This window comes from Podarcis filfolensis (assembly GCF_964270895.1).
Source record: "Podarcis filfolensis genome assembly, chromosome: 15".
Lineage (NCBI taxonomy): Eukaryota > Metazoa > Chordata > Lepidosauria > Squamata > Lacertidae > Podarcis > Podarcis filfolensis.
Genome location: NC_139618.1, coordinates 26,245,239 through 26,389,417, shown reverse-complemented (window position 1 = coordinate 26,389,417; position 144,179 = coordinate 26,245,239). Strand labels below are relative to the sequence as shown.

At 43.6% G+C, this 144,179-nt stretch overlaps 1 protein-coding gene across 4 annotated transcripts; it reads left to right on the top strand.

Moving 5' to 3' along the window:
* Window positions 1-64,272: 64,272 nt before the first annotated feature.
* DRD2 (dopamine receptor D2) lies at window positions 64,273-141,304 on the top strand. 4 transcript variants are annotated; one of them, XM_083588856.1, is made up of 8 exons: window positions 64,273-64,493; window positions 127,083-127,381; window positions 131,621-131,730; window positions 131,918-132,054; window positions 133,663-133,862; window positions 135,849-135,935; window positions 138,558-138,891; window positions 140,413-141,304. In XM_083588856.1, exons 2-8 carry the CDS (start codon window positions 127,109-127,111, stop codon window positions 140,604-140,606), a joined length of 1,335 nt encoding a protein of 444 aa, XP_083444982.1. In that variant the 5' UTR covers window positions 64,273-64,493; window positions 127,083-127,108; the 3' UTR covers window positions 140,607-141,304. The 4 variants fall into 4 exon arrangements, with proteins under 4 accessions (XP_083444982.1, XP_083444981.1, XP_083444984.1 ...); XM_083588855.1 differs by having other exon boundaries at window positions 64,273-65,189; XM_083588857.1 differs by lacking the exon at window positions 64,273-64,493 and adding an exon at window positions 65,702-65,791.
* The last annotated feature ends 2,875 nt before the right edge of the window (window positions 141,305-144,179 follow it).

Below are 144,179 nucleotides of genomic sequence, written 5' to 3'. Positions count from 1 at the left end.
TACTTGAAAATGATTTACAGATGGTATTAAACTCTGAGTAGGCTTGCAAAGATGTATGACTGAATCAGATAAATGCTGGAGATGAAAAGCGGGAGTGAATATTTTGTTACATTTGGTTGGACTACTAAGAGTATTGCTTTTTTAAAACAAAAACAACAACCTAGAAGGAGCCATGTAGGATTCAGTTGTACAGTGATAACACAACCAATATATGGCCAACACATACTGTGACATATTTCAACTTGCACATCAGCAGGTGGTCAGTGTAAAAGCAATGAGAATCCCCAGATGTACAGCCATGCAGGTCTGCAGTCAGTCTTGAAAATAAGCTCAGAGAAATGGTTCCTTCCCTCTAAGGATGTGAACTGCAAACACTTTAACTCTAAAACAGCAATTTACAGTGGTACCTTGGGTTACAAACGCTTCAGGTTACAAACGCTTCAGGTTACAGACTCCGCTAACCCAGAAGTGGTACCTCAGGTTAAGAACTTTACCTAAGGATGAGAACAGAAATTGCGCAGCTGTGGCGCGGTGGCCACGGGAGGCCCCATTAGCTAAAATGGCACCTCAGGTTAAGAACAATTTCAGGTTAAGAACGGACCTCCAGAACAAATTAAGTTCTTAACCAGAGGTACCACTGTATTCCAATTGTTCACAATGGCATTAGCAGGGATATACCTTCTCTCATCAGCTTCCAGGTTGCTTTGTGAAACTGGGCCCCAGTTCTCTCCCCGCCCCATCCCATTCAGCCGATCTTCAAAAAGCTTTTATACTCTTAAAAAAATATGAATACATATAGTTTAATTATACTTCTAATTAAAAACAAAACAAAACCCTCCAGTGGGCCACTGGGTCAGCTTCTCCCCCATTCAAAATAGATTTCATGCATGGAGCATATGGTGTGTGTACGATTAGTCCCTCTGAATCCTGACATCCCCTCAAAAGGTTTTGTTGTTCCGTCATGAAATGTAAAATGTGCAAAGGGGCAATTGTGGGACCTGGAAGAGTATGATTTCAAAGCTGAAAACACAAAGTGCTTCTCCAGGGCCTTTGTTTTATGAAGACACAGCCCCAGTCAAAGCTTTGATGCACACCTGGCCTCTTAGCTGTGCAGGCAAGCTAGGCAGCAATGTGGCTCCTGTGAAAGATAAGTCCTATTGTTACACGCCTCCCTGATCTCCACGTGTGGGGTGAGAGTCCAGGGGTTGCAGGTGCACTAGGTCAGGTTTGTTTCTTTTCCCTTTTGGACAATGAGGTGCAGCAGAGACTGTGCTGTTTTTAATGATATATATTTTATTTACTCATACGTATATACAACCCAAACCTAGATGGCGTCCTGGAAATTCTATTCAATATTGATCCAGAGTAGATTCCAACATATACCACATTGGCCTGAATATAAGCCACCCGACCCCACCCCCCAAAAAACCACCAGTGGATAGACATAGCAAACTGCTTGTAATCGATACATTCATTCAGACTGCTGTTTTCTTTAGAGACAGGGAACCTGTGGCCCTTCAGGTGTTCTTGAACTCCAGTTCCATCAGCCCCTGCCAGCATGACCAATGCCAATGACAAGGGATAATGGGAGCTGCAGATTCCCCAGCCCAGGATTATGTGAGCTGGCAAGTGCTGTCGAGATCTCAGACAGAGTCTTTTCCCACCAGCCCTGCATTAAGATATCCAGAGATGTCAGAGAGTGTGTTCTTTGTTCTTCCCTTGAGTCCCTCTCAACTGAACCCTGTTGGATGGGTTCATAATTAATTAACCATGCCCACATCTCTGTAGATATTTGTATGTATTTTTTATTGCCCAACAGCTGCCATATGGACATATGAAGAGGCTTGATATTGGCGCAGACCATCCCTGAGTCAACAGGAATGAGACAATAGTGGCTAAGTGCTCTGAGCTATGTGCACAAGGTACCCACAGGGCAAGGCAACTGGTGGTAGCAGCATCACACAGATCTCTCAATGAGCAACCTGCTCCAACAAAGGCCTGAGGTGAACTGAGCCTTTATAAGTCTCCAAATCTGAAGTGCCACCCCTGTGGTTCTTAAAGGGCCAAACCCTTGGCCTTCAGAAGAGCACTTCTTCCCTTTCCTGTGGCCTCACATTTGGCACATTCACATACCTGTCGGCAGGTGTTGCAGCACAGGAAGCCCTTGATCCCCTGATGAGTCAGACTCAGGGGACAGTGTCCTTGCTCAGACTCTGTTGGTTCTGGACCATCACCCTTAGGTTCTGCAGACTCTGAAGAACTGCAAGCCATGGGGTTCAATGGCCAATGGCCCATCTAGTCCAGCACCAGCTGCCTCTGGGAAGCCTAGAAGCTTGGCATGAATGCAATAGTTTGTAGTGCATCAGATCCAGATTTGGCTAGCCACCTCCTCCTCTGAACTGGAGGAGGTGTGGGGAAACAAGACTACAAAGGCATATGAATGCTAGAAAATCACCTGATTTGGGGATGTCTGATTTAGGACTATGGATCTAAGATAGATGGATTTAGCCTTTCCCCTAAGAGCACAGCTGAGGTGTCAGACATGAAATAGGAGGTATACCACAGTCACCACTTTCTGTGGACTTGAAGCTGCACAATATTATGTGGGGAATGTAGACCTTTCCCCTTATAACATGCAATTTCTAGGCCTTTGTTATATTATAAAAGGTCACTCCATCTGGGTTTGTTTTTTTTATAATGCTCCTTCATGCTTTAATGAGGTAATTAGACACAGTAGTACATTGTTTGTACATAATTTGCAAAGGGAAAGGCAATTAAATATTTAGTGCTGTGTCCCTTGGTAACATCTGGGATTTCTAAGATGAGTTTAAAGACAAATTAAGAGCTGCTTATGGTCTGCTGCATGAACGGCAGAGGAATTTGTTCACAAAGGCATTGCTTAGAACTGGTGGGACTGGCATTTAAAAGGTAAGTGTGGCCCAATGTGAGTATGTGTGAAATTGTGCACCTCAGGGCAAAGTTTCCTAACTTCATACATATACACTGATGAACTGGAGGTAACTGACCAGATAAGGGATCTTGAGCAGGGCCGTAGCTAGGGGGTGGTGAGGAAGGCCCCTGCCTGGGGCGCAGATGAGGGGTGTGTGCAAAACCGGCTTTAAAACATGTCCCTGGATGTCAGGCAACTGCCATCAGCTCAGAAGCGAGAGGTGGAAGGGCAGTTGGGTTACAGGGAGCCTCCAAAGATCGTGAGAAGCAGCACTTCCTCCGCAGAGGAGGGAAGCCCCGCCTCTAGTGGGGAAGAGATGCAGGGCTCGGAGGATGCAAGAGAGAGCCAAAGTACCGTGCATGAGCAAAGCGGGGGGGAGGGAGGCAGGTCCCCCTTTGCCCACGCCCTCTCTGTGCAGTAGGTTTACACGCAGAGAGGGGAGGCGTCGGATGGGGGTCAAGAGACTACTCTGCTGGGGAAAGTTTAAGGACCTCCCACTCTCAGATTCTGCTAGTGACTGAGCAAGACATGGAACTGAGACGTTCTGCACTGTAAATGTTTTTGCACCGATAATAAAGCCTTTGAAAAGACCAGTGGGGGTCTTGCCTGTTCGCTCTCGAGCAACCACACCGGTAGGCATAACAATAAATATGTCTATAAATAAAAATGTCGATTATTGCCTCATAAGAAAAGGTTTTAAATACAAGGTGAAGTGTGTGAGGAATTGAATGGGGGGGGGGTTGGAGGAGAGGCAGAAAGAAGAGCTAATTTGTCCATGACTAGGGGGTGCAATCTCGACGGTTTTGCCAGGGACGCAAGATCACTCAACTACAGTTCTGATCTTGAGATCATAGTTCACTATAGAATCTGCCACTACAAGATATGGCGATGGGCAGTGACTTGGATAGCTTTAAAAGGGCCTTAGAGTTTGCAAAAATCTATCATTTGCCCGATAATAAATGTCGGAAATGTAAAGAAAATGAAGGTACATTCTTTCACCTTTGGTGGACGTGCCCAAAGATTAAGGCTTTCTGGGAGATGATCTATAATGAAATGAAAAGGGTATTTAAATATACCTTCCTGAAGAAACCAGAGGCCTTTCTCCTGGGCATAGTCGGCCAATTGGTGCCAAAGCAGGATAGAACTTTCTTTATGTATGCTACAACAGCAGCAAGAATACTTATTGCAATGTATTGGAAGACACAAGATTTACTCACCCTGTGAAAATGATGTACAGGTGGTACATGACCCCAGTCAAGCTTGCAAAAATCTACCATTTGCCTGAGAATAAATGTTGGAAATGTAATGAAATTGAAGGTACATTCTTTCACCTTTGGTGGACATGCCCGAGGATTAAGGCTTTCTGGGAAATGATTTATAATGAAATGAAAAAGGTGCTTAAATGCACTTTCGTGAAGAAACCAGAGGCCTTTCTCCTAGGAATAGTTGGCCAATTGGTGCCAAAGAAGGATAGAACTTTCTTTATGTATGCTACAGCAGCAGCAAGAATACTCATTGCGAAGCATTGGAAGACGCAAGATCTACCCACCTTGGAAGAATGGCAGATGCAAGTAATTGACTATATGGAAATGGCTGAGATGACTGGCAGAATCCGAGACCAGGGAGAAGAGTTGGTGGAAGAAGATTGGCGGAAATTTAAAATCTATTTACAGAAGTATTGTAAAATATATGAATGTGGATGACAGTGAAATAAAATGAAGGGGTTCTAGTAACAAGAGATAAAAATTTGAAACTATAAATTTGGGAGGTAAAATATTTATGGACAAACTAGTAGGATATGAATTTGCTGAACTAATTGTTAAAGAGGGATACAAAAAAGGGAGGTGTGAGGAAGTCAGGAAAATAAGTTAATCAAAGATGAATAACTAGAAAAGAGTGATTTGTGTTTGCCCTATTTTATTTGTTGTGTGTTGATTGTTTTTTTCCCCTTTCCCCCCCCTTTCCCCCCCCTTGTTAGGTTAAATGTTTGTATTTTATGTATTGTGAAAGATTGTATTGTTGTGTCTTATATTTTTTGGTGTGTTTTTATTGTTGTAGGTTTGGTTGTATCTTTTTATTGTTAAACCTAATAAAATATTATTATAAAAAAAAAAAAGATTTACCCACCCTGGAAGAGTGGCAGATGAAGGTGATGGACTATATGGAACTGGCGGAAATGACTAGCAGAATCCGAGACCAGGGAGAAGAGTTAGTGGAAGAAGATTGGAAGAAATTTAAAGACTATCTGCAGAAATATTGTAAAATTAATGAATGTTAAAATGATGTTGGATTGAAATTAAGTGGCATTAGCAACAAGGTCAATAAGAATATGTAAAAATGGACTGACAATGGATGAAAATATACAGTTATAATATGTTAAGATATAGAGTTAAGATAAATGAAAGAGGGTAAGGATTTGCTGAACTGACTATGTGAACGGGAATACATAAAAGGGAGGTGTGAGGAGGTCAAGGAAACAAGCAAACGAGCTTAAAGATATGAAAAAATGGATTTGTTTTTAACTTTTTCTACTTATTTCTTTTTTGTATTTTGTATTTTTTTCCTTTTATGTATTTTTGTATTTTTTCCTTGTCTTCTTTTTACTCTGTTAATTTTTGCTTTTTGTAAAACCCTGATAAACATCTTATAAAAAAATAAAATAAAAGGGCCTTAGAGATACTTCTGAAAGATAAGGCTATGCATGGCTACTAATCATGTTCTGCTTCCAGTATCAGAGGCTGCATACAACTGAAAAGCAGTTGTTGGGAATCAGAAGTGAGGAGAGCACTGTTGCACTCAAGTCCTGCTTTGTAGGCTTCTCAAGAGGATCTGGTTGGACACTGTGAGAACAGAATGCTGGACTAGAAAGGCCACTGGCATGGGTAGGGGTGTTTTTTTTTTGGGGGGGGGTGAATCCTTGTACATTTATGAGGTGATGAGCTCTCCACCCATTTACTAGAACAATCCTGCAATCAGCCTGACAGTTTCTGTTCATATCATTTTCAAAAGTTGCAATTCTTTGCCAAGTACACAGCATACAACTTCATGCCAAAGAACAGCAGCCATCACCCCACGGTCCTTTTCACCATGGGTAGCTTTCTCTAACAACTTCAGTTGGGAACTACTACCTGAAGGAAGTGAGTATCCTTCAATGCATGTCCAGATGTATAATTAATCTCAGCTTGAGTCTGAAGCCCCTACAGACTTCAAAGGAAGAAGTTTAAGAAGAAGTTGAACTCAGACTTCAGAAAGATGCAGCGTCTGAGGAGCAATTATTAAAGTAACAACCAACCCATGTCTGAACTTCTAACAAAAAATAAGTAACATGTCCCTCAGATCAGCCTCCGATACCTATGGGCTCGAAAGGAGCCAATGTAACACCAATTTTTCAAAAGAGATCCTAGAAAGTGCAGGCTAGTTAGCTTGTCATCTGTACCAAGAAAACTGGTGGAAAGTATTGTTAAATGTAAAATAGTCAAACATATAGAAGAACAAGTCTTGCTGAAGCATAGCCAGCATGGCTTCTGCAAGGGCTAGTATTTTCTCATGAACCTATTAGAGTTATTTTAGAGTGTCAACAAGCATAAATTTTATTTCATTTTTTATTTTTTAATTACATTTGTATACCGTCCTTTATCCGAAGATCTCAGGCTGGCCCACAGCATAAAAATACAAAATCATAATACATAATACATAACAAGAACAAGAACAAAGCAAACCCAAAACCTCCCCTCCCACAAACACATTTAAAAGAACATAATCAGCCCAAGGCCTGGTTGAAGAGAAATGCTATTACTTGACTCCTAAAGATATATATGGGGAGCCACTGCAGAAAAGACCCATTCTCATGTTGATACCCTCCAGACCTCTTATGGAGGAGGAACATGAAGAAGGGCCTCATGTGATGATTCCAGGGTCCAGATCAGTTCATCTGGCGAGACACAATCCTTGAGGTATTGTGGTCCTGATACGGATAGAGGTGATCAAGTTGACAAAGTCCACTTGAACTTTCCAAAAGTTTTCAACAAGGTACCTCACTAAAAGCTGCTGAGTAAGCTTAGCAGTCATGGAGTAAAAGGAGAAGTTGTATTGTGTATCAGTATAAAGTAGCCAGAAGCAGAGAGTCGGAATAAATGGACAATTCTCTGAAGTCCACTCACCTTTTCCTGGTGGGCGATGTTGTGGCTGGGCAGCCAGGTCACAAAAGCTTACAGCCTAAGGGACGGAGGGACATCACCTCTCCCCTGTGTCATGCCAGCCACGTCATCATTGCTGGGGTTCTTCCCCCTGTGGGACAGCCCCAGCCAATTAGGGTAGATGTGGCCGCAGGCAATTTAACCACGGTGAGGCCGACTGGAACCTTCTCTCTTGCCCCATCATCGGATCACCCATCCCACCATGCTTTGCTCAGATATGACCTTGCTATGGACAATTGTCGGCCGCCATATTGTTGGGGCCGGGTAGGAATTTCCCCACTTGGCAAATTGGCACCGGCCATTTGGATTTTGCCTACCTAGTAGCAATCGTCACAACTTTTGTGAGGTTAGGCATTGGGTAAGCCTTTGTTTGGATGGAGGAGAGGTTGTAGCTTTTGCCTGCCCCTCCTCAGTAAGGGTTTCCTGCTAAAGGGATCTGGGGTGTGAATCCTGTCCAAAGCTTGGACGTGGGCTAGGGCCATGTCACAGCCCCTACGGGGACCCCTTGGGGTGCCCCTATTTGAGGTAAGTCATCGGGTGCCCCTATTGGTGGTTTACCCTTCCATGGACTCCCTGCAGATGGGCAGGAGTCAAGATATAGCCTGGCTTCACCCCAATGTCTAAGCCAAACCGCTCACATCTGTAACCAATAAAGTTGTGGCCTATTTGAAGCCATAAGGCAAAATACTTTGTGTCTCTGTGTTTTATTGTTCTCCTGGGAACTTTGTGGCTCGGGTGCCTTGGCACACAATGGAAAAGTGTGTCAAGTGGAGACGTAGAATGTTGGGCTAGATGACCCATTGACCAGGTACAGCAGGCTCTTTTCATGTTGTTATGTTTCTATGATCAGAATTTATAGGAAGTCACTTCCTGCATCCAATGGAAATGAGAGACAAAGCTAAGTGGAGACTGCTAAGAGAAAACTTCTGCTACAGGTAACGCCTCAGTAAATATGCAAAATAAGAATCAAGTTTGCACCTTCGCTTCTGCATTCTTATTAGGTGAGAGCCTATGTGGAAAATTTGGGACTCTGACATCTGCTCTGAGCAAGGGGGAGTTCCATCAAATCCAGATCAGATTTCTACTCTCCTTGAAAGAATATGTCACTGGCTGCAAGATTCAGTGAACGGATGGACCATTTGGCTTATATAAACATGTAAAGCTCCACATGAAATTGCTCGTGGGCTTTGCCCTTGGAGGTTGTTGGAAGCTCTAAAATAACAAGCAAGCTCTAGCGGAAGTTTCCAGAATGAACAACAACAACAAAACCCCACTCCATATCAATGCTGTATTAACTCTGAGCAAAACACACTGCCAACTGTCAAATTGTCTACTTCTCAGCCAGTTTCTCAAGGTCCCTTCTGAGCTCCACAGGCTATAGTAGGTAATTATGTTTATGGCTGAAGTAAAATACAGCTCTCTTTCCTTTGAACAGTGAATTGCAGGAATGAGCTTGGGGCAAAAATTTACATGGGTTCCAATGGGAAAGCAGAAGACAGAGGTGATTGACAGTCTTGTGGTTTTAGATTTTAGAATTGGCAGGAGCAGGGGCAGCAGGAACCATAGAGTTGGAAGGGACCTTGAGGATCATCTGGTCCAACAGGGATCAGTCCTGCAATCTTGGCATTATCAGCACCACTCTCTAACCAACTGAACCATTCAGGCTGTACAACAGATTGTGGCTAGGAAGCTTGGCTCTTGCAGGGCGGTGATGCGGGAATGTTGTGGATAGTAGGACAGGATATATTGATTAAATATTATCCTTCCTCACTCACACTAGTGAGTTACATATAGCAGAGCTTTACACAGTGAGAAGCTAGTTGCAGATTCGTTTGGATCTCTTTAGGTAAGCAATCCAATCTGGCATGCTCAGATTGGAGTATATATCTGGGAAGACCCCTTTGATTCCCTCCTAAAAGAGTAAAGACACAAGAGTCTTTCTTATAAGTACAGTGGTACCTCGGGTTAAGTACTTAATTTGTTCCAGAGGTCCGTACTTAACCTGAAACTGTTCTTAACCTGAAGCACCACTTTAGCTAATGGGGCCTCCTGCTGCTGCCGCACCCCTGGAGCACGATTTCTGTTCTCATCCTGAAGCAAAGTTCTTAACCTGAAGCACTATTTCTGGGTTAGTGGAGTCTGTAATCTGAAGCGTATGTAACCTGAAGCGTATGTAACCCGAGGTACCACTGTAATGAAAAGTTTACTCACATTCAGTTCACAGTATGATCCCTGAAGGCAGGCTTTAGCTTGTAGTTACAGATACAGTTTGGCTTGCATCATGTGCTGCTGGCAAAGAGCCAGCAGACAGCATCAGATGCATCAGGAGCAGAGACCAAAATGGAAGAGAGAAGCAAAAGAGAGAGAGATGGCTCCATGACTGGACCTTTTGTGGGGTCTGCAAGGGTCACGCCCATCTACCTGGTCACATGCAGGGGGGAGGATACTCCAGACCAGGTGGAACAGGAAACTCTACTTTGGCTGGAGTAACATCTCCCTGTCTGTGTCCATTCTAGGGAAACAAGGAATGTTGTACTTGACTGCTCCAATGGACTACATCCCACAGGCGTTTTGCTGAAGCAGGAAGAAAATGTGAGCGTTTTATTGATATGGCTATGATTTGGGATGCTTTTGTTGTTTCGCATTTTTAATTGTTTTTAATTACTTTGTGTGTAAATTGCCTTGAGATGGTGGTTTAGAAGGCGATTGATAAATTAATTGTAGTAGTAGTAATAATAATAATAATAATAATAATAATAATAATAATAATAATAATTGATGTAGACCCCATGGAGCTCCCTTGAAAAGAGATACTAAACAAGTGTTCCCAAAACTAAAACCCAGGAGCATCATTACAAAATGTAGTTATCCACTAGTCAAATTATTTTGCAAAACTTTCAGATTCTTTTTAAGATAAGCCTCTCTAGCCCCTTGGCTTCCTTTTCCATCTGGCAAGGCTGTGTGCATCCGAGTCTGTTCTACCAGCTGCTGCCTTTAAAGAAAACAAAAACACAGGCAGAGGACATGATGGGGAGGTGGGAATTTGCCTCCTGTCCTCTGCATTTTCCTGTCTGTAAACCCATCAGCCTTCTAAGCTGGGCTGCATTTATCTCTGCCAGAGAGAATTGGAGGTCTCACTGAAGTGACACGGTACATGTTGAAACCCTGCCTTCAGCCAACATCCCAGTAGCAATTACCACAATAGTCACTATCAATCAGGAGGCCCATCTGAGCTCTGCTGGGAAGGACCAAAGTGGGCTCAGAAAGAGACACAGACTTTAGGAGCCAGAATCTAGTACCTAAAGAGTACTGGAACTGATCCAAGAATTTGGACAAGTAGCGGGATTTAAGTTGAATAAGATGAAAACTAAGGTTTTAGAGAAAAATTTAACAGTGACGGAGAGAGAAAGGTTTCAGAAGGAGACAGGATTAACACTGGTTAAGAAAGTGAAATACCTAGGGGTTAACATGACTGCTAAGAATGTGAATTTATTTAAGGATAACTATGAAAAATGTTGGATGGAAGTGAAAAAGGATTTAGAAATATGGTCAAACCTGAAGCTATCATTGCTAGGTCAAATTGCTGCAATAAAAATGAATGTATTGCCAAGGATGCTGTTTTTGTTTCAAACATTGCAAATTTTGGATAAAATGGAAGTGGCAGAGAGATATCTCTAGATTTGTCTGGCAGGGCAAGAAGCCTCAAATAAAATTCAAGATATTAACTGATGCTAAAGAAAGAGGTGGATTTGCCCTGCCAGACTTAAAACTTTATTATGAATCAGCCGCTTTTTGCTGGCTGAGAGAATGGATGCTTCTTGAGAACACTGACGTGCTGGATTTAGAAGGCTTCAACAATGTTTTTGGATGGCATGCATATTTGTGGTATGATAAGGTCAAAGCACATAAAGCGTTTAAAAACCATATTGTCAGAAAAGCACTGTTTAATGTTTGGATAAGATATAAAGACTTGCTTGAAAATAAAACCCCAAGGTGGTTGTCACCAATGGAAGCGAAGGCTCAGAAAAAGCTCAATATGGAGACCAAATGGCCGAAATATTGGGAAATTTTGGAACAAGAGGGAGACAGATTAAAACTGCAGAGTTTTGAAAAATTAAAAAATAGAGTGCGAGATTGGCTTCATTATTACCAGATAATGGAGGCATATAACTTGGATAAAAAAATAGGCTTCCAGGTGGAAAAATCAAAATTGGAAACAGAACTGCTAGATCCTAAAATTAAGAATTTGTCAAGAATGTATAACTTGCTGTTGAAATGGAATACTCAGGATGAAACGGTGAAATCTGCTATGATAAAATGGGCACAAGATATTGGACATAATATTATGATGGCTGACTGGGAACAGTTATGGACCACAGGTATGAAGTTCACGGCATGCAATGCCTTAAGAGAGAATATAATGAAAATGATATACAGGTGGTACATGACACCAGTCAAGCTTGCAAAAATCTATCATCTGCCCGATAATAAATGTTGGAAATGTAAAGAGACCGAAGGTACATTCTTTCACCTTTGGTGGACATGCCCAAGGATTAAGACTTTCTGGGAGATGATCTGTAATGAAATGAAAAAGGTATTTAAATATACCTTTCTGAAGAAACCAGAGGCCTTTCTCCTGGGCATGGTCGGCCAATTGGTGCCAAAGAAGGACAGAACTTTCTTTATGTATGCCACAACAGCAGCAAGAATACTTATTGCAAAGTACTGGAAGACACAAGATCTACCCACCCGGGAAGAATGGCAGATGAAGGTGCTGGACTACATGGAACTGGCGGAAATGGCTGGCAGAATCCGAGACCAGGGAGAAGAGTCGGTGGAGGAAGATTGGAAGAAATTTAAAGACTGTTTACAGAAACATTGTAAAATTAATGAATGTTAGAAGGATGTTGGAATGATGTTATGTGACTTTAGCAGGAATGATATAAAGGATTTGGGAAAAACTGGCTGTTAATTGGTGAAAGGAGGGAAAGTAAAGCTACATTATACTAAGATAAATTACAGGACTAAAATTTGAAAAGATGGAAAGGATTTGCTGAAATAGATAATCAATCTAGAATACAAAAAAGGGAGGTGTGAGGAGGTCAAGGAAATAAGCTAATGAAAGATAGGTAATGGGAAGATTTGTTGTATTTTTCTTTGTTTTTTCTTTATTGCTTAATGGATTTTATTTTTCTGTTTTTTCCTTTGTATTTATCCTTTTTTCTTTACCTATTGTGATGCGTTGTATTGTTTTTTGTTTAAAATGATGTTTTTTTACTTTTTCTTTTTGTACCCCTTAAAACTTTAATAAATATTATTAAAAAAACAACAACAGAAAGAGACACAGACTTTGACCTCTTCCATCATGATGACTAGATTACTTTCTAAGAAAAGAAATTCCACAGAGGAGTTGAATTTAATTCAAGAGCAGGCAGGGGCTAATGGGTGGTATTCAACTAAGCATTACTCCGAGTTGACCTATTGAGATTAATGAACTTAACTTAGCCCGGTTCATTCATTTCAATGCATCAACTCTTGCCTTGTTTGCACTTGCACTTACCCCGTGCCTAGGAAGCAGGGGTTCGAGAAGTTTTGCCTTTGCTTTCGCCGGAAAATCCACTCTTTAGTGCTAAATCGGAATCTACATAAAACCTGATTGCCATTTGTTCTGATTCAGCGCTAAAGACTGGGTTTCCCAAATTGAGGTGTGGTTAAGACATAAAACATAGGCCCCATGCACATGTCAACTTATTCCACTCCCCCAACCGCTTCCTGCTAATATCTGCATTATATTTGAACTTTCAGGTGATCTAAAAGTTACTTTCATAAATCTAGTGGACTCTGATGGAAGTTTAGCACTCATTTCCATGTTAATTGCTTCAAAAGAGAAGGAAAAAGAAAGAAAGAAATCCATTTGCAACCCCATTAATCCAGAATATCTCAGGAGTAGAGTCATGAAATTTTGGGCAATATACAAGCATAGAGTTCTTTCCGGACATTTTCATGGTTGAATCATGAGGGAGCAGAAGTGAATTTTGAAGGTTCTGCTTAAGTGGTACCTCTGAGGAATTTCAAGGGAAGCAAACAAAAATTTCAAAAAGACTAATGAGTTCCTCCACTCACAGAATCTCACACATCCTTGCTTTTAGAAATCAGCCAGTTCTTTCCATCTCATGCATCCATTAGAGACCTCCCTTTGCACAATATACAAAAAAATGTCTTCAACCTCATCCCTGCATGTACATTAAGAACATAAAAATAGCTATGCTGGATCAGGCCAAAGACCCATTTTGTCCAGCATCCTGTTCTCACAGTGGCCAATCAGATGCCCAAAGGAAGGCCAAAAGCAAGACCTGAGCCCAACAACAGCACTCTTCTCACTTGTCATTCACAGCAACTGGTATTTAGAGGCATTCTGCCTCCAACAGCCACTGAGAGCCTTGTCCACCATGAATTTGTCTAATCCTCTTTTAAAGCCATCCACATTGGTGGCCATCACTGCTTCCTGTGGGATAAAATCACATGGTTTAACTATGTGTTGGATGAAGAAGTCCTTCATTTTGGTTGCCCTGTGTCAGGGACTGGCTGGATGAGGGAGAGTGGTGGGTGCCAACTGGCCAAGAGGACATGGGAGAAGAAGACTTAGATTGTGGTGGTGTAACACTGGGGAGCAGTCTGGGGAAGGGAGGTGCTAGAAGCAGGAAGTTCGAGTCACCAAGAGGGGTCAGGAGAAGGAGGCCCTTCCAGGACAGGGCTAGAGGCTGAAAGTCGCAGTGTGAGCGCAGACTCAGGCAGAGAGGAGTCAGAAGTTCCCCCCGCTGCCCAACTCCTGCTTGCTGTCCTCCTCCCCTGACAGCCCACTTGAGGAGAGTTCTGCACGTTGCTAAGCAACAGGCTAGACAGGCCCAGAGGAGAAGTCCACCCCCTCTCCACAGTCTATGTCTGCTTGGGAGGGATCTGGAGTGAGAGGCTAGAGGATGGAAGGCAGAGCCAGTGGTCAGTTCCAGCAACATCCCCAGCTGGATCAAGATGAACCAGAGGAACTCTGCTGTGTTGTTACATTCTGTGAATAAAAGCTAATTACCTTTCTTGCCTCACGGTCTTTCCTACCCTGTGGATGACCCGTGCTTGGCTGACAGCTCCTTGACATCCTGAATCACCCAACATTTAATTTCAGAAGTGGATGTTTGCATGGAGAAGGACTGGGGGGCAGGGAGAGTGAGACTGCATCACTAGCTTCACCCCAATCATTGTTGGCCCAAAGATTTCAAAGAGGCACATTTTTTAATGGGGCTGGTACCCTTTGGATTCTATGTGCAAAATGCTGTGGGTATGGAAAGTTGAGTGTTGTTTTTGGGGAGCAAAGACAGAGGTGCAATCGCATCCCTCCTCTTCTAGATTAGAAGGGGAGAGTGCCCTTAGGCTCAAGCCCTGCTTGCAGGTTTTCCACAGGCAATTGCTTGGCCTCTGCAAGAACAGGGTGCTGGACTAGATGGGCAATTGGTCTGATCCAGCAGAGCTCTCCTTATGTCCTTATGTCCTCATTACACCTTCTCTACATGTCTATTGTGTACATGGGCAAATGACCAAAGAGGTCTATAGCCATCTCTGAGCATTTGAGCACCCCTAGCACTATTAAAAAGCAGAAACATCACCTTGCCAACAAAGGTCCGTATAGTTAAAGCTATGGTTTTCCCAGTAGTGATGTATGGAAGTGAGAGCTGGACCATAAAGAAGGCTGATCACCGAAGAATTGATGCTTTTGAATTATGGTGCTGGAGGAGACTCTTGAGAGTCCCATGGACTGCCAGAAGATCAAACCTCTCCATTCTTAAGGAAATCAGCCCTGAGTGCTCACTGGAAGGACAGATCCTGAAGCTGAGGTTCCAATACTTTGGCCACCTCATGAGAAGAGAAGACTCCCTGGAAAAGACCCTGATGTTGGGAAAGATTGAGGGCGCAAGGAGAAGGGGACGACAGAGGACAAGATGGTTGGACCGTGTTCTCGAAGCTACCAGCGTGAGTTTGATCAAACTGTGGGAGGCAGTGGAAGACAGGAGTGCCTGGTGTGCTCTGGTCCATGGGGTCACGAAGAGTCGGACATGACTAAATGACTAAACAACAACAACAAAGCACTACTAACCCACTTGAGCTGTAGGCTGTTTTAATGGAACTCACACTACAGTTCCAGAAAGTGAAGTTTGCTTTTCACTTTGCATAAATAAGCTAAGGGGAAAAAACCACCAATCATTACCCAAAAGCAAACACTCATATCCCAGGATGAAAGACGGATTCCATAGATGCTGTTTAATTATCACTGCATTTCATTAACTCAGAAAATTAGCCTTTGGGGGAGGGCGGAGGTGGGGGTGTTTAAAGCAAAAGAACCCATTTGGGACAAGTCATTATTAATAAGAATATGAAGGGGAAACAATAAAACACCACATAATTTCAAACTCTAATGAGCCTTTTTATTCTTTTGTACCTGAAGGTACAGTTAGCAAAAGAAATCTAAAAAAGAAAGAAGGAAGAACCCAAACCCTAATCAGAAATGGCAAGAAGTAAGCAAAATGCTAATCAAAAATGTCAGCCAAAAAATTGTGGTAAGTGGGGAATTGTCTAACTTTTTGTTAAAATGAGCTGGAGACTAGGGGCGATGGGAATAATGGGATGCAAAATCTTAGATTACTGGGAGGGATCCCAAAAGTATTTGGAGACGATGAAAGCAGTGTGATTACATTGCTGCTAGAGTTGCTGCTGGCAGTCCCGAGGCAGAAATGAAGGGGAGGGGGAGAATTTCCCTTCCACCAGAACCAAGTCAGGATCTTTCACTATGTTATCAGAGCTCCATTGCAAAGAATCTTTGGCATAGTGCAAAAGGGAGTGTTTAACAGAGGCGACATGCAAAGAGGATTTTTGGAAAAACCTCAAATTGGAATTGCACTGCTGCAAGACAACTTGTGTGTTATTGTGTACCTTTAACCTTCCAGCAAATTGAATGCACATTTGCCTAATTACTTCTGCCACTGCAATGGTTCTCAATACCCCCCTCCTAAAAAACCACAAAAACAAAACAAAACATTGCTAAAGGGTATCTGTGGGTCATTCAATAAACTTTTCCATTCCACAAATCAAAGCATGTAACTCATTCAATCATAACATTTTTCATCAATGTCAGCATTATTACGGAAACCATTGCAGTATCATGGACCCACTGTCAGGATCTTATTATCAGTTTTATTATCTGGCCCTGGTCTAAATGTATTCAACTTTTAAACCAGGGCTAGATAGATAGATAGATTTGTTGTTGTTTAGTCATGTCCGACTCTTTGGGATAGATAGATAGATAGATAGATAGATAGATAGATAGATAGAGCTTTTTTCTGGGGGGACATAGGGGTACACATTCCCCTAAACATTTTCTGAATCTTTGCACTTTTGTCCATTTACTGTATTTATTTTTTTCCAATTTTAACTATAAAATGGTGATTTTCTTGAGTCAAAATGAGAGTACCCCTAAACATTTTTTTTTGGAAAAGAAGCACTGGATAGAGATAGATGATAGATAGATGACAGATAGATAGATAGATGATAGACTGATGTATTCTCCATCAACAGACAAAAAAAATAAATCCAGGGCAAAGCCAAGTACTGCCTGAATGCAAACCACAATTGGATGATCTCTGTCAGGCATAGGCAACCTAAGGCCCGGGGGCCGGATGTGGCTCAATCACCTTCTCAATCCAGTCTGCGGACGGTCCGGGAATCAGCGTGTTGTTACATGAGTAGAATGTGTGCTTTTATTTAAAATGCATCTCTGGGTTATTTGTGGGGCATAGGAATTCGTTCATTTTTTTCTTTTTTCAAAATATATTCCGGCCCACCACATGGTCTGAGGGACGATGGACTGGCCTACAGCTGAAAAGGTTTCTGACCCCTGATCTCTGTGCAACTGCCTCCTTTTTTTCTGGCTGGGAAACAAAGGCACTCAATGGTCAGCTGCCTGGTGCCTTGATTCCCAGACAGAGAAGGGCATGGCAGTGACTGAGTCTGGAACCTAAGAGGGAAAGGGAACATGGGTACCATCTCATTGGGAGGTTTAAGATACAGGAACTGGGCCTTTAGTGTGGTGCAAGTAGTTTTGTCAGCCAGAACTCACCAGAACTCCTCAGATGGGCAACGTTGCCATGATAAAAGAAAAAGGGAAGCATTCGTGATGAGTTTTGGTACCTCTTTTTCCTAGAAAAATAGCACTGGTGTGGTGGCACCTGTCATAGAATCATGGAATTGTAGAGTTGGAAGCAACCCCAGGGTCCTCTGCAATGCATGAATCTTAGCTGAGCATCCAGGAGTAGATGACCATCCAACCTCCGCTTAAAAACCTCCAAGGATGGAGAGCCCACCACCTCCCAAGGGAGTCCGTTCCACGGTCGAACAGCTCATTGTCAGAAAGTTCTTACTGATGTTTAGTCACAATCTTCTTTCTTGTCACTTGAAGCCATTGGTTCAGATCCTAGCTTCCAGAGCAGGAGAAAACAACCTCCACAAGACAGCCATTTAGATAGTTGAAGATAGCCATCATATCTCCTCTCAGTCTCCTCTTTTCCAAGCTAAACATACCCAACTCCCTCAATCGTTCCTCATAAGACTTGGTTTCATAGCTGTCAATGTTTCCCCCTTTTTAAGGGAAATTCCCTTATTCCGAATAGGATTCCTCACAAGAAAAGGGACAAGTTGACAGCTATGCTTCGTTTCCAGACCCTTAATCATCTTGATCACCCTCCTCTGCACACATTCCATCTCATCAATATCCTTCATAAATTGTGGCACCCAGAACTGGACACAGTACCAGGGCCGTCTTTAACAGATGCGGCGCCGGGGTGCAAATATCCGCCCAGGGCCCCCAAATTACCACGGATGGGGGGACAAAGCTGCGCACTGCCAGCCGTCGGGGGGCGCAACTCTCCCCCATGCCGCTGCAGGAGAGCAATCCCCGCAGAGGCTTGGGAGGGAAGCTGCACCACGCTGACCAAGCCTCCATGAGAGGAGAGCACAGCTTAGGAAGGAAGCTACATGCCCACCAGCCGTATACAGTAATTGGCGGGGCACAGCTTCCATCCTAAGCCTCTGCGGGGATCGCTCTCCTCCCGCAGAGGCTTGGGAGGCAAACTGCATGTCTGCCAGCCATATGATTGGCGGGGCGCAGCTGGCAGGCGTGCAGGGAAAGGGGAGGCCACCTGCAAAGCCGCACAGCTCCCCCACTCTCTGGGGCACCCCTGAGAGGCCGGCGCCCTGGCGCGATGCACCACTAAGCCCTATGGGAAAGACGGCTCTGCACAGTACTCCAGGCGTGGTCTGAGACAAAGGCAGAATAGTCCTGTTACATATCAGACAGACACCATCTCCAGTGCCTTTTCCATGCCTGTTGAATACCGTCTTTTCTTCCAAAACCTTTTAAGTGCAATTTTTTTATTATTGCTGTCAGCATCTGTAATGGATTTGAAATTGTTTTTGTACATCTTTATATTGCTGATTCGTTTATTGTCAAATTGTTCCTGGGTGCTGTCAGCAGGGAAATTAGCATTTTACCTTTCACAAATACATTAAATATTTGTATTTGTTAGTTGGAGTCCACAGTGAATTGCTCACTTTTTCCTTCTTTCTATTTTCAGATCCTTTCTTTTCCAAAATGACTTTATTTACAGTTTCTTGAAATTGCTTCTGTATTTTGGGTGGGTGAGATATTCTGCACATCTCTTTTGCGCAAATGTTATACAAGTGAAATCTGCAGTGCAGTGGGGATGGGTTTGATGGGCTCAAGCTCACTGACTAAGTATTACCTGGCGTGTGAAAAGGGACCGCAGTGTAACCATTAACTAAGACATGTTTGCTAATCATACACTACAGAGATGCAAATTTTTAAAAAACCAAATGAGGGTATTTGATTTAGAAGATGTGCTTTGTTCTGGAAAATAGATTATCTCTCCATTCCTAATTATCTCCAATCCTTTTCTCTCTTTTAGTAATTTTATGCACCCGTGCACAGGAAATGTATATTGTTATGGAGACCAATTTCTCTGTGAAAGGACCTATTCGCTAAGTGATAATTTGGCAGATGTGGGGCATAAACAAAAAAATAACCAGGGGAGTGGAAGCAATTTCAGGAACTGAGGACAAAGAGGGCGAGAAAAATACCTATTAGCCAAAGAATGGAGGGAAATTGCTGCAGGACCTAGTCATGGCCCATAAAAGAAACCACAACAACCCAAAGCAGCAGATATATTGAGCTCTTTCCCAGTCTTCATCTTCACTGGAATTGTTCTTATATGCTTAAATTATTTTATTCCTTGTGCACAGGCCACCCTGGGCTCATTTGGGAGGTAGGGTGAGATATTAATATAGTAAATAAAGCAACTCCTGCAGCAGGAGGAGAGGTCCATCAATGGCTATTAGGCAAGAGGGCCATATGGAACCTGCATCCTCAGAAGCAGTCTATCTCTGAATACCAGTTGTTAAGAAGATATAGAAGAAAGCAATTGCCCTCAAGACCTGCTTGTGGGCTTCCTGGGGCTTCTGGTTGACTGTTGTAGGAAATGAAACTGGATGCGGGACTCATAATTTGTCCTTTTTCTTGTTCTTCTTTTTGAATTATGGTGCTGGAGGAGATTCTTGAGAGTCTCATGGACTGCAAGAAGATCAAACCTATCCATTCTTAAGGAAATCAGCCCTGAGTGCTCACTGGAAGGACAGATCCTGAAGCTGAGGCTCCAATACTTTGGCCACCTCATGAGAAGAGAAGACTCCCTGGAAAAGACCCTGATGTTGGGAAAGATGGAGGGCACAAGGAGAAGGGGACGACAGAGGACAAGATGGTTGGGCAGTGTTCTCGGAGCTACCAGCATGAGTTTGACCAAACTGCGGGAGGCAGTGGAAGACAGGAGTGCCTGGCGTGCTCTGGTCCATGGGGTCACAAAGAGTCGGACACGACTAAACGACTAAACAACAACAACAAAAATGTACACAGATATCTTTATGTAATCATCAGAGATGTGCAGCAACCACAAAAATTGCCTTGCATCTGTAGCATTTGGAGTCGGCCAGATCTGCTTCAGACCTGCTCTGTATCATTCCTGTTTGATTTGTTATTCAGGGATCTGATCTATTAAATCCAAAGCCTTGTTTCACCCCCATCAACTATAATGGGAAAACTAAAATAGGTATAACATTGGTTCCCCTTTTGCATAAGTGAGTGAAATTTGCAGGCAATCAAGTCCCTCTAGAGCGGGTTAAACCTGGCAAATTTCTGGCAGATCCATCTAGGTGAGTTTGAGCAGGGAACCTTTAAAATGTATTTAAAATAAAAAGAAGCATCTAACTTTGTCATTTTTCTGCTGGAATTGAATGAAAATTGTAGGCATTGTTACTCATTCTGAAATAATATAGTGTGCCAAATTTAAAAAAGGAAGGTGTAGCCAGTCTTTTTCAATGACTGACGTTACCATTTTGGGTGGGAAAATACAAATTTCCTTACCTTCCCTAGTTTTTCTGTTGGCAATCAGTTTGAAAATTGGGGTGTGGGGAGCATGAGGGAGTTGCCCCTGGTAAGTAACCTGTTGAGATTCAGAAAATTAGGTTCAGAGACTATCATGTTCAGTGATTTTACCTTTGTTGTAAGAAAGTGGAAAAGTTGTCTTTATCTCCTCACTCCCCACTCCCTGGAAATACCCGAGAGAAAGAAGATTTGTAGTTTTTCTTAGGAAAAACAATGACTGTGCTAGAAGCAGGCCGCCCCAGTAGTCTAACTCCACCACTTATGTCCTGGTCTCACAGTCAAAACTCTGAGGAAAATGATGACATAGGACAAGACATAAGTTGATTCACCCCCCCCCAAATCACTGTTTCTGGAGTACACTGGAGAAATAACCCTTTGATTAAATGGTAGACCTGTCCATCAAAATAAAATATTCTATTCCCCTCCCCCTCAATTTTTAAAATCTGATTTTGCATATTAACAATTTCAATCATACCACAACACCCCCCCCAAAAAAACACACACACACACAACAAGATTCCCACGAATCTCTGGACTTCCCTCTTCCCCCTCCATGGGTCTCATTGTTAAATCTTTTCTCCTGCATCTTTTTTTATAATAATCCAATTTTTTATATTTCCGTTGTTTCCCTAGTTCTTGTTACATTACAAGTGTTGTTACAACCCGGCTAACGATTTTAACTGTTTGCAGTGGTCTCCGAGGTAAATTATAAATTTTCCCTGTTCTTTATTAAAGAATTGGTCTTCCTGGTTCCTGACTTTTCCGGTCAATTTTGCCATTTCAGCATAGTCCATCAACTTGATCTGCCATTCTTCTCTGGTAACAAAATATTTTTTTTTTATAAGATATTTATTAGAGTTTTACAAAAACAAAGGTTCACAGAATAAAAGAAAAACCAAGAAAAATAAAAAATTCAAAAATACATAAAGAAGAAAAAAGAGAAAAATACAAAACACAAATCCATTTTTTGATATTTTAAAGCTCATTTGCTTGTTTCCTTGACCTCCTCACACCTCCCCTTTTTGCATTCCCATTTACATAATCAATTCAGCAAATCCTTACCCTCTTTCATTTATCTTAACTCTATATCATAACATATTATAACTCTATATTTTCCTCCATTTATCAATTCATTTTTGCATGTTCTTATTAACTTTTGTTGCTAAATACCACTTATTGCCAATCCAAACATAATTTTAACATTCATTAATTTTCTCTGGTAACAAAATATTATCCCACCTCTCTACCACTCTCTTCTCTTGTAAACCCACTCACCCCACAAATTTTGAGCACTTCCCTGGCCAAGTAGGTTCCATTTCTCAGGGTGAGAAGGAAGCTGAACATTTATTTTTATTTATTTATTTATTTATTTATTATTGTTTATTTTATTAAAACTGAGGCAATAGAGATACTTGGAAGACTGGGCACTTCCTAATGCACCTTGGCATGTCTTGGTAATGCGCAAACCAAGAATGTGAGAATCTGCCACAATTCACCCTAGTTCAGTTCATTATTTGGGGTGCTCACAGAGCTGATCACACACTACTGGAAACCAGCATCCAGAAACATGTCTAGGCGAAGCATTTACACACCCAGTGAGATGATGGCCTCTAGTATGCGTTTGTTGGCTGGGGCTGGTAGGAGTTCAAAGCATAGACAGCACCTGGTTGTAGAAGGCTGGCTTATGCTCTCTAATTTAGCCTAATCTGTGTCTGCAAAACAGAGACAGCACTTTGCTGCTCAAGTGAGCCCAGCAGTGCATGAACTGTAAATGTAATTACTTACCAGCTCATGCAAATATTGCTTGTTTCACATAACTTGTGTCCAGAGTACCATCCCTCCCCTTGTTCTCCTCGCGCCTCATGCAGCCATTGCTAATTAGCAGGTTGATTTCCTTCATGCCTTTTGCTGAGAGAAAGAGAGAGGAACGGAGAGCTTAAATGAATCTTCAACCATCCCGCCCGATGTATGTCTTTTCCTCCCCTTTTGGAAAACTGACAACAGCAGAGCAGCTTGGAGCTCCCCAAAAGCGTGCTCAGACACTCTGCAACTGGTTTGGAATCAGACTTTATAGCCTTCTATGATAAGGGCTAATTAGGACATTGTCAGCGCTTGATTTATTGCCAAGATCCAGACTAGAATGGGAAGAGACGTTGGCCAGCTTAATAAATTTTTCTTTTGCTTTTCATGACTGATTTGGACGCTCTGCTCCTTCCTCTCACCTCCCTAAACAGCATTGTTCCCATGTTCTCTCATTATCTGGCGCCTCCCTCTGCCCTCAAATGCTGGTGCTTTTCAAAGCTGAAAAGCTGTGGCAAGGTATCTTGCTTGATTCAAATTGCCAAAAGCGTTGGCTGTCCTCTTTCAGGAACAAAGGGGCTGATCCACTTTGCACATAGACCTCCTGCTCCTACAAAGAGCTTAGGCAGTACCAAATGCTGGCACCTCTAATGGCAGCTGCTGCAAAATGATTGTGAAGCAGTGGAGCCTAAGCTCAAGAATTTGCTTAGGTGGTCTAAAATGAGATGCTGATCTCTTCACTCCTGTTCCTCTTCTTCAATATGATGGAAGTATTGCTGGCCTTCCTTGCAAGGTTGCTGTTATCATTGTTATAAGAAAAACAGTTCCCTTTCCCTTATGGGGTATTCCAGAGGCCTTAAGTGGGTTCCCTATCAGTAGGAGAAAAGTAACAGAGGCCAACCAGAGTATATTGAGAAGCAAAGCGGCTAGTGAGCCTGATCTTTATTAAAGGAACTGTTGCAACAGGCTCCCCACTCATCACAGGCAGGAGGGAGAAGAACCCTGAACAATGTTGCACAAGCCCTTATGTAGACTTTTGAAATTGCCCACCCTGTAGCCCAAGAACACCCCCCACCAAAAAAAAAATCATACATACATCACAGAAGGAGGCAGTCTACAGCAGAAATCCTGCCTGTCAGGATACCTGATAATGGTCACTGATTGCATTACCTGGGCAGCCTGGCCATTCCTTTGTGATGGTTAATACTTTAGTTCCTGAATCCAGGTCACAGGCTCACCCTATTCATACACAAATATGCCCTGGAGACAGGATTTGCATGCAAAAAGACAATGGGAAGGTGTTCCCCATTTGCCTCCGTTACTGTAGAGGAATATTTGAGGTCACTGGGAGAGCCAAAATGGCTTCAGGATTGCTCTCCCATGCTATTTCAGACACATGGTTCATATATTTAGATGTGTGTGCATTTACGAATATTTATTCTACGTTTGAGACCTTAAAATTCTTATAACGTCATGATCGTTTTACTGTGCAACTGCAGGTCTCAGGTGTCTTGGGGGAGGAGCTGTGCTTTAAATGTAAGATATGGTTGTGACCTTTGTCTCCCTCTTCCAAAAATGTGACAAATTGCTGCTGCAGCTTCTCTCTCACTCTCTCTTTCACATGCACACAAACACACACACACACACACAGGGAAGGGGAGAGAAAGTCCACCCCCTCTCCTCCAGTGAAGAGGTGTTATCAAGCTCCCATTCAATCCCATACAGAGATCCCCAGCTGTCTTCAAAAGCCTTAGCTCCCACTCAGCCAACCCTTCTGGGCTATTAACCAGCTACCTGCCTAGGTCAGCCCCATCTCAGCTCATGCCCTGAGCACACTCAGCAAAAGAGGCTGGAAAATGGCACCATACAAATTGACTAGCGGTTTCTTTAAAAAAAATAGCCCCTAGTGTAGCAATGAGATTATACCTCATTTATCCTCTTGGGCAGAGCAAAGTAATTCTGTGGCTTGCAGAAGGCCATGAAGCAAGATGAAGAAGCTACTTTGCACAGTCCTGTTTCTCGTTTAGGCGGCAGATAAGGCAAAAGTAGCCTTAAGAGCTGGAGGCAGCACATGAAGGAGCACAACTGAACTCAAAGGCAGCCTTAATTTTAGATGTCTGCCTATTATCAAGATACATTCAGCTCTGCACAAAAGAGACAGTGGCCACAGGGTGAGAGATACTTTCCTCTTTATCTAAATCCAGGAAAGTCCCAGGGCTTTGCCTGCAAGTGTTCCGCAGAGCTAATTTAATCTTTGCTTGTCTCTCCAACAGAGGTTCCCAAAAATGTTCAGTCCACGCCCCTCTAATTCCACAAACTCATCTTCAGTGCCCCCTACCCTACTCTATAAAAAGCATTATTCAGAACAGTGGTTTGCATGACCCATTAAGGGAGATAATAACACAATGCAATTCAAGACAGTAACAATCAGTAACAATTTAGCTGCTAGATCACTTTTTTATAAACACTGTATTAGGTTAAGTTTAGGATAAGTAGAATAACTACGTTATAAGATTTTCTCCCCCCCCCCCCGCCCCGGCGTATCTTACAGTGACTATTCTTTTCACAGCTTATTTACTTATAGTTTTATACTGGGTGCAAAGATTCCTTTTTATCTTTCAATAAAGTATGTAAAAAAGACAGTAGTGATTAATTGCACATTAATTCAAAATCCAATGAAAATGATTTAGTTCAATTAAATCAACAAAATTGATGAACTTGACCCAGTGATACTGTATTTTCAAAGTCTGATAGTTATTTACATCACCAGAGCCCCCACCCTTGCCTCTTGGTGCCCCACTAGAAAATACCACTGCTCTCTCCACCCCCCCCCCAGGAAACACCTTGGGAACCACCGTTAAGACACCACCCCTGAATGTTCCCTGAAACTTACATGGATGTAAGTTAAGGAATGGCTAGGTCTGCAGTACTCTTGCACCTATTTGGAAGTAGATTTCATCCAGCAAAGTGGGACATTTTTGAGTGATAACTATGCACTGGATTGGGCTGTCAATAGCTTTCCAGAAACAAAGGATGGCAGCTACTGAACAAAAACAATGTTTCTACACAAGATTTGCAAAACAAATATCCAGACTATTTGGTTTGCTGGGTCATAAATATTCATACTTTGAAAAAACACATTGCAGCGAGCTCAGGTAGTTGGAGATTATAAAATAGGCAAAATGATGGGCTCAGTGTATGCTTGTGGCAAAGTGCATGATGATATTTCCTAGACTATAGCATGTATGATGACAAGCTAGTTCCCGGATCCGGTAAGATGCCCACAAAAACAATCACACTATATGCGTTGGGCAATTTAAATTATTTAACCTCAAGAAGTCAGATGTCTTCATCATTGTTCCTTCTTTTCCATTGGAGAAGAAAACTGAGTAATTCAGAATTTTATTTGGCTAAATAATTCAGCTTGGTGGGTTGTTTGTTTTCAAGTGATTATGTGTATTTGATGTTCACGTCCAATCAGCTATTATTTTCAGTTGCATTATCCTTATTTTGTCTTTGTCATTAGACACCCAAGTAACCTCAGCAGCTAAGGCCTGTCCCAGAGGCTCCAGCTGTCAGGCTTTGGGGGATCTGCTTCCTCCCCAGTGGCAGTAAATGAGCAGATCAAACGTAAGGAAAGTCTTACCAGTTAGCTTCTTTAATAAACACAGTGAGAGACAAAAGAAAGTGTTTCCCTGTTATGGCGGTGCTCCCAATTAAGATGTACCCCCTTCGTCCCTATTAATCTATGTCATTCCTATGTTTTGTAATCTGATTTTGTACCCTCTGCGCTTTCTGTTCTAACACTCCCTGAGCTCTCTTTGTCCCTGGGGATGGGGGGGGGGAGGGGGAGGAATGCTGTCCAGAGACTGTGAATCTGTTAACTCTCTCTCTTCCAGTGTTTCTTCTGCTAGCTGCTCCCCATCCAGTATTTCCCAGCTTCTGCTTTCTGAACTAGGCCCCTCTGCAAACCACTGTTCCAAATCTATACTGTCCACCTGCTCCTGGGAAGATTCAGGGTCAGGGGGAGGGGGCTGCTCCCACCATTCCTCCTCAGTGCAGCCCTCCTCAGCACGGTCCCTGATAGCAGCTAACTCAAAGCAGAGCTGCTAGATGGGGACAGATGGCTAACAGCACATGACATCATTGCTCAAACAACTACAATGACTGTCCATAGGCTGCTCGGGCAGGTTGAAGACTTTTGTGTTGGTATTGAAAGTCCTGAGCTACTGAGCTACAACATAGATGGTATTTAACACCTGAAAGAATAGCAAAAATGAATAACAATTGTAGCAATGTTGCTGGCGATGCAATACTGGAAAAGGTACTATGATACATATATGGTGGAATTGTTTAAACATCAAACAATTTTGGGAAATAATATATAACGAAATGAAAAAAATGTTTAGATATTCATTTAGGAAAACACCAGAAGGTTTTCTATTGGGAATAGTACCAGGAAGCCTAGAGGAAGAAGACAAGACCTTATATTTATAAGCAACAGTAGCCGCAAGGCTATTGATTGCGAAAAACTGGAAAAGTGGTATTGTACCGACAAAAATAGAGTGGCTTGCCAAATTATTGGACTACTACAATATATCCAAAATAATGGGAGAAATTGGAAGGATCTCAAAAGAGAAGATAGATAGGAACTGGAAGGTGTTTAAAAGATACTTGCAAAATCATATCGAAAAATCAGAACTCCTATTAGAATAAACAAGTTCCGTTTCAAATACTGAAATACTAAATAAGATGGATAACAATGTGTAATAGAAAAAGAAGTATGAAATTAGGCTAAAGGTGTGTGAAAGAAAGTAATAGAAGTGGAAAGAAATTGCAATTGAGTAGATTGGAAGTCTAACACAAAGGTGGGGTGGTGGATGGTGGTGGGAAAAGGAATTATTTGTGGGATTGAGTGAAAGTATGTTTGAACACTTTTAAGGATTGTATGAAATGTATGCTTGTATATCTGTAATATATGAACTATTTTAACAATAAAAATTTATTATAAAATAAAAAAATTAAAAAAGAAAGAAAGTCCTGAGCTACTTGGATTGAGAAATTCCTGAGCCCTCATGGCCCAGCTTGATCACTAAGACCTTCTGGAGGAAGTCTACCAGTTGTCTCCCATGTTACAGAGGCCCAAGTGACCTCATCTAGAAGTCAGGCATTTAATGTCCACAGTGCACTCTTCCAGCAGAGATGTGGCAGGCATCCCCCGTCTTTTTACTTGCAGGCTTCTCCATAACCTCCAACATTTCTCCGATGAAAATAGGGATGTCCTAATGACCAAACTGTGGGAGGCAGTGGAAGACAGGAGTGTCTGGTGTGCTCTGGTCCATGGGGTCACAAAGAATCGGACACGGCTAAACGACTAAATGACAAACAATGAAAAGCAGTACATTCCAGGATCAAATCGGAAACCAGGATGGCTTCTGTAAATCTGGGACTGTCCCTGGAAAATAGGGACTCTTGGAGGGTCTGCTTCCCTTGATGACCTTTTTATGCTAACAGTCCTTTTGCATTTGTTTAATTAGCTGTCACTTTAACAGTTATTTGCATTGCTTTTAGTGGTGTTCTGAGTTTTACTTTTGTTCACTGCCCTGCTATTTTACGATAAGGTACAGAAATACTTTTATAAATGCACAAATAAACTGAAAATAACTTTTCTCGCCTGAAGCCGTCCAAAGAGAAAAGAACCAGTCTGACCCAATTCTGAAATACTTGCCCCAAAGTACCATCTGCAGCACACTTTGTGCTGTCCGCTTCACACCAGCTGGGCTCTGTCTGTCTGCAGAAGCTGAAGGAGGCAAACTTACTAACTCCCTAAGTCTCTCAACTAATTTTTTTTCCAAGTCTCTACCTCAGCATCCAAATATCAGGGGGGTCAGACTTTTGCCTCCCTCCAATTCTGTCGAAAAAACAAGCAAGGAGACCATTTTTATATGCAGAGTTTAACCTACCGAGGCAGGCAGGCTTTGTTCAGCAAACCTTGCACTGGAGAAAGCAGCCTAAAAAATGCCACAGGCAAAAAAGAGAGAGGAAGTTTTTGCTCAATTTACTGGAAATGGAGAGCTGCCACCTCTTGGGAAGCTGGCCATTTAATCCTGTGACTTCAAATCCCAGAACTTCCTAAAGATTTTCAGGCACCTTGCAAATGATGGTTTCATTGCGTGACATGTTTGCAAATGTGGTGTGTCCAGCGGGGAGTCCAAACTTTTCACGTCCACAATCGATGCGCCTAAGCAGAAGACATCTGGTGGAGAATGCAAGGGTAAGAATTGCAGAGTGCCGTGCCACAGGGCTCCCGCAATCGTACCCTCCAACTACCACATGACACTCTCTGTCACCTGTGGCCAGTAAATGCCTGCCTGTGATGGCCTGGGAATCTGATTCAAAGGCTGAACCTGAGGAATCCCAGCCTGCACAGGAGTCCCCGCCTCCAGGGCCGGCTGAGCCGGGGCTAGGGCTTGACCCTGAAGGGCCCTCACCTGTGCCAGATCCTCAGGAGCAGACATCAGCTGAATCTGCTCTGGCTCCGGAGGTGATCGAGGACCCATTGCCTGCAGGTGCTCCTCTCCCAGCCCTGTCAGGGAAAGGTGAGGTTGCCTCTGAGTCCAGTAACCCTCCAGCCTCACCTGAGCTGCAGAGGCTCAGGGCAGAGAGGCGGAGGGAACTAAGTTCTCGCAGGAGGAGTGCTCGCCTACAGGCCAGGAGAGGCGAGTCACCTGTGGACCGGGGCCGCTCTATGCCTCAGAGGAGATAAAGGCCAGCCCGCCCAGTCCCAGGTTGCGGGAGCAACATTGTTGGTTACCTGTTCCTGCTGGCACCCTGTCCTGCTTTCTGCCAGAGTTCCTGACCATGCCCAACTCCCTGCCTTGGACCCCACTTCAGCCTCGGACCGGACACGGACCATGCCGCATGATAACACCCCCCCCCCGGGACCAGCAACTGCCATTTTCCACCAGCTCCATCAGGCCTCTTCTCCCTCGACTGTCATCTGGGAGCAGCCATTGTACCATTAGAGAGATGGGAAGCAGGGCTCGCTCCCATCAGCTCTGCTGCCACCTCCATCAGGCCTCCTCTTGTTCTACTGCCATCTGGCTTAAGTGGGGAGATATGAGGCAGCGCTTATTCCACCAGCTTTGCCAAAAGCCCAGTACCACCAAGCACACCCTACTCCTGAAATGTGCTAGCTGGTCATCATAAGAATAATTAGTTTTCAAGTTTATACATTTCACTAATTTTACAATCAATTTAACATTTCAAAATTTGAATTCCTTCCCCCTCTTTCTGTGGTTCCTTAAATTTATTTTTTAATTCCTTCTGCATATCCAAATTCATTTAACTTGCTCGTTTAATTACCTACTGTAAATATATACTCTTTATAAAGCTGCTGGTTATTACAATAATCCTGCTAATGTTTTTATCTGTTTACAATTTATCTGTAAATATTCAATAAGCCATTTCCATTCTTTTATAAACAGTTTGTTATTCTGATTTCTTACTCTACTTTTCCAGTAAGTTTTGCCATTTCTGAATATTCCATAAGTTTTTGTATCTATTCTTCCTTTGCTGCTTCTATCCACTTTTGGACAAGTAACATTCTTGCTGCTGTGGTAGCATACATAAATAAATTTCTATACAATTTGAGTAATTCTGTCCTAAAAGAAAAGCGTTTGGGGTTTTTTTTTAATAAAAGTTATTTTAAACATCCTTTTTAATTCATTGTATATCATTTCCCAGTAAGCTTTAACCTTACTACATATGATAAAGAGAACCTTCTTTCTCTTTACATTTCCAACACTTGATTTAGACTTATACATTTTTGCCAGTTTACTCGGTGTTATATACCATCAATATATCATTTTCATATAATTTTCTCTTAAACCATAACATGCTGTAAATTTTATATCCATATTCCACAATTGTTCCCATGCATCCATATCTATATGATGACTGATATCTATTGCCCAATGTATCGTTGAGAATTTTAATTTGTCTCCCATTACAATAATATTTTATACATTTTAGGCAAGACTTTTACATTACATTCCAACAGGTCTCTCTCCAGTTGTAATATTTGTTCCCCAGACCCTTGTATCCTTTCTTTCTTAAAAATAAGAATAATCGTTTAAGAATTGGTGCCTGAGTTTTTCCTCTTCCCTCCCTGTCCTTTTCCCCTTGTGTGTCATGTGTTTGTTTGAGTTTTGTTTTTGTTTTTTAAAAAAGAATAACCCAGCAGGCAGGAACTGTCTTGCTTTTACTAATTGTATGTAAGCCACTGTGGTGTTTGCCCTCCTATGTGTGTGACATCATACTGGGTTCATAGGGAAAGGGTTAACTAATTGTAAAATGACTAACCAATGGGAACCCAGGGGGCAGCCTTAATGGTGTATAAGATTTAAGCACAGAGGTTTTTAGTGAGTTAGAGTTGTTGAGAAGACAGCCTGGAGTTAGGAGAGACAGAGAAGATAAGTTGGGCTAGTCTGGTGTGAGAGAGTGAGATAATTTGTTAAGAGGAGTCAGTCAAACAGTTGAGATAATCCGTCAGAAGGTATTAGGAAGGTATAGGCCGGTAAAAAAACTAAAATTAAGATACTGACAGGAATTATCTGAGAAACCATAAACTTGTTAATGTTTGAAAAATAAACTTGTTTTTTTGGCTCACTTTTAACAACTGACTAGACTTAGTGTTTTACCAGAGAGTAACTGGTTGGTGGCAGCGGGGAAGTGATCACAGTGGTGGCACAGGGATTAATAGACCGTTAAACGTCCGGGGACCCTGTGTGATCACCACAGCCACTCTGGGAAGCTTTTTGGCTGAAGAGTGGGTACAAATGCTCTAAATCATAGAATCATAGAACTGTAGAGTTGGAAGGGACCACAAGGGTCATCAAGTCCTTACAGTGAGGAACCTTTTTTTCAGAGCAATGAATATGAATTATACTTTTGCACAACAGACTCGATTCAAACAGATGCACTCTCTCCTCTCTTTACCGCCCCCCCCCCCCCGCATCCAGACAAGCAAGAAGCATTGTCAGAGCTCAAGAACACATTCCAGCAAAGCAAAAACAATCAAGGAAGGTGTAAAGCAAATCTGGTGAGGGGTGTGGCCTTGGGAGAGGGGGCGTGGCTGGGGGAGAGTGTCAAGGATTGGAAAGAAAGGTTTGATGGCTTATGTTGGGACCCTTCACCTGAGGTTCCCCACTCCTATCATATATGGACTTTAGAGGGGGTTTTTGTGTGGTTTTTTTGTAAACTAAGAAATCTTTATTTATTTATTTTTAAAAAAACATTTTTCAACATATCAAAATATCAAAAGAAACAATTCACAATAAGACATTACTGAAGATAGTCCAATATAAAGCGTACATTAAGAGCAACACAATTAACAGGAAACCAAAATATTATCTTCAGGATTTCGAAATAAAGCATTACGAAAGAGGTCAGCTACAGAATGCACATTTAATGCAGCAAAGTTAATAAAAAATTATCTCAAACTTTTCAAAAGGAAATATTACTAAAGAAAGTCAGATATAAAACACACATTTAAAACAGCATACTGTACTTAACAACAGAATAAAAACATTATCATAGACACAGAACACTGCGGCTGCTGTTGCTGCCAAGCCTGTCAATGGTGGTTCATGGTGGGCAGTGTATTCAATCTCAAGTTTAGAGGGTTTGTTGAAGGACCTAAGGATCAGCGTTCTCTTAACTGAAACTGGAGTGGAAGGCTCATTCCATTTGTTTTCGGCATCTTCCATTCCTTTATTCTCTTGCTTCTTCTTTCTATGTTGCATAATATATGAAAGTGACGCTTTGCATGAATGCTGAAAAGGTTTCTTCTGACTCATGGAGAAAAGGCAGCTTCGGGATATAAATTGAGTGTTGGGCTGTCTGTGCATTTCTTCCAGGTAACCTGACATTCTGTGTGATCTGTAAGCTGACCTCATGTTAAGGTCCACAGGAGAATTTGTGAGGTAGCTTTCTTTTATTGGGTTCTGTTTTGCTGAACTTGAACTTACAAGAAGGGAAAGCGATGTTCATATTCAGCATGACATTATTCTTTTGGCCAATGCTAAGGTTTGCTTTTGGTTATACCATATCAACATTTCAGCATTTTTTAAAAATATTATTTTTCTAGTGTTGTCTCTAGCTGTCCCCTGAGAAATCCCTCTATCCTTTTCGTATTAATCTTATTTATCTTACAGTCCTTCAGAAAGGACACTAAAATGAACTTATACATTTAAGGTTCTGTTTTAGTGATTTTGAACACACTGTTTTATTGCTCAGGTTTGCAAACATCCAGAACAGTAGTGGGGGATGGGGACAGAGAGACTTTTTATTACATTCTTTCCACTGAAGGTAGAATTCATAGCTCATCCCTGTTGGTGTAATTTGAAAAAAAAATAAATGGGTGAAATTGCAGTAAGTAGGCCATGTCTTGAGCAGCCCATCCTCTGTGTCTGGATTCTGTTTAGAGTTAGCATGTCGGCTGTGCTTGGTGACTTAGAAAGAGTGCAAGCCTAAATTCTTGGAGCATGGCTACCCTCTCTTTCTCTAAGGAATATGCAGAGGTGGTTAAAAAGCCAAGGCTGCATACAGCGATGTTGGCAGGAGTGAGAGGTATTCACTGAGTGCAAAATATCCATGGAGAAGCTGAAAGTTGCATGGTATGTGGTTCATGATGAGTTGGTGTAGTAAAGTGCTAGTGGATTTCTCTGTACAGTGGTACCTCGGGTTACAGACGCTTCAGGTTACAGACTCTGCTAACCCAGAAATAGCATATAGAATGAGAACAGAAATCGTGCGGCCCCATTAGCTAAAGTGGTACTTCAGGTTAAGAACAGTTTCAGGTTAAGAACGGACCTCCAGAATGAATTAAGTTCTTAACCCGAGGGACCACTGTATACTTGTATCTTTACAAGGTTTACTTCTTAAGACCAGAAGAACTGTATTATAGTAGATTAGTTTGCGATGTACCAGCATGTCTTAAAAGTTTTTGTAGCTAGTGTGCTTATGTGTGTCTTGTGCCCAGGAGCGGAGCAAGGGGGGTGTGGTGGGTGCGGACCGCCCCGGGTGTCACCACTGAGGGGGTGACAAAATGCTGGGTGTCACTCATCGTGGGGCCTGCAGCATGCCCGAGCCATGCGTCTCTCCAAGGAGAGACGCTGTGGCTTGGGCGCACGCAGGCTTCGTGCTGCCCAAATGGTCCACCTACTGCCTCCCTTCCCAGCTGTAGGGTGGCTGATTGGGAGGAGGCTGGCAGACTCTGGAGGCTGCGTGGTGTGCCTTGCCCCTATGGGCGGCTCACCCCACCCTTGGGTGCACTGCCCCAGATGCCCGAGAGGCTTCCTCCACCTCTGCTTGTGCCAGGAGACGATAAACACTTTATACTCTAAACTGAACTGAGTGCAAAAGGAGTTTTATGAACTGGGATCTCTGGAAAAGGCTGACTTACTGGAAAGCAGGAAAACTCTGGTGTTCTGCTGGAGGACTCTGCTGGAACTGTGCATACTCTCCGATCACGCTGGTCAAAGTGTGGGGCAGTATCAACAGCAGATGGTGGGCCCAATTCTAACATTCCCCTCCACCTAGTTTATAGCAAGAACTGTTAGAATTCCTGCTCCATGATTGCAGTAATGGGGTTTTTGTCGATCACATGACGGTAAATGTTTTGACTCCACAGAGTGGGAAGTGACAGAAACAGGATGTATCTGTTACTGTGTTCCGTGAAGTGGGGCTATTGCCCTTTGCTGTTTTTCTCTTTGCTGTCTGATGCTAGAGAGAGAGGGAGCCATGTTGCAGTGCTCTGTGTGTATTTATATGTAAATAAAGTAGATTAGCCAAAATGCTGAGTTCTGTCATGCGAACGGCGCAGACTCTGCGAATCCCTAAGTGTGTCGGTGTCTGTTGGCATCAGTTGCTGTAATGTTCGGGCAGAAGAAAGCTTTTGAAGCTCCCGAACAATCGACCAGGAGGGAGGGAACATGCCAGTTGGGCATGTATTTCTACCAGGGTCCTACTTGAGTGTAGGACGAGCTCCTGACAAGAACAACCCTGTGAGGTAGACTAGACTGAGAAATCATGACAGGCCCAAGGTCACCCAGTGAGCTTCAAAGCTGACGGGGATTTGAATCTGGAGCCACCTAGTCCCAATCCAATACTGCTGTTCTAAGTTGGAGGGGGAGACTCCACCTAAACCCAAGACATTGATGAATGTCAGAACGCTGCACTGCTGTAAGCAAGCTCCTCTTCAGATGACCATGTTGTAAGATCTGGACTCCCTCCTAAATCAAGGTGTAAATATGTGAATAAACCATATTTCAAAAAGAGAGAAAGAAATGTTGCATATGTATGTCAAAAAGTTTCCACTTCTACCTTCACCTGTTGCTCTAACAAAAATGATGCTGTTTCCAATATAGCAATCTGTGGATTGAATGCTCAGAAGGTTTTCACTCGCTGACTCTGAGCGATGCTGTAGGTTGAGGCGTGTGGTATTAATATGTCTGACATGTACATCCAGAAGTTCACCCATTCTGTTAACATTGTTGGATTCGTTAACATCTCTGCAGCAATTATTGATAAGCCCGACAGACTGCGCTTCTCAGAATCAAAGAGATTAGCAACAGTGCGCTCCATATTTTTGGTCAAAAGAGCCTCTTTGTGGTTTCAGAACTTCTGCATAGGTCAGTTGCGGTTTTACACACACATACACAGACTCAAAAACAACCAGTCTATATAAACAAGAGCTTCCTTGACTTTTGCTCTAGCCAAACGAGACAGAAAATGAAATGAAACCCAGGCCTTTGATTGTCATGTGGGTCAACCCCTTGAGGATATGTTCAGGGTTCTCTGCGCTGGAAATATGATTTTTAACTATTTTCAGTTTCCTGTTACTATATATACACATTATGTTTTCAGATTTTCGTTTGTTATGGCCAATGGCAAAAACAAATACAGAAATAAATCGTTTTGTTCAAGGAGTTAGGCAGAGGGAACTATTATCAGATGAACTCCAATTGAATCCTTCCCCTCCCTTCTCCTTTCCCCTCCCCACAGGTCCTAGGATGTGAGGTTTACGTAAGGGCAACTCTTGATGGACAATATGTGTGACAAAACGGAGGAATTATGATGACAATCAATGACTTATTAAAGGAGCAAAGTAAAGATGCAGTGGATCTAGGGGTGGAGAAATCAATTTCTTTTTCTAATTTTTCTTGTCTTGAAGAAAATGAGTATTTTCCACATTTCTGCACTGGTGTGTGATTTATTTTTAAGAAGTCCTTGTGAAAATTCATCATACGCGTCTAAACATACACATTTTATGTGATTTTACAATTTTTTGAAAAACCTTTTTTTTCAAATGTAATTTATTTTATTTAACAAAATTTATGTGCCACTTTGTGAAAAAGCCTCTTCAGGATCAAATTTCTCCCCCTCCTTACCTGGATCTCCTCCATAAAGGGTTGCAAGAATCTTTCAACTTGCACATTAAAGGCTCTGTCTGCCTGCCCATTCCAGGAGCTGTGTGTTCATTCCCTTGAAACATTTGTTATTTACATTGGAACACAACATTCTTGCTAACTTATTAGGAGTCAAATGCCACCTGTACATCATTTTCATATAGTTTTCTTTCAGCGTGCAACATGCCAAGAATTTCAAATCATTTAGCAAAAATGTATAAGACAACTAAATATACCTGCTGGAAACGTAAAGAAAAAGAATGTACCTTTTATCATATCTGGTGGTCGTGTAAAGGAATAAAAGCATTCTGGGAAATGATATATAATGACTTGAAAAAAATGTTTAAAATAACTTTTATAAAAAACAACAATCCAGAAGCTTTCTTATTAGGAATTGTAGGTAGCAATATTCCAGAGGAGCAAAACAGACCCCTTATGTACCTGTATGCGACAACAGCGACACAGATGCTACTAGCCCAAAGATGGAAAGAAGGTGAAGTCCCTATGATAGAGGAATGGCAAACCAAGCTGACTATGCCAAAATGGCAAAACTGACCAGAAAACTCAGGAACCAAGAGGACAAGAACTTTACAAAAGAATGGGGGGAATTTATAAGTTATTTAGGAGACCACTGTAAGCAGATGAAAACATTAGCCGGATTTTAATAGCACTTGTAATGTAACAATCACTATGGATAATATGGACAGATACAAAATATGGATGATGAAATAATATGCAATTGAAAATGTTGACAAAAAGACCCATGGAGGGGATGGTGGGAAGTCTAGAGATTCAGAGAAATCAGCACCCTGGATGGTCCCATTTGAGTTGTCTCACATTCATTCATAATTTGGCAAACAAAATCGCATATGGATCTTGAGAGGAATTGAGTTCTTATATTTCATTCTTTCCTTACTAAAACTGCAATGCCTCCTCTAAAAGGTAAAGGTAAAGGACTCTTGGATGGTTAAGTCCAGCCAAAGGCGACTATGGGGTGTGGCGCTCATCTCATTTTTTCAGGCTGAGGGAACCGGCGTTTGTCCACAGACAGCTTTCCGGGTCATGTGGCCAACATGACTAAACCGCTTCTGGTGCAACGGAACACCATGACAGAAGCCAGAGTGCACAGAAATGGCATTTACCTTCCCTATTTATCTACGTACGCTGGTGTGCTTTCAAACTGGTAGGTTGGCAGGAGATGGACAGAGCAATGGGAGCTCACCCTATCATGCGGATTCAAACCACCGACCTTCCGATCAGCAAGCCCAAAAGGCTCAGTGGTTTAGACACCAGCGTCACCCGCTCCCTGTTATGCCTCCTCTATTTCTACCCAGGTTATGAAACAGATTCTGGATCTGGGCAATACCTTAATAAACATTAGTTACACAAGTAAACAATGCAAAGATATCTATAACAGTATTGCCTGACTGTGGATTTTTGCAATTTTCCTAATAGAGCCAAGTGGCTTCCCGTGCTGTTTAAATGTTACCGAGTAATTGATTAGCGGTGCAGCCCCAACCATGTCTACCTGAAGGAAATCCTGCTGAATTTAATAGGACTTACGTCCAGATAAGTAGGGTTAGAACTGCAGCCTAAGGCTGAAATTCTGCACACAGTAACCCAGGACTCATTGAACACAGTGGGACATGGTAGGATTCATTGCTCAGCAGAGATGCAGAGAGTGATTGCTCCATTCAGTGAGAGACACATGCATGGTCATGCTTGTTTTAGAAACTTATGAATCCACAGTATTAGGAAATCATGTTTCGCAAATAGAACCCATTTTATTTCTTGTCGCTAGGCTTTAAATTTCACAAAGCTTTTTTATTTTTTAAGAAACTGGCATAAGTGAGAGAAAAGGGAACAGAGGAAAAAATACAGCCTTAGGCTAGGATTTGTGTCATTCCGCACCCCCCCCCAACTCTGAGAACCAGAAATAATATCATCCCTTTGATGCAAGGGAAGGGGCTCCGCTTTTAATAACTGTGTGGAAGAAGGGATTTGGGCAATATACTGCACTGCTGAAATGCCCCCTAAAGGGTACATTTCCATCACATCCTACTCTCAAACAGACCACAAGATACTATTAAAAACTATGGCTGTACCCACACAAGTGTGCGTGATTCAGTATCCCTCTGCAGGTGCCCATGTTAAGGCGATAAGTATACTTGCTGGCTGTTGGAAGATTTTACCAGTCCTTTGCTTCCTTCACTAAAAGAATGCGATGGATTCTTCCCTTTGCTTTCCATGTAAGCATGGCAGATTAGACCCCTAACAGTAACAATAATGGGGAACACTTGCATTGCATTGTATTTACAGTCAAGTTGGTAATTTATGAGGAGAGATAAAGCAGATGTTTATCTACATTTGCCCAGCTAATTTATACAAAAAAGAACCGGGCTCCCCTGATGTGCAAAGCAGAACGGAATTGTCACAAACAAAGCATCCACTGAGAGCAAAGGCAGAATCATTATTCCCATGGAAGAATGTAACAGTCAGATAACAGCGGTGGGTTGCCTCCCAAGACACAAAGCGTTGTATTTTAACATAAAACTTTTCTTGATCTGTTAAATGCAGTCATTGTTGTGGGAATGGGGGGTTGCTAAGGAGGGTAGAGATTGTACAATGCAAACCAATAATAAGAATAATAAGAATAAGAATAATAATGTATCATTTATACCCCGCCCATCTGGCTGGGTTTCCCCAGCCACTGTGGGGGGCTTCCAACAAAATGTTAAAAATACAATAAATACAATAAAACATCAAACATTAAAAACTTCCCTAAACAGGGCTGCCTTCAGATGTCTTCTAAAAGTCAGATAGTGGTTTAATTCCTTGGCATGCTGAACGATGGGGATGGAGATGCTCCTTAAAGGTCAGCACCAACACTTTGAATTATGCTTGGAAATGTACTGGGAGCCAATGTAGGTCTTTCAAGACCAGTGTTATGTGGTCTCAGTGGCCACTCCCAGTCACCAGTCTAGCTGCCGCATCCTGGATTAGTTGTAGTTTCTGGGTCACCTTCAAAGGTAGCCCCACATCTATGTGTGTCTGCTTGGAAGAACAGCCCATTGAGTTCATTAGGACTTAATCTCAGGTGGGCATGCATAGGACTGCAGCCACAGTCTCTTTGCTGTCTATTCTTATCTGCTTCAGAAACCTTCCTCTAAATAGGAAGAGATAGTATGGTAACCAGGTAAAGGGTTTTTTGGGTGGGGGCTCCTTGAAACAAACTGCTGCCACACCAGGTCACAGCCCTTTCAGCCCACTGCCGTAAAGACCACAGAGCAATAAGGACCCCAAACCCCCAATCAGTTCACAGCGATATCTACTGCTGAGGGGTCATTGGCTCCCTCCATCTGTGGACAGCATGTGTGGAAGTTGACACCACCACAGCCCCTGATTGGTGGTTTTCCTGGTGTTTCCAAAGATGCTGGGATGTACCGTATTTTTCGCCCTATAGGACACACTTTTTCCCCTCCAAAAATGAAGGGGAAATGTGTGTGCGTCCTATGGGGCGAATGCAGGCTTTCGCTGAAGCCTGGAGAGCGAGAGGGGTCGGTAGGCACCGACCCCTCTCACTCTCCAGGCTTCGCGGACCTCTCCGCAAGCAGCGGGAGCGCTCCCGCTGCTTGCGGAGAGTTGCCAGCATGCCGAAGCCTGCATGCGCTGAGCTCAGCGCGCCCAGGCTTCGCGGACCTCTCAGCAAGCAGCGGGAGCCAGCGCTGGGCTCCCACGGCTTGCAGAGAGCTGCCTGTTTGGGGGCTGGGGGCAGGGGAAGCTCGGGCCTGCCCCACCCCAGCCCCGCGCCTGGGGGGGAAATAATTTTTTTCCCTTTATTTCCCCCCAAAAAACTAGGTGCGCCTTATGGGACGATGCGTCCTATAGGGCGAAAAATACGGTATCTCTCATTTTTATACCATTTTGGTGTTTTCCTCTCCCCTTCTGGGCTGAGCAGGCACTGGATGCCGACAGCTATTCTGCAAGCATAATAGCAGCATTTCTCATTGCCTCCTGGATAACTGGTCTGTACTAGGTTTGCTCTGTCTAGTCCAGGGGTCAGCAAACATACCACACCTTGGGCTGGTGTCTCCAGCGCCGATCGCGTGGCGGGCCGGAGGGCGGGGGAGCGTGTGCCCATATGCATGCGTACACGCTATTTCTGGTGCACTTCCGGGTTGGAGGAGCACCGGAAATAGCTTGTGTGCATGTGCACAGGCCTCCTCTGACCTGGATGTGCACCGGAAATAATGCTTGCTCATGCGCACAAGCTGTTTCCAGTGTTCCTCCGACCCGGAAGTGGGCAGCCGCACAGCGCAGCACCGGTAAGAGCAGGCAGCGGTTGCCGCGGGCCAGATAAACAAGTCCCTCGGGCCTTATCCGGCCCATGGGCCTTAGTTTGGGGACCCCTGGTCTAGTCCTACGTAAGAGCTTGCTGAATCAGGCGAATGGCTCATCTAGTTCAGCATCTGTCATGGCTTCAGGAAACTATTCCTCCCCCCGTTTGCAGCAAGAGTAGAGAAAACAAGGTAGAGTCCTTTTTAATGAGTTTATTCAATCGTAATAGCGAGAGATGAAAGAGCGCAGCCAGCCCTGACAATGGCGTTGTTCCAACTGACTCCTCCTCCCTCCTTCCTAGCAACAGTATCTGCCCATACGGTGGCTGCTTGTGGTCAAATGCTTCTGATTCCATTGTTCTTGAACTCCTAACGAATGCAGAGGGAATCAGAAATACTCTGCAGTGACAACGTGTCAGCTGGCTACCCTGCCTCTGTGTCCCCCCCTCTCTTAACACTGCCCAGCTCTTCTGTATATCTATCTCTGAGCTGTGATGTCCTTCAGACCCATCAAACCCCTGCTGTAAATCAATGCTGCATTCCCCTTCTCCTGCAGTGTCATGACAAGATGGGGTGACCTCCACCATTCCTCACCCTGACAGCATCCTGCTCTTATAGTGACCAACCAGAAGCCTCTAGGAAACCCACAAGCAGGATCTAGGCACAAAAGCACTCTACCGCCTTGTGGTTTCCAGCCACTAGTGTTCAGAAGCATTACTGCCTGCAACCATGGAAGCAGAGCATAGGTATCATGGCCAGTTTCATGGCTAACTTTGTCTACCATGAACAAGGAGCTGGATAGGATGGCTGCACCCAGCAGATGGCAATGGGGATTAAGCCCTTCTCACCTAAATCCCCCAATAACTCTTCATGGGCTTTTATGGAGTCCAGGCACGTTCAAAATGAGCAGCACTCAGTTCTGTGCCATGCTTTCTTCACCTTTCACTTTCCGTATAATAGGATTTGATGGGCTTCGTTTCTTGCCCTGTTCTCAACAATGAATATTAATAGGATGTTTAGGAGAAAATATGGTCTAAAGCTACCAATGGAATATTGCAGGCCCCTGCTCCTTGGCAAAGCTCATTCAATTCCACTTGCCCTGCATTCTGCTCTGTTAAAATAGGGCACAGCGCTGACACTCTGCACTGACATCCAGAGAGGGGCCAAGAGGAGAAGCCAAACATTCTGGCTCCTCTTGGTTCAGAAGTGGCTGGAGGCAAGGCGCAGTCTGTTGAAATATCAGAACTCCTACACTGTGTGTGCATTGCAGAGTCTCCACTTGGGGGCGGGCGCAAACCAACTCCTCCTGGCCCCAGTTAGGGTTGCCATGTGTCCTCATTTTCCAGGACGCACCTTCCTTTTCAGGGGTAAAAATTGAGACAAATTGCATTTATTTGCTATGAATGGCCGTCATAGCATCCTCTTTTTTGCTCTTCAAAATATGACAACCCTAATCAGCATGTAGTGGGGCCTTGGGAGTCAGGGTAATAGCTCAGGGATAGAGCATGCCTTCCATGCCCAAGGTGCCAGTTTCAATCCCTGGAAGGGTTGGCAAAGACTCCTGCTTGAAATCCTGGGAAGCCATTGCTACCCGTCACTGTAGATGCTACTGAGCTAGATGGACCAATGGTCTGACTCAGTGTAAGGAAGCTTCTTATATTCCCAGGGATTCCCTGTCCCATTGGTGAGGAGGTCCTATCTGCCTCAGGTTCAAGTGCTGGTTGATTATTATTACACAAGCTTTGCATGTGAGCAGCACAGGAAGATACTGAAGCATGCCGGCTCCCAAGCTCTAAGTGAATGTTGGAGGCATACCTTTCTTCTGCCACTTATTAAAAGTAAAAAGGTAAAAGGTAAGGTAAAGCCAGTGTGGTGTAGTGGTTAAGAGCTATAGACTCATAATCTGGGGAACCGGGTTCTCGTCTCCGCTCCTCCACATGCAGCTGCTGGGTGACCTTGGGCTAGTCACACTTCTTTGAAGTTTCTCAGCCCCACTCACCTCACAGAGTGTTTGTTGTGGGGGAGGAAGGGAAAGAAGAATGTTAGCCGCTTTGGGACTCCTTCGGGTAGTGATAAAGCGGGATATCAAATCCAAACTCTTCAAACTCTTCTAAAGGACCCCTGGACGGTTAAGTCCAGTCAAAGGCGATTATGGGGTTGTGACGCTCATCTCACTTTCAGGCCGAAGGAGCTGGTGTTTGTCCACAGACTGCTTTCTGGGTCATGTGGCCAGCATGGCTAAAACACTTCTGGTGCAACGGAACACCATGATGGAAACCAGAATGCACAGAAACACTATTTACCTTCCTGCTGCAGTGGTACCTATTTATCTACTTGCACTGTTGTGCTTTTGAACTGTTAGGTTGGCAGGAGCTGGGACAGAGCAATGAGAGCTCACCCCGTCATGCGGATTCGAACCGCCAACTTTCCAATCAGCAAGCCCAAGAGGCTCAGTGGTTTAGACCACATTAAAAGTAGTGTAGTTGAGAAGAGAGTAGCATGTGACAACCTTGCAGTGTAGTTCACTGTTAATGTTGCAGGTTGGAAGCCTGAGCTGAGCTGCTTTAAACTTTAAAGCCAAGAGTCTCCCTATGCAAAACGCCTCTCTGGTTGCTGCAAAGTTCACTCTGTTATTTCAATTCTCAACTCAGCCTCTTTCCCAGTCTGAATCTGGCAGTCAGTTGCACACAGAAGCCTTGGAACCCATTTACATGCATTGCACTTTTAAATATTTTAAATCTATTTTTTTATTAATGGGGGGGGCGCATTTCCCACCACCAGTAAGATCTAAGTTATAAAGAGCTTTGCTGGTCTTTTTGTTGCTAGGAAGGGGCAAGCTGCTGAATAGCCTCTACTCTGGATTTCTTTTGCAAAAATCCTGGATTTCTATGGCAGCTCTCACTTCAGACACAGAGGAAAGAAAAGAAAAAACCACAAAGTCACCCCAGAAGCAAGGCTTTGTGTGCAAGTCAGCAAGTTTATGAGATAAACTTCTGGAAGGAATTTGGTAAGGCAGAAAGTCACGGGACCAGAGTGAACCAACCAGCTCCCAATTCCTTTCATATAAACCCCAAGGCTCACTTACTTCCTATTCAGTTTGAGCAGTATTTATAACTTGCCAGAGTGTTTTATGTTGTAGAGAGGACATTTATGAGACTGAAGGACTTTGAAATGAGGAAAGAGCAAACAAAAACAAAAACAAACAAACAAACCAAAAAGGAGCAAATGAGGTTTTGTGAGATTTAAGGTAAAAGCTACCTGTTTCTACAGCTTGGTTCCAAAATGTATGAAAGGCGAAGGCTGCTCTCCATCATCATGATACATCATGCTTTTCTCCTGTGCATACATTACACATCATGCAAAGGGCTGTGTTTCAGTCTGAGAAACACTTAACACTATTGGAGTGAACATTGTGGGGAAGTTGTGTCTGAGCATTGCAAGGAAGTTGGGTCAAGGGACAGACTTTTTCCCCTGCTTTGCCTAGGACAAAAAGGAGCTGCTCCCCCAGAGTTTGTTCCCACTATCTCTTTGATAGGGTAGGGGGTGTTACTGCCTTTGCCTTGAAGCAGGGAGGTGTGTGTGTGGTTATTTTTAAAGATGTTGCTAGGATTTTGTTGTCTTACAAAATGTAAGCTGTACTTTTATTGAATTTTGTGAGCCATCTTAAGGGTCTTTTTGGCTGAAAGGCAGCATAGAAATAACCTCAATTCGCAAACCGAGAAGAGAGAGAGGTTATAATTAGTAAGACAAACTACAGTCATACCTCATGTTACGTCCGCTTTATGTTACGTTCTTTCAGGTTACGTCCAGCAGTGACCCGGAAGTATCGGAAAGGATTACTTCTGGGTTTCGTCGCTCGCGCATGAGTAGAAGCGCAAAATGATGTCACGTGCATGCGTAGAAGCGGTGAATCGCAACCCGCTGCAGGTTACGCTCTTTTCATGTTGCAAACAGACCTCTGGAATGGATCCCGTTCGCAACCAGAGATACCACTGTACTAAGTTGGTGCACTATGTTGTAAATCAGACAGATAATATAATACATTTATGGACTAGTTATTGTTTGGCATGGATTGATTGACTGACTAGTCTTCCAGCAGCTCCTCCCTAACTCTGGAGCGGTCCAATTTTTCTGGTTTCCTCATGAATGCAAATCTAATTGGTGAGCTCTAAATTCACATTTGATCTCATTTTTATACACGGTGTACAGAATTCCTTCTTTAGAGCTTTTGACCTCTCCTGCATTTAATCAATCAGGATGAGAAGTTTCTGTTTTGGGTTACTTATTTGCATGGTTTTATTGACCTTGACAAAAGCCTTAACAAGGAAACAACTAAGGAGAGTAACAGCCCAACTTATTTTCTTTTTTCTTTTTATACCTGCAGTATAAAAAGGCTGCTTTATGAAGGCAGAAAAGCCCATCGTTATACACACTAGTAAATTATGTTGTGTTCAGAATTTATCTTCTTCACTGTCAGTTTTTCCGCGAGGGAGTTTTGTTACGGAGAAAGAAGATGGGCTAATAACTCCGAAGATGGATGTTTTCCTATTTCCCCCAAAGAACTGGGCCACTAAATGAGAGGCGAGCTTCAGAGAAAGTGTCTTACCTTCTGTAACCTTTCCTAAATAGAACGATGTGAGTTGTGGTCCCCTAGCGCAAGAGCGCAATTTTGTGTGTGAATATACAGTGAAGATGTAACCATCACACAAATGAGAGAGGTCAGTTTCAGGCTTTGTTCGATGCTCTTCTGTTCCTAAGCTTGGCGAGTGCAGAACCTCTCCAAAAAGGAGGACCAAACTGCTCTTCTCCAGCTCCAAAATCAGCCTCTTCCCAGCCTTTGCCAGTATGATGTGGTCTAAACAGAATGACAACTTTGCTCCAACCAAGTGAGGAGGAAAATGAGCCCAACCCTATGATATATACGATATACGATATCTTTATTGTCATTGTCCCATGCAGAACAATGAAATTGAAAAACTACATAAAACTACCACAAAACTACATAAAACTACCACAAAACTACATAAAACTACCACAAAACTACATAAAACTACCACAAAACTACATACCGTATTTTTCGCTCTATAACACGCACCCGACCATAACACGCACGTAGTTTTTAAAGGAGGAAAATCTGTAGGCATGCCACCCGTAGGCATTTCCTCCATAACACGCACAGACATTTCCCCTTACTTTCTAGGAGGAAAAAAGTGAGTGTTATGGTGCAAAAAATACGGTAAAAACTACCACAAAACTACATAAAACATTCAAAACCCCCTAAAAACTCTAAAACCCCATTTTAAAATACTATAGAGACCCCTTATGCTGCATTTAGAACCAGAATTGCATTTGCGTAGAAACTGTTTCTCAGGCGGCTAGTCCTGGCCTTTATAACCCTATACCTTCTTCCAGAAGGCAGAAGCTGAAAGATCATTTCCGGGGTGTGTACCATCCTGTGCTATCTCTGCCATTAGGTATGCTGACGTGACTGCCTCAGGTGGCAAATACTGGAGGGTAGTGGAAGGCATCCTGGTTGTCCCTTCTGATCCCCTTTGATGAAGCCCCTGTTTGAGGGGCGTGTGCCATGTGCGGTGCTCTGCACCCTGCCAGCTGATCTGCTGCTCTCAGGTGTGGTGAGGGACACTATCCAGGTGCTGATTCAGCTGCCAGTACTGTTGTCTTCTGTACATGAAATGGCAGGTGCCTCATCATGTGTTTTCCCTTGGAAATCAAAATGCCTTGTCCTGGCCCTGGGCAAGTTTCATTTGGGGTCACAAGAGCCAATCCCTGGAGCTTGCTTTGGGCACTAGGACTTGGCCTTGGAATAATCATGCAATCATACATTGAATGCCTCTAAAGATGTGCAGAGCACTTTACTCTTGCCTCTGTGCAATTCTAACTAATATGGGAGTAAGAGGGTGGAAATCCAGATTGAGTGAAAATTAATACCTGTTTTTAATTTCAAGGATAGATTCCTTATAGAGCTGAAATGAACCTGGACAGGGACATTTTCCAATTTGCTCATAAAATTTGGATTAATATACTTCTGTTCTCCTCACACCCACCCACCCACCCAGGGTGTGGAATGTTCACCCAACTGAAGATTCACCAATAACACTTTTTGAAGTGTGTGTGTGTGTGTGTGTGTGTGTGTGTATGCATGCCTCTTAATAATATCCTTTGCCTGAAGTTTTGTAATTTGTGCCACATTCTTTTCCATCTCAGCTAATAAGTGCCAGCTTCTGCATAACAAGCCAGCGTCTCTTTATCAAGTGACTATGAACAAGTATTATGATATTACTTATGAGGTATTTCTGCAGCAAAGGGAACTGTAGAATTTTAGATGCTGTTCATTACTGCAGCTGGAGGCATACTAGTCTGGTGAAAAGTTTCTGGGTGTTCTTCCCTACGCTGCTGTCTGGGCATCATAAATAATAACTAGGATACAAGAAAAGTACTTTTTGGCACCACAATTAACTAGACAACTGCGGATACAAAACATGGTGTTGATGCAACAGTTGAATACCCATTAGAAATTTGACAGATGATTGAGGATTCTTATCCAATAGTTGCACTGAATTGTAACTCAATTGTATTAAAAGTGCTCTGGGCATTTTGTTCCTGTTCACTGTTTTAATTAGATTTAGGTGTCTTAATTATTCTGCATTTCTCTCCATGTAACATATGCTGCAATGCGGTGGGTGGAAGGGCGGGGAGATTTCAAGCTGGTTGGATCTACTTTGGTTTACCCACCCCAAGATTTACCAGTCAAATCCACTGGCAGCCAGTGCCCTTTGAGACTGATAGGATGGAAGGCAGGGAGGCCAACAGAAGGTGGAGCCAGAGCCATTAATGGGTGGAAGCAGAACATAAAAGACAAGCAAAGCCAACTGATTCTAGCTTTGAGCACAACACACTCCTCTCTGAGTTTCACAGGGAGCAACACTGAGACTAAGGAGGAGGCAGCTGGCAGGCTGTTTTAAACCTCTGTTTAAAAACCTCCAAGGAGCCCATTCCACTGTCAAACAGCGCTTTCCGTCAGAAGGTTCCTGATGTTTAGTCGGAATCTCCTTTCTCGTAACTTGAAGACATTGGTTTGAGTCCCACCTTCCAGAGTAGGAGGAAACAAGCTTCCTCCACCTTCCATGTGAAAACAAAAAGAACATATAGCTAGGATGAAGGACGCGGGTGGCGCTGTGGGTTAAACCACAGAGCCTAGGACTTGCCGATCAGAAGGTCTGCGGTTCGAATCCCTGCGACGGGGTGAGCTCCCGTTGCTCGGTCCCTGCTCCTGTCAACCTAGCAGTTCGAAAGCATGTCAAAATTCAAGTAGATCAATAGGTCTACCTTCTCTGGTGGGAAGGTAAACAGTGTTTCCGTGCGCTGCTCTGGTTCGCCAGAAGCGACTTAGTCATGCTGGCCACATGACCCAGAAGCTGCACGCCGGCTCCCTCAGCCAATAAAGCGAGATGAGCGCCACAACCCCAGAGTCGGCCATGACTGGACCTAATGGTCAGGGGTCCCTTTACCTTTACCTAGGATGAACGAGCAGGGCCCCTCTGAGTACTTTTTGAGCCTGGGGACTTGTTTTCAGCATCTTCTGGTTAATTTTCATTTCAGCCCCCTACATTTGGGGGTGGGGGGGTTGTTAAACATCTGAGAGCCAGAAACCCTTGCCACTCTACTCCCAGTGTGCCAGAAACCTACCAGAGATGCCAATCTACCTTCTGCCCCCCCCCCCCAATGTAACACATCTTTATTACCAGACAAACTCACATCAGGATGTTCTCTCAGTGGAAATAATGAAAGAACAGCTCTGCTAAAGGCTAACACCAAGCTTGAATCACGGCAGCCTGGAGAAGGGGAGATGGAGAGAGGTTGTTGGCCAAAGGAACAGCACTGTACCAAGATGAGAATGTAGAAGAGTACCTGAGGGAAGGAAAAGGTGGAGAAGATATGCTTTGATGGCTACTGTCAGCATCAATGCACCCTTGAAATAGGGGCGGGTTACATATGTCTCCCAAAAATAAGTGGGAAAGCCATTTAGGGTTTGATGCTGCTTCAGAAACAGACAGGAGAGCTTAACCTTTCTTAGCTCCTCCACACCTTCGCACTGATGGAGACCTCTGTATCCCTATTTAAATGCCTATTTAAATTTTAATCCCGCAGGACTCTGCATCAGTTCAGTCTGATGTCTTCTGTTAATATTCCTAACAACCCAGTCTGCATGACCCATTAGCTGCAGCTTTCACAACACCTCTGCCATCTTAATGCCCCAAGCTTGATCCATTGGCTTCTTTTGCTGAACTCTTGTCATTTCTAGAATCCTGGCCTCTTGACAGCTCAACTCGGGGGCTGTGTTGTACATTTATAATTGCCAAGATAACTTTCAGAGCTGCTCATTTGTGGTACTTCATTATATCCTTGCCTCTGGAGCAATTCCTCGCTCAGATGTTGCCCATGCCCAAGGACAGCAGAAAATGCGACAAAAAGCTTTGTTATTAACCACATTGTCCACCATCTTCCAGAGAAAAGATCTAGTGAGCACTCTAGAATTTAATTAAACTCTGCTTTCCGGCTGCAACTAATTACACAGAGTGATGAGAAATGCTCTGATAAGACAAACAGATTTTTTATCTTCCCACAAAGAAGAAAGGGCAGCCTTTTGCTGGAGAGTCTCTGGTATTTGGGCACAATTAATTACTGAAAGAAAAGGAGGTCTCCAACATGGCATATGCTGCACATCTTTGTGAAGTGGAGAAAACATTCAACACCATTTGGAATGCTTGCAAACAATGCAAGAAGGTTTGATGTTTGTTTGAAGTTGAACTCTCCCAGTGGATTGGGATTGTTTAGGTGGCTTCTGTTGTCATTTAGAGGCTGGCTTTCCACCAGCTGCCACGCTGAGCTGTCATTTAGCCCCAGATGATCATTAAACCTGCCACAGTTTTAAGCAAATTGTTATGCTTGGAGTAATTATTTACCCAGGAGCAAAAAAATAATAAAAATCCAGGTTGGGTGTCTGCAGAAAGAGTCTGAATGGTAGTTTCCAGCAAAGGATTACATGAAATGGCACAATTAGGGCTGTGATGAATATGTTTCCTTGTGAAGGACAAAATTTGTATTTGACCAGTTTCTGTAAACGCTTTCTTCAACCAACATTTACATGGCAGATTGTAGTTATTGGGGATGGGTGTTCCCTGATTGTTCCCAAGGAGCTACAGATCAGAACAGTAGTGTTTCCTATTTAGGATTGTCATATGCTTTGAATTTCCCAGAATACTGCAGATGCAAGCAGTGTCCAGGTGGAAATCGGTTAAATGGCCGGGAAAATCTGGACGTATGGCAGCCCATGTCGGCAGTGTAGATTTTGCTGGTCTTCCCCAGAAATAGCTCAAAAATATCCAATTTCGTTCCTCAACAACTTTGGCAAAGAAAGCTCAACAACTTTTCTGTCTGGATTTTCACTTTTTTAAATATGGCAGCCCTAGACTAGATGGCCCACTGGATTTCTTCCAACTCTGCAATTTTATGATGATTCAACACTGCTTGTTTTGTCATTGCATGACAGTTCTGATATAGAACAGAATAGAAAGATTTGATATAGCACAGTGATTATACTCAGAACATCTTAACAGAAGCAATTTTAGCTCCAGAAGTAAAAAATAAGAGCAGAATGAGTGGTAAGATAAGCCGTTTCTTGGATGGACGAATGAAATGGACCAATAGGACCTCCTCTGAGGGGAAGACACCTTACCCCACTCAGACTCTGTATTGTAACATATGCATTGAATTGAATGTTCATATCAGAGGCTTCCTGTGCTAATCTTCCATCTCAAAACAAAAAAAAAAATTTTCCTTCCAGTAGCACCTTAAAGACCAACTAAGTTAGTTCTTGGTATGAGCTTTCGTGTGCATGCACACTTCTTCAGATAAAAAAAAATAAAATTGTTTTGACTATGGCAGACGAACACGGCTACCTATCTGTAACTTCCATCTCAAGAGAGTAGGGCCAGTGTTGTTGTTGTTGTTGTTGTTACTGTGGGAAATAAGAAATATGGAGGATGGATCTGTCTGGAAATCAATCTTTTATAAGGAACAGTTGAGGGAGTTTGGTACGTTCTGCTTGGAGAAGAAAAGTTTGAGATGTGATGTGACAGGCATCTTCAGATATCCAAAGAGCTGTCAACATGGAAGATGGAACAAGGTTGTCTTCAGCTGCTCCAGAGGGCTGGCTATCTATGGATTCAAATGACAAGAAAGAAGATTCTGATTGAACATTAGGATGAACTTTCTGATGGTAAGAGCTGCTCAACTGTAGAACAGACCACCTTGGAAGGTGGTGGACTCTCCTTCATTGGAGGTTTTTAAACAGAGGTTGGATGCCCATCTGTCAAGGGTTCTTGAGCTGTGATTCCTGCATCACTCGGGATTAGATAACCCTTTTTGTATCTTCCATAATTCTATGAATGGACACTAATCACAATATCAACATTAAAAAAAACACCTCTGGGTGCAGAGTTAATCTGCCACTACTGAAAATCCAGTTGCTGGGGGCAACAACAGGACCAGTCAATTGTCTTGATGTCCTGCTTGTGATTTTCCTGGTGGCATCTGACTAGCCACTTTGGGAAAGTGGGATGATGCTGAACTACATGGACCTTCCATCCGATCCACCAACGCTCTTCTAATGTTCTTATGTCAGTCATTATGTATATATAACATCAAATGATGTGTCATTCAGTCAATTATTCATTTATAAGCCACCCTTCCAGGGCTGCAAAGAATATAAACACTGCAATAAACCAGCCTATAAAAATCAGTACATGCTGTAGAGGCATCAGTCAAGAACAAGCAAAATGAGTAAATCCATAAACTCCAGCAGAATCCATTAAAAAAGAATCATGACTGATGAACTATAAGGCATGCTGCAAGCCCTGGGAAAATGTTTAAACATACCAAAGCACACAAATCCTTGCCGCCTGCCAAAAGGACATCAGAGTTGGTGGTGCCAGGAGATGAAATGTCTGGGGAGGGCATTCCACAGAACAGTCTTCCTCTACCTGGAACCCTCAAGGTGCGTTTGACTACAACTCTCATCAGCTCCAGCCAGCATTGCTGTGCCACAATCCAGAGAGCCCCCTTCCCACCCAACTGCAGGGGATCTGGAGGAAGGTGTGAAGTGAAGCGCAAAGGGTTAGGAAGTGAATTTGTGCAATAGAAGGCAGGCCACCAGGCATTTCTACCAAGACAAACCATTGGTCCATTTAGTTCAGTACTGTCTGCACAGACTAGCAATGGATCTCCTTGCTTTCAAACAGGAGACTTCCTCAGCCCTATGTGGAGAAGCTGGGGGTTGAAGCTGGGATCTTCCACATCAGGCCTGCCCCAAGACATTTTGTTATTTGCGGTGGAAAAAAATCCCACCACCGTGGCTTGTGCCACCACTGCCTAGAGGAAGCCTGAGGAAGCTTGGCACAGTGGTGGGCCAGGGTGGGCCTCGGGAGTGGGCTGAGTGGCCATGGTGGTGGGGAGCATGTGGTCAGGGCTGTGGAGGAGGAGGAGGAGGCAGCACAGTGGAAGTGGAAGAAATGGGCAGACTGTCCCCATTCTGCGTGCCCTGCCACTGAGCTACAGTCCGTTTCTGTATCTTTGGAGATGCTGCTTCAGTCCAACACAAATTCCCCAACCAACTATTATATATTGCATCAGCAGCTAAGCCAACTAAAGTAGCTGTTCTTCTAAGCACCAGTGGCTTAAGGGAAACCACCGAAAGCTCCTTTGCCAAGCTGAGACTCATAGGCCATAAGATCAACTCTTACTTAACCCATCTCCAGCTACGAAAAATGAGGGCTTTTCAAAAGCTGGATGGCTGCCACCATATCAGCTTTTGTGCTTTTTTTGGGATCGATTTCTCACTTCTTTGCCAGTCTTTAAGAGTGACAGTGAATAATCGTCTGAAGATGCCTTTCTCTACTTCCTAACCTTTCCAGTCACCATCTGTTGAGAGATCAATTCCTTGTAGAACTCTCCCTCTGTTATTTCCCCCCTCTTGCTTCTCTTTCTTGCAACTCAGCAGCTGGTTTTAGATTCCTAGACTTGATGCGTCAGGATATGTGGGCTTGCCACTTAAATCATCGCAGGGTCCCAAGTGCAGAAAGGCCTAGAGAAACCAGAAGGAGTTGCTGGCTACAGAGGCTGCAGATGGTCTTTGGGAAGCTGTGGCTGGCTCCATTTGCAGGGAGACAGCAAGCAGAATCCAGCACTGGAACCATGCAACATGGTGTGCACTGCTAGCACTATATAAACTAATATAGGGCTGCCATACATCCTGGTTTTCCCAGACATTACCAGAATAGATGTCCAGGGGTGGGGGTGGGGATGTCCAAACAGTGCTTTGTCCTGGATCTTAGGCGAGACAATTGAAAAATTGCTCTTTTTGGTCTTTTTTGTAAAAGAAAAGAAAAGAAAAGCTGAAAAACTTTTGTGTTTTCCTAAAAAGAAGCTCAACAATTTTCAGGGTGTCCTGGTTTTTACTTTTTGAAATATTGAAAGCCTAACTAATAATAATAATAATAATAATAATAATAATAATAATAATAATAATACCCCACCCATCTGGCTGGGTTTCCGCAGCCACTCTGGGCAGCTCCCAACAGAATATTAAAAACACGATAAAACATCAAACATTAAAAACTTCCCTAAACAGGGCTGTCTTCAGATGTCTTCTAAAAGTCAGATACCGTGGTACCACGGGTTACAGACGCTTCAGGTTACAGACTCCACTAACTCGGCAGCAGCAGGAGGCCTCATTAGCTAAAGTGGTGCTTCAGGTTAAGAACAGTTTCAGGTTAAGAATGGACCTCCAGAACAAATTAAGTTATTAACCTGAGGTACCACTGTAGTTGTTTATTTCCTTCACATCTGATGGGAGGGCGTTCCACAGAGCAGGAGCGTCTACCAAGAAGGCCCTCTGCCTTGTTCTCTGTAGCTTCACTTATCACAGTGAGGGAAACACCAGAAGGCCCTCGGAGCTGGACCTCAGTGTCCGGGCTGAACCATGGCGGTGGAGACACTCCTTCAGGTGTACTGGAGTTTAGGGGCCTGCAGTTCAAAGTAAGAATTGCCACTGAGCTACAGTTCACTTGTGTATCTTTGGAGATGCTGTTCCCTTCTGGCACACACTCCTTTGCCAACTATTTCTAGCCTCACACTATTTCTAGGAACCTAGGAAGCTGCGTCATACTGAGCTGAACCATTGATACATCCTGTATTTTCTGCACTGACTCACAGTGGTTCTCTAGGCCTTCCCAGCCCTAACTGGAGGTGCCAGGGGTTCAGCCTGGGACCTTCTGCTTGGTCTACCAGGGAGCTAGACCACTTGCTTAAAGTGACCCTCTGCCTCACTCAGTCCTCATTTTCCTTTCCTTGGCTCTCTTTTTCTCAGCCAAACATGAAATAATTTGCAAGCAAGCAAACTGTTTGCCCACACAAATATGACCACTGCTTGCTCTCACAGCCATTGTTGTCCATATCGTATTCATTATTGCACCTTCCAGGTAGTGAAAGGATGAAGGAAGGACAGCTCTGCTCAAGAAAAGTATCTCCTTCCTGTTGCCCAGGAAGCATCTTTTGCATCGCCTCCCCTATCCCCACATAATCCAAAATAATTGCTCTCTTTTGGGTATCTGGCCATCTTCATTACTCCTGAGGCTGAAAACTCAGCTCTTATCTCTGCTAGGAAATATTGTGTACTGCAAGACCAGCATCCATCATCCAGATATGAAGGCAAAAAGGAGAAAAGGCGATGCCAGTATCTGTAGCCCTTGTTAGCAGCATCTGGTCAGGCGTCATCCACAAGAAGGAAATTAATTCTCCCCCTCCCCACTTCACCCACCCAGCCTTCCAGCCCACTCATGGCACAAAGAGACGTCCCCCACCTTTCAAAAGAAGGGGAGGCAAATATGCTTATTTAACAAACTACTGTTTATTTCCTTACACTCATTTGCATTTGAAGAAGAAATCCTAAAGGAAATGTTTTCTACAGCAGCAGCAATTTCTGTTTAAATTAACAGAATTTGCCGACAAGGGCTACAAAAAGAGAGGTCTTTGAGAAACTGGAGGGAGTCACGAGGAAGAACGGATTATGATAAAGTGAAGAGTTACAGGTATAATGTACAGGATTTATTTTCATATTCAAGTCTCTGCATATAATAATGTCAACTTCGTTTATCTTCAAACAGCCCTTCAGGGGAGAGCAGGGGAGTTAATATCCACTTCCAGAAAATCCAAGCAGTTTAAAGCTATAGCGTGTGAGGGCTGTGAGTGAGTGTGTTTAAGTGACTATTAATCAGAAATGTTTTAACATTTTCAGTGCCCTTTTTGAGGGGAACACTCATGGCTCCTGTTGGTTGAACCTCCAGGGACCGGTGGGATATACTGCTGATTTGTACTCAATAAGAATCTAGATTCTAATTTTCATGCATTGCGTACCAGACAGAAAGTGCAACTTCTGAATATTAAGAAGGCTGAAAGTACCACCGCCTGTTCCAGCCTCCTGCATCCCATAGTAGACTCCCAGGAGCAGAACATAAAGCCATCATCCTTTCTCTCCTGTTGCTCTGCAGCAGCTATTCCTTAGGGATGAACTTCTTCTGAAACTAGGATTGTAAATAAATAATTGTAAATCCATAAATAGCAACATCCTAGAGGTCCCGGGCCCTAAAGAAGTTAGATTAGCCTCAACTAGAGCCAGGGCCTTCTCAACACTGGCTCCGGCCTGGTGGAATGCTCTGCCTCATGAGACCAGGGCCCTGCAGGATCTGATTTCTTTCCGCAGGGCCTGTTAGACAGAGTTGTTCTGCCTGGCCTTTGGTTTAGAATCAATTTGATTCCCTCCTCCCCCCCCCTTTCTTTTCCCCTTCCTCCTTCTGTGATGAGGCTGCATTTTAATGTTTTAATTGTTTTAATGTTGTATTTTAATCTTGTTTTTTAAGTTGTATATCAATCAACTTGTTTTTATTATTGGTTGTTAGCCGCCCTGAGCCCGGTCTTGGCTGGGGAGGGCGGGGTATAAATAAAATTGATTGATTGATTGATTGATTGATTGATTATTGTGGCTGTAGCTGCAGTTGTGCACCCATTTTCATGAAAGTAAGACCCACTGAACTTTATCACTTACGGCAATTCTGTGTAAATTTGGACATCTTTAAAAGAGGGTATGGCAAATGCACCAAGGATAAGGTTATCAATAGCTAATATGATGGCTGCATTACCTCCAGTATCCAAAGAGACATGTCTCTGAATACAGGTTGATAGGAGCATGTGGGCTATTTGGCCACTGTGAGAGACAGAAAGATGGACAAGATAACCTTTGGACGGATCCAGCTGTTGGGCCAGCTCCAGGGGACCTCAAGACAATGGTCCTAATTTTCTACTGGTCTTGTAGCTTTCATGGTGCCTGAAGCATCCGACAAAGTCATTAACGGAGGACCTTTTTCATCCTAAGGGTTGCATTATTCCCTTCTGGAAAACCTTCTAGATGCCAGAGAGAAAAGTAGGCAAAGCAATTCATGTAAATTTCACCTTTGTGTTTTAAACTAGTTTCTATACATGCTCACACACCTCTCTGTCCTCCATCTGGGCAAGCAACAGCAGAGATCAGAATTCAAGGACTGGCAAAAACACTCAAGGAATTTAGAAAGCCAGGACAGTGGAGGTGGGGCCTGGGGTGGGGAGGGCTGTGGCCTGGGAGATTTCCAATGGCCAGATTGAGAGGCCTGGAGGGCTGTCGAGTTTCCCTGTCCTTGTTCCCTGCATTATTCCTTTGCCTCTCAGGTTTCGAAACCTCCTAATTCCTAGAGCTGGAATTTATGTCTTTTCCCTCCTTCCTCATCAAGATTCTCTTTCTGCCATCCTCTTTCTACTTTCTTGTTCAACCCACTTCTTGGCCTTTAAACTGCCTTTGTTTTTTTGTTTTTTTTAAATATAATTTTTATTAATTTTAACATATAAATTATAAAGTGTACCACAAAACTTGTCACTTACATAATCTTTTTAGACTTCCATCAGCACCTCTGATGATCCACCATTTTAACCACTTCTTATGCATTTCTAAACTTTATATTGCCTTTACATCTCTTAACAAATCATCCTTCCCCTTCTCCATTTTTGCAATACTTCCATTAATACTCCTCACAAAACTTCTTGCAAACCTACAAACATCGTCTGCTCTTCACAAATACTTTTCAGATAGTCCGTAAATTTACTCCAGTCTTCCGTGAATTTCTGGTCCCGCCGGTTTCGAATCCTTCCTGTTAGTTTATCTAGTTCTGCATAGTCCATTAGCTTCATCCTCCATTCCTCAATCATCAGTAATTCTTCTTGTTTCCATTTTTGGGCCAATAATATTCTTGCTGCTGTTATTGCATAGAAAAAGAGCTTGCATTCCTTTCTATTTATATCCCTCCCAACAATGCCAAGTCAAAATGCTTCTGGTTTCTTTATAAATGTATATTTCAACATTTTTTCCATCTCATTATATATCATCTCCCAGAAGCTTTTCACCTTTTTACATTCCCACTACATGTGATAAAATGTTCCTTCTTTTTCTTTACATTTCCAACATTTATTACTAACTTTATACATTTTCGCTAACTTTACGGGTGTAATATACCACCTATACATTATTTTCATCACATTTTCTTTAAACTGCCTTTGGATGGGCCAGGCCATTGGCACATGGCCGCTTAAGAGTCTTCTGCTCATTTCCCAGGGAGAAAATTTGTCTCTCTGAATCCTCTGATTACATGCTAATTGGACATCTATACCACATATATGACCTGACTGAGTAAAGTAGCTCTTAGCGTTACATGGGTTGCTCTCTTTCTTTCAGGACCCAAAAGCTTACACCACCACATACCGCTTTAGTTTTCTGTGTCAGATGTTACACTGATAGTGTTAACGGGTTCCGGTGCTGGGGTTATTCCAGCGTGGTCCTTCCACGAAGGCTTCTTTCTGAGCAATCTACCCACGATTTAATTTCCGCTCTGAAACTACAGAGAATTCCTTCCAGCCAGAAAGCATATTGTATAATTAATTCTGAAGCACTATTTGACTTACTTAGCATTAATAAGTCAAATTTCACACCTCCCAGCTGAATTACTGTCAGAATTAGATTTGTGTCTCCCAAATACCACCACCCTTTCCTACCCAACATGCATTCACCAGAGGAGAAAAGCCCATCTAATCCAGTATCCTTTTCCTCCAACTGCAGTCAATCCATTGCTTCCAGGAAGCCAACAAATATATGAATATGTGAAGCTGCCCTTTGGATGAGTCAGACCATTGGTCCATCCAGGACAGCACTATCTTGCTCAATACTTCCAGGAAAGTCACAGCAGGTCATAAAGGCAACAGCTTTCTCTAGCTACTGGTACTCGGGGTAGACTGCCACTGAACATGGATGTTCTGTACAGTCCTTGTGGCCAGTTGATCTGAACCACTGACCAAAAGGTGTATCAGTTTGTCTCATTCCCTTCTAAGCTTTCTAAGCTTCTGGCCATTGCTACACCTTGTGGCAGTGGGTTCCATTAAGGCATGGTGTGAATAAATCCTTTCCCTCTTCTGTCCTAAATCTTGTTTATTTTTTCATTCATTCATTCGCTCGCTCACTCACTCATTCATTCATTCATCTATTTATAGCACACTGTTCGCCAAGTGGAGGTACACACATCATTAAAACAATAGCATTTCTAAAATCCCACACATGTGAAACAGAGCAAATCAGTACTTAAAACCATTGATAACCATCCTTCAGAGAGGCTGGTGAATGGAAAATTCAGAGAACAAAGCGTCAGGCGCTAAACCTCATTTCCTCCCAAAGGCCTGGGCAAATAGGTGCATCTTCAACTGTGAGTGAAATGGCAGTAATATCAGTGCATAACACACCTCAGTGCAGAGATTGCTTCCATAAGTGTGGGCCACCACAGAGGAAAGCACCGATTTCACTGGTTTTTGCATCAGTTTTCTGCAGAATTTTAGAAACCCTGATCACTGTCTCCACCACTGCTACTATCTTAGTCTAAAGCCTTCCTGGTCTAGCAGCCTATTTTGGGAACACAAGCTGGCAAAATGATTCTGGGAAGCCCATTGCCTTCCATTGCCGATGCCCTTTGCATGCTCACCAATGTCTGCAGTTTCAAACAAATAGGATGCTTAAATAAGCAACGGGCTATTTAAAGAAGCATTGCTCCAACAAGACGTTTTAGACAAGGAGTGGCTCGCCTTTTAAGTATGAGGGCCTCATTCACCCTTGCACAGTCCTCAGAGACCACATGCCACTGGTGGGCAGGGGCAAAGGTGGGTGTGGCTACCGTGCCCCCCCCCACAGGCTGCAGACAGGTAGACACACACACTTCATTTAATCTGTGCACAACTGCAGTCAAGGATTAACACCCCCTCACTGCAGGGCCAGGGAGAAGTGCTTTGCATCCTAGCAGAATGTTTGGCTTTACCTTCTCCAGCACTGTCTCTACATTGTTGTTGTTATTGTTGTTGTTGTTTTGCATTTGCCACCCAAATCTGTGAGTTCTTTGTGAACTGGGGGGGGGGGCTGCTGGTGGAGAGATGAAACCCTGAACTGGGGGTTAGCTTCTCCCAGTTTCAGGATAATGCTTTGGGTCCCTCCCCCACTCCCTGCAGTTCTTGCCCTAATTTGTAATGACAGGCTGTATGCCTGAAGCATGAGACTTAGTACTGCTTTCCCCAAGTATATTTTAATTATATAATAATCTAATTCACTATCTCTCTCTCTCTAAATGTCTGACTACTTGTTACCTGGAAAATCCTCAACTATTGGGGTTTGTAACTTGGGGACGGGTCTCCCAACTGCCCATCTGATGCATTCTCTTTTCTTTTTTTGTATATAATTTTATTATGTTTTCTGTTTTACAATTTAAAGTACTCATTTTACATCCTTAAGGTATCAATGATTTCCTTTCTTCTCTTTCCACAGTTCATTTTACATATCATAAATCCCTGCATATTTTACAGAAACTATACCATTCAGCATTCCATTATTACACCCATCACAACTTATTTACACTGTTGAATTTATCTTAATGCTGCCAACGTTTTCAGCTGTACGCAGTTATTTCCCATATATTCAATAAACATTTTCCAATCTTCTCTAAACATATGTTCTTCTTGTTCTTTTATTCTATATATTCAATATTCTGTATTTTAATATTTTTGTTGAAAGCCGCCCAGAGTGGCTGGGTAAGCCTAGCCAGATGGGCAGGGTATAAATAAATAAATTATTATTATTATTATTATTATTATTATTATTAGTCTGCGAGCTGTGCATATTCTGTCAAGTTGCCATTCTTTTTTGGTTGGGACCTCACTCATTTTCCATTTGGGGGCTAACAAAACACGGGCTGCAGTAGTAGCATACATAAATAACCTTTTTTGACGCCTGGGAATTTCAGTCTGAATTATCTCCAACAGAAATTACTCTGGGGTTTTTTTTTGGGGGGGGGAAGTACTTTTAAACATCTCCCCCCAATTCATTATGGATCATTTCCCAACACTCTTTTACCCTTTTACAAGTCCACTATCTGATGCATTCTCTGTCTCTTGTTAGCATCAAGAATATGAGCTTCAGGAAAAAAGGTTCACATTCTACAGATGTTCATTCAGCAGTTAGAACAAAAGCTAACATGGTGTGTGTGTGTGTGTGTGTGTGTGTGTGTGTGTGTGGTGCCTTGGTCTCCTACATTGAGTATGTGCAGTAGTAGCTTGATTGTAAGAATGGAGGAGGAACATGAGATCTAGGGACTGAGGGCAGTGGCGTAGTGTGGGGGGTGCAGGGGGGGCCGGCTGCACCGGGCGCAACATCTGGGGGGGGGGGCGCGCTCGCACTCGCAGCTCTCTGCCCAAGTGCTAAAATCCATGGGTTAGGGGGCACAAATTACTTGCCTTGCCCCGGGTGCTGACAACCCATGCTACGCCACTGACTGAGGGTGGTTGGATATAATGTAGCTAGTGTAACTCTCTTGAGATTGCTGTGATTTTAGGATGACTAAGATGCAACCTCCAGGCTTGGGTGCAGTCTACTTCTCAAGGGATACAGGGAAATGGCAGAATAAGTCTGTTGTCTTCGTACACTATCTGTGGTTGCCTCAGAGGCATATGGCTTGGAGCTCTTCAAAAGAGGATGCTGGGTCACCTGGGAACACGCACAAGTTTGATCCAGCAGACGACTTTGTGTATTCTAATTCAGGGATGGGGAGCCTGGGGAGATGCTGTTGGATTCCAGCTCCGAGCAACCAGCACGGCCAATGGCCAGGGATGGTGGTAGTTGTGGTCCAGAAACATCAGGAGGGACACAGGCTCCCTGTTCTCTTGTCATTCATTCCGTCACATGGGCAGGCAGGCACGGAACCGTTCTTAATGAGAGAGGAAAAACGAGGTGACAGCCAATATAAATAAGATTATTAGGGACAGCTGCACAACACCCCCACTGCATTATTGAAGCCTGTAAATAAAAATGGCTGTATTGATTGGCACATACAGCCTTGACACGTGATAAAGAATCAATGGAAAGCAAAGTCCTAATCTGTAGTGTCTCCTGTTCCCAGCTCTGCTGTGGCACTTGCAATTTTATATTAACAGCACTGCTATTTTTCTGTTCTAACCCTGCCACCACCCCCCTTTCCCTGCCAGTGGCTGGATATAAAAGAGAATTGCGGGTGGGGGGGAGGGGGTTGCTAAAAGGCACAGTGGTCTAAAATAATTACAAGTGGCTTTCTGAGCTTAGAAGAAGCTGAAATATCTGAAAGCAATAATTTGTGCCTCACACTGCCTGTTGTTCGTCGGGAAATGAATGCATTGACTCTGTGATGAAGCACAAAAGGATATTAAGACCCAGGGATAAATATATAATAAGAGGTGACCTATAACTACTGCAGTTTGAGCAGAAAGCAGATTATATTAGACAGATGGAAAGGGCAACACAGAAATGCTCCCTAGTTTACTTGGGAAGCGTAAGAAAAAGACATTGCTACTCAGCATAAGAAGATTTTGCTAAAGGTGCAGATATTGTAAAGCAGCCTTCCTTACAACCTGCTGCCCTACAGATGCTTCCATCAGCTCTGGTGTGCTGGTTGGGGACAGTGTCGTGTAGTAGTGTTTGGAGCACTGGACTAGGACCTGGGAGACCAGAGTTCAACTCCCCACTCAGCCATGAAGCTCACTGGGCAGCCTTCGGTCAGTCACTGTCTCAGCCTAACCTACCTCAAAAGGTTGCTGTGAGAATAAAATGGAGAGCGGCAGAACCATGTCTGCCATGCCATCTTCAGCTCCTCAGAGGACAGGTGGGATATAAATATATCATAATCTATTATGTCTTCTGGAAATTTGTTTGCCCATCTGTTCTCTGAGGATCTGCACCCATCTTTTTGGTTCCTTCGAATCCTCAACCAACACTGGGTATGAGACTACTAGTAAATGAATAAATAAAGGTCATTGTAAAGTATACAATAGGGGTAGTGCGGGCAAAACACTGACAATTCCATGCCTTGGTCTGCTGGGCAAGGAAAAAGTGGAGATGATCAACTGCAGGGGGCTTTGTACTAGTGCAATGTTGTGATTCACGGAGGTGAGCTAGGGCAGTGAAATCTGTAGGACAATGCAATGGTGCAGCGTTGCAATGGCGCAAGCCTGATTAAGTATGGTTGAAGGTGAGGGGGATGGGGGATTTGGATGGGGATGGGGATGGTTACCCTGGGGAAGAGAGAGGATGAAGGGAAACCCAATAGCCATTTTCAGATCTCTGAGCAGCTGCCAAGCGAGAATATAGAAAAGATCCCAGAGGGCAGGACTAGAACCCACCGAAGGAAATGGTTGGGAAGCAGATTTCGGCTAAACTTTAGGAGAAGATTCCTAATGGGAAGAGCTGCTCAACAGTGGAACTGTTTGCGACAGAAGATGGTGGTCAGAAATGCTGTCACTGAGTGATTCCTACATTGAGGAGGAACTATGGGCTAGATCAGTGTTCTTCAACCTTGGGTCCCCAGATACTGTCAGACTACAACTCCCTTCAACCCTGACAGTTGGATAAGCTGTCTGGGAATTATGGGGACCGTAGTCCAGCAGCATCTGGGGATCCAAGGTTGAAGACCACATAAGATTGGATACCTTCCAAGTCCCTTTCCTACTGAACACTTCTGTGGTTCCGAGGGGTTGGCACATCTTCCCTGCAAGTAACATCTGGAGCACTTGGGACTTGTTTAGTTTGGAAGCAGTGACTAAAGGGATACAATTATGATCAGTGTGGCTAAAGAGGTATTTTCCTCAGGAGTCATCAACAAAAGTTGATTGGTCAGTTCTGGACAGACATTTCTGTACATAATTCATGTGGGGCTCACTGTTCCAATTGTCACTAGATCAGACAGGTTTTAAAGGATTTAATTTTTAAGGATTCCTAGGGGGAAATGCCTGTGAGCAGCTTCTAGCCATGATCATAGAATCATAGAATTGTAGATTTGGATGGGAACCTGAGGCTCATCTAGTCCATCCCCCTGCAGTGCAGAAGTCTCAACTAAAACATCCATGGCAGATGGCCACCCAACCTCTGCTTAAAAACTTCCAATGAAGGAGAGTTCACCACCTTCCAAGAGAATCTGTTCTACTGTTGAGCAGCTCTTAATGTCAGAAAGTTCTTCCTGATGTTGAGTCTGACTCTCCTTTCTTGTAACTTGAAGCCATTGGTTTGAATCCTACTCTCCAGAGCAGGACAAAACAAGCTTGCTCCATCTTCCATGTGACAGCCCTTTAGATACAGTGGTACCTCGGGTTACATATGCTTCAGGTTACATACACTTCAGGTTACAGACTCTGCCAACCCAGAAATATTTCCTCGGGTTAAGAACTTTGCTTCAGGATGAGAACAGAAATCACGTGGTGGCGGCGCAGCAGCAGTGGGAGGCCCCATTAGCTAAAGTGGTGCTTCAGGTTAAGAACAGTTTCAGGTTAAGAACAGACCTCCGGAACGAATTAAGTACGTAACCAGAGGTACCACTGTATTTGAAGGTGGCTATCATATCTCCTCTCAGTCTCCTCTTTACCAGGCTAATACCCAACTTCCTCATGATAATGAAACATCCACATTTAAAGCCAACCAACCTCCAAGGCCCAGGTGCTGAGGGAAGGCAATGAGGCTGTGGTGGCTGTCACTTCCATGACCTTTTGTGAGCTTCCAGCTGTTGGGAACATAAAGCTAGGCTAGATGCATCATCATTTTTAGGGCTCTCTGCCGTTCCATCATGTTCCAGGATAAATGGATGCAATAGTGTTTAGTGCAACAGTCTAAGGACATTGTGTGTTGAAAGCAACCCAGGGTCGTCTGTATGCGTCTGAACAGCTCCTCAGCACCATTCGGTCGTCCCTCTCAACCCTGACCCATTAGTGTCTGTTTGAGATTTCCCCCTGCATCCATCTAACTCGTCTCTCTACACCCCTTCTTCCATTCACGCAAACAGCGCTGTGACCCACCCCCCCATTTCCGCTGAAATCTACCCATTTCTACATGTGTATCAATACACTTTGGTATTGCCAAATACTTCTCTCCATTAGGATGAATGGCGGTTTTCTGTGTATCCCTTTGGGAGCTCTCCGAGGTCCTATCAAAGCTCCGTCTATCGATCTGTCCCGCAGCTCTCTAATCTGTTCTGAATCTCTTTCTCACCTCTAGTTCGACATCATTTTGTCTCTCGATCTTTGCTTGTGACTTTAGAGCGCTCCCACCCCCGCACTCCTCGTGTGCCTGACACCAGACTCAGCTGCATCGGAGGTCCGTGCCGACGGGGTGCGCCTGCGTGTGCAAAGCAGCTGCTCCCTTCAACGTAAGGGAATCGTGTGCCACTGGCTGCCTAGGGCTTGTAGCAGTGCCAGGCGGGTCACGGTCTGTTTCTTACCCGTCAACACTATACCACACACACACACACACACACACACGAGTCTCCGCCCCAACCTGAGCCACCGCCTCCTCCCTCTTCTTTTCCTTCCCTTTCGCCGACTCCGTCGGAGCTGTCCGTCCTCTTGGTGCTGAATTATCTTCCCACCTCTGCGTCTCCCGGGTGTTCCGTTTTGATTCTGAGTAGAGGCAGGGCAACTCCGGCTGAGGTGCGCTCAGCAAGTTCCTCGCCAGCCAGCGGCCGCTATCCCCTGGGAAGCCGGCGGGAGTGGGAGGAGGGGAAGGATCTCCAGAGCTTTTGCTGCTCGGAACAGCATCACAAAGCTTTGGCTCACCTTTCAAGATTCCCTTTCCCTTATCTCCTCCTCCTATTGTTATTTTAAACTCTACAAGAGAATGAAAGGGAGGAGCGCCCTGTTCGCATGAACCCCACTTCAAGAAACCCTGTCTCCCTTAAACGGAGCGACATAAGAGCTTTGCCCAACTCAAGCTGCTCTCCTGAGAAGTTGGAGGACATTCTCTCCAAGGAGGCAAAGGTTAAATCCATAGGGTGGGAGCTCCTACCCAGTCAATGTCCCTTTTTCCAAGAGGCTGACCCTCCTTAGCCTCAGGAGGTTCTGTCTGAGAACAGAAATAGTCTTTCTTGGTGGGGGGAGATTCGGAGAGAGAGTGCCTCTTCTCCACTGGGGGGATCCATGCTGGTTTGGCAAGACCCTACTAGCCTTGCTTTCTCTCTGGGTATCTCCAGAGATCCCATGGAGATGGGAAGTCTGGCAGGAAGCAGGGAGAAGTGAGAAGAGGAGGAAGAGAGGAGCAAAAACGTGGAAACTTTTGGATATACAGGTCAAGACGTGAAGTCAGCACTGTGGTTCGTGGTTCTCGCTGTCTTATCTTATGGCTTGAAGGTAAGGGCAAAATCATCAGTATTTCACTTTCTCTTCAAGGATAGCAGAAACTGTCTTCTAAGGGTGTAAAAGGTTCAGTGGTAGCGATGGCTCAATAAATAGTAATGTATTACATATTCACCTATTTGTAGGGGGCACAAAAAGATGGGGGGTATCAAAAGACAAAGAAATATGTATTGTATAAGCATGACTTGAGAGAGCAACTGAATACTTTTCACTTAGAAAACACATTTTTTCCAGAATGAAGATTGGAAGAGTTGCAAGTATGAAAGATTTTCAGATGTTAAAACTGTGAAGATGCTCTCTTGTGTGTGGTGTGGTGTGTGTGTGTGTGTGTGTGTGTGTGTGTGTGTGTGTAATGCTTGTAATGTTTATTAAATATTTGTATATATATTTTAAAAAAATCTTAGAATCTGTCATAGTGAATTTGTTTTACTCCCATTAATCAGATAACAAAGTAATCAGAGCAACTCCAGAGGTCTGTAGGCAGAACAACTCCAGACTGCAAGAAATGAATAAACAAATGAGAAGTGATTGTGGAGCAAGAAGCATTTGCAGAGGCCTTTTGCATTGCCCCAAGATGAAAGGCAAAGTTTAGAAAGGTGGGTGGAGAGGAGGAAACAGCATCTGCCTAGACAGAGCTTTTTATGAGCTCCAGCTCCCAATGCAATAATGTAGACAGACATCTGGATATAGTACTGTTTCCACTACAGTTCTTCCTCTTCTCTTCTGCACATCAGCAGGCAAACTCACCCCATAATCACTGCAGTTTTACTATAGATGTATGCTTTTTGGCATTAATCTCTTTATGCCAAAGCAACCATTCACACAGCATTGTTGAATGTGCAAAGAGTGTTTCTTGTTGATATTTCTTGCTCTCACAACACCGGGAAGTCAATCACCTCTATTCCCATTTTGCAGGTGTGAGACTGAGACTATGGCAATCCTACCCTCTACTGTTTCTCAGCTTTAAATCTATCTCCTCTTTTCAAGAAACCAGTGGCAAATGTTAGATGGGAGTTGGTTCTGGATCCTTCTTCATCCATTGCATGCATAGATCCATCATTTAAATGAAGAAGTTACTTTGAACCATCTTTTTAAAAATCCCTTTTGAATGTTGCTTTGCACAATTGTTATTTTTTCTACACTAGTGACCTCATCCATCTTCAGGCACCTATTTGCATCAATATTGTAACTTGTGATCCGTGGCGGATCTTGGGGGTCTCAAATTTCAGCGGCTCCTTTAGTGGCATCAAAATTTGGTGCACCTCCACCTCTGCTGTGATTTAGGTGGTCATGGATACAGCCCATGGAAAATTTAAGGGTGCACTGGGTAGCGGAAGGGCTCCAGACCCACACTTGGGGGGGAACTGCCATCACCTCTGTATTCCGCCTCACATCCCATGATCCACACAAATGTGTGGTCAAGATTGCATGGGTGTCGTGTTTAGGAAGCAGAGAGAAGAAAGTTTTGTGTTAAATTAGCTCTTTCCTAGTCCAATATAAGATGTTGACCAACAAATTCATAACAGAGCGAAGGGCTGCAGTTCAGGAATCGCACTGGCTAACTCAAAGTTTGTGATCACCAGCGAGGGCAAGGAAAAGTTAGTGATACAAAGGAGCTGGGAGACACTGCAGTTCTCATTTCAGAAGAGCTGCACTCTCCATGCTGAAAAGATCTGGGTACACTTAAAGAACATTGCTCATTTATTTTGTGCAAATATGATTAATCACTCAAGGGCCCTGACATGGTGCAATCTCCTGTTTATGTATTTTTTTTTGTCTTTCCGAACAACTCTCTGTGGGTTGCTACTGGCAACCCTGAAGGAGCTGGCTGCTTTTTTCCCTTTGTCCATAAAAGAAGGAGTTGTTACACACACACATACACACACACACACACACACACACAGAGAGAGAGAGAGAGTCTGGTTCCATTATTTCCCCAGAGGAATGTGAGTTTCCTATACATACACATAGTGCTAATTTTTTTATATAGAAAAGAGGTGCCAGAACTCACTCTGAACACCTCCCTTGTAGTCTTAGAATTGAAATGGTACCCACCTGGGAGGTGCTGGTAAAAAAAGAGAGGTTCAGGCTGAAAAAAAGCCATACATACATACATACAGTGTGTGCTGTTTTGGTTCATAGGAAAATTCATCTAACATTAATCACCAATGGCACGTCAAGGGATCCCCTCCCCCTTAAATAACAAGAAAGCTTGATTGCTTTTTCGTTTTGGGCAGTGAAGATCCAAAATGATCTTGGAGTGGAAATGTTGAAGGAAGAGAGCAACAAGAAGCAAGTTGGTGAATCAACAGTGTTGAGCTGGAAAAGTTAAACAGAAAAACTGTGTCAGTGAGTCTACAGGCAGAGATGCTGATGGAAAAAGTGATGGTCTCACTCAGAATATTCCATTTGGACAGGGGTGTCATTAAAATATTCCTGTAGTGCAGAGGTTCACAGACTGGTTGTCCATGACTTCTTTTTGCAGAGTCTGCAAAAGGCTTTTGGAATAATCCAGAATATCTGTAATGACCTCGTACGTATTTCATTTGCCTTCTCTAACAGTTGACATAGAGGCTAATTTTAACCAAGGCCTGGTTACTGAACACACTAATAAGATCTGAGCTTAGTGCCCATGATTTTCAGAATACGAAGCTGGCGCAGTCTACTAATTCTCCATTTAAAAACTACCAGTTAAAGAAAGGGCTACAGTAATGAAAATAATGTTATGTATGCACTTTGATTTGCAGAATTTTTTTGAAAAAAGGTTTATCTAGTGGTCTACAGGGGAGAAAAATATTTGAGAACCACTGATGTAGAATGTGCTGACCATATAAATTAACAGCTCCTTGTGTAACAGATAGATCCACAGTTCTCTTGGCACATGCTGAGAATGTCGGTGTGATTTGACTGTTGCCCCCATCCATTTGAGGAAAGATATAAAGTAAGCATATTAGCTTAAGGGAAAAGAGAGAGAGAACCAGACACAGTCCTCTTGATAAGCACATAAATGGTGTAAGGAGGTTGAAAAGGAGGACGAAAGTTATTCCTTCTCTCAAAATACCAAAATTTTGGGTAACACACTAAAAGGGAGGATCAGCTGGCATAAGGTGTTTGTGCATTGGGGAAGCCTTTAAGTGAAGATGCATCTATAGTAGTGGATGGAATTTATGGTACCTTTATGGCACAGAGGCTGAAAAAGAATGAAGGTCCAAAAGCTAGACTTTTTGGCAGCTGTCCTGGCCATTTTTTCATAGCCAGAAAAGCATCAGACATGGCATACCTCTGACTACCTGTCGGTTACCAATCAAGTAAAAATGATGCATCATGTACTTCTATTAACTGCATTTATATCCCACTTTTTCTTCCAAGGAGCTCAATATGGCGTGTATGGTTCTCTCCCTCCCCACAGCAACCCTGTGAGGTGGACTAAGCTGAGAGAGACAGTGATCGCCCCAAGGTCACCCAGTGAGTTTCATGGCCAAGTGGGGATTTGAATCCTGGTCTCCCAGATCATACAGGTAAAGGTAAAGGGACCCCTGACCATTAGGTCCAGTTGTGGCTGACTCTGGGGTTGTGGTGCTCATTTCGCTTTATTGACCGAGGGAGCCGGCGTACAGCTTCCGGGTCATGTGACCAGCATGACTAAGCCACTTCTGGTGAACCAGAGCAGCGCACGGAAACGCCGTTTACCTTCCCGCCAGAGCGGTACCTATTTATCTACTTGCACTTTGACATGCTTTCGAACTGCTAGGGTGGCAGGAGCAGGGACCGAGCAATGGGAGCTCACCCCATGGCGGGGATTCAAACCACCAACCTTCTGTTCGGCAAGTCCTAGGCTCTGTGGTTTAACCCACAGTGCCACCCGCATCCCTCTCCCAGATCATAGTCCGACACTATACCATGCTGGTTCCCATATAAGTACCACAACAGGTGACCAGCGTTTCACCCTCCCAAATTGTTCCCCCTCCCCACCACTTCCATTGCACTTGTGCATGAAAGACAGAGTTGAATACCCCCCCCTCCCTGAACCCTCTTCTTCATCCTCCCTCCTCAGAATATATATATACTAGACATGCTGCTTCTGACTGGCCAGCCCTGGTGGGAACCAGAAAATCCTATACTCGCCACTGCCTGGCTGCACGTAAGAATTCTTATGTCCTCTAAACCCCGTGTAATGCATTGCATGAGCACCTTCACTCCATGCTAACTGAAAAACAAAACATGTATTGGACATGCCAGGATGCCCTGCCCCTATTAATATGTTTGAGGAATGCCTCTGATGCCTGGAGCTGCTTCCTTTTCACACACAGGCATTTGTTCTTTATATGCGGTACAGGACTTTGAATGCCATGTTATCCAAATGCCACGCTCATGCACTTAGCATCAGCAAACCCCATATTACCATAATAATTATTTCAATAGCCTGCCTATTGCTCAGCAATAATCCTAATATGTTACTAATTAAACACAGAACACAGGGGTTGCTGTACGCAGCAAGTTTTCTGCATGCAACAGCAGTTGGTTCAAGACCTTGCAGGATATTACAATGATTTCCATTTGCCAACTGATTACCTCCTCTAATAACTGCAAATAATGCTGTTGTGGAGTTCTTAGGGCAGCCAAATGAGCAGCCATCAAAGCAAAGGGACTCCAGTTAGCATCTAGTAAAGATTTAGACTATGTAGTCCTCATAGATCATGTACTAACAGAATGGAAAAAAGTTCTCTCTCCCACTCTCTCTTTTATTCCTGGTGGTTGTTTTTCTGAGAGATATTTTATGGACAATCTTGGCACAAGAAAAAGAGGTTGATTAAAGGAAGGGTTCCTGTGTGCATGCTCTTCACTTTACCATAGCGCCATTGGGTGTCACCATGGATGTGTGAATCATCATTATTATTCTTATTAGACTTGCTTGCAACCTGAAGGTCTCTGAGCGACTTACAGAACATTGAAAACAGCAACATAAATACAACACACAATAAAAATGAATGGGCCACATGACAGATCTAACACTGAAGACAGAAATTTATCACAGCCTCTCCAAGACAATGGGTCACAATCACACCAGACACCTACCTAAAGCATGTATAAAACACATGGCTAACCCAAACAAATAATGGGAACTGTGTTTGTTTGGGGTGTGGTGAACTGTAACTCTGTGGAGGGTAAACTACAGTTTCCCAGGATTCTTGGTGGGGGGGGGCATGACTGTTAAAGTGCTTTTAATACAAGGTGTAGATGTGACCTAAGTTCTACTCAGAATAGAAATTAATGGACTCAAGTTAGTCAAGTGCATTAAATTCAATGATTCCCTGAGTCTCCTCTGAGTACAGCTCAATGCTTTGAAAGAGGTGAACCTAGGAAGCTACCTGAAATTAGATCACTTGTGCATATACAGCCCTCCGATGAGTAGCAGACCTCCAGAGTCTCAGAGGGGAGAGGTCTTTCATTCCTCTTACTTGCTGCCTGATCCATCATCTGCTACTAGGAATTCAAAGTCGGACCCACTAAGCTATAAGACTCCAGTGCAAATTCTGTGTGACACCATGTATTCTTTCCCAAAACAGCCTTAAAAGTTCCACAGTGAACTATTATACTGCATGCTGGAGAGTCCTGCTGGTCAACAGGGATCACACACAGCACCGTTAAAAAAAGCAGGGATTTAATATGGCTTCGTGACTACTTAATAGTGTGTTAATCAACATGAATGGAGCTTCTCTGTGTCCTGTGCACTCAGCTGTCAGTCACAGTCAAAAGTCACATATTCGTGGCCAAACAATGTGTTATATTAAAGGCATGATGTGCTTCTTTACCTCTCTGTGTTGTTGTTTTTTAAACAGCAGCAATGGGTGGGTTACAGGATGGGGCTCATGTTGCACAGAAGGGGTTTCGATCTATTCTGTTCCTGGGCTACAATTCCAACCAAAGACTTCCCCCCAGCTGCAACTTGCCTCTGGGTAGAAGATGTCATTGGCTTTTTAAACAGCTTGTGGTAAAAGGATGCTGCAAATTGAAGATGCTTAAGCCAAGTAGCAACTTTAAATTGAATGAAGCCTCCATGTTTTGCGGCAGTATATCTTTGACGGCAAGATGCTGAGGACAAATAGCCGAGGGAGTCTATCACCTTCCCCCTCTGTTTGTGAGCTTCCTGGGGCTGACTGCTCTCCAGGATTGTGTCACATCTCTCCCATATCATTTTGTGCAATCCATGCGGTTTCATGTGGTCTTTCCCCATGACCCATTCAATTTCCTGCTCAGTTACGTTCTATGCTATATTTTTACAGTATTATTATTATTATTTTGCCGCTTGCATTTATTTCAATGGAGCCTGGTTGCATCAAATGGCATCTGCTCCTCTCTTTGAGCCTTATGGACCTCCGGGTAGCTTTTACTAGCTTGTCTCCAAGGCTAGTCCCTCTCTGAGTAGATCCATTGAAGTGAATGGACCAAGTTAGTCATTCCCATTCACTTCAGGCGGTCTGCTCTGAGTAGGATTAGCATTGCTTGCAATAGGCATGATTGCCCTTCCTTCTAGTATATCCTTGCTGGGAATAGAATGCCAGGCTAGAGAGACCTGACGTGTACTGATGCAGAAGGGCTATTCATACCATCTTGTGTACTGAGTGCAGCTAGAATCATCAAATCAGAAGGTAGCTTGTAGGTCATCTAGTCCAACCCATTGCTTAATCAGGATCTGCAGTGCGGGGTGAAACAGCAGCATCCTACAGCATCCCTGGCAGATGTCCAACCAGCCTCTGCATTCTTCCAGTGAAGGCTAGCTCACGGCTGGCAGAGGCAGCCTCTTCCATGGTTGTATGGCTCTTAGTGCTACAAAGTCTTCCCACTTCCTTGCCATTTCCACCTGTTGGTTCTAGTCCTTCCCTCTGGCACATCAGAGGGGATAACACAAAAAGAACCTGCAGGATCAGGCCGATGACCTGTTCTCACAGGCTGTGGGGAAACCTGCAAGTAGGACCCGAGTGCAACAGCAACTCTCTCCTCTACAATTCCCAGCAACTGAGGCATGAGATAGGAACACAAGAAGAGCCTTTTGGATCACACACCAGTGGCCCACCAAGTCCAGGACTCTGCTTTCACAGCCAGATACCCCAAGGGGAAGCCCACAAGCAAAGACCCAAGCACAAGAGCATTCTCCCTTCCTGCGGTTTCCATCAAGTGGTATTCGGAAGCATTACTGACTCCAACCATGGAAGCAGAGCACAGCATCCATCATGGTTGTAGCCACAGATAGCTTTCACCTCTGTACATTTGTCTAATGCTTTTTTTTAAAGAAGCCATCCAAATTGGTGGCCATTGCTGCCTCCTGTGGGAATGGATTCTATAGCTTCGCTGTGCATTGTCTGTCTTGAGCCAGTGTGGTGCAGTGGTTAAGAGCGGTAGACTTGTAATCTGGTGAACCGGGTTCACGTCCCTGCTCCTCCACATGCAGCTGCTGGGTGACCTTGGGCTAGTCACACTTCTCTGAAGCCTCTCAGCCTCACTCGCCTCACAGAGTGTTTGTTGTGGGGGAGGAAGGGAAAGGAGAATGTTGCCACTTTGAGACTCCTTAGGGTAGTGATAAAGCGGGATATCAAACTCTTCTCTTCTTCTTGATTCTATTTTTTTTTAAAAATAATAATTGCATTTTCAATAATAGGAACAGAGAGCATGTTTAACCCCCCTCCCCCTGTCCCACTTACAACTTCATACCAAATACAGCATGTATACATATACCATATGACTTCCCTTCCACACTTTTCCTGATTCCTTTTGCTTTTCTACTGCTCTGCGTAATCCACATCTTTTTAATCATCCAATTTGTTATCTATTAAATACTCCATTTCAACTCTGCTGGATTTACACGAGACCTGCTAAACTATGTATTTGTCTATACTGGTTCTTGAAATAGTCAGTAAACATTAACCATTCCTCCTTATATTCCTTATCTTTGTTTTCTCTTATCCTGACCAGCCAGCAGTGGCGTAGCGTGGGGGGTGCAGGGGGGGGCCGGCTGCACCGGGCGCAACATCTGGGGGGGCGCTCGCACTCACAGCTCTCTGCCCCTACTAAAATCCACGGGTTAGGGGGCGCAAATTACTTGCCTTGCCCCGGGTGCTGACAACCCACGCTACACCACTGCCAGCCAGTTCAGCATATTCAAACATTTTACACTGCCATTCTTCCTTAGTGGGTACTATACTTGTTCTTCACCTTTGTACCAATAAGGTTCTAGCTACAGTGGTGGCGTATAGTAGTAAACTCTTTTGTTTTGGGGGGGACCTCCGTTGTTACCATCCCCAAGAGGAAAATCTCAGGTGTTGGGAGGAAAGCTTTCAAAAGTATCTTTTTAAATTCATCATATATAGTTTCCCAATATTCCTTAATTATTTTACAGGACCACCGCATGTGAACAAAAGATCCCTCAGTTTCATTGCACTTCCAACATAAACTTTTTTCATTTTTAGACATTTTTGAAAAATGTCTCTCTTACATTCTTTCAATGTTCAGTTTCATTGATAGTCCCCAAGCTCTAGTATCGTGCGAGAGGAAGAAAAGCTTTTCTCTGTTCACTTCTCCACACCATGTGTAATACCATGCATAATTTTATAAACTTCTGTCATATCACCTCTTACTCATCTTTTCTCTAAACTAAAAAGCTCCAGGCACTACAACCACTTCATAGGGCCATTGTTCCATTCACTTGGTTGACCTTTTCTGGACCTTTTCCCAACTCTGCAATATCCAACATCCAACACTTCATCATGGCCAGCAGTCTTTGATAGCTTTCTCCTCCATGAATTTGCTTAATCCTTTTAAAGGACTCCAAACTGGGGGCCACCACAGTTTCCTGGGGGAGTAAATTCCATCATTTAACTATGCTTCATCGGTCCCGAATCTTTCAATGTTCTGTTTCATGGGATGTCTCTGAGTTCTAGTGTTGAGAAAGAGAGGGAGAAAAGCTTTTCCTTGTTCACTTTCTACACACCATGAGTAATGTTATGCACCTCTAATTTTAGATGCTTCTTGGGCAAGTCTTCGCAAACTACTGCTGCGTCCCCCACTTCAAATTTCCTCTTCACCAGGCTAAACACACTTGTATCTTGCAACAGTTCTACACCATCCCAGTCATGCTGGGTGCCCATTCATTTTACTCAATCTCTAGTGGTAATTTTCTCAAACAAGGTGTGACACGGGAGCTTTTTCCGCCCAGCGTTTTTGTTTTTATTTGTGTTAACGTTGGCATCGCAGCAAGTAAATATGACAGCGCTCTCACAATTGCGGGGGAGGAGGCATGAAGTGGCAGCATGCTGCTCACAGATTGGTGGAGGCTGCTGCTGATCAGCTGCCCATGTGGTTTGAGCCACTAAAAAGTAGCAACCATATGTTTAACTGGCTGTATGCAATTCATCTACCTGTCATTTTTGACACCCGTGGGGGGGGGGGGAAGGGTTAAGATCCAATTCATGCATTTAGCACAACCAAGTGGGAAAGCTGTGCTACGTCAGGCTGCGGATGGCAGAGAACAAATGTTTCTTTGTTCACATATATATGCTTTTAAAATCCTCTCTGCATTTATAAACCTAGCATGTCAGGGAGATGATGATGATGATGATGATGATGATGATGATGATGATGATAATTTATTTATACCCCGCCCATCTGGCTGGGTTTCCCCAGCCACTCTGTGCGGCTTCCAACAGAATATTAAAATACAATATTATTAAATACAATCTATTAAACATTAAAAGCTTCCCTAAACAGGGCTGCCTTCAGATGTCTTCTAAAAGTCTGGTAGTTGTTTTTCTCTTTGACATCTGGTGGGAGGGCATTCCACAGGGTGGGTGGATTACTGAGAAGGCCCTCTGCCTGGTTCCCTGTAACTTGGCTTCTTGCAGTGAGGGAACCGCCAGGAGGCTCTCGGCGCTAGATCTCAGTGTCCGGGCAGAGCGATGGGGGTGGAGACACCCCTTCAGGTATACTGGGGTTTAGAGAGGGGTTTAGACTAGGTTTCCCCATGGCACGATGTATTTCTTTGTCAAGGGGAAGTTTGGGTGCATGTGTGTATAAGACAGAGAATTAAACTTGTGGTCTCCCACTTACAGCCTGAAGTGGAACTTGCATGCAGGGGAAGTTTTGCCACTTGGCCACACTGAGTAAGCAAACTGGTCCTTCCACAGTGCTCTGAAAAGCTTTGCAAAGTAAAATCACTCCTCGGAACATTCTAAAAGCAGCATATTGTCTGCCTTAAACTATTCTTAATAATAAGTACCACCTCCTTTCCCAATTGTTCCTTCTCCCATCACATTTCCTTCAGCTGTCCCTCAAGTGTCTATTTTTAACCTTGTGATTCTTGTTCAATAAAGAAAGCATCACAACTGCATATGTGCTGTTGCTTATCCCCTTGTACATCTTCCTAATTATCTCCTCCTCCTCCTCCTCTCCCCATAAAGAGACATGTGTTTTTTTGGCTTCAGCCCACTCCTCCTGTGCCTTCCACGCAGCTCTGGAGGAGGCAAGCATGTGGAAAGTACAAATCTGTGATTAGCCCATTCAGAAAATGTAAATGTTGCCATCTTCATCTTCTGTGCTGTGCAGCACACATGGTGGAGGTGGGGAAGGGAAGGTGTGTGTGAGAGAGGACCAGCTTGCAAAGCCAAAGCAACATCAGGATGCCACATTTAAATGCTGTTCATTGTCTGGAGCAAACATTGGTTGGGTTACCATGTTTTTCAAGCACCAACAAGTAAAATTAGCATGCTGCCTGCGTGGAGAAGTCATTGGTAGCAGCTTATCAGCTTGAAGGCCAGGACTGAGGCCACTGGAGCAATATGTTGTCTCCCGTTGTGTGTGTGTGTGTGTGTAGTCAATATGAATTTTGTGTCTTGCCAGCCTTATCTGCCTCTGTCTGCATTCCTCCATTTATCTTGAATCCACTCCCAGACCAGCCATTGAGACACTTCACTTCCTGAAAGAATGTGTTGGGAACATCAGGTTGCCTTTTATATATATATATATAGCAGAACTGTGAGTAATTATTTCAGATAGCCTAATTGGTTCAAAGTCTGGTTGCCTATGCAGACCCAGTTGTTTGTAGAACATTGACTAGAATGACGGAAGTGCTGAATCTCTGGGTGTGGAACCTCATTAGTGAAAGGGAGTTTCAAAGAGTTGCACTTTCTGCTTGGGGTTGCTCTTGTGTTGATCTAAAACAGGGCTGGATAGCTTAAGGCTTTCTAGATGTTGTGGACTACAACTCCCATTATCCCTGACCATTGACCATGCTGGCTGGGGCTGGTGAGTGGTGGGATCCCTTGCAACAACTGGAGGATACCACATTGGCTGTCCCTAGCCTATAAGGTGGGGAACCAACATCTTGTGAAGGAAGTATTTTGGCATTTCTCTTGACTCTTTGGAGCAGACTGCACAGGCATGTTGCACCACCTGATCTAGGGAAACCTCATGACACTGAATGGCAGGATACAGCTGCAGAAATGGTCAGAGAGTAGGATACCCTTTTCTCCAAGGAAAGGCTGAAGCATCTCTGGGGTTAGAAAATAAGAGAACTGGGGGAGGATGGGACATAGTGGAAGTATATAACTATAACCAGTGTGCAGAAAGCAGATATAGAGAGGTATTACTCCATCTCTCATAAGGCTAGAAGTCAGTGCTGTCCAACTCAGCCTCTTGTTTTGGTCACTTTAAAAGAGGAGTAGAGGGATTCATGAAGCAGCAGGAGGAAATGGATGGCTATTAGTGAAGATGGCAACATGGAACATATAAATTCAGAGGCAGTCTACCTCCGAATACCATTTGCTGATGAGACACTGTCATAGAGGGCTGTCACTTTCTCATTCTGTTGGTGTTTCCTGGAGGCATCTGATCGACCACTGTGGGGTGCAAGCTGCTGCAACAGATACTCTATATTTCTTGACAGAGTGGGTATCTTCTTAGGTTTCATCTGAAGGTGCATACTGACTCCACTAAAAAGTATTGCAGCGAAAGTGAAATGTGTTGCATCTGTGAATAGCCCTTACTTGTTCTCTTGTTTGTTTGCTATTGTTGTAGTATTTTTTAAATCTATTATCCCACTCTTTGACTCAAAGATTGGCAAACAAAATGAAATAACAATAAATGACAACAGTATTTAAAGGCACCGCTTTTGAACAGTTATTAAAAGCAATAGTCATTCAAATCCTTAAAAGCAGCAGTAGAGCTAGATATTAAATCTCTATTTGGATACAAAATTCTTGATCAAGTCCATACACTGGATATGGACATCTGAAAAGGAACTCCACGTTCCCTACCCAGGAATCTTTTTGCACTTGGAAAACCTGAATGGGGGCCCTGGTTGAGGAAGCTTCTTCCTTGGAGCTATCCATGGTCCTGAAAATCCAACCAGGTGCTGCAGGCATCCACCATATCCTGCAATCAGAACAGTTCAGGACAGGACAAGAGCGTTCAAAATGCTGCTAATACATGTTATCTAAGATTTAATCCTAGAAAGGTCATTAATTTGTGCTGGTATTATTGATGTGATTTGCTGAAACTGGCTTGGAATAGGTGCTGTTCCGCATGCCCAAATGCTGCTTGCTGGATTCTCAATCTGGTGTTAACAGTGGTCATCCAGATGCTTTTCAGTTTAGGTTTATTACATTTGTACATCACTTTCCATTGAGAAATCCTCAAAGCAATTTAAAATTAGATTTTTTTTATTAAAAATGCAATAATAAAATCACCTAAGCATCATTACTTTAAAAAATAGATTTAACTGTGCAACCATATCATTGGCACTACCCAAACATCTTGAAAGCGATAATGTCTTTGCCTGGTGCTGAAACAATGACCAAGTTGGCAGGAGGTGGACCTCCCTGTGGAGATCATTCCATAAATGAGGGGCTACTACAGAGAAGTCCCATTCTCTCATTGTCACCCTTGGAGGTCATCTGCAGTGAAGGGCCTCAGCTTGTGATCTCAGGGTCCAAAGAGGTTCATATTGTATTATTGTATAGGGGTCCTAAGCCATACAAGGTGTGAAGGACCACCAGGGACCTCCCCACAGCCCCTGGATGCAGGATCAAGTCCCTGCTGGAGAATGGTGGGAGATAAGCTAGATAAGGAACATCTGGGGGAGAGACTCAGGTGTTGACAGTGAGACTCCAGAGTATAATTGAGGGAGGAGGAAGGGAATGGGTGGGGTGGAGAGGGCTTGGTGGGATCTTGATTTGAGCCAAAGCCCAGCATGGAAAAGGGGCTGGGGGGGAGCAAATGGGCTATGAAGGTCAAAAAAGCACTTTGAATTGGGCTCAAGGACAAACCAGTAGCCAGTACAGTCAGGCCTGAACTGGTGTTACATGTCCATGTCTTCATGTTCCACTTAACAATCTAGCTGCCACATTCTGCACTAGCTGTTCTTTCCAAACAGCCCCAAATATTTCTAATTTCTAAACAGGGCCTCACTTAGTCAGCTCCCTGCTGTTTTTTGTCCCAGCATCTGGCAATCAGAGGAATATTCCTCATTTTTCACCCTGCAAGTAAGGAGCGGATACATTTCTCCTCTCCCTACGGTTAGGGAAGATCTAGGAAATGCCTTTGCAGTTGTCTGGGAGCTCTTTAGCTCACAATAAAATCAAATTGACTGCTTAAAGCTGCTTCATTTTTTTTCCTGTGAACTCCATACAGCTTGTAATAACAATTAAAGCTTTTTCAATTAACTTGGTTCTCATGGGGGCAAACCAAAAGTCAACATGTTCTTTTCTATGCAAATGAAGAGTTCTGCAAATGAATATGATGGTGATGATTTACAGCTGCAGCCTGTAGCAACTTTATGTCTTCCATTCTGCTGGGTTTGCCGTACCAAAAAGGAATAACAAAATCATTTATATTTATTCATTCACTTAGTTACTACATTTGATTGGCTGCTCAATCACATATGTTTTCTGGGCAGCTCACAAAAAATTAAGGAACAAAATATAATATTAACAATACCATACAAAGCACTAAAAGCAGCATAAAATCTGGTTCTTTCTGGAAGATGGTAACTCAGTAGTTCCACTGTGCAAACGATTTAATGAGCACAACTGAAAAGTAAACTTTTCTAAAATTCTTCTGGGTAAAGAAATGTGAGATATTTGTAGAGCTGGGAAGCCAGTTTTGAAGTGTTCTGATCAAATGTATATATTCCTTTCTAGGACTGAATATTTTGTAAAATCATCTTTGACATAAGCTAAGCAATGGACAGTTCTGTGAACAGTGCTGATTGGGCAATGACCATGACACGCCCGTCTCCAATATCTGAAGTAAATCTGCAATGATTTTTCAAATGCTTGCATTAAGATGGAGGGAGGGCTGAGTTGTGCACAGGATTCTTAAAGAACCACCTACCAAAGGTTTCCTCCTTCAAGCACTAGAAAAGCAGCAAGACTGGAAGCTAACCTAGCATTTAGCTTTCATAGGGCATACATCTGTCATGCACATCGCACAGCTGGGTTCACTGGGCAGGGGCATCACACAACATTTGGTCTGGCTTTGTGTGACACCATTGCTTTGAATGAATATAACTTTCTTTGTGTTAGCCATTGGCCATAGCAACAAAAGAACATTGCAATGTACACAGAACAAAATAAAAATTGATTATATAAAACACAGTTTAGGGTCCTGAATCAGCAATCAAATAGCGGACCTTATTCTGATTGCCCGAGCTAAAAACCTTGCAACCTTTGCTGTCATCTGCTCCTCTTGATCTGCCGGGAGGAAAGACACTGTGGCAGTGGTTGGGCGACCTGGAATGGACAATAAAAGAGGGGTGATAATCTCATTCCTCAAATTTTATAAAGAGTGCAAGCCAGAAGGACATGCACCATTGATTCAGTGATGCCATCTCTGCAGGGACATAATCATTTTTCATGTGGAATCTGTTGGAATCGTCCCTCAAGTACAGCCGAGGGCAATAATAATATATTATAATAATAATAATTTATTATTTGTAGCCCGCCCATCTGGCTGGGTTTCCCCAGCCGCTCTGGGCGGCTTCCAACAAAGATTAAAAATACATCAAAATGGCACACATTAAAAACTTCCCTGAACAGGGCTGCCTTCAGATGTCTTCTAAATGTCAGGTAGTTGTTTATCTCTTTGACATCTGATGGGAGGGCATTCCGCAGGGCAGGCGCCACTACCGAGAAGGCCGTCTGCCTGGTTCCCTGTAGGTTTGCTTCTCGCAGTGAGGGAACCGCCAGAAGACCCTCGGCACTGGACCTCAGTATCCGGGAAGAACAATGGGGGTGGAGACACTCCTTCAGGTATACTGGTATACAATACATGAAATCTTGCGAGGGTAAAAGCGCGTCTATATTTTGGAATTGCTAGGTTATACAGACACCATTGCTTTGGTAAAGGTAAAGGTAAAGATAAAGGAACCCCTGACCATTAGGTCCAGTCGTGGCCGACTCTGGGGTTGTGGTGCTCATCTCGCTTTATTGGCCGAGGGAGCTGGTGTACAGCTTCTGAGTCATGTGGCCAGCATGACTAAGCTGCTTCTGACGAACCAGAGCAGCGCACGGAAACGCCGTTTACCTTCCTGCCAGAGCGGTACCTATTTATCTACTTGCACTTTGATGTGCTTTCGAACTGCTAGGTTGGCAGGAGCTGGGACCGAGCAACAGAAGCTCACCCAGTTCATGGGGATTCGAACTGCTGACCTTCTGATCGGCAAGTCCTAGGCTCTGTGGTTTAACCCACAGCACCACCTGCATCCCAATTGATTTGGTATATGGCTATAAAAAGATGGGGATAACATGTTTTCTGGATGTGCTGCTGCAATGCATTCAGACATGCCTTATGGGGAACAGTTCAAGGAGTTGGGGAAATGGCATATCCTAGAACCCCTGGTGTTTGTAAGCTTATAACAGTGTTTTAAATACCAGGGAGGAGGAGAAAGATACTTCACACCTTCCTATCACCATCTATACCATCATACATGCCTAGATTACGATCTGAGCCAAAAAAATGATAAGGGATGATAGCTCAGTTCAGAATACTGATAAGCTTTGTGAGCATGTCATTATGAGCCAACCCATTGCAAAGCTCAGTTGGTGTCTATAGTCACAGATTCTGCTGATAGCCATCAGTGGTCCAGTAAAACACACTGCTGTGTATACATGAGTGAACCAGCACAAGATATGTTGATAGGCAGTAAGGATCAACCACTATCTGATTAAGAAATCTGAATGTTAAGCCAAAGGGACTCTTAAAAAAATTAAACCTGTATTCTGTTTTCCTGTCTATAAAACACAGATAGCATCACTTCCCTGCCTCACAAAAGTGCTGGGAGGATAAAGAGACTCCATTAAAAGATTACGAACACCTCTGATGGTGTGGAATTGACGGTGGTAGCTGTGGATTGAATGATAAAGAGAAGTTTCCTAAGAAGTTTCCGACACATCACATTCTCCTCCAGAGCTGGCCTGCCCACATGTGAAGGCACAGAGGGGGTTTTGTTGTTTAGTCATTTAGTCGTGTCCGACTCTTCGTGACCCCATGGACCAGAGCACGCCTGGCACTCCTGTCTTCCACTGCCTCCCGCAGTTTGGTCAAACTCATGCTGGTAGCTTCAAGAACACTATCCAACCATCTCATCCTCTGTCATCCCCTTCTCCTTGTGCCCTCCATCTTTCCCAACATCAGGGTCTTTTCCAGGGAGTCTTCTCTTCTCATGAGGTGACCAAAGTATTGGAGCCTCAGCTTCATGATCTGTCCTTCCAGTGAGCACTCAGGGCTGATTTCCTTCAGAATGGATAGGTTTGATCTTCTTGCAGTCCATGGGACTCTCAAGAGTCTCCTCTAGCACCATAATTCAAAAGCATCAATTCTTTGGCGATCAGCCTTCTTTATGGTCCAGCTTTCACTTCCATACATCACTACTGGGAAACCATAGCTTTAACTATACGGGCCTTTGTTGGCAAGGTGATGTCTCTACTTTTTAAGATGCTGTCTAGGTTTGTCATTGCTTTTCTCCCAAGAAGCAGGCGTCTTTTAATTTCGTGGCTGCTGTCACCATCTGCAGTGATCATGGAGCCCACTGCAGATGGTGACAGCAGCCACGAAATTACAAGAGGGGGTTTAGGGTAGTATAATTCTATTGACACCAAGGAGGTGTGGCACACACAGAGTGGTGCAGCCCCCGGTATGTTGCAGAGAATGTGAAGTATTGCTGGACTCAGCTCCTTCTGGAAAGGGGGCGAAGGAGAATCATAGAATTGCAGAGTTGGAAGGGACCCCAAAGGTCATCAATGCTCTGCAATGCAGCAATCACAGCTAAAAACACCAGATGGCCATCCAAACTCTGTTAACAAACCTCTGATGGAGAGTCCACCACATTCGAAGGTAGTCTGGTGAAGAGGTTAAGCACAGCAGCAGAGTCAGAGCCACCTTGGTGGCTCAGACCAGTGGCACCCAGGCAGTGGCGTAGCGTGGGGGGTACAGGGGGGGCTGGCCACACCGGGCGCAACATCTGGGGGTTAGGGTTAGGGGGCGCAAATCCATGGGTTAGGGGGCGCAAATTACTTGCCTTGCCCCGGGTGCTGACAACCCACGCTACGCCCCTGCACCCAGGATACTTTCCCTAGAGCTCAAGAAGTGTTGAATGACCTGCTCTGGCCTCTTCATGTTATGATAATTCTTTAACTGCCTGCAGCAATTCCATGCAACTTAAAGACAAGCCATGAGCTTCTATCTGGAGAAGTGCAATCCAAGTGAAACAATAAACTCTGAGAGGTCACCAGCTCAGCACCCATAGGTGCTAGGGTGCCTGCCAATATTTCATAGATAATATAATAACAATAATATTAATAATAATTTATTTTTTATACCCTTCCCATCTGGCTGGGTTTCCCCAGAGCACCCACAAAAGCTCTCAGTAAACACACACACACACTTGCAAATCCACAATGTGTGAGCAACTGTTTGTTGTTGCTGTTCAGATTGTGTCTGACTCACTCTTTCCCACACTGAACATGCCCCCCTTAAACTCACATTTAATCAAAGATTTCCCTGGATGCCAGGACTGGGCACCCACTATCCCTTCCATTCTGAACAGAGGAGAAAAGCAATGATAATTTCTCTGGGAATGAATTTGGCTACCCTGGGATTCTTGCTATTTGCAGTAACAGGGAAGGAACACACCATGAAAGGATGAAATAAATTCAAAATAACATGCATAGAAGCAGGAACTCTGGAGTATGGCTTTCAACTGCCCAAGGCAGAATTATTATTATTATTATTATTATTATTATTATTATTATTATTATTATTATACCATAAACCATAGCTGAGGCTATAAAGGTGATTTAAAATAAGATAACAGGACATAAAATACAATACAGATTCTAAAATCAGTAAGACCATTTCTACAATTGTACAACTAATATTTCATATCCCAGTATTCTAGTGACATTAGGCCCTCATTGTACTCTTTTTGGTGCCTGCTGAAAAGATTTTTGTTTCGGCAAGCCTATCCAGATATGTAAAATGCTGGCGTGTGTTTTAATCTGGTTGTTAGCTCATTGTTGCTTTTAATTGTTTGACAGCTGGAACAAATTCACTTTGGTTCCCTTACAACTCAGCGATTCTGTTGGCAACCAAAATCCTATACTGCTGGAGAATCAGGATATGCAAACTGCCAACGTTGTCACAGTGGTTTTCTGTGGCCCTGATGGTTACACTGGCTTCAGACAAAGCTGTTCAGTTCTACCCAGAATATAATCACTATATGCCTGTGTGACCAGCATTAAATGGATGAGAGCAGCTTTATTCTCACAAAGCCCTGCCCCTCCCCAATACACATAACACACACAATGGGTAGGGCTCTGTCTAGATAAAACTCTCCAAACATCTCTCCTCCCCACTCCCAGCTCTGGGCCAAAACAGTACAGAGGCTGCAGGGAAATGGAATGGAAATGCTCTCTCAGTACATAGTTTCATAAAAGCTCAACAGTGACATGGAACTTTGACAAGAGACAGAGAACTTGAATGGTAAGGATGGAAAAGACCGATCAGCAGATTGACACAGCTGATTTTGGCTCATAAAGCTACATCCTGCTGGTGTGAAAAAGTGCAATCATGTAACCTTAAGAATCTGTGTGGCACAATAATCTGTTTAGCAGGCATAGACTGCTTCTTAAGCTGGAGGCTCTATTTCTTCTTTTATTGTATTTTTACCTCTCATGCTTGGCAGCCATTGAGGCACCTATGCTCAGGTCCAGTTCTCAATGAAGCTGTTGGATTGGATCCTGCTTCCAGGCTTCTAATAGTTCCACAGGGCTAGTGGGTTCCTTTCCCCCTTCTTTTAGATGAAAGCTGAAAAAATAATGAAGGGACCTGATATTTCCTTGAAGGGGGCACATCCTACCCCCTGGCTCCCTGGACTGTGTGACTCCTCCCTGCCTCTCCTTTCTGTCCCTGTCTTTTTGGTCTGCAAGCATTTGCAGCCTCTTGCACACACAGTACTTTCCTCTTCTGTGTACACTCCATCATCTGCTTCCTCCTGTGCTTACATAGTTTGCATGTTTGATATTTATTTTTCTGGTTTTTGTCTCTCTTTATGGTTCTCTTGATCTCTCCCTTCCAGTAACCAGATTCTTCATTCATCACTGCTGAAAGCACTTTAAAGCATCTCTGTTGCGTCTTAGCTGGTCTCTCCTTGAACTTTACCTCTCATGTCTTCTTTGTAGAATCACTTATTGTCTTCTGTGCTTAGCTCTTTTATACCTGTTTACTCAGAACATGTGCTCAAAGGGGAATGACTGTGTGATTACAGTCTTATAAACCGGGAGGCTTTGGGCTAGAACCTGACCTCTCCAATTCTTCTTTCCACAGCCTCATGGCCCTTTCAGACCAGTGTTTCTTTTTGTGGGAGGGTTGGTGTATTCCGAACCACGTCACTGATACAATATTAGTGCTTGAGTGGTAGATTTATTCTGGATTGTCCACATGACATTTGGCTTTGTTAGATGTTCTGTGCTGCTTCACCTATGTTTCCGCACTGGAGGGGCACTTGTGTTCTGATGCAGCAAAAGCAGGATTAAAAAGCACCCTAGAACATTCATAGTACAAAAGGTGAAAGCATTTCTTCTGTGTGAAGTTATAGGACATTCACCCACTGGAAATGAAGTGGCATATTTCTGCCATGCAACTTTTGCAGGTGCAAACTATATTTCAAAAGGTGTAGTGTATAACTACCCTAGAGACCGGATTGTACACAAATCACCATGAATGCATGATAAAAAGGATGTTCGGATAGGTCCTTAGCTCCACAATCTATACAAACTGTTGTTTACTTCTGTGAATTTCTTCGCCAGGTTCTTATTTATATAAACCTACATAAACCAGGCATTGAAAATTCAAAGCATGCAAGTATGCTAGTATCAATTTCTCCATTTACATACTACTCAGGCCCTGTGGATTTTAAGTTTCATGGAGATTTGATAATATGGAACATATTCTAGCTGTTCAGCTGGTGTAGATCTGGAAAGTTAGCTAACAAAGCCAATGAACAGCCCAAGACAATGTGGAGTGGCTGAAGTACGGTATATTATTCAATTTGAGCTAGGTGTGATAGACAGGCAGGAGCTGTTCGGAGTGAACTTTTGTGTTCTTGATGTACACGGAGATTACTTACAATTCGTGGCACACTGTTCTATTTACCCATCCAAAAAATATAAATAAAATATGTCATGTATATTCATAGGACTGAACATCAAGGACTTCACTTCAGAATGGAGGGATATTTGAGACATGCAAGCAATTTACAAATAGCATCTTGGCAGAGATTTATGTACAGTGATAAGAACCACTTCTCAAGATGCCATTAAGAGACAGACCCAAGAAGGAGCTGTGCAGGTGGAGGGGCTGGAGGATGCAAAGGAAAGACCAGGATCATGCAGACTGGGCCAAGTTTGGTGCTAATTAACCTCACCAGTGGTAAAAATGAAGGAACTGCTTTTCACTACGGCCATGTAAAATAAGGCATTGTGTGTCATGGCGAGTTTACAATGGCGACGAAACATGCCACCCTTGATTTGAGGGGGCTTTTCTACCACTGAGAGCCCCCACGGGGCAGGCAGAGTGACACCATTGCCTTTGCCTACAAAGCATCATGGGAAATGGCAGCTCTCAGGTTATCAAGGAAGGGGACCAATGTCACCAGCCTCTGCTCTTTTCCTCAACTCCGTGGGATATACAGATGTTTGGAGCGGGGTCAGAGAGTGTAGTTTCTATGGCAACTGCCAATCCAATACATTTCTCTGGGGATTTTCACCTGACATTTTCACAGCGAGACAACTGTGAATTAGGAAGATTCAAAGGAACCAGGTCTATTGCAGTGCAAAATCAAACGAGGTTTCAATGCAAGGACACCCAGTTTAATTCACTTCCTCGATAGCACAGGGGGAACTGCAACCTTCTCCAGAACAGAGACTGTAGCGGTCACCTCAGGCAAATACCTTTCTTCCTCTTCTTTTTAACTGACTCGGGCATTTAAGCTCTGGCTCGCTTGGTTTTTATTTCTGCTGGGATTTGTTTTCAGATCTGCCTTTTTATTGTTCTCAACTGTTGTTTTTATTGATCATTGTTGTTTTATTGCTGTTTTATGAGCTGACGTAAACTCCTCTGGAAAGTTTCAATTGAAGGGCAGTATTCATTTATTCATTTAAAAAAAAACCTGCTTTAGCGAAATAAACAACAAGCTGAGTGTCACAACTGTGACATCATAAATGAAATGAAACAGTAATCCTGATAATAACAGGATATTGATGAACACGAGCCTGCTTACTGGCACCTGAGGCTTATGTTAGCTCTGTATATGTGCCCCCAGTTCTTTTTTTCTGGGGGGACGCAGGGGTATGCATACCCCTAAACATTTTGTGAATCTTTGTCCATTGACTGTATTTATTTTTCCCGATTTGAACTATAAAATGGTGACTTTCTTGAGTCAAAATAAGAGTACCCCTAAACTTTTTTTTTTTAGAAAAAGAGCACTGTGTGCCCCTAAGTGTAAAGTGTTTTTACACAAATGGGAGCCTGATTCTGATTGAGCCCATAGTGTGGGGTAGGGGAAAATCTAACCCTTTGTCCCCCACTCTGGTTCCAAGTACATGGTACCTCAGGTTAAGAACTTAATTCGTTCTGGAGGTCCGTTCTTAACCTGAAACTGTTCTTAATCTGAGGTACCACTTTAGCTAATGGGGCCTCCCACTGCCACCGCGCCGCCAGAGCACGATTTCTGTTCTCATCCTGAAGCAAAGTTCTTAACCCAAGGTACTATTTCTGGGTTAGCAGAGTCTGTAACCTGAAGCATCTGTAACCCGAGGTACCACTGTAAGGTGGTGTGCCTCATCCCATGCCAGAAATCTGCATGCAGGGTGGAGGTTGAAGGAAATGCCATTTGAGCAAATGAAAGGCAATTCCCCACCCCCACCATAGCTCGCCCATTTAAATTGCTGAGATTGAGGTGGGAAAAGCTACCCCAAATCAGATCCAGAACAAGGGCATAGTTAAAGATCCCTACACCCCAGGTCCCAGTCTGGAACTGACTCCAGGTGATGGGCACATTGTGTTAACAAACAAACAAAAACAACCCCCCAACCAAGCACTTAAAGACACAGATATAGAGATTTTTCTGTCAGCTCTGCCTTTCTGTAAAATTAGTCCAGTGTTCCCCAAGCTGATGCCCTCCAGTCATGCTAGCTGGGGCTGATGGGAGTTGTATTCCAAGACAGATGGAGCAATCAATCAATCAATCAATCAATTTATTATACAGTTGCAGAACCATTAAAACAGAACAAAGAATAAAACGTTATCATTAAAATACACTTAAATGCAATTTGAGATATGCAATATGATAAATGAATATAAACATGAGATACACACTGCAGCTTAAGTGAAAGTATCCTCTTAAGAGGCCTTTGAGTAGAGAATAGGAACTTCACCACTATCTCTGTTATTAATTTGTTTGCATCAGCCAAAAAAATTTCAAGATATCATTCCAGTGTCCTTCTAAGGTGTTTCTTTATACGGGAGCAAAGTAATCTATTACATTCCTCTATGTGAAGATTGTGTTCAAAAAAAGGCATGACCCAAAGTTTTGGCTACTTCGTCTTCCACAGGGACACAAGTGATCCTCATATGGGACACACTGATAACAGACAAAGCATTTTCGGTGGTGGCACCCAGTTTGTCAAAGACCTTCCCTCTGGAAATCAGCCAAACAACCGTGCTTTTTGACATTTGTTGAATGCATTTTGGTTTTTAGTGTGCATTTAGTTTGGGATTCCACTCTGCCTACAGTTTGTTACCTGTTGGTCTTTTCAGAAAAATGCTTGGCATTTTAGGTTCTTTCTTTTATTTACTGTTTTACGGTCTTTAATATTTGCAGAAGAAACACCAGAAAACTGGGCAAAGTACTACTGATTAGGTATGGGGGGGTGGAGAGAAGGAAGATATGGCAGATGCTTGAAGTAAGATTTATTCTGTGCCCAACTCATTTCAGAATAATCCTTCTTTGTGGGTATGTTTTGTACAGCAATTTCCATCAAGTGCCCCTCTATAGCAGGGGTCAGCAACCTTTTTCAGCTTTGAGCCGGTCCACCGTCCCTCAGACCATGTGGTGGGCCAGACTATATTTTTTTTGGAGGGGGGGATGAACAAATTCCTATGCCCCACAAATAAACCAGGGATGCATTTTAAATAAAGGCACACATTCTACTCATGTAAAAACACCAGGCAGGCCCCACAAATGACCCAGAGATGCATTTTAAATAAAAGGACACATTCTACTCATGTAAAAACACGCTGATTCCTGGACCGTCCACGGGCCAGATTGAGAAGGCAATTGGGCCGCATCCGGCCCACGGTCCTTAGGTTGCCTACCCCTGCTCTATAGCAGTGGGTGTAGTGGGTGAAACCAAAGACAAAAGCATGTGGAACAACTATTGTGGATTTCTACCTTTGCACAGTGGGCTAGTTTCTATACCCACTCACACCCATTCATCTAAAGAAGCAGGAAGCCTTATAAGAATTCACACAGATTCCAAAGAGGGAAAAACACTCAGGGTGCAAAGCAGGCCAGTGAAGGGGTGTGGCCTCTAGAGAGGGGGTGTGGCCTGGGCAGAGTTCCATGGGGACATCCCCCCCCCACAATATAGTAAAATTAGCTCCTTTAATTTATGTGAGCCACTTTGTGTGCATTTTGTAACAGAAAAGTGGGGCTGGAGCACCAAATACAATACATTTCAGGGAAACAGTAGAGTTATTTCCATCCTGCAATGGAATTCACTGCGTAGATGATGTGAGGTTTTCTCTCCACACAGGTTATAAACTCTGTTGCCAATTTCCCAAATGCTTTCCTTTGCCCAGGTTCTCCTTTTCCTGCACACATTAATGCTACGCCAGTAATGAAGTTGACATGTTCAGTCCACTGAGTTTCACTTGAGCCGTAACGGCCCAGCCTTTCCCCCGCAAGCCCTCAGTTCCACAATTACCCACAGCTTCGCCCTTCCATAATTAAAAACATTAGTGTTCCATCTGACGTCCGTATCTGAAATAGTAGACTCTTCAAATAATGAGATGGAAACGTTTAATGAATACATGGAGACCCATTAATGACTTTTAGGAATTAGTTGGGGACAACACCAGCGCGTTTATGTGGAAATTGTTCAGTTTAGTTGGGTACCTTTTTATGTTTTGTTCATTGTTTATGATGGCTTTTGTTATGTTTTGTAGTATGTAATTTTTTATATGTTGTCAGCTGCCTTGAGTATGGTTTTAACTTTGGAAAGGAGGCAGACACAGGCTTGAGGGATGAGGGAAGGAGGCTATCCAATTCTTTTGATGCTCATGAAATTTTCCTTTATAACACACTGTTCTGCATTAAGCACAACCAGTTACTTTGTAGGATTAAGCATTCTGTACTGCTTTAGTCGGGGACGCGGGTGGCGCTGTGGGTAAAACCTCAGTGCCTAGGACTTGCCGATCGTATGGCCGCCGGTTCGAATCCCCGCGGCGGGGTGAGCTCACGTCTTTCGGTCCCAGCTCCTGCCCACCTAGCAGTTCGAAAGCACCCCTAAGTGCAAGTAGATAAATAGGTACCGCTTTATAGCGGGAAGGTAAACGGTGTTTCCGTGTGCTGCGTGGTGCTGGCTCGCCAGAGCAGCTTCGTCACGCTGGCCACGTGACTCTGAAGTGTCTTCGGACAGCACTGGCTCCCGGCCTCTTAAGTGAGATGAGCGCACAACCCTAGAGTCGGACACGACTGGCCCGTATGGGCAGGGGTACCTTTACCTTTACCTTTTTACTGCTTTAGTCACTTGGAACACCTCTGGCATCTGAAGCCTGTGGTGTCAGGCCATTGCAGAATAAGGAATGTGTGGAAGAAAGGCATCAGACATGTGGAATGATTCAAGGGTTGGTGGGTGGCAGCTCAAAGCAATGTGCCCTGATGTGCCACAACAGGATGTTGCAAATGCCCCCCAAATATCCCCATTTTTGCCTGTGAAATGTGGGTGGAGAGGGAACTGATTGCCGCTTCCTGTAATGGAACTAGGGTAGGTTTGCTGGCATGCAAATGGGGTGACAATGACTCGATGGTTTGGATCAAGAACTGAATGGACCTACACAAATTCTGGAAGGCAGCAAAGGATGTATTTCACTTTCACAAATGGAGAGAATCAACCCCGGAATCACACATACAGGTGTGAAATATCGTTTGTTAAGAGATTGATGGGGTTATAGCGCTGCAGTATTGTCCTACGAAAGGTACGATAGCAGATGGTCTAACAGAACCTTTATCAGGTCAGCATCTTTGTAAACTATTAAGTAAAATTAGCCTAGCTGGGTAATTAATTTGCTGAGATTGAAAGAGGTGTTGGAACAAGCAACAAGCTTTAATTAATCCCAATGTGCTGAGAGAAAAACCAAATTGTTAATGTACCTAGGAAGAGAAAGCTTTGTGGCTTTCCTGAGTTGCCTGTGCTGTTCCTTCCTTCCTTCCTTCCTTCCTTCCTTCCTTCCTTCCTTCCTTCCTTCCTTCCTTCCTTCTTCTTTTGTATCCAGATGCAGTAAAAGATTCAGTTTAAAGTATAGAGCCATGCCTGTCTTCAGCATGGTGAAGCAAAACCTACTCTGAACACGGAAAATCATCTATCAGAGGAGATGTTGGCAACTTCTGCCCAATGTCACCTATGATGCTGTTTAAAAAAATTGATCCCAATTTATTTTAAGTGAAAGTTGCTGAAAATGGTTCTTTGTCCTAGATTGGTTGTGTGCTCCCTTGATGACCTCTCCTTTATGAGACAGGTCACAGAAGCAATTGCTGTGAAAGAATGAAAAGGTCTTTGTCAGTGTTACGAATGAGTAGTTCTAGTCCTGTTTACATCATTTTAATGGTTGAATTATGCCATCATACTGGAGGCCTGGGAAATGGTTGTTAAGATACAACCAGCCCATGAATCTTAATTGCACTTCCTAGTCCTAATGAGGTGAACAAATACAAAAACTGAGCCAAGATCCATATTCTCTAGGGTTCACACCAAGCCAAGATGTATTTACGGAATGGAAATGATAGCAGGCAGGATGGAGAGAGAAAGAGAGAGAGAGGGAAGAAGTTGGTGCTTGAGATAACTGAGATGCGAGTGAATGCAATGTTTTGCTTTTTTAACATTTATGTTGGATTTGAAACTGAGTATTTTGAGACGGGCACATTTAATTCTATGGAGTTGCTGCTAAATGCCCAGCACTTAGAAATGGTGGCTTTAATGAAGAGATGGAAAACTTGTAGGCCCCCTCCAGATGCTGTTAGATTCCATCAGGGGGCTGCCACCCTTCCAACAATTCTCTGATGAAAATAGGGACACCCCATTCCATAATAATAATTATGTATACCCCGCCCATCTGACTGGGTTGCCCCAGCCACTCTGGGTAGCTTCCAACATACATGAAAACATAATAAAATGTTAAATATTTTTTTTAAAAAACCTCCCCTATACAGTGCTGCCTTCAGATGTCTTCTAAAGGTTGTACAGTCATACCTTGGTTCTCGAACACCTTGTTACTCGAAGGTTTTGGCTCCCGAATGTCGCAAACCTGGAAGTGAGTGTTCTGGTTTGCGGACATTTTTTGGAAGCCAAATGTCTGACGTAGCTTCCGCGGCTTCCAATTAAGTGCAGGAAGCTCCTGCAGCCAATCAGAAGCCACACAATGGTTTTCAAATGCTTTTGGAAGTGGAATGGATTATGTTTGAGAACCAAGGTACAACTGTATAGTTAGTTACCACCTTGGCTTAGGGGTCACATAACTCCATACCCTCCAACATATCTCCAATGAAAATTGGGATGTCCTAAGGAAAAGCGGGACATTCCAGGAGAAATTCAGAAACCAGGACAGCTTTTGCAAATCTGGTACTGTCCCTGCAAAATAGGGACACTTGGAGGGTCTGTGAGCTGTAGTCCAGCAACACCTGGAGGGCCATAGGATAAGGGCATTTCTCTATTTCCATTTATTTACAGATTGCTTCCTATGAGGCCTCTTGAAACAATAGAACAATAAACACACCAGCAATAAAAATATCTCTGAAGCAATTTCATATATAAAAACAAAACCAATTTCATGCATAAAAACAATTTCAAATCCAAATGCAGATACAGAACGGGGAGAAACCAAAACAAATCTCTCCTTTAAATAGGCGAAGTGACAGAAGTTTATCACATTATGTGCGGCATGAAGAAAGTGGATAAAGAAAAGTTCTTCTCCCTCTGTCATAAAACTAGAACTTGTGAAGACCCAATACAGTGGTACCTCTGGTTAAGAACTTAATTTGTTCCGGAGGTCCGTTCTTAACCTGAAACAGTTCTTAAGCTGAGGTACCACTTTAGCTAATGGGACCTCCCACTGCCGCCACGTGATTTCTGTTCTCATCCTGAAGCAAAGTTCTTAACCCGAGGTACTATTTCTGGGTTAGCGGAGTCTGTAACCTGAAGCATCTGTAACCTGAGGTACCACTGTAAAGCTGAGTGTCGGAAGATTCAGGTCAGATAAAAGAAAGGACTTCTTCATGCAGCGTAAAGCTAAACTGTGGAACTCACTGCCACAGGAGGCTGTGATGGCCACCAACTGAGATGGGCAAATTCATGGAGGACAAGGCTATCAAAGACTACTGGCTGCAATGGCTATGCTCTACCTCCACAGTTGGGAGGCAGTAATGCTTCTGAATATCAGTTGTTGGAAGTCACAGGATGATGGAAGCTCTTGTGTGCATGCCCTGCTTTCTGGGCGGTCACTGTGAGAACAGAATCCTGGACTAAATGGGATACTGGCCTGATCCAGAAGGCTTTTCTTATGCTCTTAAAAGGCTTAGTGGAAAAGTCAGGTTACCAGTAGGCACTGAAGGCAATACAACTGGTACCTGTCTGGTGTGTAATACGTGGGAGATCCAAAGGTAGATGCCACCACCATAAAACTCTAATTCTGACATCATATGCAGTGGACCTCATGAGACCACAATGATCACTTGGGTATATAAGCACTGAGATTATGCTTTTCAGTCTCCTATCAACCCGCTGTATAGAGCTTTGTACACCAAAATCAGCCCCTTGAACTAATTCAGGCAGTGCCATTCTTTCAGAAGTGGCATAGGAGAAGGTGCAGTTAAGCTGCTGCATTTTATACTACCTGCAGCTTCTTGGCCAACCTCCAGAACAGCCCTACATAGAATATATTGTAGGTAGTCCATAGGCAGAGTCTTGCCAGATCAGGTCACAATCCAATCTAGTTCAGCCTCCACTTCTCTCGGTAACCAACCAGATGCCTACAAGAAGTGCAGCAACTCAGCTCATGCTTTCCAGCGACTGATGTTCAGCAGCATCCAGTGCCTGATCCTAGAGGTAGTACACAGACATTGTGACTAGTACCCAGGTATTAATGGTCTTATTCTCCACAAATTTGTCTAATCCCATTAAAAAGCTTCTTTGCAATGGTGGCCATGTTGGTTGGAGTTGATGGAGTCCATTGATATCTGGAGGCTCTAAGGCTCCCCTTCACTCCTCTAATGAAATTTGACCCTCCACATTTATAAAATATTTGTGAAGAGACTGAATTTGCTTTTTGAAATCAGATTGCCAACTTTTGCGTTAGTCTCTATAGCTGGTCATTAACGGCCCTCTGATCAGCAGCCATTTAGCAGGAAGACTGTATTCATCTGTGTCATGAGAAGCTTCAGCTACTGGTTCCTACACTTTCAGCTCCTGTTCAAGGCACAAGAGAAGGCCAGGCTGGTTGTGGTTCTCATTAGTCCTCCTCGTCCAGATCCACTAGAAAGTTGAATGAATGAACATGACCAGTGTAGTTTCATTCTTTCAGTGAGCCTACTGGTAGAACTTGGTTGGAAACAACTGGGAGTGAACAAATGTGTCTATTTCAGTTTTTCATTTCCCCCTGTCTTAAATTAGATCCCCCACATTTCTGCATCAGTTTGAAGGTTCAATCCTCAAGAAAAGTCACTTGAATTTTAATGTGCATTCCTCATAATAAATACAACTTTTTATGCAATGTTTCCTAATATAACATTCTTTCGCAATGGATTTTCTCTTGAATAATAGATTATGGGGTTGTTGCTGTTTTGTTATTTCCATGAATATATGCATCTTTATGCAAACCCCTAGAAAGGTAGGTAGGCAAAGTCAGAAAGACAGACAGATATAGATACTGGATGGAGAACTGCTTTGCAAAATTCAGAGAAGTGAAAATCTCAAATGATAGCTGTATTAGGATTTACATATTGGTTCATGAAATGCAGATTAAATAGGTGCATATTAAAATGTTAATCAAACTGATTTTTTCCCTCCCTATCCCTAGATACGACCACTTTCTGCTGATAGAAATGCAAAATATTGAGGTAGCACTAGCAGGTCAATGGAAGGTTATACCAAAGAGAACCTCTTCTAAGGTCTGCACTCCATAGGGCATTGCATTCACACATTGAATTTGTGATTCTGATCATCATTACTGTGGAGGAAAGCCTGCTGGGATTCTCTACAATATTCATGTCTCATTTGAGATGATGGCAGTAGCTTAGATCCCCCAACTGTGAAGTTCTTTGTGCCTAAAGCTATTCAGTGGGTAAAAATATGTCTATATAAAACTGGCTTAGTGGCTTACAAATGCATACTTTCTGGTGGTATAATATCCTCCAGAAACTACCTTGTATGTGATGATGATCCAATGCATACCATGCCAAAAAGAACGTCACTGTGTCAAAGAGAGAACCAACTCTAGCTCCTTGCGTAGAGAGGGTTCTCTGATGACTTCTGATAGTTGGCGGCTACTATCTACTTCACATTTCCTTACTTGCTTGGGTAGAGGCTGCAGAGAAGCGGCTTGAAATGGGAATACAACCAGGAAAGAGAGAGAGGGGAGACTGAAGATTTGCATCAAGAAGCAGGGCAGGATGCTGGTTGACTGCCTGTTTGCTGGTGGGGGATACTGTACACACCACGTCCTTCCTACAGAGCTCTGTTACAATTACCGGCCCTTTAGGATATAGCTGTGAATCCCACTGATGGGTATATTTGGAAGGTGAAACAATGGAAGCTGACATCCTGCCTCCTTCAATTCTTAATGAGGCACCTGGGTTGCAGGGAATTAGGAGATGGACAGACATCAAGAAAGAAAGAGTTTTCCATCCAGCAAATTACTAGTCACTGGGAACAAGCAATCTTGACCCCTGGCACTTTCCCTGGGAGCTTCTTGCCTGTCCGTTGCTGGAGAATGAATATAAGATTATAGGCACGTCAGGTGGTCTAGGCCAAAGAGCTCTTGTGCTGTTGAGAGTTGTGTGACAAAGGGAATGCAATCAAGTGGCTGGGGATGAGCTATACCAGGGTAACATGTTACATTAAAGGTGATCATCACCTTTAAAGTGGCTGTGTTGTTTTTTTAAAAGGCTAGCTGTGAATGCAGAAATCATAATCAAGACCTTTCATCTACGCTATGCTTCCAACAAATAGCCTTGGGAGGATAGGCATATAGTTAAAGGCTATGGGAGCCTCTCCTTCATCTCCTCTCCCCGCTCCCTGTTGATCTTTTTCCTCTTTTGGAAAGCATCCCGATAAGAGAACTCTGATGTCTTGATTCAAGAGACCTCTGCCTCTGCAGTCTGTGAGCTTGCCTTGAAATAAACTTTCTCTCAACTGCCAAGACTTTCTTCTTTTCTATTTAAAGATCAAAGATGTATAATCTGAGCCCCTTCTCCCACCTCCCGCAAATCCTCAAGGATGTTATTGATTACAGTGACAGCTGAGACATTGCTTCAGCTGGGAACATTACTGGATCATAGGATTGGGAACAAATGGATTCCTCCCTCCCCCAATGCACACCTTTATTTTTGGAAGAAGCTGAGTCTAAGAAGCCTTAACACATAGCCTGTTAGATTCTTCCACAGATAACTCTTTTGAAAAATATCCAAGGTACCAAAATACCTGCGCTAAGAACGAATATGGGGGAAACTCTCCCTTTCATCAGATCTTAATGCAACAGAAAGAAACATCACCAAATGAAATAATGGGAAAGTTGCAGCTATTCTTAATCCCACTTCTCATTTGAATTCTGGCTATGGATTTAGCCATCAAAGTGTTGTTGTTGATGTTGTTGCTTAGTCGTTTAGTCATGTCCGACTCTTCGTGACCCCATGGACCAGAGCACGCCAGGCACTCCTGTCTTCCACTGCCACCCGCAGTTTGGTCAAACTCATGTTGGTGGCTTCAAGAACACTGTCCAACCATCTCACCCCCTTCTCCTTGTGCTCTCAATCTTTCCCAACATCAAGGTCTTTTCCAGGGAGTCTTCTCCTCTTATGAGGTGGCCAAAGTATTGGAGCCTAAGCTTCAGGATCTGTCCTTCCAGTGAGCACTCAGGGCTGATTTCCTTAAGAATGGATAGGTTTGATTTTCTTGCAGTCCATGGGAGTAGGTGAAGGCAAATCTAACCTCAGTTCCTCTCATTTTCTTCTTTCCCCAGTCTTAAGTTCAGGTTCTCCATTCTTCTGCATCAGTAAATCCATCAGCATTTTAGGACAATTTTTCCTAATATGCAGATTTTTGTGTGCCTAATCAACCATTTGTGCAAAGCAATTTTCTCTGCTATGATGCATTTTTTGTGCATATTACTTGGCTGGAAAACTGCACTGCAAAACTCAGAGAAATGCAAATTTCTAATGCCGGCTGTGTTTCAGATTTTGTATTGTTTTGCAAACTGAGCTGAATTTCTCTCCCCACCCCCACCCCCATCCATACATTTATAGTTACAGTGGTACCTCAGGTTAAGTACTTAATTCATTCCGGAGGTCCGTACTTAACCTGAAACTGTTCCTAACCTGAAGCTAATGGGGCCTCCTGCTGCTGCCACACCGCTGGAGCATGATTTCTGTTCTCAACCTGAAGCAAAGTACTTAACCCGAGGTAATATTTCTGGGTTAGCGGAGTCTGTAACGTGAAGCATATGAAACCTGAGGTACCACTGTACTCTTCAGAAATTGCATAATACTACTCAGGAGACATGAAGTCTCTCCCTGGATACCCAACATTGACTTTATATTCTGGGGAGAAATTATAAATACATATATTTCTGAATCTCTGGACTTCCCACCTCCCCCTCCATGGGTCCAATTGTCAACTTTTTCAACTGCATATTATTCCATAATCCATACTTTATGTCACTCCATTTTGTCCAAAGTATCTGCTACATTACAAGTGTTATTGCAATCCTGCTAATGTTTTCATCTGATCACAATGGTATCCCAGATATATTATAAAATTATCCCATTCTTTGTTAAAGTTTTGGACTACTTGGTTTCTTGACTTCTGAGCTTCCCGGTATGTTTTGCCATTTCAGCATAGTCCAACAGCTTAGTTTGCCATTCTTCTCTGGTAGGGAAGTTCTTCTCTGCCTTCTTTCCATCTCTGGGCTCTTCCATGGTCTTCCAACCTTCCACAGTATTGGCTGAGGAGGCTGTAATGGCCCTGATTCAGGCTTGAGAAAGCCTGGGCTAGCTTCCAGAGGCATATTCAGACTTTAGGAAGAGCCATAGCTTAGTGGTAGAACAGCTGCTTGGATGCAAAAAGTTCCAGTTTCAATCCTTGGCATTGCTATTGCAAGAATCTCCAATAGGAGAACTTCAGAGAGCCACTGTCTCTTAAAGAAAACAGTACTAGGTTACATAGAGCAATGGTGTGATTCAGCGTAATGCAGTTTGTTAAGTGTAAGCCCCAGATAGACCACACACACACACAATGTTGGGATGATAGAATTTGATGCTAGAGCTAGTGCTATACCAAAATCTTGCCCCTGGTTTCTCAAAAGTTTTCTGCTTCAAAAAAAAAAAAAAAAGCTTCAATTTTCCCACCTCATTCTCAGAGAACTTGAGAATTCCTTTAGAATTTCAGTGGGTGTGGAGTTTTGGAGATTACCCTATTGCTGTGTGGTGGCCAAGGACTGTGTGTGTTTCTTCCCAGTAAACAATTCTCCACCACTCTGGCTTCCCACACTTCCTGATCGGAAAAAGCCCTAAGGAGTGAACCTCATGATGTCTTCCTTTGGGCATTGTTTGAAGCCCAGGCACCCAGGGAGGCTGCATGATGCAGAACCTCAGAGAAATGTGTTGCAGAACAAGGGAACTTGCAGATTCCCCTTGGCTGCCTTAACGTATGATGAACATTACAAAAACTCAGCAAGCACCCAATTCATGAAAATTTTTCTAAAGTCTTCTGTCTCCTTTGACGATTTTCAATGGCAATTTCTTTTCCCATTTATTGATTGAAAATGTTAAAAAAAGACCACAGACAAGAGAAATTTTGGCTCAGCCCTCACTAGAACAGTTTTACTCTTTCCTCCTTCTGTGCCTCCTCCTTGTAAAAAAAAGTGCAGCCCTCCAGCTCATGGCTTAGCTTGGGCATGGAAGGACCTCTCTTAAACAATCTGTGACAAAATCCTGCTTTTTCTTTGTGGCCCGCATTGATCTAATGAATGCTCAGTCTCCTCTGGGCTGGCTAATATTTATGCTCATCCCAAACCACTGCACACAAGGCAGGCTTTTTTTGTGCAAAAGAGAAGAATCTGTCACTCAGATCTCCAGGGTCTGAAATGAATGCCAGGCCTTCATTGGTCCTAAAATGGTCTATTAAAAGATGCTGTGCTGCTGGCATCCCAGTGGTCCCAGGGAGTGCGGAAAGCAGAAACTCTGTACAGAAGTACTTGTATATGTGCCTTGATGAGGCTCTTTGGATTCCAGCTGAATACATTCAGTCAGAGGCAGGTTATTAATATACCACATGTTCCACAGATACATCTGTGCTCAAAATGCTTTACACAAATTGAAGGGTAAAGCTCCAATAGTAAAATCTGAATAACAGTGACAGGTAATAAAAGTTGTATCGCTACACTAACAATTCAGTCACCAATAACTGCTTCAAAACAGGCATGGGGGAAACCTCTTTTCAGGCCAGGAGCTGAAAACCTCTTTTCAGGCCAGTGGTGGGTGGGGCAGGAAGCAAGAGTGAGTGGAGCAAGTCATGTTAATTTATCTTTGTGGAGTAAGTTTGTTTCTACAGAAGAATGAGTCATGCGGAGGAAAAACTTAAGCACGTTGCAGAGTTCCCCCCAAAATAGACCAGAGGCAATTGTATTTCATCCAGCAGAGCTTTACTGTTACTGAAGGCAAATGAGCATAATGGTCACAAATCCAATATGTTCAAGATTGGCACAGTCCATAAGAAATCCATTTGCAGCAGACTTAACTTAAACTTACAATAACTTATGATAAGTCTAAACCTTAACACTAAGCATACTATGTAAGGAACAGCACACCAGAAAGAAAAAAGATAGAAAAAGTGAAACCCAGGCTCCTTCTGGCCCTACTTCTATAATCAGCATGACCTTGACAGAAAAAGATAAGAGAACCAGTTTAAGCCAGCTGTACTCAGCTTCTATGAAGGAATAACCCAAACATCATGAAATTTCTTTCACACAGAGAAGCTTCCAGAAACTTCCAGAACCCTCTTGAATTAAGTAGAAAAGGAAAGATCTCTACACATCAGATCAATACTTTCTGCACTAAGAAATGCAAACTGACAGAATTTAGTTTAAGGATACCTTCTAACCAGGCAAACGAGTGAGTAAAGTAGAGCCAGGGAATGGCGTGGCTGGGTGAAACATGGGGAGAGTCCCAAGGGCCAGGTAAAGAGGCCTGGAGGGCCACAGTTAACCTCCGGATCTGACATTCCCCATCTTTGATCACAAGAAAACTTAAGCAAGCTTAATGCTTACCAAGAGGTGAATTGCCCCCCAAACTCATGGCATAAGTATCTAGCAGACCCACTCCACATTTCTATACCTAGGCTCAGAATCCCCCTGCTAGGGTTGCCATATTTTGAAGAGCAAAAAAGAGGACGCTATGAAGACTCTCATTTTAAATACCCCCTACTATATGTAAGCTATAAAAGCTGTGATATATTGCTGAGGTGGGCAGGAGAAGAGAAGAGGAAAGCAAGTCTTCAACCACCAGTTATGTCTATGTCTCATCCAGAAAGTATAGCCAGAGACATTTTGGTAAATCCACCCAGACAGAAATTTTACCCCTGAAAAAGAAGATGTATCCTGGAAAAAGAGGACACATGGCAACCCTATCGGCCACTCGTAGGACAGGAAGCTGGGTCATGGCAGGTGGAAGCAGTCCACCCTACCATGGATGGCCAACGCAGCCCCTGTCTCTCCCCATCCCACATATACCAGGAAGCCCCAAGATAGGACAGGAGAGGATTTGATCAAGCTCCCTTTCTCTTCATTTCCCTCTTTCCTATAACCCTTTTAATAGTTCAGTTCAAGGGATCTGATTCATGTTATGGAATGAGAGCCAAGTGCTGCAAATGATGCAATTATCCAGAAATGAACCGCGAGTGCTGGTTAAATATTGTGGCAGCCAGAAGTGGAGAGGTAAAATGGAGTTTTATTTTCCTTTCTTTTAAAGCATTTCCTACTAGGAGCCTGACTTAACAGCATTTCTTTGCACTTAACCAGGGCAAATGAACCGATCAGCGAGTCTGGAGACGTGCACTGCGGCCAGAACCCCACCTGGTGGGCAGAAAGTGCCAAAGCAAAATGGCAAACAAGTATTTTTTGTTAGAACAGCTATTATTTATTTCTTCATTCCTTTTATTTAAGTATTTTTGGGACTGTTTTTCAGGGCTGTAGGCGAAACACCCTTAAAATCATGACAAGCAATCCAATGCCATAAATAAAATTCATGAAACGTGAATGAACCAATAAAATGAAGTCCATAAAAGACAGCAGCAGTTTACAAAGTCCACTAACAACCTCGTTCAATTAGAAGCAAATTGGAATACTTTTTTTAAAAAAGGAGGAAGCCGCGAACTGCACACCGCACAGGAGGAAGTTCTGCAGGGGTGGAGCCACCACCAAAAAAGACCCGCATCTCCTGCCTGAGGTCTCTTGAGGACCAAATGCTGTGGGTCAAGAGCGGGGAGCTTTCTGCATTCCCATAAGCGGTCCAGATATGGTGATGGCCACCAGCTTAGATGCCTTTTAAAAGAAAAGCAAAAGGGAACCAGACATTTTAAAAGATGATGTCTATCTGTGGTTAGTAGAACATTAGAGCAACCCTGCCGGATCGTGCCAAAGGCTTATTAACGTCTACTTCCAACAGGAACCAGCCAGATGTCTCTTTCAAAGCTCTCCGTGAACTCTGATAATCAGCTGGTAGTTGGGGCTTGCAGAGTGATTTGCACAGGGGGTTTGCAGGTGCCACTGATCAGCTGATTGCTAGTGCTTGCAACCCCCCTTTGGGCTGAATTAGGATGTTACCTGCCCCACACGTGATGTTATGTATAAGGCAGCTGGGCCATTTGCTCAAAATGGCCTGATGGGTCAAATGGGGAGGCCTGGCATGCTGAATTAGACTCACAGGTTGGAGGTTTCCCACGTTTGATATAGGCCATAGCCATGGCATGATAGTCTCAAAAGCACAAAGGCAGTGGTTCCCCCTTCCCTCTTCCCCCATGGCAGATTGGTCCTTTTTCTTTCTTGTAGGCAGGGCTTTTTACCATAACAGATCATTGATGTTCATGGAAAAGAAGATGGGCCTGCCTTAATGCACTGGTACAATCAGTGAATTTTTCAAGCAAATCACCATTTTATAGTTCAAATCAGGGAAAATAAATACAGTAAATGGACAAAAGTACAAAGAACATGCATTACCTCATATTACGCAGCTCACAGTAACTTCCACATTGGCATGAGGTTGTGCGCCCTAACATCTTCCCAATTCCTCTGCTTGCTGTTGGTGTCTGTCGGAGGTGGCGACAACGAAACTGACCAATCCCCATGCTAGATTCCAACTCCTACTTCACACATTAAATGCTCGCTTCTGTCTGAGACTTGAGAAACACCGTGACAGGAAATGAGGCTGCCATCGGGGGTAGCAACGGAACTGACGATTCACTGTGCTAGAGAAGAAACTAAAAATTTTAAGTTTCTTCTCCTGTTAGATTCACAAAATGTTTAGGGGTATGCGTACCCCTGCGTACCCCCAGAAAAAAAGCACTGGCTACAATACATGATGGTGTTCCCTTCTCATTCTGCATCAGGAATTGACTCCAACCCTAGTGATGGGAAAGCACACACACACACCTGTCGCCCCTGAGCCAGCTCACCAGTTAAGGGTACCCAGGGGAGGCCATGTGAGAGTTGGTTGAGTGACTAAGGAGGAAGAGCTGGGCATCTGCTGTTGCTCCCCAACAGCACTTGTCACTTGAGATGCTTGTCTCACTCTACCCAACGATGTGTCAGGCTTAGGGGATGTGGCTCCCCCATCCCTTTGGCCAGGAGATAAGAAAGACAAAGCAAAATGAGTTTCTTACCAGTGAAAGAGCTTTTAATGCTGACAACAAAAGAACAAAACAACCATCTCGAAATGGCGGTGTTCCCAATAAAGGGTTACACCCACTACCCTCCTAGCTACTCCCGTCACTTCCAGCCCTGGAAACATGATCTCTCCACCACCTAGCTTTTTGTTCAACTACCTTATCTAATCTCCTTGACCTTGGACTGGATGCTTTCCAAAGAGGGACAGCCTGTTTGTTCTCTCTCTGCCAGTTTGTTGTCTTCTTCTGACTGTCTCTCCCCCACTTGCCAACTGTGCCCCTCCACAAACCATTGTTCCAAATCAGTGCTGCTCTCCTGCTCCTGTGCAGTTTCAGGATCCTGGCCAGGAGCGGGGGGGGGGGAATGCTCCTGCCATTCTTCATCAGAGCAGTACTCATCAGCCTGGTCTCTGACATGATGGGACCAGCCCTGTACCTTGGGAGTCCTCTTTTCCTGTGGCATGCATGCATGCCCCTTTCCCCACAGCCTAAGGTGGCATTTCCCCATACCTTGAGAGCCAGTCTGGCTCACTGTGCCATGAAGAACTGAGCTGGAGTTGGCCTGCACTGGTGGTAGTAAGAAAGCAGGAGGAACACAGCTGGCATTTGATGGCAAATGTTTTATTATTTATGTGCCGAGAATGTATAAATGTCAAGATCCTACCAAGGATTGCCTCTGGTTCGATCTAATTAAAAGGGGCTTTGATTCAAATGGCTTACAGTAAGGAAGGAAGTTTCATAACTGTGGTCAGCAACATATGGATGTGTGTGACGCATTAGCAGAGCTTGGACCTTTCCTGCAAATTCTCTGCTGCCATTTAAAAGAACAGAAGAGGGGAAATACTTGTGTCCCCACCACACATATCTTGCACATTGGTACCTCAGATTAAGAGCTTAATTCATTCTGGAGGTCTGTTCTTAACCTGAAACTGTTCTTAATCTGAGGTACCACTTTAGCTAATGGGGCTTCCCACCACCGCCCCACCACCACCTCACGATTTCTGTTCTCATCCTGAAGCAAAGTTCTTAACCCGAGGTACTATTTATGGGAGTCTGTAACCTGAAGTGTCTGTAACCTGAAGCGTCTGTAATCCGAGGTACCACTATACAGTGGTACCTCAGTTTACAAACTTAATCCATTCCGGAAGTCCGTTCTTAAACCAAAACCGTTCTTAAACCGAGGTGCACTTTCCCTAATGAGGCTTCCTGCCGCTAGTGCCCTTCCACCATTCAGATTCTGTTCATAGACTGAGGTAAAGTTTGCACACCGGGACACTACTTCCAGTTTTGCAGAGTTCATAAACCAAATTGTTCGTAAACAGGACTGTTCTTAAACCGAGGTACCACTGTACTGCTTTAGTGTCTTCAGGGAAAATATTGGGGGTGGGGTGGGTAAGAGATTAGTTTTGTGTTTTACGGCAGGCAATTTATACTCCCCAAAGAATGTCCTTTCCCTAAAAGCACAGTCATGGGCATTTATAGAGAAAGCCTGTCTCCCCGGGGAGAGACACGCAGCCCCTGGGTTTTGCTGGTGTTGCTGTTTCAGAAAGGGAGGGAGTAGTTTTTGTAACTTACACCCTGCCACTAGTAGAAAATTGATTCTATGTGCTGCCAAAAAGCCTTCAAGGTATAACCACTTTGAAAGAGCTCCCACCACCCCCATCTCCAAAAGACCAACAGTAATTAAACACTTTCGGCATCTATCTTAGTGTTGGCAATGAAGAATAAATGTGATGTGAGGTCTGCCTCAGCAGGAGGTGTTGTGGGAATGGTTGCATGTTAACTTCTCCTTCTCCCTTTTCTTTTCTTCATCTAAGTCTGGATAGTGCAGAATTGTCATTGGGTCTGTCCTGCAATTTAGAACACTCTAGCAAGGTTGGCATTTGACTTGCAGAACTTAGCTGAGGGCCTGGGACAGATAGCCAGTTCTCCCTCCCTCCCTCCCTCCCTCCCTCCCTCCCTCTCTCTCTCTCTGTCTCTCTCTCTCTCTCTCTCACACACACACACACACACATACACACCCATTTGAAAGGCTGTCTGGTCCAAATCTGGTTTAAAGAAGAAGAACCATAAGAAGGTAGAGATGCAAGGTCCTTTAAGTTGCCCATAACAGTTCGTAGCACCTGAACACCAGCAGGAATGTCACTTGGCTACAGCTGTCCCCACTAAAATGAGATGTGATCTATTTTGTAAAGTGGCTATTTCTAAATATTCATTTATACAGAGGTGTAATGCTCCAGGTCACAGAGGATCCTTCTCATCATGCTAAGGAAGGCAAAGAGGAATTTAGCTAGAGCTGAAATTTCTCGGAGGACAGAATTCTGAGGAAAAAATCTGTGATTTTTCCTTTTTTCTTCCTTTCATTCCTGAAAATAGGTTGCCCCTTTGCAGCATGTTCCCCAGTGGATCTCTACTCTTCGGTACCACAAATTCTACCTAAAATGGGAAAGCTATGTCACTATACCTCTCACATCTGCTCCCCTCTCAAGTGGGACTTGGTGGCAGAAAGTTCTATAATTCTACACTGGCCAACATTGGTTGTTTGGCATGGGTAGGAGTGAAGTGAAGGACATGAGGCAGGAGTTGATAATGCAGGTGAGCTGCGCACAGGTGAGTTGCAAGCAAGCTGCCGGCCAGCTCTGTGAAGGCTCCTTTTATTGACACAATATGCAAACCCAGGCAGATACATTTTGGGCGGTGACCTTTACACGTCTTCCTGTCCCGAGATTGTGGGGTGGTAAAACGTTATTTTGGCACCTGTTTCCACCACGTCATTTTACCCTTGCACAGTGTATGACGAAGGAGACAAAGGTCTCAGAGACAAAGGTCACAGACAGGACACGACAGACTACTGAGACCACAAAAGGTTAGACAAAGGGCAAGGTGTTCAGACAGCTGTGGCTTTATCTGTGAGGGGGAGTGTGCCCCGCACCCAGCGATCATCCCTTCGCAGGTCGGGGGCGCAAATGGTGCCCGCCGAGTCACCAGGTTCACAGGCTTCAGCGCCTGTGATTTCTGAGGGTCCCCGCGTCGCCGCAGCGGCAAGACCCAGCTCCTGCGCAGCCGATTCCCTCCGGAGCTCGGAGGGAATCCGCCATTAGCCGATCGCGCTAACCCGGAAGTCTCAAGACAAGGAAAGTTCTTACCAATGTTGTTTATTCAATATTCACAGAGAGAGGTGCAGAAATGCAACCTCTTGTAGTAATGGTGTTGCTCCGAGTAAATCTCCACCCCTCTTCTTTCCTACTTCCTCATTTGTCAATGGCACCATCTACCTAACGGCTGCTGCTTAGGGCCATCTGTCTCTGAGCCCTTTGCTCTCCTACTTTCAATGCTCGCCAGGTTCTGGGAGAAGGGGTGGGTGGGTCTGATATGCTTTCTAGTGATAAGGTGTCAGCCAGCTGCTCCGGCTCTGCCTCCTCCTCCTCTCCCATTATTTCCCAACTTTCCCTCTCATCAGCCTCTGAGCTGTGACCTCCTGCAAACCACTGTTGTAAATCTATACCAGGGGTCAGCAAGGTTTTACCTGCCTGGGCTGGTCAAGTCCTGTGGAGATTTCTCCGTGGGCCGGATTGCACACATGCGCACGATTTCTGGCATCTGGGCATGCACAGACACGATTTCCGGCACCGCAGAAGTGAGTCGCCGCGCTGTGCCAGTTTAGCACAGTGCACAGGGACTTGCCAAGTAGGCAGCTTGGTTCGGGGGTGGTTCAGGGGCCGGTTAAACTGCCCCCGTGGGCCACTTGCGGCCCATGGGCCGCATGTTGCCGACCCTTCATCTATGCTGTCTTCCTCTTCTCTGGAAGGTTCAGGCTTGGGAGGTGGTCTCCACCATTCTTCCTCTGTCCAGTCCCTGACACAATGCACAAGAGTCCTTTCCCCTTCCCATGGCTTCTAGCAACTGGTTTTCAGAAGCATTACGGCCTCCAACCATGGAAGCAGGGCAGAGCTGCTGTGGCTAGTAGCCATTCATACTGTCCTCCATGAATGTGTCCAAACCCTCTTTTAAAGCCCTTCCAAGCTGGTGGCCATCACTGCCTCCTGCTCACAATTTCGTGCAACTGCAGATCTTTCTGGGGTCAGCACAGGATGTTGTGTGGTGCTTTCTCGAGTGCCTTCTCCGAGGGCAACAAGGGAACAGTCTTAAGTGCTGCTGCTTCGCTTAGCATCCTGATCCCCCTCTTCTCCCCTTTCCCGCCCCCTGCAAAGTGAATCATCGGAGCTAACATTTAATTAATTTGTGACACTTTGACAGTTTGCAAGGCGACATTAGTAGTTCTGTCAATCTGAATTGATAATACTGTCAAGCAGGGCCCTTTGGGAGTTATCAGCTCTTAAACTTATATGCCACACATTGCCAAGGTGTGCCACACATTTTGTTCTTTGACAGAATCAAGTACCACACAAAAGCACTCCAAAGGCCTCTCATTATTCACGGGAGAGTTTGATATTTGCAAATGTTTTGCTATCTTAGTAATTCTCTCCCCATCACCACCCTTAAAAGGTAAAAAAGCGTGCACACCTCAGCCTCATCCCCCCCTTTGTCTTTGAGAAAGAGAAATGAAATTAGATGTCCTCTTTCCTTAATCACTTGCCGATGCATTTAACAGGGCCGATTCTGTCTTGCACCTAGTTGTGTCTGCATGGATGTCTATCTTAAGCTTTCACTCTCAATCTGGGTAGACAGATTCTGGTTCACACACGCACACGTTCACACATAGCTCAGTTTCTTCTCACTACTTGTTAACCCAGTTGGATGTGTGAGCCAACTTGATTGCAAAGTGTTGTGCTAAAAACGATATTGTGAGAATTACCTGTGCTATATCATGCATGGCACTTTGCAAAGTACGAGAGAACAGGTCGCTGTCCCAAGATGATTAGAATCTAACATTCAGTGCAGGGAAGGTAATAGAGATGGGTAAACTCTGAATGCCAGCTGCCAGGGGGCAAAAGTGTGGAGTATGTTGTTGCAGTCATGCCCTGCTTATGAGTATCTGGTTGGTCATGGTGAAAACAAGATGCTGGACTAGATGAGTCTTTGGCCTGACTCAGCAAAGCTGTTGTTATGTTCTTCCAAAGGAAACATTTCCCCAGCTTTTAAGCCTAGCAGGAAATTATCGGTGTTTGCTTCATTCTTTATAAACAACCCACATTAGTGTAAAGGGGATGAAATTGCTGAGAAAACCTGCTTGGAACTAAATTATTCAGCAACCCTAGCTATTCTCCTCAAATGATCACAAGTCCACTTTCTTTTTGTGCTGCTACTGGATTTTAAGAATGCATAAGAGATTCCCTCCAGCCTTGCAGGAGACTTGCGGTTGTTTTGCAAACCGAAAGTCCCCAATGTCTGTGTGGGATGGCTGAGTCCTGCTCTTGGAGTTTTGCTGCTTTTAAGGTCTGGTCAAGGTAGGGTGTCTACTTGCACAGCACCCAAAAAAGAGGAGAAACATTGGCTTAAAATGTGAATAAGCAAATACAGATTGATAAAGGCAAATTTAGAAAGAGTTACTATAGTTTAAGACTGTGACCAGGTGCCCTGTATATTCTGATGTCCAGGTTGATGAGCAACTTAAACCCTTCACATGACACTTCAATAGAGGACTGCCCTCTGTAACACAGGCCACATGGCCATCCTAGGTAAGGGCATATCCTAAAACTCACACCAACATTCCTCAAAAGAGAAAGGTAGGGTTTTGAGGTCAGAGTAGGCAATGTGTAGGTAGTTGTAGGTTTATATTGTTCCTTAAATCACAGTTGACGCTGTGGTCAAAATTTCAGATTTCTTTGTCCATTAACTAGGAAATTCTACTTGGAGAATTTTTGTTTATTTTGATTTTTCACAGGAATAAAATATGAACTCGCATAAACTGTTGATGTTCAAATTTTACATGACACTGAATATAAAGTTTTGGAGATAAATATTTACTTCTAGAGGTGTGTGCCAGCTCCAAGAGCCACCTTATACCTGCACATTTAAAAAAAATATCTGATTTGATTCCGAGCCCCCCTGCCTGCTTTCATCTGTGGTTCTGTTCTGACCTGCTCTGTGTAAAATGAACTTTCTCAAAATACAAAAACAGCTATCACTTTTTTGACATTTGGCAGAAGTGGATAAACTTTGCAGCCACAGGAGCCCAGCCAGAGTGGATGAAGACTGCCAAATTGCAGACAACTCGCTCCAGGGGCTTTTGGGGGGAAAGTAAAATGAATTTACTTTCCTCTATAACCCATATAAGGATGATATATTTATTATGCCACCTAAAACTCTGAACACAATATTAGGGTCTTATTTGGGGGGGGGGTTGTCCCTTGCTTGTTCTTACCTTCAAGTAACTAAGAGATGGCAGAGTGGTGTGTATTCTTACTTGCCTTTGAGTGTTTGTTTGTGTGTGTGTGTGTTTTAACTGTAGGTTATATAAAGCAATTTAGAGAATGCATAATTTACTACCTTAAAAGGCAGTTTCCTGGTCGATCCTTAGAAACCCTTCTGAGTATCTTCCTTGTGGGAGTCTAATATCTGAATGCTGTAATATCTCTCAGACCTGCTATGATTGTTAGCATACTGCTTCTGAAAATGGAGAGAGCTGCAGAGAAGTGTCATCACAAAAATGATTCCTGGACAATAGAAAAAGATCCTCTGCAAACTGGGATTAAATTGCCAAAGAGATGTGCAAAGCAGAACAATTTATTAATTCAAGGAGAGGTCAATGGTTATCTTGATAACTGAGAGAACCTCAAGGAGCTGGTTGTGTGTCACCATCTATTACTTATGCAGTATTTTGAAAAGGCCAATGGAATGACTTAACACTAAAGCAGGCATGTTGGAAACTGTTTCTAACAAGGATTTTGAGCACAGGGAGAATGCCCTGTCCTCCCATCCTTTGTGGTCAGTTTCATTTGATGGAGAGACCTCTGGAGCCTCTCAACATCTTCCTCAAAATCAGAACAAACAGAGATCCGTTCCATGGAAAACACAATTACCAACTGAGGTACTCTCAATTATCAAGACAACCATTCAGCAGTAAACCAAGGATTTTCTGGAGGGGAAGCAGTGCAGCAAACTGAGGTGTGGAAAAGCCCTGAGTGGCCAAACAGTCTATGGAGAATGAGTTAATTATCAGCCCCTTTCCCTTGCTATTCCCGTCACTCCTAACACAATTCCCAACCCCACCCCTCCAGCAAGGCTGTGTTTCATTTCCCACTTAAAAAAACCTTTGAGTAAAGGACAAACAACCATGCCTCGTACCATTTAGCACTTCTTGAGAGCCTATAGTTCTTCATTTGGGGGTTGCAATGCTTTGAACATTTCCTCTACCATTCAAAATTGTGTCCATCTCCCATGGAGGTGAGGCAGTTGTACTGCACATATTAATGGCACAGTTGTTTTGGAGGAATGGAATGTGGTGGTCTTCTCAGGACATGAATCCTCTAGAAAGGGAATGTGCGTGACCCAAAAAATAAAACATGTTTACAAAGCATTTATAATCTGGTTTGTTCTCGTGGAATGATTACTCTGCATTCGTGAGCACCAGTTGGCCGTCTCCCTGCTTCACTGGTAAATTCGTTCTTCCCTCTAAGCGAATTTGTCATTTGGAGTGATTCAGCTGAAGTGTTTGGACAAACAAATCTCACACCACGAGCGGCAGGTTCCCTTTTGCTTTCCACTCTTTTGTCATTTTATGGTTCCTGTTGCTCGCTTTGTCATCAAATATGTTTTCTTCTCCCCAGCGTGAAACTTGTTAAACAGGGAATAATTTATTGCACATTGTGTAGCAGAGATTTTCAGATGCCTAAAGCTGCTCTGAAATGTTTTTAGTTTTAAACTATCCATAACAATCCATCAGAAGGCGCCATTGTGTGCTTTGCGTCATGCACAGTGCAGAATTTCACAGCAAACCACAAAGCATAGCCATTTCTTATTGGTTCCAGTTGAAAGGGTTGCTGGGAAATAGAACGATTATAGTCATACAAAGTGCCTCTTCTCCAGAATTTAATGGCTGCTGAAAGATGTTTCATTCCATGAACATTGATGGTTGGTTGTAACTACCTATTTAACACTTCTTACCTGCTTAGGGGAGAAAAAGAGCTACAATGCAGCCAAGCAAATGAGAAAGAAGTCTGGTGTTTTTGCAGGTCACTGGTGTGTGCTCTCTCTCTCTCTCTGTTTATTTCTTACATGTTTATTCCACCCCCCCCCAAGGAGCTGGAATTGGTGTACATGGTTCTCCCCTCCCCATTTTCTCCCCACAACAAGCCTGTGAGGTAGGTTAGGCTGAGAGTCAGTAACTGGCCCAAGGTCACCCAGTGAGCTTCATGGCTGGGTGAGGATTCAAACAAACCCTGATCTCCCAGGTCCTAGTCCAATACTCTAACCATTTTTTTAAATAAATTTTTATTGATTTTACAACATATATTAAAACACAATACAACTAACAATTAACAACACATAAACAAACAAACATATAAACACATATAATTTCTTAACCTCTCTTTCTTGAACCTTGTTTCAACGACTTCCCCATACCTCCCTTTTCTGCATCCCTGTTTAAACTTTTCCAGCACCCCCTATCACTGCAATTCTGTTTTACATTACCCATGACATTTTAGCACTCATTAATTTTACAACAGTTCTTAAGATAAACTTTAAATTTCTTCCAATCTTCTTCCACCGTCTCTTTCCCTTGGTCACGGATTCTGCCAGTCATCTCAGCCAGTCCCATATAGTCAATCACCTTCGTCTGCCACTCTTCCAGCGTGGGTAGTTCTTGTGTCTTCCAATACTTTGCTAAAAGAACTCTTGCTGCTGTTGTAGCATACATAAAGAACGTCCTATCTTTCCTTGACACCAATTGGCCTACCATGCCCAGGAGAAAGGCCTCTGGTTTCTTATGAAAAGTACACTTAAGTACCTTCTTAATTTCATTATAGATCATTTCCCAGAAGGCCTTAATCCTTGGGCACGTCCACCAAAGGTGGTAGAAAGTACCTTCAGTTTCCTTACATTTCCAGCATTTATTATTGGGCGTATGATACATTTTTGCAAGCTTGACTGGGGTCATGTACCACCTATAAATCATTTTCATAATGTTCTCTCTTAAGGCATTACATGCCGTAAACTTTATACCGGTAGTCCATAACTGTTCCCAGTCAGCAAACATAATGTCATGACCGATGTCTTGTGCCCATTTAATCATAGCTGATTTAACCGTCTCATCCTGTGTATTCCATTTCAACAGCAAGTTATACATTCTTGACAAATTCTTAGTATTGGGTTCCAACAGTTCTGTTTCTAGTTTTGATCTCTCCACCTGGAAACCAATTTTCCTGTCCTGTTTGAAAACTTCATTTATCTGGTAATAATGAAGCCAATCTCTTACTTTTGACTTCAGTTTCTCATAGCTCTGCAATTTCACTTTTCCCTCCTCTTGTTCTATAATTTCCCAATATTTTGGCCATTTTGATTCCATGTTAAGTTTTTTCACTTCTTTAGCTTCCATTGGTGACAACCACCTAGGGGTTTTGTTTTCCAACAAATCTTTGTACCGAATCCAAACATTATATAGTGCTTTCCTGACAATATGGTTTTTGAAACCTTGGTGAATTTTAACCTTGTCATACCATATATATGCATGCCAGCCAAACCTGTTATTGAACCCTTCCAAATCCAAAATGTCTGTGTTTTCAAGGAGCAGCCAGTTTTTCAGCCAGCAAAAAGCCGCTGATTCATAATACAATTTTAAGTCCGGCAGGGCAAACCCCCCTCTTTCTTTTGCATCAGTTAATATCTTAAATTTTATTCTGGGTTTTTTGCCCTGCCAGACAAATCTAGATATGTCTTTCTGCCACCTCTTGAAACAATCCATTTTATCCAAAATCTGCAATGTTTGAAACAAAAACAACATTCTCGGCAAAACATACATCTTAATAACAGCAATTCGGCCTAACAAGGAAAGTCTCAAATTTGACCATATTTCTAAATCTTTCTTAACTTCTGTCCAACATTTCTCATAATTGTCTTTAAATAAGTTCACATTCTTAGATGTCAAATTAATCCCCAGGTATTTCACTTTCTTTGCTACCATTAAACCAGTTTCACTATGAAACTTCTCTCTTTCAGCAACTGTTAGATTTTTATCCAGTACTTTCGTTTTCTGTTTGTTCAACTTAAAACCTGCTACTTGACCAAATACTTGTATTAGCTCTAAAACTCTTCTCGTACTAGTGTCTGGCTCTTGTAAAGTTAATACTAGATCATCTGCGAACGCTCTCAATTTGTATTGTTTAGCTCCGACCTGAATCCCTTTAACCAGCTGGTCCCCTCTGATCATGTTTAATAAAACCTCCAAGACAGATATAAAAAGTAATGGGGACATTGGGCACCCCTGTCGTGTCCCCTTTTCAATAGCAAATTCTTCAGTAACCACATTATTTACAATCAATTTTGCTTTTTGTTCAGAATAAATTGCACCTATACCATTCTCAAAACCTTGGCCTACCCCCATCCCTTGAAGATTCTTTTTCATAAAGCTCCAAGAAATATTGTCAAAGGCTTTCTCCGCATCCACAAATATTAATACTGCCTTAGTATTAATATTGGCTTCTAATAATTCCATAATATCTATTATGTTTCTCACATTGTCAGATAGATGTCTTCCTGGAAGAAAGCCCGCCTGGTCTTTATGAATCTCTCCCACCAAAACTCTTTTCAATCTTTTTGCCAAAATGTCTGCAAAAATTTTGTAATCCACATTGAGTAATGATATAGGGCGGTAGTTCTTAATCTGATTCTTCTCAGTCTCTGATTTTGGTATAAGTGTAATATACGCTTCTTTCCACGATTCGGGTGCCTTCTTCCCCCTTTAAAATTTTGTTACAGACCTCCTTCAACGGTTGTATAAGCCATTCTTTCAAAGCTTTGTAATATCTGGAGGTCAATCCATCTGGTCCTGGAGATTTTCCCAATTGCATATTTTGAATGGCTCCCTCAATTTCTTGCTCAGTTATCTTCTGGTTCAAAATCACTTTACTTTGTTCAGAAATTTTTTGTAGTCCATATTTTTTAAGAAATTCTTCTATCTCTTTTTCATTCACCGGCCCTTGTGCATAAAGTCTCCTGAAATAACTCTGAAAACAGTTTCTAATCTCGTTTGGTTTATAGATGTTCTTTCCCTCAACTTCTAGGCTTGTAACCGTATTCTGTTTTTGTCTCTTCTTCAATTGCCATGCCAGAAGTTTCCCACATTTATCTGCCGATTCAAATGTCTTTTGTCTCATTTGTTTTATTTTCCATTCTATCTCCTGATTCATTAGTTCCATATATTGTCTCTGGTAAAACTTGATTTCTCTCAAAATTTCATGTGACTTTGGTTTAGATCTCAATTTTTTTTCTCCTTCTTTTATCCTTTCCAAAATCTTATCCTTCTTCTCATTCTGTCTCTTCCTTTTTGTAGCATTCTGTTGTATTAAAAATCCTCGCATGACGGCTTTGCTTGCATCCCAAATTACTCTTTTCTCCACTTCTGTTCTCAGATTTATCTCAAAATAGTCCTTCACAACTTTCTTGGCCTTTTTGTACACCTCTTCATCTCCAGTACTCTAACCATTACACCGCACTGGCAGTCACAGAAGGAGCCTTGTGGGGTGGGGGCAGTTGGTGGCAAGGGGGGTGGTGCGACAGTATTCCAAGCTGTAATTATGGGGAAATGTCAATACTCTGTAGGCTACCAGTGGCCACGAGGTTGCTACTCTGCTGAACTTGTATGTTTGAAAAACACTAACTATTCAGGAAAGAACTTGCTTTGTAAAAAGAATGCCACTTAAACTTCCTACCACTCTGTGAAATGCAAGATTATCTTCCCATCCGTCCATCTATATTTCAGAGTGAGCTCATTTGCAAATTCTTTTGAAGAGGGCATTTGGCCACATGCAAAAGGGAAAAAGGTTTGAAGGAGTCTCAGATATTCATTTCTCAGCACAACAGTAGCCATATGTCTTCTTCCACCAGTAAATGTCCAACACATCCACCCAACATGCCTCTGGATACTAGTTGCTGGGTACCACTAGTGGGAGGGGGATACTACATTGAGACCCACCCCCCTTGTAAGCTTTCCAGAGACATCTGGTTGGTCACAGGGGAAAGGAGAGGGTGCTGTTGAGAAGATGAGACTTTGATTTTATCCTGCAGGGCTGCTGTTATGTTCCAAAAACTGAAAAGTACTCAGAGTAATGCTAAATCCATGGTGGGATGGGGAGAGGGTGGCTAGTTCAAATGAAATACATCTTTTTCATGTTCGCCTGCTGAGTACTCAGCTTTGGAGCCACCAGAGCCAAGAAGTCATTCGTTACTGGGAAACAGAAAATCACAGGGTGAGACTTGGCAGCTCTGGGGGCTCAGCTTGGAGAGGCTTTCAGAACTGGTTTCTTCTGGATTTTCCTTGCTGAAGAACCCCAGATCCCACACACACTCTGCATCAGGTTGAGAAGGGCGGCTCAGATCAATCAAACTCTGTCAACAGTAATCAGTTGGAGGAAATCACAATTAGGAGAAAGTGTTTTTCTTCTTCTTTTTAAAACCTTCTTTTAATGGTACACATGAAGTTGTTGGTTAATTAAGCTGTCTAATTAGCCACTTCATGCACCACAGTTTGAATCAGAACTGGGGAGAGCACTTTAAACTGGGTGGAGATTATTGCAGATGTTAATATTGTGTACTAGAAGCATAAGAACTGAGTCCTTTTGAAAGGAATTGTTGTCCAGATCCAAAAAAGTATTATTTGAAGTTTTACTGGCAGAACTCTTCAAAACAAAACAGAAACCTCAAATGATACATCCAAAACAGTTGTGCAACGTCTTGTGTTGTCCAGCACAGGCTCAGCATCTTAGAAATAAAAGGTAACTCCAAAAATCAAAAACGGTGTTTCTCTCCCCCATTCCAGCCTGCCTTAGCCTGCTTTAAGGCTATGCAGCTTTGAGAGAGCCATTTATCACATCTGTTTGTTGCATTCAGAGAAAGGCTTTCAGCCACCAGCCTTTCAAGATGGCGAATTTGCAACTCAAGACCTTGGGCACCTGATCTAAGGTTACAACACTCACATGTTAGCTAGCAGAAAACAAGAGTTGATTATCAGAGCTCACTTAGAAAACTACTGTGGAAAAACCCCAACATTAGCAATATGCATCCAGCCATTTTTCCATTTTAAACCTTCATGAAATACACATACATTTCCCATTTCTGTGTCAGTTAAATTAATTATACTGAACAGAGATCTGATTCCTGGGTGCAGATGCAGCAGAACTGGGGTGGAAAACTGGGCTAGCAAGCACAGCCAAAATGGTGTCTTTGGAAAATGAGTCGAGGAGATCCAAGGATGAATAAGTCGGTGCCTAATGAAGGGTTTTTGTGATACTTCTGCCACATGTCCAAATTACAGTGCCCCCAGCTCCATGTACAGAAGCCAACCAGACTGGCTGCTGGATCTTCCCTGAACATTGGTGGTGTTCCTCCACTGCAACAGAGGATAGCATGCTAGTTTAGAGGACAATGTTCCTTTCTCCCCAGCTTCTGTTGCCTGACCCTACTGGCTTACTCGAAGAACCATACGACTATTTCAGCACACATGCCATAACCCTGTGCTGATCCAGCTCGGCCAAACTGTTGACACCTTTTATGTCACTTGAGTTATCTTCTTCCTTTCCCCACTTTCACTTCCAGCCTTGCCCCATTGTTGCCTCTTTATTTGCAGGGTTCCCTCTCCTTTCCCCCACCTGCCGCCACTTCACCGTAAATAGTGATGGGTACAAATTGCATAAAATAGCTAATCAGTCAATATTGTGTCTGGTATTCCCAGAGTGCTGTCATTCATCAATAATCTTAAACTGTGCATCTAAAGCAGATGTGGTTGGCACAGCTTGTCTTTTAGTGCATTATCCTTCACAAATCCAATTATTCCGGAAAAATCACCTTATTAAAAAATAACAAACTCAAAACTGGGTAGCATATCTTGTTCATGGTAAATACCATACTTCATTTCACCCAGTAAATGTGGTGGCAAATTCAGACGTGAAAGGTCCCTTCATATATGTCATAGCCTCACCCTTTCTTAGATTATACAACCTTCTAAACAACCTTCCTGTTAACCACCCTGAGACCTGTGGGTACAGGGCGGTGGGGCATGGGTGGTGCTGTGGTCTAAACCACTGACCAATGCCTTAAGAGAGAATATTATGAAAATGATATACAGGTGGTACATGACCCCAGTCAAGCTTGCAAAAATCTACCATTTGCCCGACAATAAATGTTGGAAGTGTAAAGAAAATGAAGGAACATTCTTTCACCTTTGGTGGACATGCCCAAAGATTAAGGCTTTCTGGGAGATGATATACAACGAAATGAAAAAAATATTTAAATATACATTTCTTAAGAAGCCAGAGGCTTTTCTCCTGGGCATGGTGGGCCAATTGGTGCCAAAGAAGGACAGAATTTTCTTTATGTATGCAACAACAGCAGCAAGAATCCTTATCGCAAAGTATTGGAAGACACAAGAGCTACCCACCCTGGAAGAGTGGCAGATGAAGGTGATGGACTATATGGAATTGGCAGAAATGACTGGCAGAATCCGAGACCTGGGAGAAGAGTTGGTGGAAGAAGACTGGAAGAAATTTAAAGACTATCTTCAGAAATACTATAAAATTAATGAATGCTAAAACTGTGCTTGGGTTGGTAATAAGTGGTAATTAGTGATAAAAGTTAATAAGATTATGCAAAAAAAGGCATTGATGATTGGCTGAAAATATCGATATAGAATGTGTCATGGTATAAAGTTTAAATATTTGAAAAAGGGTAAGAATTTGCTGAATTAAATATCTAAACGGGAATACAAAAGGGGGGAGGCGTGAGGAGGTCAAGAACATAAGCATATGAATTCGAGGTGATTGGGAATAATGGATCTGTTTTTATTTTTTGTTCTTTGTTTAAATTTAATTTTTCTTAATTAGTTGTGATTTTTTTTTCTTGTATCTCTGTGTGTTTCTTTTTTCTGTAACTTATGGTTTTTTTTTTATTCTGAGAATTTCTATTTTTCTTTTCTGTAAAACTTTAATAAAAATTTATTCAAAAAAAAAATAAAAAATAAACCACTGAGCCTCTTGAGCTTGCTGATCAGAAGGTCAGCAGCTTGAATCCCCGAGATGGGGTGAGCTCCCATTGCTCTGTCCCAGCTCCTGCCAACCTACCAGTTTGAAAGCACACCAGTGCAAGTAGATAAATAGGTACTGCTGTGGCAGGAAGATAAACAGTATTTCTGTGCACTCTGCTTTCCATCACGGTGTCCCGTTGTGCCAGAAGCAGTTTAGTCATGCTGGCCACATGACCCGGAAAGTTGTCTGTGGACAAATGCCGGCTCCCTCTACCTGAAAGCGAGATGAGTGCTGCAACCCCAAAGTTGCCTTTGACTGAACTTAACCATCCAGGGGTCCTTTATCTTACATGGCAGTATACAAATTTTAACAACAACAACAACAAATGTACACAATAATCTTAAAATTGTACGATAGTATTCAGGGATAATATTCAGGGATGCATTGCAGCCATCAGTGCAGATCTCCATGTGTTGCTGTTCACCTATATCTAATATTTTCTGTACATGTACATGGGCAAATGATTTGGAAAGCTCCAATATCTTCTTTCTGGATGACTTAAGGTGTGTTTCCCTTGAAGCTCCATTGTACGTAGCAAAATTTGTGCACCGTTCCCTTAAAAATGAAGCCCCATTTCTTTTCCATGTTCCCAAATGTTTAGCTTCAGAACATACAGTGGCTAAAAAGTTCCTCTTTCATGGCGATTAGGTAACTCTAGGATGCTGGAGACAGCGACCTTGCAGGCACCCTGCTGCAGAAATAGTAATGGGTCTTTACCCCCCATCCCACTCCCATGAGCCTGGACCACTAAACCACTGCCCATATGTGAAGGCAGATTCTTGCTTTTCCATTTAACTACAATTTTGGGACTCTTTTTGAGATGGCTCTCTTTCTTATCGCAAACAGAAACTGCAGGCTGAAAGTACAAACAGCCATATTTTTTACTGAGCCTCCCTTACTAATGTGACATTATTGGGGTTTAGTCTGCTTTCCCCTCTATAACAGGCACAGCGCTCCCTCCTGATTATTTCAGTTGACCTTTTCTGCACCTTTTCCCAGTTCTACAATATCCTCTTTGAAAGTATTCCAAGTGTGGCTGAACCAGAGATTTGCAAAAGGGCATTACGATATTGGCACTTAGATTTCCCAGCACTCCCCTAATAACCCCTAGCATGGAATTTGCCTTTTTCGCCACGGCTGCACACTCAATCAAAGCCAGGATAACGTTTCTCAAATGTTTCTCAAAATCCTCCATCAAAAGCCGTGGAATTGTAAATCTCCAGTCTCTTGTCATTATGTGCTTTTCTGCAGCGCAGTGTTTTGAAAAACGTGCCTTTTTCAATTATGTTGTACAATTATATGCAGCCTTCGACAATGAGCACCATAGCCATATCCAATTAGCATAAACCTTTGCAAAATCATTTTGTTTACTGAAGTGTTCTAATCAGTGTTTAATCTTTCCTTGAGCCGACCTAGATAAAGGCATAATCAAACAGAAATGGCAAAAAAAAGTGATGCAGTTACAGAAGCTTTTGAAGCTGCCGGGGATGGAGGGGGAGACGACCACTTTGGCAGCATTTTCCTCGCATAACTAAAACAGATCTCTAGGGGAAAATAATTAATACTCTTCCACCCCTGCCAAAGTGTGTTCGGAACTGTTGGGAGCCATATTTTAATTAAACAGCAAACCGTAAACTGTACCATAAATACCACCATTTATAGAGCAATTTAAACTTATGGAGCAGCACTTCAAATTTTAATGTGCATTCTGCCCCTCTTGCCCCCTCCCCTTCATGACTGCTCAATAAGGCATGTTGGTTTTACATATAATCTAAGGGCCTCATATTCTAAGGGGGCCTCGGCATCTTGGCAATTTTTCTTTTTTAAACACCAGGCAGATTTTACTATCTAGCCCAGAGGCGAATGAGGGTGTCAATGTCACACGGTGTGTGATGTCAGGATGTCAGAGGAGCCGGGGTGGAGCCAAACATGGTGGCAGCTTCTCCTCCTCCTGTTGCCACTACCACCAGAACATGGGGGGGGCTGACTCCCTCCACAATATTGGGTCCCCCCAAAAATGGGCTTGGCCCCTGGGAGATGGCATCCCCGATCTAGACCCTGTTGCTTATTAACAATACACATGTGGCATATGAATCTATGACTGTTTAACAGTCACACAAGTGCATACTAACAGTTTAGCAAAATGCATGGAGGTTTTATTCAGTATCAAATTATAAAGTCAGCTATGAAGCAATGCAAGTGTTCATATTGTGGCAAGACCACCTGGAAGAATTTTACCTTTATGATTTCTATATAATCATATATCCATATATAACCATATATCCTAATGATGATTTTTATATATCCATGTATAATCGCTAAGGCTTCAGCAGAGCTAAAAGTGCTTAAATCTTAAAGATCCAAAAGTTGCCCTCTGCCCTATTTCTCTCTCTGCCCTGCTATTGTGCTTGAAGGAAACAATAAATCTGATGTGTTGGCATTTTTCTATAGGGAACCGTCTCCATATGACTTCTCAGGCTCACGAGATGGGGCTGAGTTGGGGAACAGGAAAAAGCAGTCAGCCACAATGCAGTGTTCTAAGCCGATAGCAGATGGTGGGGGTTATTCAGGTTTCAACGGTCAAATAGGTTTCTTTTCCTCTTTATTGCTGAAAATTAGGGTAAAGGGCAAATTGACGCACCATCTGAGAAAAGCAGAAGTATTCTTTACATGGGCAGAGGAAGAGCTTGTACCCGCTCATTGGTTTGATTTTGCTGCAACATATGAATATGTCATGTTTTATGCTGTTTGTAATCAGGTATAAAAACCCAATGCACAGGGGCTTCGGGGCCCAGGCTTTGGAAAATATTCCACTGGGTCTTTATTGCTCAGCAATAAACTTTGCCTTCTTTTTCTCCACTGCTGCGTCTGTAGATTCTTGGACACATTTTGAGTGGGCAACAGGTATTCCTTATATACTTGCAGCAATATCACTGTCTTATCATTATAGTGTATATTTTGAGAACAAGTGAGGATTCTTTTATATTGGGAATCACAATCATACTTAATTTTGACTTGTTGTGGAAATGATAATGAGTAAGCAATATGAAAGCGGTGCTGGTAAACAAGAGACAAAAAGAACAGAAGGAAATAGTCAAACCTTTAAAGTCAATCATGTCATATGGCTTTGTACAGCAGACAGAAACAGCCTTACATAATCCCTAAGATGCAGACTGTTCTTGTTTACAAGCATAAGACAATCAAGTAGACTATACTGAGCAGTCTGAACAGAATGAAGAACCAGTTAATATACAGAACACAGCCTCCCAAGAACTTCAAGGAGAACTGTTGAGAGTAAATACCACTACAAGTACAGAGATTTCCGAAGAAAGTGACAATGATATGGCATGACCAAAGAATTAACAAAAGGCACTGAAGGAACATGCTAGGAGATGGTTGCACCAAAAGAAGCAATTCAAGCTCATTGCTGCTTTAAAGACTTGGAAAACAAAGTAAATTATCTAGCAAAAACTCAGCATTACACACACAAAAATACCAGCTGTTCATGCTACTAGTGATTTCAGAGACAATAATGATGTAGACTTATGGACCACACTGAATAACAAGGAAATATTCTGTATTAAGAAAGGTCCATCAGCATGGCAGCCATATTGAGCACATCCAACAGGCAGGTTATTTTAGTTCATAAATGAATTCAACCCCTGATGTTTCCCATGTTGGTCAGTTAACTATCATGGATGTTCTCGAAACCAACCTAAACAGAAGAGCAACAGTGTATAGGAGTATCGCTGGGATTTTTTTCATTTTTGGTAAATCTGCGAGCAACCAAGGAACAGATTCACAATGGCATTGAGTTCTTGAGTATCCAAAGGATGTTAACCTTAGTCTAGTCAATGAACTCTTCCACTTCCATCTGTACATAAAACAAGCTCACCCTGAAAAAGACAAATTTAGCCATCAATATATGAATCAAATAATATTCCAGGAGAAAATTCGGACAGATTTTTCAAATGGGGAAATGATGTTCAGATTGTTCCTGTGTTTAATGGTTACAAACTGTACTGGCAAAAGATCATTTTCTAGACTAAAAAGGATAAAGAATGATCTACGGTCAACAATGCTCCAAGATTGGTTGTCTGATCTAAGCATTCTCTTACTGATTATATTAATATAATTGATAAGTTTGCATTGAAAAGAGCTCAAAAGAATCTGTTCTGACTTTGTATACAATGTAAATTTCCCCTACGTGCTATGATTCCCCTACAAATATTCCCTGTGAATATCTTCATTAATTCCAAACTTTTGTAAACTTATAAAAGATTGTTTAGAAATTTATAATCCTTTTATCAGTGCTAAAATTTCAGCAATGTTCCACTTTCATTGAGTATATAAAGAAGAGGATAAAGTTTTGCTTCACATTATCAGATACTATTAGGTTTGGGCCTCCTAAGGTCTCCTAGCTCAGGGCTTCCAGTTGCTTTAATCCAGGCATGAATGCATGTTGCTATTCTTCCCATTTTACAGCTAGAAAACCGAGGCTGAAAGGTAGTGACAGGCTTCACCTATGACAAGCATGTTTGGCATTCTTAGGCTCTTCCTAAGAGGCATGCCTGTTGGCAATTCTCCTCTCAAGAAGTGTGCCTTTCTAATGCAGGAGCCATGAAGGTACACTCAAGGCTTTTGAGAAATGAATTAAGATTTCTGTTACCTTCACCTTTATACCCTAGTCAACAACTAGCTTTATGGGAAACCACCAGGCCTCCCTCATTTGGCCCATGGGGCCATTTGGGACAACCCTCTCCCACCTGACACCATATATGACCTGGCTCAGCCAAAAGAGGCTTGCTTCACAAGCTCCATCCATTAGCTGCTTGTCAGGTCTTGCAGAGCTCTTTGAAAGGCACTTTGTGGGCTGTGCATTTGTGGGTCTGAGTTGAGATGTGAGTGGCCCATGGGGGAGGTCCATGATTGGCCCACCAACCAGATCCAATTTCCTACCCCTGTACAAGAGCCAGTGTGGTGTGGTGGTTAAGAGCAGTGGATCTGGTGAACCGGGTTTGCGTCCCCGCTCCTCCACATGCAGCTGCTGGGTGAACTTGGGCTAGTCACACTTCTCTGAAGTCTCTCAGCCTCACTCACCTCACAGAGTGTTTGTTGTGGGGGAGGAAGGGAAAAAGAGATTGTTAGCTGCTTTGAGACTCCTTAGGGTAGTGATAAAGCGGGATATCAAATCTTCTTCTTCTTCTTCTTCTTCTTCTTCTTCTTCTTCTTCTTCTTCCTCTTCTTCTTCTTCTTCAATGCTGGGCAGAGGCTGGTAGACAAATCCCTCCCTTAAGCTGCTGAGCATTGAGATTCATTCTGTGACCACTGTGGTTCCTCAGTCAAGAGCATCCCATACTCAGAAATTCCAGGTCTCCATTCCTTTCCCAGGGAAAATGTGCTCTTTGGCTCTAAATCAAAGCAAACGTCAACCCAACGAAAACCCAAATTGCTGTTTGCTCTGATTGAGCACTAAAGAGAGGTTTTTCCTAGGGGGAAGCAGCAGGACAAGAGGAAGTATGGATAAACCCTAACACTCAAGATGTGTGCTTTTTCATGTAGCTCTTCCCTCCCCCCCTATAGTTTTCTTTAGCCTAAGGGCAGCACTCCCTTGTGGACAACCTTCTGAGGAGTGAATGCCACTGATAGCGAGTGAGACCAGAGGTGAAAGTGAGGAGGCCAGAGGCAAAAGTTGGGGAAGCAAAGTTGGGGAAGTTCAGTAGGCTATATTCCAGAGGTTTCTTCAACTCCCTCGCCATCTCTCCATCCAGGAAAAATAAAAATAATTCAAGGACATGCTTCAGCCATGCAAGAGCACGCACAGAGGGTGTGGAATTGGGTCTGGGAGATTCATGCAGGTCAGAACTACATGTTCTCCACCTTTGGGAGCAATTCCAGGACCCAATACTCCAGCAGTTTTTTTAACTCTCTGTGTGAAGTTATCTGACAGAAGTTCACAAAACCGGGAGAAGTGTGTTAGTGGTCTTGCCTCCCAAGGGGACGCCGTACCTTGCTTCTCTCCAGCCCACAAGTGGAAGGAAATTTCACCAAGAGTAGACTATAATTTGCCAAAAGGACATCTCAGAGGCGAGGGAAAAGGAACAGCAAGGAAGGAGCTTTAAAGTATTGTGTACTTGGTCAAGAAGATGGCTTAGCTCATCAAGTGCAATATAGCGGGGGATTATAGTCTTGTATCCAACTTCCTCTTCAATTAATATGGTTAACCTTCTTGTTTTATCTCCCGCCGAGATAAGTCAAGGGGAGGCCACTGAGTCAAGGGGAGGCCGCTAGGAAGGAATACTAAACATCTCAGACCAGCCAGCCGTTCAGTTCAAGAAGTGAAACTTGAATAAGCTATAGATGGATCATTTGGAGGGGTGTTCCCTCCCCCCTGCGCATACTGAGCGATATGCAAAGTTTAAAGTTCTACAAGTCCCTTTATCTCAGGTGTCAAACTAACCTCAGAGACAGATTCAGGGGAGCACAACTAGTTTGGTTGTACTGGGCGTGAAGCCTCAGGGGTGCTGCAGAGGGCACAGCAACTAGGATGTAGAGTGGATGTTGAAATTTTTAAATAAAAAGTTTTTATTTATACTTTTCAAATGTATACATTCCACTAACTTTACTATCATTTTAACATTTCAAAGTTTGACTTCCTTCCCCCTCTTTCTGCGGTTCCTTAAATTTATTTTTAAATATCTTCTGCATATCCAAATTCATTTAATTTGCTCATTTAATTGTCTGCTTTAAATATAAACTTATGAAACTGCGGGTTATTACAATAATCCTGCCAATGTTCTTACCTGTTTGCAATTTATCTGTAAATATTCAATAAACAATATCTATTCTTTAATTTAAAAAAATGTTATCTTGATTTCTTACTCTTCTGGTAAGTTTCACCATTTCTGCATATTCCGTAAGTTTTTGTATCCATTCTTCCTTTGCTAGGACTTCTGCTTCTTTCCATTTTCAGGCGCGTAGCATTCTTGCTGCTGTAGTAGCATACATGAATAAATTTCTATACAATGTAGGTAGTTTGATCCCTATAATACCCAAAAGAAAAGCTTCTGTTGTTATTTTTTTACAAACGTTATTTTGAACATCCTTTTCAATTCATTGTATATCATTTCCCAGTAAGCTTTAACTTGACCAGAATGCTAAATATGATAAAATATGATAAATATGATAAATATATCCTTTCTCTTTACATTTCCAACACTTGTTTGATTTAGATTTATACATTTTTGTCAGTTTACTTGGTGTTAGAGATCAACGATATATCATTTTCATATAATTTTCTCTTAAACCATAACATGCTGTAAATTTTATATCCACTGAGCTTTTGAAATTTGAGATGACAAGATCCACTACTGTCATTAGGAATAGTGGAATGGTAATCGAAAAGGTATTGATTTGCACCAGCTCCTGAGTTGACAAATTTCTCCTGGATCTGTGTGTGTGTCAGGGAGCTGGGGAAGGAGTTGTTCCCTCTAGATCTAAGTTTTCCACTGTTCCTCCCCCAGCACACCCCCAATATACCCAGTTGCTAGAGAACACAAGTGGAAAGGGTTGTTGTTCTCATTGGGGCATTTAGTTGGGCACTGTGAGAACAGGATGTTGGACTGGATGTGCCATTGAGCTGATCCAGAAGGCTGTTCTTAAATTCCTGGAATTTATTTTTATTTTTTAAAAAATATTTTTATTGATCTGATAAGAAGTGCAAATATAACAAAATGAAAGAAAGCAAAGAATCAAAATGTAAACCACAAAGCCTCGCAGTCTGGAAGGGCAGGAGGTACAGAACATCTCCAAAGGAATAATAAATTATTGACTCATACAAGGATTCCCTTTACAAATATCAAAGATAGGTAAAAATGAAAGTAGTCTCCACCTGTAAGCTCCATCGTTATTGACAATAAAAGCTCTATAAAGTCTTAGATGAGCCAGGCGTTTGCACAGACTTGTAATGCTGGGCAACTGTGTGCCACAATATCCATCCAATAAATAAAAATCATCTTGTATAGCAAAAAAAACAACTAAGAAAATGGGTCATTTGAGCTTAGCCCTTAAAATACACTCAGTTTATAAGAGATCTTTTCAAGGAGGGCAATTTTTGCAAGCCCTATTCTACTTTGTTAAATACAGATTTTTTATTTTTATTTTCTGTCGCAGTGTTGCTGTTTTAAGCTTTCTATGCAGACTTATTGCAAGTTGTCAACGTATCGTCAGACAGGAAGCTTCTAAAAATCCTGAGAATGAATGGATAAAATCATATTAGGTGTCCTAGGCAGATACATACTTATGTACAAAGGGAAGGGAGGCATGGCAAAGTGAGATCAAAAGACTCCACAGCGTACAGACAGTAGCAGGAAACTCCCGTTGCTTTGCAGAGCAGAAATGAATAGAAGATCCAGTTAGAATGGGCAGCCCATTCCCAACCAGCCATTGGTGATAAATTAGAATAGCATGATTGAAAATGATAAACACCTAAAGTAGGGCAATTGTTTGTTTGTAGTGAGACAACCACCCCCCAGTTTATGTTGGCTTCTGTCTGCATCTTATTGAATTTCAGTTCAGCATCAGTTTCACGCTGGAGCCTCTCTCTGAAACATTGTTGTTCAAATATGGTGGCCTTAAGATCTGTGACTAAATGTTCCTCACTGCTGATTACCAGTTAATGACCAACTCTTTTGTCTTCCCCTTTTGTGGTGAGGCAGATCCCCCAACCAGCTGCTTCTTCCTCATGGATTTCCAGAACATGTCCTCGTATGATGACAGCTATGATAACCAAACCCTCAATGGGTCCAGCCCAGGACAGGAGCCCCCTCAGTATAATTTCTATGCCATGCTCCTCACTCTCCTCATCTTCGTCATTGTCTTTGGAAATGTGCTGGTGTGCATGGCTGTGTCGAGGGAGAAGGCTCTTCAGACGACCACCAACTACCTGATTGTCAGCCTCGCCGTGGCAGACCTGCTCGTGGCTACTCTGGTGATGCCATGGGGGGTCTACTTGGAGGTAGGAAGACTCTAGGAATAGTCTATTGCAACTTGTCCTGGTTAAGAAGCCTTGAAGCTCATCCATTTAGGGTCAGGAAGAAATGACCCAAACACTTGGGAAGTGTTCAGATGTGGGGAATATTGTGTTCATTTTTCTGATTGTAATGCTACTGCTTCTGTCCCATTTTCTGAGGTTCCTTTCACACAGCAGAACCTGTTGAATTATGGAACTGTGGCTTTTTGATCAATATACTGGCATCCCACAATAAATTCCGTTCACACCAGTGGGCACGGTATAACACAACAGCAAATGTTATTAGACAATGTTGCTACTCCCCCACCCTTTCCACACATGCGTGCTTCTATTTTACTATGTTTCCCCCATGAAAATGGCGGAAAATGACTGTATGCCAGTATAACACCCTAAATTTTGTAACTTTACTTCCATAATATTCTGGGTCAATGGGGTTGCAAACAGATTGTTTTGGAACCCATTACCACAGAAGGGAGCACTAAATTCCCATTAGATTCTGCTAGAAGTGGGTTTTATGTCATGCAAAAGCTCAAATATACTGTAAAATGGAAATTAACAGAGCGAAACTGAATTAACTACTGTGCGAATGCGGCCTAAGAAAGGGAGGGCTAGTAACTTTTTCCACCTGCTTTTCACAGTGGACCATTCCAACCTGACACCCCCAGACTTGACTGAAAATCAGAACCCTATCAGATTATGCACTTTTCTTGCTTTTGTGATGCTGCTTCAGTGCGGAAAATGTACGCATCTTATGTAAAAGATCCATGCAAAATGTGTATTTTATAGGCAAATGCATTGAAAATAATTGGAAAGAAAGACCAGACAGTGAGGCCTAGAAGGTTGCATTTGGCTCCTGGGCTGTAGTGACATGTATATCCTGGAGCAGGAATTTTGGCTCAGGGCATTGCACTCTTTAATGCATGCAGTGTTCAAAGGGCCAGCTGTGGTACTGTACAGATTTCACTTTAAAAATCCTTCCTTCCATGTCTTACACCCTGCTAAACTCCCACCTGCCCAAGAACATTGCACAAGATTTTAGCACTCCCGCTTACTTAACACTTCAACTTAAAGACTGCCAAACTGAGGAAAGACCTGTCCATTTCAAACATGCCCCCCCTTCCTGTCACTCTTCCACCTCATTAGGATGTTGATCTGTCTGTGGGGTTCCGGTGGGGAGCAACTAGGCAAGCCCTTGAGTTAGTTAAATCCTGGTTGGCTCAAAAAGCAGGGGGCCCAATATTCTAGCAAGCACCATCAAGTCTTCCAGGAAATCTACCATTCTGTAGCTGTTATTTTGCACACTCATTTCCCCAGTGGATGAATGGATGAATGAAATCTTTATTGCCAAAAGCTTTAAGCCAGGCACCCCCAACCTTCGGCCCTCCAGATGTTTTGGACTACAATTCCCATCATCCCTGACCACTGGTCCTGTTAGCTAGGGATCATGGGAGTTGTAGGCCAAAACATCTGGAGGGCCGCAGGTTGGTGGTGCCTGCTATAAGCCATCACAGTTGGTCACAATGCGTAGAATGCAAATAATTGATTTGAAACTGAACAACAACAGCAGCAAAGCAAACATACAAAAATGCAAAAAATCACACCTGCATAAGTTAAGCACTCCACATCTCACACTCCCCCTTATGCTACTTGTCTTGGCGCCTAGCTCTCAACTTACTTGCAGCCAAGGCAAGTTTTGCAACCAGTGCAATAATAAATATGTTATTGCCAGCCAGCTAAATAGAGAATTGCTCAAGGGGAGGTCAGTTGGAAAGAGAGCAAAGGATGTAATTGAGGAATTTTTGTCTAGGGGACGTACATAAGGGGCATCGTAACAAATAGCGTTGAATGTCCTCCATGTCTCCCAACTCACAGATGCAGTCTTAGATACACAGGGGTTTTATTGAATCTTCCCATTCGATATGCGGAGGGGATGCACTGAAGACACAAAGCTGTAAATGCTTTTCTAAGGGGTGCCAGCATGAGATTAATGAAGTATTGCTCCAGTTCAAAAGATGTTTTATATATTGGATACCAGGATGAGTATGCCATCTGGGAAAGTGAGTGAAGGTCCCTCCATTTAGAGTCCAAATAATTTTTTTCTTTGATGAGTTGTTTGACTCTGTTAGAGGCAAAATTTGGCAGGGAATCCACATTAATCCCATAATAATGGAGAATCTTACGGATTCCCCAGTGGATGTTATTCACCTGTTGGCTGGACATACATTTAAGTGTCATTACAGTACAAGAATGCCTCTCCTGCTCTTACTTCTGTGCTCCATTCCAAAGTAAACAAAAAAATATATATCAATGGGGCTTGTTTCCTATATATATATATATATATATATATATATATATATATATATATATATCCGTGGCAATGCTTGCCACACTTTTCAAGAGCAAGTACAGGCAACAACAGACCCAGACTCCCTCTGTATGATCCTCAACCTGCTTTCAAATGGAATATCAGTTTATCCCTTCCAAGAGAATAAAAATAAATAATGACTGATTGTTTATCAAACAATAGACAGTGTCATTTGGATTTTGATGGTTTTGCCTTGTTCTGGTTGAAATATTGCGTGCATATTTTTAATGTGACGCATGAAACTCATTTGTACAAATGCACTGTAAGAAAAGTGTTCCCAACAAGTTTTTGACTCCCCAGAAATCAAATTCCACTGAAACATACAACTTTTGCCCATTTCTAAAACTGTGTTTACCAAACAATATTTGCATGGGTGTGTTCTTTCCCCTTTGGAGTGTATGTGATTGGTGGAGGGGGGGTAGATTTTTAAATACACTTAAAAAAACACCACAATTCTAAAACCATTTTGGACACATGGTGTTTGGGTTTTGCATTTCCTACATCTCCAGATCAAAAACACCCCTGTTGTTGAGTGCTCCACATGAGAGTCAAAACGTTTTTCTGGTGCCTTGTCTATCACCTGTACCCAAAATGCTTTGCTGCTAAAAAGGATGCTGTTGCAAATGCACATTGTCCCCAGAAGGCCTCTCTGCCATACAGCTATAAGACATAATGGGGGGGGGGGGATGCAACCTTTTCTATTTTGCTATGAACCACTCATAAGGTTTCACTATGAAGTGATTTAATTAATAAATAAAACATCCCAGAGACAGTGTCATTCTGGGTGTCAGATGCCAGGGGCAGGGCATCTACTGGCCTGATGTGACAGATCTCTTCTTAAGCTGCGTTCCACAGCCACCACAAAGAGTTCACTCCCCACCAGCATTGTGTGTAACACTTCATTAGTTTGTCTTCTAATTCCTTCTGAAGTCTCACATCCTCTCCCTTAAAGTGAATGATGCTGAGAGACATTGATGTAGATTCCAAGAATTACAGAGGCCAGGGAGAGCTGAGGGGCAGGTGTGGGGGAGTCTGTTGGCAGCTTGCTGGATGTATATTCAGGAGCATGTTGTCTGTTTCCAAATTCCCCCCGGCTGATAGGATCAGTGCTGATCTCTCTGGACAGGCAGGTCTAGATTTTTACATTCAGACAAGCTAGACTGCAACAGCCAAAAGCGGCAAGCGATGAACATCTGGAAACCTGATCAAAGGTGTGATTTGTGCAGGAGAGAGAAAGGGAAGGAGAGAGCGCTTATGTGGTTATGCTGGAACTGTCTTGCTCTGGGCATTTGAGAAATAAATTGATTGATTGAAGAGATTGCACCACCAAAGAAGCTCAGATGTAGCCCATGCCAGCATTGTTTCTGCGCTTCTTGAATTATTCCATAACAAAACTGTCTCTAAGTTCCTCTAGGGCAGCCGGCTCCCAACCTGGTGCCTTCCAGATGCTTGGATTACAGTTCTCATCATCACCACCCAGCATGATCAGGTTGACTGGAGTTGATGGGAATCATAGCCCAGAACATAAGGAGAGTGTGAGGCTAGGGGAGGCTGCTGTAAAGGCCATCTGGCTGGAAAATGGAATAGGTATACCTGGATAAACAAATCTCTCCAGGGAATCAGCTATACAGCTGAATATAGAACATTTCAAATGTGTTGTAAAGTGCAATATACAAATGTGACACTAGATGGCGATGGTGAGCTATGGCTAATTCAATATATTTTCCAAAATGTTTTTTTAAAAAAAACACATTTTCACAGTGTTTTTATATGTGTGTAGATTCCACCCAAGTCTTCATTATTGTTGTACAGAGTCTTGGACTTCCCCATCCCTGACACCAATGCTGTTTTCTTCTCAGGTGGTTGGTGAGTGGCGTTTCAGCCGCATCCACTGTGACATCTTCGTCACCCTGGACGTTATGATGTGCACAGCTAGCATCCTCAACCTTTGCGCCATCAGCATCGACAGGTAGAGAATCCATCTCTGAGTTGCTTCCCAGCTTGCGTGCTCCTTCCAGCACAGCATCACGAATCCTTGCTATCTCTGGACCTGAACTTTCCTCTGCCATCCTTCCCCTCCTTGTTTGTTTTTCAGCAGTGCAGGGGAGCTCCAATGCCACACTGAGTTCCCACTCTTGTGTCTCCCTTCCAAACAGGTATACTGCCGTGGCCATGCCAATGCTTTATAACACACGCTACAGCTCCAAGCGCAGAGTCACTGTCATGATCGCCGTGGTCTGGGTCCTCTCCTTTGCCGTCTCCTGCCCACTGCTTTTTGGGCTGAACAACACAAGTAAGCATGATAAAATAAAATAGGGGGTGCATTCTGTGCTGGGTTCAAGTCTGGGGGGGTAGGCTGTAAACTGAGCCAGCATTCTCTCTGTGTGTCCTGGTCACAACACAGCCTTCCTCTTCTTGTAACCCCAAAGGGTAGTTTGTGCAGAAAGCAAGCAAGTGCACCAGTGGCGTAGCGTGGGTTGTCAGCACCCGGGGCAAGGCAAGTAATTTGCGCCCCCTAACCCGTGGATTTTAGTAGGGGCAGAGAGCTGCGAGTGCGAGCGCACCCCCCCCCCCCAGATGTTGCGCCCGGTGCGGCCGGCCCCCCCTGAACCCCCCACGCTACGCCACTGAAATGCACACATGTGCACACACAAGAAAGAGTAAAATAGGCCTACTTTCAGCACAGCTATTGGGAAGAACAGCCTTTACGAACAGTGCTGGCAGAGGCTGATGGGAGTTGTAGTCCAATAACAACTGGAGTGCACCATTGTGTCAAAAGCTGGTGTAGATACTCTTTATTCTCCTGCCCCAATTATAATTCAATGTTATTTTTATGAATCCGCAATGGCTCATTCAGAAAGACTGGCAAAGGCCCATCTAGAAAATAGCCCAGTGTGTGTCTCTTGGTCACGCTGTATTTCTGCCACAGCAACATCTGATCTCCTGAAGGGGTGCAAACTTCCACCACTCACTGTCATGGACTGGCTGGATACAGAGGTGTGGTGGGAGGCAGCAGCTGGGTAACACCGAGGGAAGAAGGCCCAGAGTTGGAGAGATGATGAGTGGTCAGTGGAAGAGGACTGGAGGAGGTGTTGGAAATTGCAGAGGTAACAGGGTTTAGTGAGCAGGAAGAGGCTATAGCAGTGAGCAGTCCAGAATCAGAGGCAGAAGCAGAGACTGGAGTGGAGGAGGACCCCAGAGAAAGATATGAAGCAGGCTGCTGAAGAAGCCTGGGTTTTTTCCCCTTCCTGCTGGTCACCCAGAACCTGCAGCAGTATGACACGAGTAAAGCAGAAACAGGCAAAACAAAGGAGCCTCAGACTGTTTGGGAAGTAACCAAGGGAGGAGGAGACTTAGAGAGCTGTGAGAAGGTGGGGGTCTTCAGTCCTCACAACTGCCTCACTGGGGCAAGACATACTGGGAAGAGTTGCTGTGCTCACTAGGCCTGAGCTATTTTGTTTCTTTGAATAAAGAGTTAACTTCACTGACACTTGGGGAGTTATTGCTGACTGGCTCCCGGCTCCTGCCTTGCCATTCACTCTCCTTCTCCTCCCCTTGTCTCTTAAATAACTTTATGGAACTGCAAGTCAGAAAGATTAGTAAGGCAGGGAGACAGCATGCCGCCCCCTTGAAATTAGCAGTGTCTTGGGACAGGGCTGCTCTCCCATGGAACAGTATCATGTATGTGAGGCTGGATAGATTCCATAACAGTCATGCAGTCTCCACTGCTGAAGATCTCAAGCTTGCATTGGAGTTTATTGCATTGGGACCAAGTGTGATGAGGTTCTCCCCCAGAAACAACATCTTTTGCACCTTCTTGTAGTAGCACAAACTCACATGCAAGCTGGCAGTAGCTCCTAATGGCTGGGACAACGCTCCTGCAATCTCTTGTGTCTTCCAGAGAAGAATGAGTGTTTCATTGCCAATCCTGCCTTTGTTGTGTATTCCTCTATCGTCTCCTTCTACGTCCCCTTCATTGTCACCCTGCTGGTGTACGTGCAGATATACATAGTGCTGCGGAAACGCAGGAAGCGGGTCAACACCAAGCGCGTCGCCGCCACCAACGTGGGCCTGGACCCTGACACCGAGGCCCCACTGAAGGTAATCAGAACCCAAGCAACACCCACACACCAATCTCCATCTCCTCTTTCCTCCCTGATCCTGATTTATCCCCAAGGATTTCCCATCTCCTCCTTTTCCTTCCCCAATCTTTGCTGTTCGGCGTGAGTGGACCTGAGATGGCTGTTTGGTTCTGTGACTCAGGTAGGGCTCCTAGGAAAAGCAGAAGAGGCATCAGTCCTCAGCTGCCATCCTGGTTTCTGACATCACTATCCCATTGCATAGTTCAGCTATGGAGCTCACCTTCCCTAGGAGATGGCAATGGCTACCAACTTGGATGGTTTTAAAGGAGGATTGGACAAATTCATGAAGGAGAAGGCTATCCATGGCTGCTAGTCATGGTGGCCAGGATGTACTGCCATGGTTAGAGGCAGTAATGTTCCTCAATACCAGTTGCTGGAAACCACAGGAGGCGAGAGTGCGCTTGGGCTTGGGTCCTGCTTGAGAGTTTCCCACAAGCATCAGTTTGGCCACTGTGAGAAGAGAATGCTGGACTATAGATGGGTCATTGGCCTGATCCAGCAGGCTCTTCTTATATTATTGCATCCCCAATAAAGGGGGACTTCATCTTCCTACCATGGTTGACTGTCCTTGCCCTTAATAGGCACACCAGGAGTTGAGGCAACAGTTAAAAGCATGTTGCTAGTGACACTGGGGAGAGCAGTTCATCCTACATACCTCCAAAAAACAAAACAAAACAAAAACCTGGAGGCATCCCATCCTGTACCATTTAGTGACAACTTCCATAACAATAGCTGAACAGGTGCAAGCTTGAGATCAAAGTGGAAAATATGACCTAGTTCATGGAAAACTAGACCTGGAAAATATGTTCTAGTTTTGCTGCCTGTCCAAAGGATGGAAAGTATAGAATTTATCAAGCACCTGGGAAGCCACAGTATATGACTGTGGGCCTATCTGTGTTTATTTTTTTTTTTTTTGAAGAGGGGTATTCACAAGAATTGCAGGCGTAACAACGTAGGAATAACCTTGCTAGATCAGGCCCAAGGGGCCCCATCTTGTCCAGCATCCTGTTCTCTCACAGTGGCCAATCAGATGGCTCTGGAAAGCAGAACAGCCTTCTCCCTACTTGTGATTCGCAACAGTTCATATTCAGAGGCATACTGCCTCTGGCATGAAGGCAGGACCATCATGGCTAGTAGCCTTCTCCTCCGTGAATTTGCCAGATCCTCTTTTAAAGCCCTCCAAATTGGTGGCCATCCCTGACTCTTGTGGAAGCAAATTCCACAATGCACCCAAGTACTTTGCTTTGTTCAATCCTTAATTTTTCAACATTCAGCTTCACTGGATGGCTCTGAGTTCTAGTATTATGAGAAAGAGAGAAAAAACATCTCTCTGTCCACTTTCCCCACACCACGCATTATTGTATACAACTCTATCATTTCCCACCACCAGAACTGGCCCAAGACATTTTGGCACCTGAGGTGAACCACAAAATGGCATCCTCCTCCCCTCCAGCGAAGAAGAGGTGAAAATGAAGTTCTTCATCAGGAGCAAGGTGGAATAAAGATCTACATTGGAATCTGCTGCCCACCTGAGGCAGTTACCTCACCTTGGCTCAAGGGTGGGCCAGCCCAACCCACCAGCACCCCTTACCCTTTCTCTAAACCGGAGTTGCTCCAGCCCCTTGATAATTTTGATTGGAGTGATTCCCCTGCAAGGAAAGGCTACAGAAGTAATATAGAAAACTTTTTGAAATACATCTCTTACTTAGTTTTTCACCCACCTGCTTCACCCAGGATGAGCTACAGACTTTGCCAAGCTGATCCCTGTTTATTCAGGGAGATACACACAGTCAGGGCCCTCACATCTATATCCTCCATCCCCCGTCTTCTCAATTTCAAATCCATCTCTCTAGCTCACAGGCCAGACTTATCTCTTCTTACACTCCCTGTTTGTCCTTCCTTGCTTCCCCTCCCTTCCTTACACTCTCTCCCTCCCCACCCGTAGAGCAAATGCACTCATCTAGAAGACGTCAGGCTCTGCACACTCATCATGAAGACCAATGGGAGCTTCCAGCTTCACAAACGGAGAGTGGTGAGTTGTACTACAAGCAACAGCAGGCTTCAGGCTTGCAGGATCTCTTTCAGTTCTTAGAGTCCCTCCAGCTGGAGCCAGGAACTCAGCTCCAGGGAAACAGACATACACTTAGTGAGGATTCCTCTGAGCACTTGCTCTGCTCAGGAAACCTCAGTCCCCCCCCCCCTTCCCCAGAGAAAGTCCACCCCGGGATTTCTCCCACGCTTTCTCCATTTCAGCAAGTCCACTCCATGCAAGCTCCAGGTTTTGTACAGAGGGCAAGACACTCTCCCAGAGTCCAGCTCCCTGGTGAGTCTGCCTCCACACCACCATAAACTGCTGCTGTGCTCCTCTTCCTCATCACATGTACTTCTGAAAATGTAGGCAAGGATGTCTCCTGCTCCTCCTCCTCACCACCATAAAGGGTAAATGTAAAGGGACCCCTGACCATTAGGTCCAGTCGTGGCCGACTCTGGGATTGCGGCGCTCATCTCGCTTTATTGGCCGAGGGAGCCGGCGTACAGCTTCCGGGTCATGTGGCCAGCATGACTAAACTGCTTCTGGTGAACCAGAGCAGCTCCTGCTTTACCAGGAGAGGTGGTCCCATGAATAAGAGGGCCCTAAGCATATGCATTACTACTACTACTACAACAACTACTATTTATATACTGCCCTATTGTCCTGCATTGTTCACGGTGGGCCCCAGAATTAATTTCTGGTATCTCCAGTAAATTTTTCAAAGGATCAAACAGGTAGTGTTGAAAGACTCTCTGAGGGAGCCACAGTCAGAGATTGCTGTGCTGGTTTAGATTAGCTGTTGCCAACATCATAAAGGTAAAGGACCCGTGACCATTAGGTCCAGTTGTAGCCGACTCTGGGGTTGCGGCGCTCATCTCATTTTATTGGCCGAGGGAGCCGGCGTACAGCTTCCTGGTCATGTGGCCAAATGACTAAGCCGCTTCTGGCGAACCAGAGCAGCGCACGGAAACGCCGTTTACCTTCCCACCAGAGCGGTACCTATTGATCTACTTGCACTTTGAGGTGCTTTCGAGCTGCTAAGTTGGCAGGAGCAGGGACCAAGCAATGGGAGCTCACCCTGTCATGGGGATTCGAACCGCCAACCTTCTGATCGGCAAGTCCTAGGCTCTGTGGTTTAACCCACAGTGCCACCCACGTCCCTCATCACCACCAGAGCCTGAGCCAAATTAACTGGTGGATGAACAAGTTAGTGGGCTGTAGTGCTGAAGAGGAGGAGCAAGTTCAGGGAGCGCTCTTGTCAGTGGGGCTCACTGGTGTAATGTTTGTTCCTGGCAGATGCCCAACAATGCCATCCTTTGGTGCCAGCCCTGAACCTGATTTAAAATGGGGAAATGCCTGATGTTGTTGCTACTGGTTACCTGTATAGCATTAGACAGCTCAGGACCCCAGTATCTCAAGGACCAGCGTTGCTCACATGAAGTGACCTGAACCCCGCAACCATCATCTGAGGCACTTCTTTGTGTGCCCTGTCCCTGTTCAGAGAGTGGCAAGAAGAGTTCATGTCTTTTTAGTGGTGGCCCCAACTTGTTGAATGCTCTCTCCGAGGAGGCATGCCTGGCACCATCTTCATCTCCTTTTAGGTGCCAGGAAAATACTTTTTTTCTTTACCAGCATTTTGGCCCTTAATTTGGGCTAGCACTGTGGCATATTTCAGTGGGGTAGGATCTGTAAGTCCTGCCCTATATTTACACGGCTGTGTTTTTGGATTTTTATTATCTTTTCTCACTTGGCCTTAATGTTACTTTCTAAGAAAAGCAAGTAACAAATATAAATCACATGAGGCTACAGCTCCTACTCAATCCGCTCGCCAGCCCCTTTACCAACCCTCTCCCCACACACCTGGCCAGCTCCTCCTCCCTCTACACCTCACCAAACTCCCTTCCCTTTACACCTCACCCATCCTTTTGCCCATCCCTTCACAACTCGCCCCAACCTCTTTTAAAGGAGGCTATCTATCCACATAACAGTTTGAACAATTAAGACATCAGTTCATTTGGCATGAACAGATAACATCTTTTCATATTCCAGAATGAAAATGTATCATCTTAGAGATAGATTGTGCATTAAATCAGAGCCGCTTGGGTGTTGAGTGTCTGGGAGAACAGGATTCAAATCCCCGCTCAGCCACGAAGATCACTGAGTGTCTTTGGGCCAGTCATTGTCTCTGTGTTTAACGTACCTCACAGGGTTGTTGTGAGGGGGGTAGAGAACCCTGTATCCTGGAAGAAAGGTGATATATAAATGTAGTGAAAATAATAATAATAATAATGATGACATATCAATAGTATATGGAAGCCATGAATTGGATTACAAATGCAATTGTTAAAATCTGGTATTAAAAAGTTGAATGTGCTGAATGGGGTCAAAATGCACTTTCACCCTCCCCAATATTTTGCCTTGGATGGCATGAGCACCAGAGCTACAGATACAATCCTGGCTCCGTCAAGCCTTGCTGCTGCCAACCAGAGCTTAGAATTGCATCCTACACCGTCCCCCCCCCCCCTTGAGTCACTCTTTGAACGAAGTAATTTAGGTAGGTTTTCTTAAATCCTTTTTGTAAAAAAATAATTAAAAACGGGGGCAAATCTGATCTTTGTCCAGGATGCAGTAAATCACATGGAAGAGATGGAGATGGCAACCAGCACCAGCCCTGCAGAGAAAACCAAACACAAGCCACCTGTGCCAACTAACGACGAAGTGGCCATGCCAGCTGCTTCCAACCTCTGTGCCAATTCCACTCTGCGGTCGCCCACGGACGGCCCACCAAAAGTAGAGAAGAATGGGCATACGATGGATAACCCCAAAGCAGCCAAGATATTTGAGATCCAAACAATGCCCAATGGCAAGACGAGGACCTCACTCAAGACGATGAGCAGGCGGAAGTTTTCGCAGCAGAAGGAAAAGAAAGCCACGCAGATGCTGGCCATAGTGCTTGGTAAGGGTTCCATGTCACTTCCACCTCCAGTTTACAGAAGTTCTCCATCCATCCAAGAACCACCTTCCACTGAGTTTGATAGTAAATTGGAGGCTTCTGATGCCTTTGTTCTATGTATTTATATCAATCGCTATAAACCACTGTTTGCATTCTTAAAGTTCCTAATGTGGGTATTTAAAAAAAAAATCATTAAAGTAATAAAGTAGATATAATTAAAATAATAATAATAATTTCTGCAGCAGCCTCTGTCAGCCTGATACCCTCCATTTAATATAAGGCGATCAATGGTTATTTTACTGTCTGAGGCAGTTGCTTACTAGGAATCATAAAAGAGAAGGGCAAATGATGCAGGAATTTCTTGTTGAAATTTGCTGAACAATAATTCCCATCAAATCCAGCTAGAGCTGATGAGAGTTTCACCAACAACATCCAGAGAGCACCAGGTTGGCCAAGGCTGATACCAACATAATACATGTTGTTAGATGACAGTTCCCATCAGCTGCAGCCAACATGGTCAATCATCAGAGATGATAGGAGTTATAGAGTCCAACCATATCTGAAGGGCCACAGGTTACCCATCCCTGCATTACCATGTGAGGAATTAAATTATAACAACTGCAGCTGCCAAAATAAAGAGGGAAATCTAACACCAAAGATGCAGTAGAAATTGAAAGAGGGCAGAGGTACTTTGGAAAGGTCTTTGACAAAAGTAGCCTCTTGATTGTGGGGCTCAAAACACACTTTATGCAGGGAAAAACAACCATACTGTTGTACCTTGGAAGTCGAACGGAATCCATTCCAGAAGTCCATTTGACTTCCAAAACATTCAAAGCGCAGCTTCTGGTTGGCTGCAGAAAGTTCCTGCAGCCAATCAGAAGCCATAGAAGCCCTGTCGGAAGTTTGGCTTCCAAAAATAGTTTGCAATCCGGAACAGTCACTTCCAGGGTTTGCGACATTCGGGAGCCAAAACATTGGAGAACTAAGCTGTTTGAAAACCAAGGTACGACTGCATAAAGGTAAAGGTAAAGGGACCCCTGACCATTAGGTCCAGTCGTGACCAACTCTGGGGTTGTGGCGCTCATCTCGCTTTATTGGCCGAGGGAGCCGGCGTACAGCTTCCGGGTCATGTGGCCAGCATGACTAAGCCGCTTCTGGAGAACCAGAGCAGTGCACGGAAACACCGTTTACCTTCCCACCAGAGCGGTACCTATTTATCTACTTGCACTTTGACATGCTTTTGAACTGCTAGGTTGGCAGGAGCAGAGACCGAGCAATGGGAGCTCACCCAGTCGCGGGGATTCGAACCACCGACCTTCTGATCGGCAAGTCCTAGGCTCTGTGGTTTAACCCACAGCGCCACCCGCATATCGTGCTGCAAATGGCAAGGAATATCATTTGCTTCTCTGACATTCCCCACATCTGGTGGTAGCACATTGCATAAGTTAACTGCATTCTGTTATGAAAAAGTACTGGCTGGTCGCTGCAATGCTAACCTGGCTCCTTCCATTTGTCCTCCTGCAGGCGTCTTCATCATCTGTTGGCTCCCATTCTTCATCACCCACATCCTGAACATGCACTGCAACTGTGGCATCCCCCCGGCCCTGTACAATGCCTTCACGTGGCTTGGCTATGTCAACAGTGCTGTCAACCCCATTATCTACACCACCTTCAATATTGAGTTCCGGAAGGCCTTTATGAAGATCCTTCACTGCTAACTCTCCTGAGGACCAGGTGCATGATTAGCATGGTCCTAACAGGGACCGTGAAGACACCATGTGTTCTGCCTGGACAACGAAGCACACCATGTTATGGGTGTCATGCCTACATACATTTGTCAGCTGGGTCAAAACCACTGTAACGGTTGAAGGTTGTCTCATTCATGACCAAGGTGGCATTCAGACTCTGGGAGACTGATGGAGAAGAGTTCATTTCAACTGCAACCTTTGCACTGTGCTAGAAACAACAGCAGTTAGGGAAAATGCCCCAAGTAACACTTGTGGTCTTCAGTGCATTCATCACAGTGATTAGCCGAGCCTAACAGTCGAATGCATTGACTTGCTCGTGTGTAGCTCTGATGGATACATTTCTCACCAAAGACACCACCATCCTGTCTGCTTTGCAATAGGAAAACCTCTCTCTGCCACTGCTTCCCAAACCAGCCAGGACTTCCTAGGATTGTGTCCATTGGCCTTGCCTTCAGACGTCAAGGTCTGGTTGGGCAGGCTGCATAAAGGCGTTCAGTAGCCTCAAAACACTGTTGCCGGGAGGAGAATGTAAGAAAATGGAACCTCAGTGTGGAGGACACTGTATAACAATGATGTTTGTGTGTATATATATATATATAATTGAATGAACTGAGCAAAAGCCCAAGCCAAAAAAATAAGAATAATAAATTAAAATATACAAAATCTTGTCTTGCATGGTATGCATTGTAATTAGTGTCTGCCCATGATGCTCAAAAACAATAGCCATCTCCACCAGCATCCACCGGCATGCCTTGCCTTCTCCAGCATCTTCTCTGATTACATGCCATTGTCCAGAAGGGAATCCAATGGAGCTGGGGATGAAAGAGAACTAACAGGCAAGGAGGGGTAGGTGGAAGACAAGGAAGGGCTGTAGCTCGGTGGCACAGTTTCTGCTTTGCATGCAGGAGGCCCCAGGTTAAATCTCTGATGGCCGGGCTGGGAGAGAACCCTGCCCCAAATCCTGCAGAGCTCATGCCAATCAGTCAAGACAGACAGATTAATGGTCTGGTTTAAGGCAGTTTCCTAGGTTCCTAAATCAAGCATTTAAACTGAAGAAACCTTCAAGGAACACTCAATGAAGCATAAATTGTTAGGACAAGACCACTCAGTATTTATTTATACCCTGCCCTTCCCAGTTCAGAAACCCAGGCTCAGGGCGGCTAACAACAAATTTAAAACAATTGAAGCAACAAAAAAAAGCATAAAATACAGTATAAAACGTGAATAACAATAAATTCAGAATTCAAAAATCAATTTAGGGGGGGAAATCCATCCAATAAACATGATCACCAGGGCTAGCTGGCTAAATTAGTCCTATTTGGGCCAGTGAGGAGATATGGGGAGAATTAGCTGTGGGATCCACAGCAGGTAATCTTCATAAAAAGGGGAGGGGGAGGGAAGGAAGGGGAATAAAAGATCAGGCTAAGTTCAAATTGAAAGCCAGGCAGAATAGCTCTGTCTTACAGGCCCTGTGGAAGGAAGTTAAATCCTGCAGGGCCCTGGTCTCATGGAACAGAGCATTCCACCAGGTCAGAGCCATCACTGAGAAGGCCCTGGTAGTGGTGGAGGATAATCTGACTTCCTTAGGGCCCAGGACCTCTAAACTATGATTATTCATGGACCTTAAGGTCCTCTGCAGGACATACCAGGAGAGGCGGTCCCATGAATACGAGGGCCCTAAGCATATGCATTACTACTAATACTACTACAACAACTACTATTTATATACTGCCCTATTGTCCTGCATTGTTCACGGTGGGCCCCAGAATTAATTCCTGGTACCTCCAGTAAATTTTTCAAAGGATCAAACAGGTAGTGTTGAAAGACTCTCTGAGGGAGCCACAGTCAGAGATTGCTGTGCTGGTTTAGATTAGCTGTTGCCAACATCATAAAGGTAAAGGACCCGTGACCATTAGGTCCAGTCGTGGCCGACTCTGGGGTTGTGGCGCTCATCTCGCTTTATTGGCTGAGGGAGCCGGCGTACAGCTTCTGGGTCATGTGGCCAAATGACTAAGCCGCTTCTGGCGAACCAGAGCAGCGCACGGAAACGCCATTTACCTTCCCACCAGAGCGGTACCTATTGATCTACTTGCACTTTGAGGTGCTTTCAAGCTGCTAGGTTGGCAGGAGCAGGGACCGAGCAACGGGAGCTCACCCCGTCACAGGGATTCGAACCGCCGGCCTTCTGATCGGCAGGTCCTAGGCTCTGTGGTTTAACCCACAGCGCCACCTGCGTCCCTTTCAACATCATGCCCACCTGTAATTTCCAACATCATGCCCACCTGTAATTTCCAGCAACTGCAATTCAGGTTCATGCTGCCTTCATCAGTGGAGTTAGAACAATAGCCAGTATGGCATATGAACAGGGTTTATTTTCAAGAAGGTTTTATCTGAGGCCAGTGGCGTAGCGTGGGGGTGCAGGGGGGGCCGGCCGCACCGGGCGCAACATCTGGGTGGGGTGCGCTCGCACTCGCAGCTCTCTGCCCCTACCTGGCTCACTCACTCTCTCTCACTGCAGTGCTGGCTGTGCGAATCCGAGCTGAGCCGCCGGGTCGCCGCCCACTGTGGAGGGGGGGGAGTGCTAGGCATGCGGGTTAGGGGGCGCAAATTACTTGCCTTGCCCCGGGTGCTGACAACCCACGCTACGCCACTGTCTGAGACATTATTCTGGCATGATGGGAACTTTAGTCAAGCTGTGAAAATCTAGCATGCCCCATATCTGTGGAGAGCGTGTTGCATGGAAAGCCCATCTTGCAATGAAGCACTTCAGGCAGATTGGTTCTGCTTGAGTCCCAATCTATGGCAACTTTAAAAAGCTAACACATTAGGGCAGGGACCTGAATTGTTCTTTCTATGAAGTTCCATATAGGATTGCTCATTAGGGACTCAGGGGAGTGCTCCCCTAAGCACTTGCAAATTGGGGTGGGGAAGAAATTTGATTTAGTTCACATCTGAAAGTGGGCCCACCTAATTCATACTCACTGAAACAATGCGCAAACAGAAACACAGCAGTCCTTCGAAATACTTCTCTGAATTTAGCAATGGAGTTATCCGGCAAAGTAAGGTATAAGAAAAGAAGAAGAAGCATATACTCAGGCAAAATGTGCATTAGAACACGTGTATTGGTGAAAATAACATACAAAAATGCATTATATTTGTTAGGGAAATGCTTTGAACAAAAATGTACATTGGGAGAAATTTGTGCTAAAATCACTGATGAGTTTTGATGAGGATTTTTTTTAAAAAAATGCAAACTGATGTGGGAATGTGGAGAATAGAAAAATGAGAAGGGGGGAGATATAAAAATGGATGGATTTGCCCATTTCTGTTTGCATTGCAGTGATTGGGCAAGAGTGGATTGAGGAACCCTTTCTCAATGGCTGTGCCAGATGGCATTCTTTCCTGGACACAGACCTGGGCCTTTGTGTTATCAAGTAAGAACACAGCTCAGACAAAAAACAACAAAAACCGCATCAAACAGTCTAACTGAGAGGAGACAAAAACGCCACCCTCAATATCCAGGCTTAGTTCCGGGACTGAGAT

Excerpts from the sequence above, each read along its gene's own strand:
- DRD2 (XM_083588856.1), top strand. The coding sequence starts at position 127,109 with ATGGATTTCCAGAACATGTCCTCGTATGATGACAGCTATGATAACCAA. Across the intron at positions 133,863-135,848 it reads ACACCGAGGCCCCACTGAAG|AGCAAATGCACTCATCTAGA; the intron begins GTAATCAGAACC and ends CCCCACCCGTAG. Across the intron at positions 135,936-138,557 it reads AGCTTCACAAACGGAGAGTG|GATGCAGTAAATCACATGGA; the intron begins GTGAGTTGTACT and ends ATCTTTGTCCAG.